General features: G+C 42.6%; 1 protein-coding gene across 1 annotated transcript; it reads left to right on the top strand.

Annotated features, from left to right (window-relative positions):
- The first annotated feature begins 57,705 nt into the window (after positions 1 to 57,705).
- On the top strand, positions 57,706 to 142,023 carry ANKRD28 (ankyrin repeat domain 28). The gene is made up of 28 exons (XM_009908599.2): positions 57,706 to 58,078; positions 59,083 to 59,166; positions 80,263 to 80,341; positions 90,985 to 91,055; positions 96,280 to 96,480; positions 97,253 to 97,340; positions 101,891 to 102,033; positions 103,517 to 103,729; positions 110,380 to 110,458; positions 111,685 to 111,799; positions 112,202 to 112,284; positions 114,962 to 115,025; positions 117,030 to 117,098; positions 119,216 to 119,356; positions 123,460 to 123,571; positions 124,582 to 124,608; positions 125,568 to 125,642; positions 126,843 to 127,044; positions 129,507 to 129,594; positions 130,041 to 130,158; positions 130,759 to 130,978; positions 131,910 to 131,997; positions 132,097 to 132,180; positions 132,659 to 132,804; positions 132,983 to 133,065; positions 133,208 to 133,290; positions 135,131 to 135,222; positions 141,524 to 142,023. Exons 1-28 carry the CDS (start codon positions 57,962 to 57,964, stop codon positions 141,808 to 141,810), a joined length of 3,252 nt encoding a protein of 1,083 aa, XP_009906901.2. The 5' UTR covers positions 57,706 to 57,961; the 3' UTR covers positions 141,811 to 142,023.
- Positions 142,024 to 144,179: the final 2,156 nt, after the last annotated feature.

Genomic DNA, 144,179 nt, shown 5'->3' with positions numbered 1-144,179 from the left:
TCATCAGGACAAGAAATTTATGTGTGCAGATATCTTCTTTATATGAGAAGCTGGCTGGAATATTAGAAGCACATCATCCATCTGCAGAAAGTTGTGGCAGTTTTAGGCTGTGCCTAGGGAAGTTTTCCACAGATTGAGTAGGGAAGTGGTGGAATGCAAATAAATTACCATTGGATGTAAAAGGGAAAATAATGATAAGGTCTAAATAATCCCACCAGTCTGATAACTAACATAAAGTTAGTTGTATACACTAACTCACTCTCTTTTCCACTTCTTCACTCAAGGTGATACCAGCTGGTGGTTTTGCTTGGCTGTTGCTGACCTTGGCTGCATTCTTCTTGTGGCTAAGTACTAGCAGGCTACTCTCTGCTCTTCCTTCTCTCTCTTTTACCTTGTATGGGGTGGGGGAAGGGAGCAGGGAGGGGGAAGCTGTTGGCAACAACCCCTTGGTTGTGCCCAGGGAGGTTCTGGTGTGTTTATAAATAGTAAATGCATGTAAATATTGTATATTTTGTCCATATTAATTGCTTTTTATATTTCTAGCTTGTAGTTTTGCTTGTAAATACAGCTTCATTTGCTTTCCAACTCAGCTGGCCTGGCAATTTTATTTTGGGGGGTAATTTCAACCCACCACAAAAGTAAAGGGTTGAGATGCTCAGAAACTTGTTCAGAAGTCAGAACTTCTATTTTGCCTCTTGCATAAAAATCAGCATTTGCACTTCAGTACTCTTTGATACTTCCACTAATGATTTCATTCCATACATCACTAGAGCACTGGTGAAATGCATCTTTACCAACATATCCCTGTGTGGCAGGTGACATAAAAACACCCTTTCAGCTAGCCAAGATGACTGAGCAAAACTCATTCCCTTTTGTTCTTCACTTTGGGCATTACTCTCTGAAGAACTGGCCAAGCCTGAAAAAAATCATTTGCAAGATCACATCTCCCTGGGGTTTCCAGTTAGTCAATGCTGTCCATTCTGAAGTACAATGCACATGGCAAAAGGACATTTGGAGGCACCTGTTTATTGCTAGAACATGAACCCCAAACAACATTTGGTTAAATAAATATGAATAAAATATTCTGTTTAGATATAAAAGGATAACAAAAGAATATATTCTGTAAACACTAATTCAGGGTAAGCTGGTGTGAGAATGCATAAGGGTGCTTGCATTCACAGTGTTTTAAGAAGGAACATGGGAGGTACCAATACTAGAAAACATCTAAGTTATCTCTTTTTCTCTCTTTTTTTCCATGTCTCAGTTAAAGGTGCAGTTTATTTCATTAGTTTTTATTAGGTTCATTTTGGCTTTAAAGCTACTCATAATGAATAGTCTTTTAGGACTATATTCCCAAAGGTGTACAACTTCTTTTCCCTAATGTTTGGACAGTTTTGAGACTTATTAAAGAAAGGAAAAAAATATAAGAAGATTTGGGATAAAATTCTCCTCAGCCCAGAGTCCAGAGTTCTTTACACCTTTCTTATGACTCTTTTATCCTGATGGAGGAGAGAAACTTAGCTTTAGGGGGGGTGGAATTTGCACATTATTTAAACTAGAAGAATTGTGAACAAGATTTCTAATATGCAAGTTGAAGGTAAAAGTGCTACCTTTGTGGAAGTCACCTTTGTATCCCCTTGCTTAATACATTATTTACCAGTAACACTGGCAATCAGGCAGCACAAGGACACACCAAACATCTTGCAAGCATCACCAATCTTTCCCATCACAATGCATATTTCTCACCACTGTTGCCTCATTCTACCTATTTGTAATTTGCTTTCTCTCACTTCTACTTGCCTTAGGAGACATGATTGATAAGAACTGAGAGCTGTTTGGCAGGCCTCTGCCACTTGCTGATTGTACAAAGGATGCTCATATTTGCCTTACCCTCCTCTGGATATTAAATTTGTTCTTTGAATAAGGAGGGCACATGAGCTCTCTCTACTTGTCTGCACCAAGCAGGGACAAAATTGGTCAAGTGAGCATCCATAAGCATAAGAGTGCTTTAGAAATGCCAATCAATGATATTTGATTGATGATGCCATTATGATATTCAATATGCTTCCATTACAATCAGTAACCATGAACAGCCAATGACTCAAAATGTAATCTCTGGGATAGAATCACAAAGCCTTGTCTGGTTTGGATTTTGATGAATAAAATATCACAGTATGTCTAAAACCTTTATGATGGTGCTCCCAGCACACTGATGGTTTCCATTGGAAGACTGGCTCCTGAGTAATGCTGATTCAGGCTTGTAAAGATGAATACATCCCTCCACAGGAAATTATAACATTATATTGATTTTAGACACCTTGTATTCTGTGCAAAAATAGATTTGGTCCTGCCTTGATTTAGAAGTATGGGACAGTGTTTGCAGTAGCAATCAGGTCTCCTGGATTCTATTCCTAACCACAGCAGTGACTCATGCCATGACCTTGGGTAAGTCTGTTGACCTCTGTGCCTGTTTATCCACGTAGAAGAGCAACAACAACAAAAAAGAATAAACAGCCACTTTCCTGGGGTTGAAACCCTTGGTTAGAAAGAGCAAAATATACAGGCCTTCCTGGCAAACTGAATAAATCATGAGCATGCTTCAGATGAGTTCACACAGCAGCTCCAGTATGAGGTTTCTATGGTCTCTTCAATTTGATCCCATTCTGTATTTCAGTGCAGCACATATGGTCCTATCTTTAAAACCCTGGGTAGAGTTACACACTGTGGGATAAGTTACAGCGTGGAGATTTAACATTAAGGCTAATGGGAGCCGTGAAGTTAAAGCCTATCGGGCTCTGCTGAAAGTGTGCCCCCAGGAGAGCTGTGCTGTTAATCACTTACAAACTGTCCAGTTCAAAAAGTGGTGTGGAAATTACTCAGCTCTGCAGGTGAATATTCTGAGCATGGAGAGAAATGTCATGGCTTTCAGGATGTTTGTAGGGCCACACTCAGAGACTTCTGTGAGGCATTCTGTTGGCATTCCTAAGAGATGCCTGGACAGCTGTCCGTCTTTTAGCAGCGTTTAAAAATAACACAGGTGAAGTTACCCCAAAATATGAGGCAATAAATGATCACCACCCACTCATTTCCTTATAGCACTGTTACCTTTGACTCTTGAGGTTTCATTTCAATTATTTCTATTGCTCTACAGCCGCATGCCATGCTCTGTGGGACACTAGCAGATGAGGTAAAATTGTTGGGGATACAATCATAGTTTTGTTGCAGTGAAAATAACCATTTGGGCTGGTTTATAGAATAAGATTAGGAGAATAATTCATATTGTAACTTGAGAAAAAGTGTCCACCTGCAACTGACTGGTATCAGGGAAACCACGCCCAGAAATCGCCACACTTTTGCATAACCCACCTCCATGTATATAAACCATCTCAACAACCACTCTGCTTAATCTGAAACAGACAGGTATCTCCAGTATGGGCATTGTAACTTCCATGTTCTACCAGTTACATTACCTTGTGACTCAGGGGAAGCAGACCCAAACTAAACCACAAAACCCATACACCAAAACAAAACCACAAAGCAAAACCCACACACAGACAAACACCCAAACCCAAACCCAAACCAACAAACAAACCTCAGTGATCTGGGGTCAGGATTCAGTTGGCTGATCACATTTTAAAGTACATATGGTTAAAAAAACAAACCAAACCGGCAACAAACAGCTAGATCTGGTCCCTAGCTATAGCCTGGGTATTGAAATAAGGAGTCAGGGAACTGGTAAGACAAAGATTCACCTCTCCCTACCAAAACAGTGCCTGGCTCCATGCTGCAAGAGGTGCTAGTGTGACAGAAATTACTCTAAATAGTGGGTGAACTGAATGTAGATGTTTTTCTGAGTAATTCCATCAGCTGATAAGCTTCACAGGAAGAAGCAGAACTTTATCAGCTCCTAGACATTCTCTTCACTTTGAAAAGGAGCAGTCTAATTTGGGGACAGACAAAGCCAGCGCTTCCTGATGTCATTTTCTCCTTCACTGACTGCATTGATAAAAATATCTCTAATTTCCACAACCATCAGTCTCTTTACCATGTTGTTATCATGGCCCTCCACCATCTTGCATAGTATCAAAACCTACCTGCTTCATATTTGGATATAATACAACTCTGTTCACATATTTAATTTCACATTAACTAAAATATTGACCTACCATAATCATAAATTCTGGACATAGCTAGATGTCAACAAAATGGATTTAGACAGCGTGACAACACTGAGGTTCTTCCTGTGCCAAAGAAAATAGATTGCAATCTTAACTGGTTAAAATAACATAAATGAGCACACCTCATCAGGCCACTAGTATTTAAATATAACTGAAGAGCTGTCTCAGACAGCCTTATAGAAAACCCTTCTGTGTCTTCATGTTGCTAGTCATCAACAGAAGAACATGTCCATGTGCAAGGCTCCTACTGGAAGCAACAACAATCACATTAATCAGGGGCAAAACCACAGAAATGACACAGAAATGTTCACACAGAATATATTTACTTGCTTTATTAAACTTTCTTCTTAGGGTAAGACTAAAGTCTGAGTAGATTTTACCACATGTGAAGTGCTATGTCACAATCTATTTTGAAGCTACAGGAAAGTCAAGGAGCTTGAGACATCTGTATCAGTGTTGTCTGTGGCAGAATGCAATTACAAAAAAAACCCCAATCTCTTTGGTCTGTTATTTTTTTGATGGGAGGAGGAATCAAATATCAGGGGAAAATAACCCTACCAAATCAGTTATCATGCTGGCCTGGCTGGCTGATACGTAATTTTACAGAAGAGCAGCATTCACCAAATTTCAGTGTTCTGCACACTGCTTTTTCTTCCTTTCAAAAGAGGTTTTTAAAGTCCTATCTATGAAGATGTTCTTTGTGTTTGATAGGCAGAGGCCTACCACCAAGCCTGTAAATTACTTCTCAAAATACAAAATGAGGATTACACAGGTGACATCTCTACTGATCCTCTGCCAAAGAGAGATGCATAATAGAGAGATGTATTAACATAGTGAAATCTTCCTTTTCACAACCACCTTCTGTATTCTGCTCGTATATGCCTGCTCTCACTGTTTGATATTTGTCAAAGCGTCCCTTTATGCCTTTACTCGGCCTGTTCGTGCTACCCTGCATGCCAGTTCTACTGCTGCTCCCCTTTTCTCCCGTGACAACTAACATTTGACGCCAGGCGCTGCAATGAGCACCTCGACCAGGAGATACGAGTGCTGTCCAACGCCACACCACACCTGCCTCGGGCCTGGAAGACCCCCAGAGTGTAATGCATACCCCTGCTTGCAGAGATGCGAGACCCTACTTCTCAAGCACATTTCTGACATAAGCAGGTGGGTCTGGGGAGGCCCTGGCTCTCCTCGGCAGCTACGGGGCTCGCACCAGCTCAGAGCTGGTGGGTGAGCCGCAGCCCTGCAGGTCTGGTGCAGAGCGCCGCCTCTGGTCCACGGTTGCAGGAGGACACCTTTCTAAGGCCGAGCTCCTAGCCAGGTTGTACCGATAACCACAATCCCGGAGTTCTTCTTGACAGAGCGCTCACACAAGGGCCAGGGAAATAAAGGAGGCGATTCCTAAAGCAACCGCCGCAGCCCCCTCGCCGTGCCCAGCCCCGCCAGCCTCCGCCCCCACGTGCCCACCTCACGCTATCTCCCCCAGCCAGCCAGCCCGCCTCGCCCGTCCCGCCAATCAGCAACGCCCTTACTCCGCCCAGCCTCTTGTGGCCAATCAGAATCGCCCTTGGTGGTGCGGGTCGGAGCCGCGGCCGGCGGCGCGGGCGGGCGCCTTTGATGCCGGCGGGCGGTTAATTCAGGAAGCTCGTCGGGAGCGCGAGGAGGGCGGCGGGGGCGGGGCCGAGGGGGCGGGGTGGGAGGAGGCCCCGCCCCTGGCGGTCCAGCCGCGAGCCGCCGCCCGCGAGTTCGGCGCGAGGCCCCGGCGCGGGGTGGTGCCGGCGGCCGCGGCGGGCGAGGAGGGGGGCGTGGCCGGCGCACAGGCGGCGGGGGGGCGGGGCGGCGAGCGGAGCCGAGTCGTTGGTGGCCGGAGGCGGCGGCGGCGGCCGGTGGGTCGGTCTCGCCATGGTGTTCCTCAAACTCCGCGAGCAGGTGGGTGCGCGGGGGCGGCGGCCGTCGCCTGCATCTCCCCTCCTTCCCTTCTCCTCCCGGTGCCGCCAGAAGCGGCGGCTGCGCACCCTTCCCCGCCTCCTCCGCGCTGTAGTGTGCTTGTGCGTGTGTGTGACAGGCGGCGGGCAGGGGGAGGCAGCATGGCTGCTGCCGCGGCCCGGCGGGGACGGGGCTGGGTGGCTCCCGCCCGGCGGCAGGAGGCGCCATGTGCTCCCCGTGCGGGCGCCAGTGCTGCCTCGGCGGCCCCGCTGGGCGGGCAGGAGCCGCCGCCCCGCGCAGGTATCGGGCCTAACAGGTGGCCGGAGGAGCTCGCCTGCCCCCTGCCCTCCTCTCCCCACCGCGGCGGCGTGCTGGCTCCGGGGCAGGGAGAGGGACGGCGCCCTGCCTGCGCTGGACTGCACCATCCGCCTGTCCCTGCCGTGCTCCCCGTCGCAGGAGCGGAGGCCCGGGAGGGGTGATGAAGGTGTCTGCTGGCTCCCCCGCGCCCGTGTTTGTGAACGGATATGGCTCTGGTTGCCGACGGGGTAGCCCGGGGGAGCCCGAGACTGAGGAACTGCCCGGTGCGAGGGGACCGCTCTCTAGACACCAGGCTGCGGCTGCTCGGGAGCCGCGGCGGAAGGCGGCATGCCTGGGAACGGGAGCTGGCGCCTCTCCCGAACCGGGACCGAGGCGGTGCTGCCGTTGGCAGTTTTCACGTGCCCGAGAGCTGCCTGCTCGTCCCCTCACGCAACACCTTTTCCTTTCAGGCCTTTAAAATCTTTTGTTCAGCCGCTCAATCTTTCTTCTCTGTGTCTCGACAAACCTCCCCGAGCCCGTTCTCCCCTTCTGAAAAACAGAAGGTTTTTCGTGCCTTTGGTGGTTTGTTGCTTTCATCGCATCACACCCTTCTTTGTTCACTAGACTATTGGGTTTCCATCGCAGCTTATGAAAATACTTGCCTCTGTTGCTCTGTCCTTTCCCGGTGTCTTCCCTGTCCTACCTATTGTCTCCTGTGCAGTATCAAGATACAAAGGTGGGAGGGTCTGCTCTTCCAGTTTGCTGCCTGTAAAAAGATGCTTGCTAGGAAATGTGTTTTCATTGGTGTTAGACCAAATTCTCTGTGAAAACCCGAACACCCTGCCGTTGGTGCCCTTGGTACTCTGCTGTAAGATAACTGACTAATGCTTAGGGACCCTACCGCCTGCCTCCCTCCCCCCCGCCGCCAAAAAAACCCCAACAAACCCAACCCAAAACAAAACAACAAAACCAAAAAACCCCCAAACAAAACAAGCACCAAGCCCCGTATCAAAAAACACCTAGAAACTTGGCAGTGGTTAGACAACTGGTATCCTATGTCTGTTTATTATGCTGATAAGTATCAACTCATCCTTACCTGGTCCTTTCCTCAGTCTGCCTATACTCCTGTCTTTTTGTGCTTGGGCTGCGTGGTCTCTTGACATTGTTTTTCTTAAGGTGTGTAGCATTATGGGGCTGGGATCTCTATGCCCTGTGGTATTTTATCTAAACTTAGTGAAGTGACACGTTTTTATGACCTGCATCTGGATGTGCAACAATTGTGGACTCAAAACACACTTTGTGGCTTTGAGTTAGGTATTTTTTAGGCTTCCTTACTAGTCCTCAATGGGAGGCTTTCTACAGAAATGAGGACTCGCTCATCCTTTCAGTTAAACAAGCCTTTCCGCTGAAGCCAGGAATTGCAACTGAGCTACAAGTAATTGTTAACTTGCAGAAGACCCATCATGATTATGGCAACATGAAAATACTGCATTTCAGAACTTTCCTTTGGGGGAGGATCCTGCTTTTAACTGATGCTGAGGTGAAATATTGGACTGTGTGGGCCCACTGGTCTGCCAGTAATGCATGTGAGGTGCTCAGTTTCTGTTGTAATGTAGGCTTTAATCTAGAAGTGTGAGGTGGATTTTTTTGTTCAGAGACTTTGTGGGTCTGTAAAGGTGCACTGATACACTGGGAATTGAACTGTTCCTTCTCTTAGAAGGGGGTTGGTAGAGGCAGGGAAAGGAAGCAGAGGAGGGAGGGAAGTGCTCCTTTGGAAGAGGCTTTTGTAGGGGAGTGATCTTTTGCAGGGGCTGTATTTCTGCTGCATGAATGTCAGTTGCTTGAGAAATTGTTTACTGCCAACTAAATTCCATGAAAACTTCTTTAAGAAAGCCAAAAATCACGAGGAATCCTGTTAACATGAAAATGTCTGTTCTGCTGATTAGAGACACTTCCTCGAGGTCCTTCTTGGGCAGGATGCTGCAAGATGTCTTTAGGACTCGATGCTGTCACAGGATCGACCACCACCTGCTCGTTGCAAAAAGCAACCTGTGGCGCTATATAAAAATAGAGGTGTTTATCTTCAGTGTTTCATGAAACATGCTTTTTGTTTGCTTAAACCATGCACTTTGCTTCACAGTCATGCAGTAATTTACAATAAATTGCCATTTGCATTTGTAGTCCCTGTAGTGAGTCTGTCTTAAGTGGTGGCTGTCTTTCACGGGGGAGTGCAAAGGCCGGTTGCACTGTTCCACTAGCAGGGGGTAAGGAAGCGATTCGCTAGTTTTCTTCTGCAACAGTCAGATTAATAACTTCCTGGAACAAAAATTCTGCTACGTAAAGTGCTACTTTTAATTCTCAAGGTGCTTTTTAATTATTATTTGTTTGGGTCTTTTTCTTTTTTCCACCCCTCAAAATCAACCCAAAGCCGTTAGTATTTTTCCTTTGATAATGTAGAAGGACTCTGTTACTTGTTTAAATGTCAGTTATGCTGGGGAGAGGCGGAACAGGGACACACAAGCAGCTTTGTACTTTCTTACACTTGCTGTAGTTTAGTTTTTGAAGTTACTGCAAGTTAGCAGAAAAACAGGGCTTGAGAACCTAGAATGAGGTGAGAAATTCTGCTCTGAGGCTGTTTAGCTCAGAGGGTGAAATCCCAGTTCCACTTGCAGTTGATGTAATTACTTGGGACACTGATAAACAAAACTTTGATCCTTTGATGCTTAATGTGTTTGTGAAGCTCAAATATTTGGTTGGCTTTGGAGGCTGACATGATACCTTTAACTTGCAGAATAAAGTTTTTCCATGCACTGAGAAGAGCAGACCTTTCCTTGGGTTAACAAGCAGCCAGGTGGTGCATTCTCTATAAACTTGGGTTAACACTGCTTGAGCTTTATTGCTTTGCAGGTCCAACCTGTGAGGTTGGAATACATTTCCAAGTTTTAAAATAATTCAGAGTGTACATTGTACTTTCAGAAGTGACTTATGTTTGCTTTCACAGGATGGTAGGGCTTGGAAGGGACCTCCAGAGATCACCAAGTCCAACCCTGCTGCGAGAGCAGGACCCTAATAGAATCTAGCACAGGTCACACGGGAATGCATCCAGATGGTCTTGAATGTCTGCAGAGGAGACTCCACAGCCTCTCTGGGGAGGCTATTCCAGGGCTCTGTGACCCTCACAATGAAGAAGTTCCTCCTCATGTTGAGGTGGAACCTCCTGTGCTGTAGTTGATACTCATTGCTCCTTGTCCTATCTCAGGGTTCAACTGAGCAGAGCCTTTCCCCTCCTTGTTGACCCCCAGCCCTCAGATATTTAGCAACATTGATTAAATCCCTTCTCAGTCTTCTGCAGACAAAAAGCCCCAGGTCTTTCAGCCTCTTCTCACAGGGCACTTGCTTCCAAAGTATATTAGGTACCAAAAAACCCCAAACCTCATAAGATGTATTTGCAGAAATTCCTTTTGAAGCTGAAGTGAACTATTGAGTGGAGTGGATACCTGTAACATACAGTAGTGAACTTTAACTCTGAGGTAGAAAGAGTGTCAGGTTGGAAGCTGTAGATTGTCCTTGTTGCTTTTGGTTGGTTGTGCAATGTTGGGACAGATGTGTCCAAAACCAGAGAAAACAAGGCTGCAAATTCTGTCACTGAAGGCTAAGCCATTCAAAGCAGGGATGAAAAGCATAGTAAGTGTACCTTATGATTAAGGTATTTGCTCTTCAGTTTGTTTGCTTTCATACTGTCTTCATGGATTGCTGCTTGTGTACCAAGCTCTTTTAGGTGAGAAGCTGCTTTAACTACTGAAATGCTAAGTGAGAGTAAGGCTGCAAAAGTTTGTTTCTTCCTGGAGCCCTGTAGTGCTTTTCTGTAGGAGACTGCTCTGAAGGCAGTTTAGCTCGAGGTTCAGTAGTGTTTTATCAACTTGCCTTTTTTTTTAATTAGTATTTTTTGGGTTGGTGCAGGGAGAGGTGTGTAGTGAGGGAAGAAAAAGGAGTAACGTGCTTGTGAGTCTCTCTAATGGGATGCTTTGGTCTCCTATGTAAAAGCCTGCTTAGCTCTGCATAGCTACCTGTGAAAGGCTAAGCGTCTTCTCTTGCTTCTCAGTCACAGTTTCTAAGCTCATTTGCTTCGAAGGGTTTCAAGTTAGTCTGGCCTATACCTAAGGAGTAATTGACAGCCTGGTTTTTCTCAATGGGTAGGTTGAAATTTGTATTGCCTAGCAACAGAGGGATTGGTTGCTTTTATGTTACCTTACCTGCATATGTGCCTACATGTCCTCTTTTAGGTTAGCATATGCCTACACTTCAGTATAGTTTTATTGAAGTGTACCAAACTCTGATGTACCAAATGTGCCAAAACTTGCTACATTTTTTAATGTTCTAGCTATATCACTCTTTGGGGCACAGCTTATTGGGTGCAGCTTCATTATATTGGTAAAGCTTTATTACTTCTTCTCAGTCCACCATAGTCTTAGTTACACATCTCTTGGTTTTTGAATCTTAAATATGTGATAGGAAGAAGTGTTAGGGCTCATAATAGTGGACATTTGAAGGAAGTTTGTGTGGGACTTCTCTGTATGACTACTAGACTGTGCTTGAGGCAGTGCATTTATTCCCAGAAGCCAGATGTGAGTGGAAGGGATCGGAGTACTGAAAAACTGCATGAGGATATTAGAATGACCACTTATCTTGAAAGTCCTTGAACAGTGAGAGCAGTGACTTCTTTATGGCCCATTTATATCTTTCTTTTAGCTAAGATGGATCTTGTTCAATTGGCAGTTAAACAAATGTTTGCAGTGTCATAGTGAACGCTCTGAATGCCTCTATGGTTGCTATTTTCATTACTGCCAGCGTTAGACTTCATTCGTTTAGAATTCATGCCAAGAATAAATGTCCCAACTAGTTCCTTGTTACACTAAGGAGGAATGGTCTCCTGTGGTGATGAAAAGGAGCTGCTGCTGTTTGATGAGGGAGGGATATGGTGGGAATGGAATTATGTGGTATTGCTCTACAGATTCTGTTCAGGTGTAGACTAAGGAGATGTACCTATTTTTATTTCTTTTTGGTAGAAGTTACTTTAATGATACTGCTCTTTACAAAAGCTTTGTTTTGGGGAATCTTGTTGAAGTTGAGAACCACTCTCTGTGCTCTCTTCTCCCATCACACATTCTTCTGAAACTTGCACCTAATCTGTTTTAACTGCATGCAACCAGAAAGTTGTAATACTTAGAATGGAATAGAATTAACCAGGTTGGAAAAAACCTTTGAGATCATCGAGTCCAACCAATCACCCAACACCATCTAATCAACTAAACCATGGCACTAAGTGCCTTATGCAGTGTCGTCTTAAACACCTCCAGTCATGGTGACTCCACCACCTCCCTGGGCAGCACATTCCAATGGCCAATCTCTCTTGCTGGGAAGAACTTCTTCCTAACATCCAGCTTAAACCTCCCCTGGTGCAGCTTGAGACTGTGTCCTCTTGTTCTGGTGCTGGCTGCCTGGGAGAAGAGACCAACGCCCAGCTGGCTACAACCTCCCTTCAGGTAGTTATAGACAGCAATAAGGTTTCCTCTGAGCCTCCTCCAGGCTAAGCAACCCCAGCACCCTCAGCCTCTCTTCATAGGGCTTGTGCTCCAAACCCCTCCCCAGCTTTGTTGCCCTTCTGTGGACTTACCAAGTCTTACTGTTATATCTTATGATCCAAAGATAGGAATTCCCCTGTACTGTAAAGATAAGTTCCTTTTAATTGATGGAAAACTTGGAGTAACTTGAACTCTGTTTATCTTGTTATGCGAAGTAATTACTAGTCCTTCCATTAGAATGTGTTGAGAGAACCTGGATCTACCACGTGTTTGTTTCGGGGGATCAGATTTCCCTGATGATAAGTTGGGAGCTTCTGACTTGTGAACAAGCAGTTCTTCTCGGGGAAAAGAAACTCCTTTAAAAGGGAAAAATAAAAGACAGGGCAGGGGGGTAAGGTAGAGGAGAAACAAAGCAAGCCTTGATTCTCCAGTCAGATCCTTATGGGAGATCCTGTTAACTCAGTGGCCTTCTGTGAGGGTTATAAAGGTCTATTCATGTAGATAGCATCGAAGATCTGTGACCATTACTGGGAGGCAAATACCGGGGGAGAGCGGGGAAGAAGCCAATGTGCCTTTGCCTTTGCAGATGCGATTTCCTTAGCACCCACAAAAAGGTTGATTGCCGTAGCAAACTAGTAAGTCTTGATACTCTGAACTAGCAATCTGCCATCTGATGTGGATTGCTACATTCCCAAATGTCTGTCATTGTTTCTACTCTCTGAAACGGGTTGTGGGATAACATAACTAAAATTAAGTATCTTTTGTATTATACCCTTCTTATCCTCCACATCGTTTCTCAGTTGCCGTACCTTCTATTTTTCCTCTACCCAGCTGTGCCTTCCTGAGATCAAACTAATATCTGATCATTTATTTTCTTGCCTCTGCCAACTTTTCATTTTGTTCTTACCTCCATTCCTATTTCTGGAAATTGAGGGGGAGGCTCGTTGCCTTAGTTACAGTGACTAACTGTTGCAAAGTTATTTATAATGTTCATGTTTAAATAACTTGTATCGTAAGAGAAATCACAAAACATTTCACAGCAATAAAAAAAAAACCCAATGTAGTCCATTGCTAAGTGCCTGGAGCATGTTTACAGTGCTGATTCTTGGGAGTTTTGTTTTCCTTCATTGTTGGGGGTGGAGGACAAGCATTTGATGATGAGTCTGAAAAAAAAAGTGTCCTCCTTTTTGCAAATGAAGACAGAACCTTAATATTTCAGTTCTGAGATACTAGGGAATGTTGTTCTTCCTATCCATAGTGACACTGGCACTGTTGATGACCAGAATATACCAGTTTAACCATGTTAGAATAGAATAGAATAAACCAGGTTGGAAGAGACCTTCGAGATCATTGCGTCCAACCTATCGTCCAACACCACCTGATCAACTAAACCATGCAACCAAGCACCCTATCAAGTCTCCTCTTGAACACCTCCAGTGTTAATAAGGTTGTGATTGCTCAGGTGTTGATACAGCACTGACCCATTTCAGCATAAAAACAAGAGCTGATGCTTACATGGTGGCACTGTGTAGTAGGGAGACGAAGATGGGTTGGAGCCAGCTCAGTGGGTGCAGAGTTAAAGAGGAAGCACTAGCAGTGATAGGCAAATGCAAGAGGGGCAAAACAGTTATCTTTAGCATTATTGTTGATTGAGGAACTGCTCATTATCTGAAGCATCTAATGAATTCTGTCATAACAAGATGCTCTTTTACTGTGATTTGAGTATAGTCTTACATTTTCATCGATCATTTCTACAGTAATGTATGTATGTGAATTGACTGAACAATGTGATGTAACTAGATTACATGACTAAAGCCATAGAATTGTCAGGGTTGGAAGGGGCCTTAAGGATCATCTAGTTCCAACCCCCCTGTCATGGGCAAGAACACCTCACACTGCATCAGGTTGCTCAGAGCCACAGCCAGCCTGGCCTTAAAAACCTCCAAGGATGAGGCTTCCACCACCTCCCTGGGCAACCTGTGCCAGTGTCTCACCACCCTCATGGAGAAGAACTTCCTAACATCCAATCTGAATCTACCCATTTCTAGTGTTGTTCCATTCCCCCTAGTCCTATCATTACCTGGCACCCTACCCAGCTTTCTTGTAGCCCACTTCAGATACTGGAAGGCCACAGTAAGTTCTCCTTGGAGCCTTTTCTTCTCCAGACTGAACAGCCCCAGCTCCCTCAGTCTGTCCTCACAGGAGAGGTGCTCCAGCCCTCTGCTCATCCTAGTCTCCCTGTTTAGGACAGTGTTTTATTTCACTAAATTACTGAAACTATATTTGAATTTGGGAAGTGTAAAGCAAAAATCTGCCTATTCTGACACTGAGATTTTGGTATAACAGGAGGAAAAAAAACCCAACAATTTGCTTAAGCTTATGTTGTTGAACTTCAGAACTACCTTTACAGAGATGGGGGGGGGTGGGGAGAGCAGGGCTTTCTTGCCCCAGAGCAGAAAATCATGCCTCTTGGTTGCAAACTGACTAATATTAGGAGAACTTGGTGAATGTTCATGTTTTGTATGTAGGCCTGTTGGCAGGCCAGCCTAAGTGTTTAATGTTTCTGTATGTTCAAACAATGAGCTGTCACTTAATGACCTTTCTAATTCCTGATGGCAGTTGGCTTGTAAATTATTCCTGGTTGCTCTGCAATCATGCAGTCATACTTGAGGTTCACTCTTGCTTTGTTCTAAAATCCTGTACTTCACTTCTATCCAGTGCAGAGAAGAAAGCATGGATACATCTGGATTGGGTTTTATTAACAGAAGCTGCAGTACCCCAATCAAGGAAGAGAAGGGGGCACAAGGAAGGATTCTAGTCAGCATGACAAAATGAGAATGCAACTGGAGTAGTTTAAAGCATTGAGACCAAAATGAGTCTTTTTGGAGAATTTCTAGCAATCATGAAGAGTTCAGTGATCTGTTTCAAGACTTTGCTTTATGCACTCTGCATTTCCGTAGCTCCATCTGTCCTGGTAGCACTGACAGGGAGGAAGTGGTGACTTCTATTCAGGAACCTGATCATTCAGTGGCAGGCAGCCTGAGAGAACAAGGATTTACCTGTCTCATAGCTGAAGTCAGTCATAGCTGACTTACTTAGTCATAGGCTGCTGAACTGGGAGGCAAAAAAACACTTTCAGGAAGTTCTGCAGTTATTTATATACCAACATAATCTGTAACTGATGCATAATGTAGTAATTTAAATCCATTGCTGCAGACTCAGTTTTGTATTAATGGTAGAGATAATTGGTGTTCTCTTCTTCCCTGTCTCATCTTTAGGTCATCTGCTTCTTCTGTCCATTGTTTATGATAGTGGGTCTCTGCAAAGTCTTTCTTTTCATCTTGAGCACTGAATGTTTCTTTTCCTGCCTCACATTTGTGTGGTGTCTGTTGCTTTTACTCTACCTCTGCTAATGCTTAATTCTCACCAGTGTCACCCTCACCTCACAAAGTGTTGGTAGATTGAAATGAAGAAAGAGCACACATAAAATAAACCAAAATGCTAGCATTGAGTTTTGTGGTTATATTATTACTCACTGCTTTGAATTAGTGAAAGATGCCAAGCAAGAACACTTCAGAAATAGCATATTAATGGAATTCCCTACCCCTTACCTCTGTTCTTTGGTAAATGCAGAGTTCTGTTCAGTTCTTGCTATGTTTGCTGAAACATGAGGATCAATAGAAAGAGGTCTTAAGCTTAATACTGTGCTGTCTTTTTGCCAAATTAGAGCTTTGTATTGGTACTGCCTGATAGCTTTCATTCCCTTTGCTCCTGTCTGGGTTCCAGGAGCAGTATTTTGTTTTACAGCTCTGCTGTATCTGCTGTTTTGTTGTTGTTCTTTCATTCTGAGGGATCATTTTCAGTGTTAAGGAGGAGCTGTAGAAGAACACCTCCTCTTCTCAATGTTGCAAATGCCATTAATGGAATGAAGCTGGAGGTGGGGAGATTCAGGCTGGATGTAAGGAAGAAGTTCTTCACCGTCAGAGAGGTGAAGCCCTGGAATGGGTTGTCCAGGGAGGTGGTTGAGGCCCCATCCCTGGAGTTGTTTAAGCCCAGGCAGGATGAGGCTCTGGCCAGGCTGATCTAGTGTGGGGTGTCCCTGCCCATGGCAGGGGGGTTGGAGCTAGATGATCCTTGTGGTCCCTTCCAACCCTGACTGATTCTGTGATTACTGTCCTCTATCATTCATGATCCCTAATGACCACCCAGCTCACAACTTAGTTCTTTTCCTCCTTCCAGAGGAATACAGCCATTTAAAGACTATTCATACTATTTAGATCTCAAACTGAAAAGTCTGTTAGAATAGAACTTAAAAGAAAAATTAACATTTTATGACTTATCCATAGACATTTGTCTATTCTTACCATAAGTTTAAGAAATTAAGTACTGCAATCAAGGACATAAACAGTGAAGTTAATCTGCTCTAATAAAAATAGGGCTTGGGAGAGGGGTTCTATGAAACTTCATAACAAGAGCAAAACAAAGGTGAAGAAAAAGGATTTGTAAAGCTCTAGTGTGAGAATGAGAAGGGCTGTAAGATGGTTAGGATGTCACAGATTGTCAGTGAACAGCAAACCTTCTGATTAATTTGTGAGCTACATAGTCATGGAGCATCCAGCACCCAACAGGTATGCAGCTAACCTGTGGAGTTTGGTTTGCAGTGACTACAGACTGGTTCCTTTTTAGAATAGAATAGAATAAACCAGGTTGGAAGAGACCTTCAAGATCATCGTGTCCAACCTATGATCCAACACCACCTAATCAACTAAACCATGGCACCAAGCATCCTGTTGAGCCTCGCCCTGAACACCCCCAGCGACGGCGACCCCACCACCTCCCCAGGCAGCCCATTCCAATGGGCAATCACTCTCTCTGTGTAAAACTTCCTCCTAACCTCCAGCTTAAACCTCCCCTGGTGCAGCCTGAGACTGTGTCCTCTTGTTCTGGTACTGGTTGCCTGGGAGAAGAGACCAACCTCTGCCTGTTGCACCTTTCTGCAGCACAGATATGGGACTCTAGCACCTGTGATCTCAAACTTGTGCTGTGAATGATAGAGGGAAGAGAGTGCCTTCTACAATTTTTCTATACCTAGAAAAGCAAAAGATGGTTTTGGGTCATGTATATACAATTTGTCCTCTTGGGGGGGTGAATACAGCTGCATGCAGCCACATGTCTATCTTTTTGAAGGGGCTTTGACTTTGCATGCTGTGAATTACTGGTGGAGTCTCATTTTCTAAGGCCTGCACCATTTAACAAGCCATAATTGGTTAACAAAAATGGGATATTTTTCATAGCTTGCATTTGAACAGATTAGTTTTGAGTTTTCCTCACCTGGAGGTTGATAGAATTCCTGCAATGCTCTGCATATGTTTTAAAACTGCTTTGGTAATCATGAAAGTATTAATCTTACTGCATACATAATGAAATAAAAACTACAGGCATTGAAGTAAGAAGTACCCTGCTTCATCACTGTGTTCCCACAAGTAGCAGATTAATTCTGTAGAAAAATTAGCATGGTTATTAAAAAGCTATTGATTGCATCTCTGCATTTCAACCTAAGCTTAATCTGGAAGGTTTTCTTTTGCTCTTGCAAGGGCTGTAGAAAATACTGAAGTATTCAGAGTATCACACTGGTTTCCTGTCTCAACATCTGACCCCTTACATGGGGGGAGAGTGAGATACAGCCCCTTCTGTAAAGTTCTTCCCTGGAACTTACATAAGCCAGAGAAACAGTATCTCTGTGGATGACTGAAGGAATAGCAATGCCAGCAGAGTCTGTGGAGACTGTCAGAGGAGAAGTTCAGCTCCCCATTCCTGGAAGCTTGCCATACTGGTATTAGCAGTGCTCTCCTTCATGGTGGTTGGAGGTGTTGCAAAGTCATTCTGGAGTAAGTTCTTGAGAAAATTGACTCTTTGCTTCCCGAGTGTCCATAAGCAGAAGTACATCTTCTCAGGCTGAAGTGTGGCCTTGTGGTAGCTGTCAGCCACAGGAAGCTGAACCTAGAGATAGAATAAATGTGCCTGCTGAAGTTCAGGTGCCTGTACTGTGGGAGCCCCTACTGCCTTCAGAGAAGTACTTGTGTTTTAGCCGTGGTCACAAAAGCCTTATTTATTGTTAACGCATTGTGACTCCAGTGCATGCTAGTGCTTCCTTTATACCACCTCTGGTTTTGGTTTTGATAAGTAACTTGGAAAAGTAGGATGGATAATTGAAGAGGAGGAATTTTTGGCATTATGTAATTGACCTCAAGATTTCATGACCTGCTCTTCTGTGGAGTGCAGTGAGTGTGCAGAGCAGTGACGTAGGACAGCTGTGAAGCAACGCGTGGTCACAGGGTGGACTTCCCGTAGCATACAGAAGTCAGATGGCAGACTGTTTTGGTTTCTATTTGCACAGTCTTGGTTTGGTCAGTAGGTGAAAAAGGAAAATGGCCCACAGCAACAAAGGTTCAGTAAGGGCTGAAACATTAGGATATGTTTTTCTTGTTATTATGCTCTTTTGAGAGGTTAATTAACAACCAAAACTGTGCTAATTACGTGACTGGGAAATTATCTACTGCAGTGAAGGCCAACATTTTCTGCTGACAGATAGAAGGAAATACAGATACATGAACTCTTGAATGCTAATACATGCAGTCCTAGCCTACACCAGAAATATATGTGTGAGAACTGGAGTACATCACCTGAATCAACCCCTGTCTTCAGAGTCATGTGAAGTAGGCAGATATTCATGAAAGGGTAGGAGCTTCATAATTTTAGGATGGAGTTTAATGACATGCTTCCCCTTGGGTTTTTTGAGGGGGGGGGTTAATGTTTTAATTATTATTTCTTTTAATAACATGCAAAGTTTGTGACAGTAGTGATGGAGACTCAGTGGCTTTCGATCTCCTGCTTAAAGTGTGGTTTGATACCTGGTTGTTACTGATCTTAAGCAGTTGCTCATTCCTCCTTCTGTGAAAAGAGAAGGGAGAGGCAAATTATTTAGGTTAGCTTGCAACTGCAAAGTTGGTCCATGAAGTAAAAGCAGTAAAAACTAGAAGGAGTATTTTGACTCATATAAACTTTCTCTAGTGTCTTCCTTTGTGACAGAAGTCCTGTCATAGAAGAGGTATAGAAGAACGTGAGTGTGCTCTGCCTGGGACCGCTCTCCCAGTAATTTAATGCCATTGGCCCCAATCTTCTTAGAATGTGTTTTGAAACTGGCCAATGTGCTTAATTTTCTTGTCTGGTTCCTGTTTATTTTGAGATTTGAGTGTAGCTTTAAATTCATGTTCAATTGTGAGAGAACCTAGGGTCTTAAGGATGTCTGCTTCTATGTATAACATTTCATAGTGAAACTGATACAGGAAAGTTCTATAACTTGTCTACGAGATGTGATGCCTTTCAGGACCTTCAGCCTTTTCCCATCTCTCCTACAACAACTGCATGCCAGTTTTCTTGCAGCATTTTAAAGTTGTTTCCCCCCACCCCCCAGGCTGATCACATGCTCTACTGCTTAGTTTTACAGCTGGAGCTCTGAAAATGACAGCAAAACCTACTTCTTCTAGTTCTTCTCAAGAGGTTACAGTGAAAGTATAAGATAGTGTTGAGGTAGTTCAGTTACCTGAAAACTGTATGCCAGAAGCAGTCTGAACTTCCCTCAGCCTTTTCCCTAATAGAAACATGTATGGACAGAAACCCCTTTAACTTCTTAACTCCCTTGTATGCTTCTGTGTGCACAGCTCTAATTCTTGGACACCATCCAGTGACAGCTTGGAATCATGCCTATTGTGACTAGTGATCCCTCTATCTCCCTGCACAGAGATACACGGTTGGGGTAGGGGAATAACAAGAAAATGTGTTAATAGCAAAATGACTGAGTTGAAATAAACTAAACTAAGGCATTCCTTCTCTACAAATAGCAATTAAGAACTTCAATTAAGAATAAATTGAAGCCTTCTGCAGTGGAAGAAAATTTTTCATCTCAGCTCTGTAGGAAATCAAAAGAGAAAACAGTAGTTAAAGTTCTTGTTTTATATTCCACATATCACCTAGTATGGTTGCATGGATACCACAGTATAAGCATGTTAGTTGTGCAAATATTTGTTATCAGTAGCCAGAGAAGATGACATTTGGCATCCCCACTAATGAAAACCTTATCAAGGTGGACTTCATTTTGTTTCCCACTTTTCCCTCTTCTGTAATGCCATTTAATTCAGTGGCCCTTCACAGTATCACCAAGGTTGGAAGAGACCTCAAAGATCATCAAGTCCAACCTGTCACCACAGACCTCATGGCTAAAGCATGGCACCAAGTGCCACATCCAATCCCCTCTTGAACACCTCCAGGGACGGTGACTCCACCACCTCCCTGGGCAGCACATTCCAATGGTGAGCGACTCTTGCAGGAAGAGGCTGTGCATGCAGCTGACTCTGCTTTAGTTTTCTGGAATAAAAAAATAATAAAGCTACAAAGCTTGGTTAACAAAAACACCCCACTGTAAAAAGGCATGTCTTCTGAGTGTAAGAATGCAATAGGAACGATTACCTTGGAAAACGAGAGCATAACAAAGTTGCACTTAATCTCTGCACAAACAGTTGTCTACAGCTCACCTGTTTGCTTGTTGTGTCTTTGTTAAAAGTGTTTCAAGCTAAAAAGCAAAGAATATTGAAGATTTAAGGCAGAGCCCTTAGCCCTCATCTTGCTTGTAGAAGCAGGGAAGACTCAGGGAACATCAGGTTGCAACTTCTGCTTTATGCCAATTCCTCAAACTGCTCTTCAGCACCATTGAAAATGTATTTAATGTTTGCCCCAAAATACGAGTCCTTCAGGGGCTGCTTCGTGACTAGGTCAGATGTCCCTGCTGTGGGATGTAGAGCAAGTGGCTGGAGGACAGTATTAGTGCTGCTTCTGGTAGGTGTCAAAGCCAACATGGGTAATACAAAAGGGTAAAACACTGGGTTGCATGGCAAGGAAAAACAGACTGACAAACATTTATTAAAGAACTCTTTTGCAAAGTGTTAATATGACAAGTAGATTGGTATTTAAGAATGCTGGAAGGTGTCCAGAGAAGGGCCATGAGGATGATCAGAGGGCTGGAGCTCCTCTCCTATGAGGACAGACTGAGAGAGTTGTGGCTGTTCAGTCTGGAGAAGAGAAGGCTCCAAGGAGACCTTCTTGTGGCCTTCCAGTATCTGATGGGGAGCTACAAGAAAGCTGGGGTGGGACTTTTGAGGGTGTCAGGGAGTGATAGGATTAGGGGGAATTGAAAAAAAAGGGACTTTTTAGGGTGTGAGGTAATGATAGGACTAGGGGGCATGGAGATAACATAGCAATGGGTAGATTCAGATTGGATGTTAGGAAGTTGTTCTTCCCCATGAGGTTGGTGAGACACTGGGAACAGGTTGCCCAGGGAGGTGGTAGAAGCCTCATCCCTGGAGGTTTTTAAGGCTGTGTCTCTGAGCAGCCTGATGTAGTGTGAGGTATCCCTGCCCATGGCAGGGGGGTTGGAACTGGATGATTCTTGAGGTCCCTTCCAACCCTAGCGATTCTAGAATGCTTTCCCCAATATATGATTCTAGATATTCTTTGTAAAAGGAGGGAATATGAGAGCATAGCAGGAACTTATTTGCTGTGTTGAAATAAATAAAAGTTGATAAAATATGCAGAGCTTTGAGAACACCTTTTTTATATGGCTATTAGAATTTAAAAATTGAATTAATCCTTGCAAATTCATTTATGGTAATATTTTTTTTGGGGGCTATTTTGTACTTAATGTTCCCTGTCTTGTAAGAGAGATGTAGTGCTTTCTGTTGTGCTTTTTGTATTATATTGTACAAAGGTTCTCAGTGATAAGACTAGACAAAAGGTTAATCTATTTTCAGTGTGTTTTATTGGCGTGGAGTGTGGGAACTTCAAGGGAATGTTCAGCTTAAGGATGCAGAGAAAAAGAGAGGGAAACTTTCCATTTGAAAATTGCATTAGGGAAATACACAAGTATAACTTGTTAAGATCTAAGTGCAGCATCTGTTTGCATCCAAGAAATTAAAAAATAAAGGAAATAAAAAAGTAGTATTTCAGTAGGATATATTTGTAGCCAGAGGATTGAATTCAAACTGCTTTATAGGGAGAAGTCGTGAGCTAAGCACTGGGAGTGAGCTTGTGAAAGCTCTCTGATGGAAAGCAGCAAGCGACAACGGTAGCCTCTTCAGAAAAAAATGGTACTGCATGGTTTTCTTGATTGGCTTTTTCAGTGTTGAAAACTAGAAGAAGCTGAGGGAAACAAAAAGCTTCTTTTCTGAAGTGAAGTCTGACAGAATTGTATTAATTCTAAAATGTTGACAGACTTGGTCACAAACTCCAAATCACATCCCCATTGATCCCTGTTGTGACAAACTCCAAATCACATCCCCATTGCTCCCTGTTGTGACAAACTCCAAATCACATCCCCATTGCTCCCTGTTGTGACAAACTCCAAATCACATCCCCATTGCTCCCTGTTGTGACAAACTCCAAATCACATCCCCATTGATCCCTGTTGTGACAAACTCCAAATCACATCCCCATTGATCCCTGTTGTGACAAACTCCAAGTCACATCCCCATTGATCCCTGTTGTGACAAACTCCAAATCACATCCCCATTGATCCCTGTTGTGACAAACTCCAAATCACATCCCCATTGATCCCTGTTGTGACAAACTCCAAGTCACATCCCCATTGATCCCTGTTGTGACAAACTCCAAATCACATCCCCATTGATCCCTGTTGTGACAAACTCCAAATCACATCCCATTGATCCCTGTTGTGACAAACTCCAAATCACATCCCTATTGATCCCTGTTGTGACAAACTCCAAATCACATCCCATTGATCCCTGTTGTGACAAACTCCAAGTCACATCCCATTGATTCACATCCCTAACTGTCCAGTGTTTCCTTCCTACAACTGCTTGCATCAAGATCATAGAATCAGTCAGGGTTGGAAGGGACCACAAGGATCATCTAGTTCCAACCCCTCTGCTATAGACAGGGACACCCCACACTAGATCAGGCTGGCCAGAGCCTCATCCAGCCTGGTCTTAAACATCTCCAGGGATGGGGCCTCAACCACCTCCCTGGACAACCCATTCCAGGGCTTCACCACTCTGATGGTGAAGAACTTCTTCCTCACATCCAGTCTGAATCTCTCCAGCTCCATTCCATTCCTCCTAGTCCTATCACTACCTGATATCCTCAGAAGTCTCTCCCCAGCCTTCTTGTAGGCTCCCTTCAGATACTGGAAGGCCACAATAAGGTCACCCCAGAGCCTTCTCTTCTCCAGACTGAACAGCCCCAACTCTTTCAGTCTGTCCTCCTAGGAGAGGAGCTCCAGCCCCCTGATCATCCTTGTGGCCCTTCTCTGGACACCTTCCAGCACGTCCATAACCCTCTTGTGTGTTTTGGAAGCTTTGTAAGTATTGACACACACAATTAAAAGTTACCACTTTTTTTGGTCCTGATTAAATTGAAATGAGTAGCAAAAGTAATAAAAGTGAATGAGTGCATCATAAAAGTTACTGCATGCTAAAATACAAACCAAGATAATTCACTTTGATTTGAGAGGATCAGCCCTTGACCTAAACACAGGTAGAAGTTAGTTGGAAGAAGTCTTAGTAAAGCAATCAGCTGTCTGTTCTGAAGAGGAGTGTCCCTGGTGAGGCAGTGGGTTCTTTAAGTATTTAGTGGTAGCTTGCTTGTCCCTTCCCTGTGGAAGGGTTTAACTGGAAGATGGAGAAAGTGCTGTAGTGCTGCTTCACTCCTATGGAGAGATGTGGCACATTTGCTGGCATATTCTTATTATAAAGTGATTCTTTTGTCTCCAGTTTTGGTTGTCTTGGATCATACCAGTGCACATCACTTTTCGGTTGTATGCTCAGAAGCTTCTCTTCTCTCAGGCTTTTCTTAGTCAACTCCTATCCTCCTTACCCATGAAGAGGTGAAAATTGTTCAATTTTCAGGTGGCACAATTCCTGAATCCCTATCTGTCAAGGAAAAATCTCATTTGTTTTATTTACTTTTAAGAACATTGCACCTAGGTGTTTGGGTGTAACTGAATGTACTTTGGACGTGAATTCTGTTTAGTCAGTGTAATGCCACTTAAACTATAAATGAGCAAGGATTTGGGTTTGGTTTAAACGGTCTGCTTGAGACTGATGGCATTGCTTAGTTGGAATTAAATTTCCTGAGAATGTTTGTGTCCACTGGCTTAGCTTCAGCAGTTAGCTTGTCTTTTTCACAGCCCTTTCAGTCTTCCATTGTCTGTGAAATGTAATTTTGTTCATACAATTTTTTACTCTGTAATTTGCCTTGCAGTTTTTTCCCCCTATAGTGTCATCATCCTACTGAATTTAAAGATTGCTCACAGCAGTCCTCTGACCAGATAGAGAAGATGATAGGCTTCTGGTAGAGGCACCTGACTTTCCTCCCTTTGCAGGCTATATTGATGTTGTGGTATCAGCAGTGTCACTGGTGCATGACAGGCAACACCACTAGTTGTCCTCTTGTGTTCATGTGGAGTGTCAGTCATGACTCAAGCTTTAAGCAATTGACAGAATGCAGGTGAAGGAGATGTTTGCCTCTTGGTCTCTGCATCTGTCCAAGCAATTGGGATCTTCCTTGAAGAAAGTAAGTCCTGAAATGTGTGGAGGTGTCCTCTGCATTTCCCAAAGAATCATACTGAACTGGAAAATGCTAATCCTGCTTTTTGCTTGGATGTCTGAGCTGCTGTTGACTGATTTGTGCCTGTTGCAAGGTAAGGTGCTGCTGCATCCGTGTGCTGAAAGTGTGCCCCTGAGTCTGCTGGCTGGTTTTCCTTTTAGAGCTTGCATTTTGGGGAACTAGAAGCTATAGATCATTGAGCTGTGGCAAAAGCTTGCATGGATAAAGTAAACACTTCTGCTGCAAGTGAAATAGTTGATTCTGACTCTTCTGATGTCCCACCCTAAAGCCCAGTTTTTGTCCTGTAACAATAGGCTCAAGGCTGGAAAGGCAACAAGCATGCATCAGCAGTGCTGGAAATGATTATATAAAACTGCAGCCTCTTCAAGTGTATTCTGAGAGCTGCTTACTCCATATATTAGCCTATGGTTTTCTGTTTCTTCTTTAGATGGTGTTTGAAAGACATAGCCAATAGGATTAAGAAGACAACTACTGCTTAAGTTGCTGCCCCTGGTAGTAGAGAATGACAACACGCACTGTTATTCCAGAGGTTATTCCTTGTTAGAAACCAAAGATGTCACTTGGGTGCCCTTCTAGTTTCATTTCAAAAAACTGCTCTAAAAATCTTACTTTAAAAGTGTTGCTTTCCTTTTGGAGGGGAAGGGAAGCAACTCCCAAGTTTTTCCCTGTAATGATTTGTTCCTGTTACTACATAAGCTGACTGCTTCCTGTAGGCATCATTTTTATGCCTGTCACTGAATTTCATTTCACAAAAGCATGGTTTTTAAAATGTTGGGTTTTTTTCTGATGGACATGTACATTTGCAGTATTTTCATCAAATCATAGTATCATAGTATCAGTCAGGGTTGGAAGGGGCCACAGGGATCATCTAGTTCCAACCCCTCTGCCATGGGTAGGGATACCCCACACTAGATCAGGCTGGCCAGAGCCTCATCTAGCCTGGGCTTAAACACCTCCAGGGATAGGGCCCCAACCACCTCCCTGGACAACCCATTCCAGGGCTTCACCACTCTCATGGTGAAGAACTTCCTCCTCACCCTCAGCCTGAATCTCCCCACCTCCAGCTTCATTCCATTCCTTCTAGTCCTATCACTACCTGAGATCCTGAGAAGTCCCTCCCCAGCCTTCCTGTAGGCCCCCTTCAGATACTGGAAGACCACAATTAGGTCACCTCGGAGCCTTCTCTTCTCCAGACTGAGCAGTCCCAACTCCTTCAGTCTGTCCTTCTAGGAGAGGTGCTCCAGCCCTCTGCTCATCCTCGCAGCCCTTCTCTGGACACCTTCCAGCACCTCCATATCCCTCTTGTAATAGGGGCTCCAGAAGTGGATGCAGTACTCCAGGTGGGATCTCACCAGAGCTGAGCAGAGGGGGAGAATCCCCTCCCTTGACCTGCTGGCCACACTTCTCTTGATGCAGCCCAGGCTCTGGTTGGCTTTCCGGGCTGTAAGTGCACACTGAGAGCTCCTGTTGAGCTTCTCGTCCACCAGCACCCCCAAGTCTCTCTCCTCAGGGCTGCTCTCCAGCCACTCACTGCCCAGCCTGGATTTGTGCCTAACCTGCTGCTAACCTGTATTGTTTACCCCCACCCTCATGTTAGGTTGGCTGGAATTGTTGATATTCCAACACATGCAAATGGAATTATTATTGGAACCCATGAATTAAACCCCAGATTCATAAAGGTGGTGTGCTTGGTACAAGATTCCCTCTGCAACTGCTATCCTATAAGTAGTATTGATCATGTATAATCTTTGCTTCCTGGCAGCTACCTAAAGTATGTGATGCTTTCCTCCCTCTATCCAATACCCATTTTTAACTGTTGTTTCCCCATGCATGTTCTAGAAAAGGTGCCAGCTGGGTACTAGAAAGTCAGTGTTCCCTAGCAGTAGTCTGAGGGTGAGGTGTCCCTGCCCATGGCAAGGGGGTTGGAACTAGATGAGCCTTGAGCCTTGAGGTCCCTTCCAACCCTAACAATTCTGTGATTCCATAATTCTAAGTCTTCAGTCCTTTTCATTTCAAGCACTGAGGTTTCTGTGAAGCCAAACTGTAACCTGTGAGAGGTAATCTACTCCGGACAAAAGCGGACTCGGATAGCTCTGAAGCTGTGTTGCCATCTTTGATTTTAATGTGTATGAGCATCTCTACTTGAACTGTCACTTGTTTGACTGTGACAAACACCTGTTCAGATTGGGAAGTATTATTCTCTTCTGGTCTCATATGGTATTTTTGAAGAGTAGCTGTAAATGCTGTAAGTAATCTGTCCTGATTGTGAACTTTCTTGGTGGATTGATTTATACATGAACTGTTGTGACTCATCGCAAGCTGCTTTATTTTTATCCAGACAATTACCTTGCCAAAAGATGTGTGAAACAGTGTTTACAGATTTGTTCTCTCAGCTTAAGGAGCAGTGCTATTGTCTACCTTTTTATCTGTCCTCTCAAGAAGGTCAGTTCTGGTCTGACATAAACATTGCTCTCTTCCCAGATATTTTTAATGGAAATGCTTTCTGAAGTACTTAAAATTGTTGAAGTGCATCCCAGGACTGCAAAAAAAAAGGGCAGCAGAAGTTTGTTTGGGTCTCTGAAAGCTGTGCCAATCCCAGATACAAGCAATTTAAAAGTTGATGTGACTTTTTGTATATGCAATTACTGTTTGAAGAGCTACACGTCCACAGACTGAAGCAACAGTCTCACAGTATCACCAGGGTTGGAAGAGACCTCAAAGATCATCAAGTCCAACCCATCACCACAGACCTCACGACTAGACCATGGCACTGAGTGCCACGTCCAGTCCCCTCTTGAACACATCCAGGGATGGTGACTCCACCACCTCCCTGGGCAGCACATTAACATCTAAGTAAAGGTTTCTGGAAGTTCCCTGGAGGATCTTACTCCTCTTGTGCCATGGTCATTTTCCAGTTCTCATAGTGGTGTGAACATCAGAGGATCAACATGTGTTTTCACTTAAGTTGTTTGGGATGCTTCATAGATGCATTGTTCTGCAGGCTTGCAGATTGAGTATTTCACCTCTTTTACACTGTTCAAGCTCGAAGGTTTTCTTCTAAGTAGCAAATCAGTGAGAATGATGCATCAGCAGGAGTGCTCTTAAATCGGGTTTCGAATCTCCTTTTATTTTAAATGGCAAAATACTTTTGCTGTGATCTCTGACAGTTCTGCTGATTCATAGTGAAACAGCTTCAGTTACTGTTTCATTTGCTGTGAGGCTCCTGGGAGTGGTAGTCATTGGTAAATAGGTAGCTATTGAGGAAGTGGTGTGGCATAGCATCCTCCTACCCCATCTAGTTCCCTCCTTCCCCCATATCAACTCAGCTCACAGCTGGACGTATATATTAATGATATTAGTTTTATGTTAATGTACCTACTTGTGAACCCTGATTACTGGAGGCAGACATCCTTGTGAATAGCTACTGCTGCTAAACCTGCTGGGAATTGTAAATGCTATTAATACAGCCTACTGAATGCTGTGAAATAACATGCCTGATTTTTAACCAAGTTAGAGGATCAAGTAAGTGAATGAACATGAAGTGGATGAGATTAGGTTTTTTTTAGGATAGTGACCAATTTTCTCATCCTTTAATTAATGAAGGAATGAAAACTAGGAGAGAGAGAGATACAATTTTCAACAAACCATACATTTAATGCTCTGCAAAGCTTGATTAAAAATATAAACAAATTATCACAAGGACTGTGGAGCAGCAGATGGAGGTCTATTCTCCTCCCAGCTGCCAAGATATCCAGGAATATCTTTGGGAGAACTTGGTATCCTTCCTGTCAGTTCTCTAGTTTAAATGTAGCCATCATAAATAAGCTGTTTGTGCTGTGTTGAAGCAGTCTTTATTATTATTTAGTAGTACAAACTCTCATCTGATGTAAAAGATGGAGTGTTGGGCACCAAAGGTGTTGACTTGCATATCTTGAGATCCAAAGTAAAGCTTAGTCTTGTATTTAAAAATGCATTGGGTTTGTCACAACAAAAGTAATGCTGATAACTTCAGTCTTCCATGTGCTTCAAGTTTCCAGGATTTTTACTGAGGAAAATGAAGAATCCTGAACATTACATGTTTTTCTTGCATTAGTGTCACTTGTTTCATGATAAGCCTTTACACACCTTCATTATGACTTTATTGAATTAGGGTCCCCCACTCCCACAGCCTTCTGTGGCACGTTGCTCTGGGTGCTGCCAATGGCTTTGCCTTTGCTTAGCTACTGCCATGAGTTGCATTTTTGTGTGAGCCTTTGGGATTGGTCTCACACTGCATCTTTGCATGGTCTTTATGGTTTCTTCCCATGAGGTTGCTGCTTCTACTCTGCTCAGCACACTTTGGTTTAGAAGGCTGCTTGCCAGTGTTGATTCTGTTGGATGGTGGTTGGTGGTTTTTTCCCCCTTCATCAATGTGTTTTGTCTTGCCTTTGTAACAAATAGTTATCTTAAATAGCTTCTCTCTGAGTTACTGATGTTCTGGGATGACTTCTTGCTCCAATCTATTTACTTGCTACTTGGATTTTTCTCTTGCATTACTCTGTCATAAATGTATTCATATGAAATGCAGTGTTAATCAGCTTCTTCAGGGTCTTTCTGTGTGAGCCTATAGGTACCTCTGTAGCACTACAGATTATTGAGTAGAATTCTGCAAATAATTATAAACTCTGAGAATAAGATGTTCAGTTTTTATTTCTGCAGGGAGTTCTTATTTTAGCTGATAAGCTTCCCTCTTCTCCCCATCTTAATAGCTTCCATAACATTAAGAGCAGAGCGTCACACTGCTTTGTGTTCTCCCTGCTATCTTGCCAGACTATCCTTTGAATGTGAGTACAGATGGTATGACTCATTTACACTTGTCCTAAGCAGGCGAGGTACTTAACACCAAGTATGTGCCTCCAGCTTTTGATTCCTGTGAAAAGATCGTGTTTCCCTGCCCCCACCCTAAACAGTGCTAGAATTCAGCCAGATTTTAGTTCATCTTCCTTTTCAAATTGGGCATGCAGTCTTCCCCTCCCCCCTGCAACTAAACTGTAGTTGGTTTGAATTTTCAAAGATGCCAGACTTCTGGCTTTGCTGAGGCCTCTTCTAAATGGGAAAAATGAAGACTGCAAAAGAAAATTGCTCCACTGTTGGCTCTAGAAAAGACCCAAGGCACTGTAACTCTATTCTGCTGCTTCTCTGGTACCTCTGAAACACAGGTAACTTCTTTTGTAGTGTATTAGGAAGCTGGTGTATTCTGCAGCTTGGGGCCTCTGTAAACCAGCAAATAGTTTCCTATTTCAAACAGGCTTCAGTGTTGACAAGACCTTGCCTGCTGGGTCTTGAATATGCTGAAAAATGACTTCTCTTCCCTTTTAAGCATTGGTGATAGGACAACTGACTTGTGTGCTTGACTGGGGGTATGTAGGCTTGATGTGTTATTCTCTTTAATAGGATCATTCTCCCCTCTTTCATCTGTTCATCAGCTGAGGGTCTGCTTTTACAGATCATGCTGAGGAGCATGCAGTATGTTGAAGTCACACTTGGCACTGAGCAGCAGAGAAAGGGAAGTGAGAGAATGGCATAAAGTGCAGGCTGGTGTGTAGTCAAGTGCCTTCTTTGTTCAGCTTGTCCCTTTTCGGTTCACTCAGAACCAAAATCAAGCTGCATGTTGTTATGCAGTATCCTTTTTTCACTTTGGAAGGCAGTAAGTTTACTGAGAAGAAGGATACTGAGAGGAAGGATCAGGAGCACCTTTTCCCTAATGTTTTATTTAATGTTACTAATTTAAATGGGCAAAACTTGAAAGCTGTTTATTGTCTCCTGGTCGTGTCTGTGTATAAAAACGGCATAGTAGTTCTGTTTTTCAACAATACCTTTGTTTTCTCGCAGCTGTTTCCCATATATGCTGTTGGGCAGCAAAACTGCAGAGGGCTGTAAGGCTGCGTAGGTGTTTTGGTGGCCCCGGAGCTGCGTGTCTGTGCTGCCCTGGGCACTGAACGCTCAGCGTAAGGCTGGCACTCCCTCTGCTGGCAAGCTGCCGGGCTGCTCTTGCTGCCTCTCTGCTCCCATCTCTCCCTTTGGTCTCCATTTTATCCTTTTTTTGCTGATATGTTGAATTAGGCTAAGTCTTTTCATGTGTGCGTGTGTCCCCCAGAGAAAGGGTAGCTTCAGTAAAGCTGCAGAAACTGGAGGGCCTTACCAGACTGCGTATGTACTAGACAACAATAAGCTATTTAGGTCAGCTGGGGGTAAAAAGTTACCTTCTCCACTTGAATTTGTGTGTGTGTGTTTTTAAATATCACAGTCATTCTTCTGTGATTCATGTGGAGTGTGTTTCTTAATGCTTGGTTCGTAGTGGTGATTCAGTCTCATAAAGCTTGACTAGTTAATAGTTTTCCTCTCATAAACTCTTTGTTCCATGGATGTGAAGTATTTGAATAATTCATGGATTCATAGAATGGTTTGGGTTGGAAGGGACCTTTAAAGATCATCTAGTTCCAGCCTGTCCCTGCCATGGGCAGAGACACCTTCTGCTAGACCAGGTTACTCAAGGCCTCATGCACCCTTAACTTGAACACCTCCAGGGAGGGGGCATCCGTGACATCCCTGGGCAGTCTGTTTCAGTGTCTCACCACCCTTACTGTAAAGAATTTTTTTCTAATATCCAGTCTAGGTCTGTCCTCCTCTAGCTTCAATCCATTCCCTCTCATCCTATCACAACAAGCCCTTAAAAAAACTCCCTTCCTGACTGTCTTGTAGCCCTCTTCAGGTACCAGAAGGCCACTATAAGGTGTCCCCAGAGCCACCTTTTCTCCAGGCTGAACAGTCCCAACTCTTGTAGGCTGTCCCCATAGGGGAGGTACTCCAGCCCTTTTATTGTCCTCACAGAGCATTTCTGGACCCACTCCAGTAGGTAGATGCCCATCTTATGTGGGGGGCACCAGAACTGGACTCAGCATTCTCCAGGTGGGATCTCATGAGAGCAGAGTATCTTGTGTATGGTACAAAAAAACACAGTGCTATGAAGACTATTGGATGCTTTTGCATGGGGCCATTAAGAAATGATGGTGTGCATAATGTTGAAATTATACTAATGGAGATTTAGTATATGGAAAAATGAAGCTAAAAACTGCCATTGCAACTTGTGAGTTAATGGTACTGTGGTCATTTTTTATTGGTCAGTATGTGGAGTGCAGTTTGTGCAAAATGAAGTTATTTATCAGGCATTTGCAGAGACAAAATGTGCTAATTTGTAAGTCCTTGTACCTGCCCATGACCAGATCAGTTTGAGAGAGAAGAGAGCTGTGATGTGTTACCTGTGTGGTAAATGAGCCTTGTAAGAGGAGGACACCAGCAGATCTTTGTGTTCTCATTACATCTCCTTCGTGCTTCAGTAGGATTAGTTTCAAATACTTCTTGGATGTGTTTAATTATTTTTCATTTAAATCTAACCTTTACTTCACATCTATTATTTTTAAATGGGTGAAGGCTACCAGTTCTGGTTTATTGTCACTGACTGTAGTAGCACCATTAAGTATTTGCTGCAGATGGTGCTGCCTTTCATGTGTAACGCTGGCAGCATTTTCAGGTGGTGGAAGAGATGCTGGTACGAGAAGTGGGAATTACAGTAATGTCCAGTGGGAGAGGGTTGCTAGATCTGTGAGACTGGTAATAACCTCTGTGAAGCAGCAGGCAGGCAGCATCTCAGAGGCAGGAGCTGAGCAGGGGGCTGTGGTGGCTCCAGGAGTTCCTGGGTGATCCTGCTCTGGCAGGGGGGTTGGACCTGATGATCTCTGGAGATGTAATGTAATGTACTGTGAGACTGAGTTTTCTGGTATGTTGGTAGGCCTTTTCTGACAGCATGGGAAGAATCACAGAACTAACCAGGTTGGAAGAGACCTCCAAGATCATCAAGTCCAACCAATCACCCAACACCATCTAATCAGCTAAACCATGGCACTAAGTGCTTCATACAGTCTCTTCTGAAACACCTCCAGTGATGGTGACTCCACCACCTGCCTGGGCAGCCCATTCCAATGGCCAATCTCTATTTCTGTGAAGAGCTTCTTTCTAAGATCAAGCCTAAACTTTCCCTGACACAGCTTGAGACTTGTGTCCTCTTGTTCTGGTGCTGGTTCCCTGGGAGAAGAGACCAACCCCCATCTGTGTACAACCTCCTTTCCGGTAGTAGAGAGCAATAAGCTGAGTCTCCTCTTCTCCAGGCTAAGCAACCCCAGCTCCCTCAGTTGCTCCTCATAGGTCTTGGAAAAGGTAAAATTCAGTTTGATGGTGTGTCTGAATTAGAGTCCTCAGGATTGGTTTGAATGTCTATTTGGATATCAAGCCTTCAAGTATTGCTTCTGTTTGCCCATTCCTCCACCTGCTGGGAAATCCTATTGAGCACGTTTGGCAATTGGTAGGTGAACCTGTAAACATCAGTCAGAAAGACTGAAGTAGAGCTCTTTGAACTTTGAGCCTGTAATGTTGACTTGGGTGTGTAGTCAGTAGCCTTAAAAATTTAGGTGCGTGTCTTAACTTTATGAAGGGACAAGAGCTTTCCAGGAGCTGTGGTACTTGTGTGAGAGGTGTAGGGCTATGTGCCGGGCAGCGGTTTGGTTTTCTTTGGTGTACTGCCACCAAGTGACAAAACTCCATATTGCCACCTTTTGTTTAGGAGCGATTTCCACCACTCACTCTCTTCCTTTTCTTCTTTTTTTTCCCCCAAACTGAAAAACTACAATATTACTTTGCCCTTCGTGTATGATTGCATGTCATGTCTCAAAGTGTTTGGAGTGACGTGACTGCTTGAACAGTCGAACTGAAACGTCTAGGACAGAAGAGTCATCGAAACAGCTTTTTTCCCCTCATTGTTCTGCTGTTCAGTTTAGAGACTCTAGATTTCTGTCAGAGGAGGGCAAAGAAGTTGGTGAAGGGCCTGGAGAATAAGTCTTATGAAGAGCAACTGAAGGAGCTGGGAATGGTTAGTGTGGAAAAAGAGGAGGCTGAGGGGAGACCTCACTGCTGTCTACAGCTACCTGAAAGGAGGTTGTGGAGAGGCTGCTGCTGGTCTCTTTTCACAGGTCATTAGTGATAGCTTGAAGCCATTCCCTCTTGTTCTGCGATTGGGTAGATTTAGACTGAACATTAGGAAACGTTTTTTCAGGGAAAGGGTGGTCAGGCATTGGAATGTGCTGCCCAGGGAGGTGGTTGAGTCACCAAGCCTGGATGTGTTTAAAGGTCATTTGGATGTGGTGCTTCGGGATATGGTTTGGGGGTGAACGTTGTAGAGTAGGGTTCTGGGTTGGACTTGGTGATCCTAAGGGTCTTTTCTAACCTGAATGTTTCTGTGATTGGAAATAATCTTCAATTTGAAACAATATAATATGCCTGAACATAAAGATCAAGTATAAAAAGGCTTAAATTGGATGACAGTGTTTGCCAGATCTGAAAATGTACAATGCATTATAGAAACAAAGTTTGAATCCTGGTAGATGGTTTCTTTTCAGAGTGTCCTTTGATGAACAGTCCTATAGAATTATCAGCATACACCAGTACTCCCAAGTGCTCAAAATACTTCATTGTGTTCTGCTACACAAAAATTCCTTGTAAGATGAAGGACATCAATGTGGGCAAGGGGAGAGTGGAGCAGGTGTGGTCATGGGATGCTGCAGGTGTCCTCACAACTGTGCAGCTCACCTCTCTGAGGTGTGGCTTCTGCTGTCTGCTGTGCAGTGGACTGGGAGTGATGGCATGGTGTGGGTACAGAAATTACACAAGAGATGATTTGTTGTTCCTGGTTGTGTACCACTGATTGTTACACTGTTATCTGGTTCTTGCAGACCTGAGCAGCATTAAAGTTGCCAAGCAGCAGAACTCTGCTTTTTCTGAGAACATGAAGAAAGCAATCCTTTAGTTACACATTATTTGGCAGCACAATTAAAGGTCTGTAGACGAGACTGGTAGCCAAGATCCGTCTGCACAGATTAGCAAAGCTACTTTAAGTGCTGTTTAAAAAGATAATTTCACACCCATATTAGGAAAGGCAGTTTCCCTTCATATCCCTTGGGAGTTCCTTGGATGTCCTCTTACAGTTGTGTTCAGCTGATCTTACATTAGGCCAGTTTGGGGGCTGAATTAGCATAACACAGTTACAGCTTTTAGCCAGTTGGGCACTCTAGGTCAGTTTATGGGACAATAAAAGCACAGGAGACATGTAGCTACAGAGGTAGTCCCTCTTTATCCTTGGCTATATTCAGTAATCAGACTGAATACATTATGTGCTACTCTGCCCAGTTTGGAAAGGTGACCAAGGATTGGTTTTCTTTGACCTGAGTAATTAAATTATCATTAAGAGTCATCTACACAATACTGTAATGAAGATAATAGAATGAACCAGGTTGGACGAGACCTTCGAGATCATCGTGTCCAACCCACCATCCAACACCATCTAATAACTAACCCATGGCACCAAGCACCACATCAAGTCTCCTCCTAAACACCTCCAGTGATGGTGACTCCACCACCTCCCTGGGCAGCACATTCCAATGGGCAATCACTCTCTCTATGAAGAATTTCTTCCTAACACCCAGTCTAAACCTCCCCTGGCACAGCTTGAGACCGTGCCCTCTTGTTCTGGTGCTGGTTGCCTGGGAGAAGAGACAAGCCCCTACCTGTCTACAACCTCCCTTCAGGTAGTTGTGGAGAGCAATAAGGTCTCCCCTGAGCCTCCTCTTCTCCAGGCTATGCAACCCCAGCTCTCTCAGCCTCTCCTCATAGGGCTGTGCTCCAAACCCCTCCCCAGCTTTGTTGCCCTTCTCTGGACACGTTCCAGCAACTCAACATCTTTCCTAAACTGAGAGGCCCAGAGTTAGTGTGGAAGAGTCTCTACCTGATTTCTATTCACCTTAATTCAGTGTGCCCTCCTGCCTGTCAAAGCTGAGTCGTTTGAGGTTGGTTGGTGTTTTGGTTGGTTTGTTTTTTTAATGAAGCATCTTTGGAGGCTGAGCTTTCTTTGTGAACATCACAGATTGGAAAAGGAGAATAAAAAGACAATTCCTTTTGGTCCATAACAAAAACCCACCAGTAAAAAGCACTAGCAGTAAAGGTGTTTATATATAAATACTGAAGCTTCCAGAGAAATTTGTTCTCTTTGGCACAAGGAATCTCATGCATTGCTCACTACCCTGCCAGGTCTGTCCCATGAGGTACTGGCAAATCAATATGCCAATTGTGCTGCTTGTTTTTCAAATGAAAAAATCAATAATAACCCAAGGTATGGTTTTGTTTGCCTCAGTAAGCAATAGTAACAGTTAACATACTTTAAACCTTTACTTCTGAGGTGACAGTATGTCTGTTTTAAGAGCAGACAGATACTCTGTAACCCTTCTCAAAGGACTTAAAGAAAAATGCTCCACACCAGATTGGAAAGAAACAGAAGTTTAAATGGAAGTATTATTCATAACTACATATAACAGTACAAAAGCATATAAAATACACAAACAGTTCACATCCAGCCCAGCTCTCCAGTCTGGGCTTCCTCAAGAAACCTCACTGGATCATCACCTTCCCAAAACCTTCCCCACACCAAGCCTCCTACCCTGGGCCTCAAAGCCCCCAAGGTCTCCAATGTTCTCCCCCATACCTCCCTACCCACACCTGAATGATGCAGTAAAAATTAGCTGGGCCAAGACCAGAGCCAGGCTGCAAACTCCTCTGCACAAGCAGAGATAAGACCCCACATGTACAGGAGAGCAGAGAGGGAGGAAGAGGCCTGAACAGATAGAAATACCTGTTTATAAAGGGTAGCAGGGCATATGGGAATGAAACAACATAGATTACACTCTCTGGTCCACCCTTGGACCTTTCTGGTCCTCCTGGAGGTCCTCAACTCTGGTTCTTGAAGGCATCCAGCCTTTAAACCCACATCACAGTAGTTGTTCCTGCAAAATGTATCCATCTTATGATCTGTTAGGTTATATTTAATCCTAGTGAAAGAGGATTTAAATGGTGATTTGTTTTTTGTCAGTGTAAACTGGGAATTAATTTTGCCTGCGGCCATTTCAAGTCCGTCGTTAATCTTCCTCATACTGCATAAATGCTGCTGCACCTAGTCCTGTGGCATTTATCATGGTAAGAAACTTATGTATAATTTCATTAAATGCTGTGTGGCATTTCAGGTTTGTATTTCCTTGTTCTCCCCATGGTTTTTCAAGTGCTAGTGTTACTTCCATGGATAACACGGTTAAGTGAATTTAGTGTAATCCCATCATGGGTTGTGTGACTGAAGTTTTACCAATTCCCCCACACAGAGCTCATCTGTAAGGGAAATACCTGAACTGTTATAGGATCTGGAGGAACAGGAATTGTGGGCAGACTTCTTAATTGAAAAGTACTCATGTCCCTGACTCTTGAAGGAGTAGAGACATGTAATTAAGCAGTGGCTTTATTCTGTGTGTGGAGGTTGGATGTTACCTTAATTCTGTCATTTTCTGTCTTGGTTTAATCCCTGTGGGCAGCTCAGCCTCGCTCAGCTGCTCATGCTCCCTCCTGCAGCATAGGGGAGAGATTCAGAAAGGTAAAAATGAAAAAACTCATGGGTTAAGAACAATCTTTGATAGGTAAAGCCAAAGGCACGTGGCTAGGCAAAGTAAAGCAAAACTCTGCCCTGTACTCAGCACTGGTTAGGCCTCACCTTGAGTACTGTGTCCAGTTCTGGGCCCCTCAGTTTAGGAAAGATGTTGAGTTGCTGGAACGTGTCCAGAGAAGGGCAACAAAGCTGGGGAGGGATTTGGAGCACAGCCCTGTGAGGAGAGGCTGAGGGAGCTGGGGTTGCTTAGCCTAGAGAAGAGGAGGCTCACGGGAGACCTTGTTTTTCATTCCCCCACTCCCTTGTAAACCTTTAGTTTTCCCTGAGAAGCTGTGCAACTGCTTGTTACTGCTAAAGATCAAGGTAAATTGCATCAACTTAAATGCAAAACAAGCTACTGGGGGGGGAAAATGTCTTGGATCCAGGTGGTGAGTAGAAATGTTGTTTCCCCCCACTGATTCTTGCATCTCTTTTGAGGATGAAGTGACTGTAAAGATGATGGTTAGTAGTGGTTTACTTGGGAAATGGAAAGCCATGGTTGGTGTTATACTTTGTCTTGCTCTGTTCAAATACAAAAGTGATGCACATCCTTATTTAGCAATACACTACTAGCTAAAATATTTCCAAACCCTGCACTTGGTGAAGGATGAGTAATTAACTTATGTAGGGGGAGTTTACTAGCCCAGTGTTTATGGCTGGAAATCGTTGTTTTAGGGTAAATTATTCAGGAGACTGTGTTGTCAGACAGCTACATTTGTAGTATACAGATAAGAGAGTTTAACTCCAGGAAATCTGGGCTGTTTTTTGACAGCTAATAGTAATAAACCCCCAAACCCCCATAATTCCATTTGTGTGCAATGAGTAGCAGAATCACATGGTGCATGTTTCTTTGACCTTGCAAAATTTCATGTAGCAGCAACAAAATAGTGTAGTGCTGTAACTTAAATTGCTGTAAGTGTGGGTTGAACTGATTCATTTTATCCTAATCTTACCCATAGCTGATTTTTATTTTCTTTTCCTCTGTATTCTTTAACTAATTCTGGCACCTGCTACAGAAACCCTGAGTCTGAAGTTTGGCTGAGTTACCAAGCCAAATGCTTATGGCAGTTAGTATGATCTCTGCAGATGTTGGTAGCAGCTCTTTAATGTACATATGCAGAGTGAAATAAGCTTTAAAGTGTGTTATGTTGGATTCTGTGCTTCATGTACTTCAAGATGACCTAATCTTAATCTTTTTAGAAATGAGAATAGGTGTGATAATTCCCTTGGTGTTGACCAGATGGTGGTAGTAATGACTAAAAAATATACTCTCTTCCATGATGAATGGAATTTACCAGCTGCTGCTTTTGGCTGGAGTGGGAGGGAATGTGTTGGGAAAATAAGGTGACTTGGTTTATGTGCTCCAGGAGCCCTGTGGGACAAAGCTTTGGTGGGATGTTTCTCTGAGATACAAAACAAATATCTTTGTCCTCCGTGATTTGGTTTTAATGCTACAGGAATTCCACCTCAAAATAAATGTATCATAGCATCAACCAGGTTGGAAAAGACCTAAGAGAGGACAGAGTCTCAGGCTGTGCCAGGGGAGGTTTAGGCTGGATGTTAGGAAGAAGTTCTATACAGAGAGAGTGATTGCCCATTGGAATGGGCTGCCTGGGGAGGTGGTGGAGTCACCATCATTGGAGGTGTTCAGGAGGAGACTTGATGGGGTGCTTGGTGCCATGGGTTAGTTGTTTAGGTGGGTTGCATTGGTTGATGGGTTGGACACGATGATCCTGAAGGTCTCTTCCAACCTGGTCTGGTCTGGTCTAGTCTAGTCTAGTCTAGTCTATTCTATACCACAATACCTAACACCTCGTGACAACCAAACCATGGCTCCAAGTGCCACAGCCAATCCTTTTTTGAACACCTCCAAGGACAGTGACTTCACCACCTCCCTGGGCAGCACATTCCAATGGCCAGTTACTCTTTCTGTGAAGAACTTTCTCCTCACCTCGAGCCTAAACTTCCCCTGGTGCAGCTTAAGACTGTGTCCTCCTGTTCTGGTGCTGGTTGCCTGGAAGAAGAGACCAACTCTCACCTGACTGCAACCTCCTTTCAGATAGTTGTAGAACGCAATAAGGCCTCCCCTGAGCCTCCTCTTGTAAAACAATGCTTGTATTGAATAAAGAGTAAGTACTCAAGAAGCTTTTTTTTCTTCCATTAGGCATGGGAGGGAGATGAGGTAAAGGGTTTTTTTGTACATTTTTATTTTAAAAACCCACAAAGCCTCACAGGTTTTGACCAAGATATTTAAACATTGTGTTCAAGAATGCCACAATTACTTTAGAAAACAAAGCTCAAGTGTTAGCACCTCTGAAGAGGTGACACAACGGAGCTTCTTTGCATTTTGAAGAACTCACAATGTGCTTTAAGTGGCTTTGTCTTGCATATTTAGGTAAACATTTCAAAAGAATGAGTTGTTTTCTCCCTGCATAATATCAGAATAAATGAATTTTATTTCATTTAATTAGCTCTAATAAAATTAGCTCTCCATGATTTCAGAAGTGTCTGATAATACCCCCAGCAAAGAAGTCTGACAGGCTTATTGCTTTTATCTTACTCTCATGTTTTTCACTGTTGGGGGCTTTCTCATTTTATTTAGCAAGGATCAGTTTGGCAGTGTATCAGTCTTGGGAGATATGATGTGTGACTTGACTGTTCACATAGACTGGGTTTTGTTTGTGAGGGAGTTGCTTGTTCATTTTCCCTTTCTCTGGCCTCAGTCAAGACAGAAGAAAGGGCAGAGGCCTCATACATGTTAGCTTGTTGGGAAAAGTGAAAGCACACTTCTGCTCCAGAATGAGCATCTGGAAGGAACCTCACTTCTTACCTGTGTTTTCTATGGCACAGCAGTGCTAAATAAACCTTATTGCTACTTAGCCATAAATTGAAATAGAGTGAATTATGTTCACATTCTTAGGTAATCCTGTGTAATTACAAAGGCTTCCATGGGTGTCCCTGCCCATGGAAGGGGGTTTGGAACTAGATGATCTTTGGGGTCCCTTCTAACCCTGACAATGCTGTGACTTCAAAGAGTAAATTACTACTGTGTAGCCCTGGAAAATTGTTCAGAGCTAGCTTCTGTTATCTGGGGAAGGACACTTCTAGTCTTACTCTTCATATGACATTTGTCATATTTTTCTTTCTGGTCTGTTCTGTAAGGAGTTAACAGAGTTTGTGGCTGTTTCGCTATAGTTTGGAGTGGTGAGGCTGGAGAAGTACCTTTCTTTCTGTGTTCCATGGTTCAGTGTTCAGAGTAAGACCTCCTGGAGCACTGCTCATCCAAAATGAATGCGAAGTATTTTTTATTAAGGGAAAAAATTTCAATAGACCAAATAATGTTCTGTACATTTCTGAAGAGGACAACAGAACCAATTTTTTTTTTAAAAGCAAAAGTGATTGGAGTTTAAAAAATAGAGAGGAAAAAACCAGAACTGAGAAGGAGCAGACCTTAAACGTTTTATAAATGACCATGAGGTGTCAGTGTACGTCCAAGAAGAAACCTGGGAGATCTTCACTTCCTTAGTATGGTGCAGTGGTAGCCTTTATTTCTTAGGACCTGAAATAATTTCCAGGAGAGAAAGCAATAACAGCCGATTCAAGACTCCAAAAATTTCTATCTGCATGACTTTAAAGGTTGCATTTTCATGCTCATGTGTGTGTTGGTTTTTAAACAGGGTATGTGAGCTTATTGACTGAGTGCTTTCTAGATTTTGGGTTAGTTTAGAGAACAATTGATGAGTTCATTGTCATTCTCTCTTGATGGTCATACATTTTGAGTGGGCTGGTTGCATGGGTAGAGATTTCTGGGGAAGACTGTACAGCTTGGGAGATACAATACAAACAAACAGGAATACTCTAAGCTATTATCTTGATGATTTTTCTGTTGTTACTAAATGTTAGAAATGTTTCTAGCATTCATAAAACTCAGTGTATTTTATGGGTTTATTATATATATATATAGTATAGTCGTATTTTATATATATAAATATATAGGTATTAAAATATATATATGTAGTTTATGAAATGAAAGTCACCTTGCCAAAAAAAATGGTAGACAAGAAATGGTTACAAGATGTTCTGTGGCCTGAATTCTGCATAAAGATGTGCAGCTACTTCTCCTTTTTTCATACCTGCATGTTTGCTGGATGGGATTTGGTTATTTGCAGACAGTAAGATCCCCCTGCCTCTAAAAATTCATGGGCTTAGTTACATATAAATTATCTTTCTCAATGTGTTAAATGTTTTGCTGACAAGTATTCAGGTTTAATACCATCTTTCTGGTTCTGTATTCTAAGTACCTCCTTCATAAAGATTATGGAACAGGTCATCCTGAGTGCAGTCACACAGCACTTACAGGATGGCCAAGGGATCAGGCCCAGCCAGCATGGGTTTAGGAAGGGCAGGTCCTGCCTGACCAACCTGATCTCCTTCTATGATCAGGTGACAGCCTGGTGGATGTGGGGAGGCCTGTGGATGTAGTCTGCCTGGACCTCAGCAAGGCCTTTGACACCGTTCCCCATAGCAAACTCCTGGCCAAGCTGTCAGCCCATGGCTTGGATGGGAGCACACTGCGATGGGTTAGGAACTGGCTGGAGGGCCGAGCCCAGAGAGTGGTGGTGAATGGTGCCACATCCAGCTGGCAGCCAGGCACCAGTGGTGTGCCCCAGGGATCAGTACTGGGCCCCATGCTCTTTAACATCTTTATTAATGATCTGGACGAGGACATTGAGTCCATCATCAGTAAATTTGCTGACGACACCAAGCTGGGGGCAGGAGTTGATCTGCTGGAGGGTAGAGAGGCTCTGCAGAGGGACCTGGACAGGCTGGGCAGATGGGCAGAGTCCAAGGGCAGGAGATTGAACACATCCAAGTGCTGGGTTCTGCACATTGGCCACAGCAACCCCATGCAGAGCTACAGGCTGGGGTCAGAGTAGCTGAGAGCAGCCAGGTAGAGAGGGACCTGGGGGTACTGGTCGATGGTAGGCTGAACATGAGCCTGCAGTGTGCCCAAGAGGGCCAATGGCATCCTGGCCTGCATCAGGAACAGTGTGGCCAGCAGGAGCAGGGAGGTCATTCTGCCCCTGTACACTGCACTGGTTAGGCCGCACCTTGAGTACTGTGTCCAGTTCTGGGCCCCTCAGTTTAGGAAGGAGGTTGACTTGCTGGAACGAGTCCAGAGAAGGGCAACAAAGTTGGTGAGGGGTTTGGAGCACAGCCCTATGAGGAGAGGCTGAGGGAGCTGGGGTTGCTTAGCCTGGAGAAGAGGAGACTCAGGGGTGACCTTATTGCTGTCTACAACTACCTGAAGGGAGGTTGTAGACAGACGGATGTTGGTCTCTTCTCCCAGGCAACCAGCACCAGAACAAGAGGACACAGTCTCAGGCTGCACCAGGGGAGGTTCAGGGTGGATGTTAGGAAGAAGTTCTATACAGAGAGAGTGATTGCCCATTGGAATAGGCTGCCTGGGGAGGTGGTGGTCACCATCATTGGAGGTGTTCAGGAGGAGGCTTGATGGGGTGCTTGGTTGCATGGTTTAGTTGTTTAGGTTGGTTGGATTGGTTGATGGGTTGGACTCAATGATCTTGAAGGTCTCTTCCAACCTGGTTTATTCTATTCTATTTTTCTGTTCTAAAGCATTTTGTTGGCTTCTAGAAATGCTAGAATTTAGATAGTAAGTTCTTCTCCTGGGGGGAGTGTCATCTTAATTAAAGAAATCACCAATTGAAGTCAATGTTAGGAAGATTTTGGAAGAGATGAACTCCAGAATAATCTTGATTGGAGGGGAAAAAACCGAACAAACCAGAAGTTTAACTTTTAAACCATGCATGGATGGTTGTACAAGGTTGTAACTACCTTGCTGTGTTTGTATAGTACTATATATAGTACTATAGTTGCCTGTGAGTGCTGTATGTCTAATTGGGTTTGTGTGCATTTGTTTGAAAACTGGGCCCTAAAATTCTCTAGACTAATTGCCACATGCTTTAATAAATACTTGTTAGTCTTGTAGAGACAGTTTGATTAACATAATCTGTGAAATCCCTATGTTGTGAAACCTTTTTTAGAGGAAAAAACAACTTACTAAGAATTATTTATGTACTGAATCATAGGAGAAAAGCTCAACTTCTCTACATAAGTTTTTTAACTGTAAAGAATTTATTGACTGATATACTTGATTGTAATAGTGCCCAAGTTTGGGACAAAGTGCAGTTGTCACAAAGGCTGTTAGAGGTATTGTAAGGAAAATACAAGGAATGAAGTAGTTCTGATACAGTGTTGATAAGGGGAGCTCAGTTGATAGGTGTGGGTTTGGAAAGCACTTACTTCGTTTTATCTGCAGAGAGCAGTTTTAGTGCTCCCACTGCTTCTGTTTCAGCTGTCAGCCCATCATGAGCTGGCTCAAGTAAGTCACAATAGAATAGAATAGAATAGAATAGAATAGAATAGACCAGGTTGGAAGAGACCTTCAAGATCATCGCCTCCAACCCATCAACCAATCCAACACCACCTAAACAACTAACCCATGGCACCAAGCACCCCATCAAGTCTCCTCCTGAACACCCCCAATGATGGTGACTCCACCACCTCCCCAGGCAGCCCATTCCAATGGCCAATCACTCTCTCTGTATAGAACTTCTTCCTAACATCCAACCTAAACCTCCCCTGGTGCAGCCTGAGACTGTGTCCTCTTGTTCTGGTACTGGCTGCCTGGGAGAAGAGGCCAACATCCGTCTGTCTACAACCTCCCTTCAGGTAGTTGTAGAGAGTGATAAGGTCACCCCTGAGTCTCCTTTTCTCCAGGCTAATGTTAGGAATGTTAGGAAGGGACAACAGGATCATGAAAGTGCCTGTTGCAGGCTCAGGAAGGGGATGTGAATGTGCAAGGATTGTGTGGGAAAGGGAGGAGTGAATAAGCTCTCTGGTGGCCAGCAATTAAAATCAGACTCAGCCACTTCCTCAGCTGTCACTTCAAAAAACCAAACAGCCCAACTCCCTAAATTAACCAAAACCAGTCACACAAATGTCTAGGCTGCTAAAACTTTAATTAGTGTTCCAAATTAATACTTCACTATAATTTTTTGAAATCTAATTCAATTGTGGGCTGCTCAGCTTCTTGAGGAAAATGCTTTTTAATCTTTTAATTAACAGAAGTGAAAATTTGATAGCAAAAGAGCCTCTAAGAGCAAACGTGGACATGCCCTTAATCTGAAAGGATGTGTAAGAGCCCTCCTGGAGCTACTTCCCTGATAGGCATCGAGTTGAGGACTCCTCACAAGGTTTGAAGCAGCCAGGTAAGATTCTTGGCTGCTGCTATGTTTCTCCTTGCTTAATTCTGGGGAAAGCATCGACTTTGGCAGCTGCAGAAGGTTCAGATGAGCTCTCTCCTCCTGTAGTAGCGTGCGTATGTTTGTGTGACTATGTGGATTTTATCCAGTTGTGTTTTCCAGAGTGTTTCCAGTTGCCAGGAAGGAGCTTACTTTTGGACATAAGGGAAGTGTAAGGAGTTTCAAAGAACTTCCAGGGAATTTAGCCTCCCCCCAAGGGCAAATGCTAATACATGGGGCAGCTATTTTGAGGAGAATTGGAATCATTTGTATACAGTGATGCTGAGTGTTTACATACTGAAGAGAGATAAAATGCATTAAATATGATGGTAACCATAGCAACTAGAATGAATTTTACTCAATTGCCTATGGTATTGAGTCCCTGGTATGTATGGAAACAATCCCATGTGTCAGCAAGCCAGCTGAACTGTGGTTTCTGTGGTTGCAGTCTATTCGTCTGTATCCAAACTATAAGGATCATGTTGTTTCAACTCTTCTGCAAGAGAAAAACTGAATTAGAAGTTTTCTTTTAAAGATATCTCAACTGTTGTGAAGAAAATCAATAAATATGTTTAGGACTTTCCCTTCCCAAACCCCATCCTGGGGGAAAAAAAAAAGACCAAAAACATCCTCACCAACCCCTACGCTACCCCCACCTACCAGATGCTCTTCCCTGGGTGGGACAGTGAGGTGGAGCCTGGGCTGTAGCTGTAGGCAGATTGTACCATCACATGACTAATGAATAGGAAAATCTGAGCAGAAACTTTTAGAGGCAACAATTTTTCTTCCCTAAGCTTGAGAATTTTGGAGCTTTTTAGGATTTCAGCAGCTTCCTGCCCTCAGTATTGCTGGCTTCCAAAACTTTGCTGGGAGAGTTTCAGTAATGACAAAAATGGGGACTGGGTGTTTTGAAGGAGTGGATTTGCTTGTATTTTTCTTGATGACAAAACTGGAGCTGTGTTTTGAACAGTAGAATTCATGTGGTCTTCTGATAAAGTATTGGCTGCCATCACTATGTCATTCCCAATACAGTGTTTCCTTTGGATAATGCTTCTTAGTTGTTTTCTTTATCAGAATGCTATGAGTGAATAGCAGACAGACATTCAAAGCTAGTTTCATTTTACATAGAATACATAGAATAGAATACATAGAATAAACCAGGTTGGAAGAGACCTTCAAGATCACCGCGTCCAACCCATCAACCAATCCAACACCACCCAAACAACTAACCCACGGCACCAAGCACCCCATCAAGTCTCCTCCTGAAAACCTCCAGTGATGGCGACTTTTCCTTTCCTAGGATGGCCAAAGTTGGGAAGTGTTAGTCAGGAATTGCTTCTATGCACAATGTGCTCTTCCTAGTGCCTTTCTGGTAGTGGAAAAGCAGTCTACATTATAAAATTGCTCCTGCTTGGCACTTTTTCCTTCCTCAGTTCAACTCATATTACCTTCCCTCATGGCCATTTAATCACTGGAGGTCACCAAGTCCTGTATAACACTTCCACACTTCTTTGAATGCATTGCTCTATTCTTAGCTTTTAGTGGGCTGTTCTTTATTTCTCACTCTTAATTGGTTGTATCTTGTTGCTCCTGTGACTGGATTAAAGTTTTGTTAGCACTGGCTGCAGAAATCACGCAACCATGTGAGTCCAAGCAAAATACTGGATAAGATAAAGCCCCAGTAACACAGCTGAGAGCTGCAGCAAGATTACCAAGATTCTTGCAAATACATCTTAAATCAGACTGGGCATAATCACCATTCAGTGGGCTTTCTGACCTTGGCCTACAGAGCTTCTTGGGGTTTGTGTTTTGTCTTGAGGGGACAAAAAAAACAACACCCCAAATTCATCCCAGAATCACAGAATGTTAGGGGTTGGAAGGGACCTTGAAAGATCATAGAAACCTAGAATGTTAGGGGTGGAAAGCATCTCAAAAGATCATCTAGTCCAAGCCCCCTGCCAGAGCAGGATCACCTTGAATAGGTCTCACAGGAACGTGTCCAAAAGGGTTTGGAATGTCTCCAGAGAAAGAGACTCCACAGCCTCTCTGGGCAGCCTGTTCCAGTGTTTTGTCACCCTCAAAGTGAAAAAGGCTTTCCTTAGGATCAGATGGAACCTCCTGTACTCAGTCTTGTCCCTGTTTGTTCTCTGTGTGATAGCTGAGTGGTTCTGTTGAAAGGGGACCAGTCGTCTTGATTTTCTTGAGGTACTCAACAGCTTCATGTTTGCAGTTTGTTATTTGAGAAAAAGCAGCTGATTCTGGAAATGTCCTAAGCTGATGTGAGTCATCACTGAATGTTTTAAATAGTTGAATGTGATGTTTGTTTCCTCCCTTCCATGGCACAAAATGGCATGAATCACTTCGATTTTTGTAGTGTTTCCCAGATAGCAGTCTGAGCGGAAGCCGCGTGCGTTTCTGACTCAAGTTCTTGAATGCTGGTGAGCACTCCCAACCACTGCTGGTTTGGGCCATTTGGGAATTCCAGATGAATGTATAAAAGCAAACATTTTGTAACCATGGCAGCATATGAGGATTTATGTGGTGGTGACATAAAACAGTGGAAACCCTCTGCTTATACTCGTGTGACTGACACACCAGAAGGCTGTGCTGCCATTCATTGACATTCAGGCTGGAGAGTTGGGCAGAGGGGAACCTTATGAAGTGCAACATGGAGAATTGTGGAGTTCTGCACCTGAGGAGGAATAACTCCATGCACCAAAGTTGGGTGTTGACTGCTGGGAAGCTGATGAGCACAAAAGGACTTGGGAGTGCTGGTGAACAGTAAGTTAATGGGAGCCAGCAATGTGCCCTTGTGGTCACAAAGGTCAGTGGAATCCTGGGGTGCATTAAGAGTGTGGCCAGCAGGTCAAGGTTCTCCTTCACCACTCTACTCTGCCCTAGTCGGGCCACACCTTGAGTATTGTGTCCAGTTCTAGGCTCCTTGGTTCAAGAGAGGCAGGTACTGCAGAGAGTCCAATGGAGAGCTGCAAAGATGGTTGGGGAACTGGGACATCTCTTTTGAGGAGAGGCTGAGAGACATGGAGCTCTTTAGCCTGGAGAAGTCTGAGGAGATATTAGAAATGCTTATAGATATCTAAATAGAGGGGTTGAAGAGGATGGGGACAGATTCTTCTTTCCCCTGCCATGGGCAGGGACACCTCACACTACAGCAGGTTGCTCAGAGCCACATCCTGCCTGACCTTAAAAACCTCCTTTAGAAAACCCCAAGGTGATCTGATATTCAAGGACACAGCCTCCTGGAGGCCTGTGATGACCTTGTGCATGATAGCATTTGTCCTTGAGGCCCAGACCCTACCCTGTATTTGCAAGCCCCAGAATACCCACTGAAGAGTGAGAAAAGCAAGGTTACCAAATGGTGAAAATAAGAAAATGTTCTACTGACCTTGTGTGTTGTGGATTAGTGGTTTTTTGCAATAAATGATGAGGCTGATTTTGTTTTCTCTGCAGCAGCAGTATTGCAGGAAGGAGTGTTCAAAGAGGAGATACATAAAATCAGCACTTCCTGTGCTGGTCTGCCACACATGACTCTAGATTGGTAGACACATAGAATCATAGGATTGTTAGGGTTGGAAGGGACCTCAAGGATCATCTAGTTCCAACCCCCCTGCCATGGGCAGGGACCCCTCACATAGATCAGGTTGCTCACAGCCACATCCAGCCTGGCTGCAAAAACGTCCAGGGATGAGGCTTCTACCATCTCCCTGGGCAACCTGTTCCAGTGTCTCACCACCCTCATGGGGAAGAACTTCTTCCTAACATCCAATCTGAATCTACCCATTTCTAGTTTTGTTCTATTCCTCCTAGTCCTATCATTACCTGACACCCTGAAAAGTCCCTCCCCAGCTTTCTTGTAGCCCCCTTCAGATACTGAAAGGCCACAATTAGGTCACCTCAGAGCCCTCTCTTCCCCAGACTGAAGAGCCCCAACTCCCTCAGTCTGTTATAGATCAAAGGAGATGGGATAATTCTTGGTGTATGCATGCACCAGTGTGTGCCCAAAGGGAATTTTCTTAGTTGTTATGCCAGCTGTCCCACTGCAGTTTCGTAGGATCATGTTGTAGTTAATTTACAGGAGTGCATGCACTGTTGATAAAAACACTTTTAAAGCAACTTGATGGATGATGCAAAACTAAGATTAGGATTTTTTCAGTCATTCATTTGCTCCAGCCAAGCTAGCTGTAAGTTATCTGTATCTGTTTCTTCTCCTTGGGAAGAAGCAGCATCAGGATGTCAGTGCTGGCTGTGCCAGCGGCTTGATGTCTTCCTGTGTCTCTGGGTTTGTTGTTGCTCTGTTCCTGTCCAGTCTCACCTCCCAGCAACTGGCTGGGTAGGGCTGGGAGAGGGCAGTAGACATGTGAAAGAGCAAATGGGCTGCTGAGACTGAGCCTTTGATTCTTTTAACAATTTTTTTAACATTTGTTTTCTTCAACTCTGCTTTTAGATCTGGTGTGCACAGCTGAAATTACTGCCTTCAGCAATTATTCTTGGAGGGGTGCTGTGATTATTATAGTCATTAATACAGTTTTCAGTGCCAGAAAACAAAATTGGCTGTGGGCATGGTCTGAGCTACAAGGAACTAAAGAGGCTCGAAGTATTCCTGGCCACAACAACCCCATGCAGAGCTACAGCCTGGGGTCAGAGTGGCTGGAGAGCAGCCAGGCAGAAAGGGACCTGGGGGTACTGGTTGATAATAGGCTGAACATGAGCCAGCAGCGTGCCCAGGCAGCCAAGGAGGCCAATGGCATCCTGGCTTTTATCAGGAACAGTGTGGCCAGCAGGAGCAGGGAGGTGATTGTGCCCCTGTACACCACACTGGTTAGGCCACACCTTGAGTCCTGTGTCCAGTTCTGGGCCCCTCAGTTTAAGAAGGAGGTTGACTTGCTGGAATGTGTTCAGAGAAGGGCAACAAAATTGGTGAGGGGTTTGGAGCACAAGCCCTGTGAGGAGAAGCTGAGGGAGCTGAGGTTGCTTAGCCTGGAGAAGAGGAGACTCAGAGGAGGCCTTACTGCTCTCTACAGCTACCTGAAGGGAGGTTGTAGCCAGGTGGGGGCTGGTCTCTTCTCCCAGGCAACCATCACCAGAACAAGAGGGCACAGTCTCAAGCTGTGTCAGGGGAGGTTTAGACTGGATGCTAGGAAGAAGTTTTTCATATAGAGAGTGATGGGCCATTGGAATGGGTTACCCAGGGAGGTGGTGGAGTTGCCATCACTGGAGGTGTTTGGGAGGAGACTTGATAGGGTGCTTGGTGCCATGGTTTAGTTGATTAGGTGGTGTTGGATGATAGGTTGGACGCGATGATCTCAAAGGTCTCTTCCGGTCTGGTCTATTCTATTCTATTCTATTCTATTCTATTTATTCTATTCTATTCTATTCTATTTATTCTATTCATGGCTTTTCTGCCTTTGCTCTGACAACAGATGTCAATACCTGTAACCCATCTGTGAGCCTTGCTTTTCATGTTATGAAAACATATTTTTAACAGCTGTCATCCTTGCAAAAAGCCCTCTTAAGTGTATGAGCTTCAGTAATCGTGGGTTTGCGTGGGTTTAACAAACGCTGAAGTGTTTTGCCTGCTTCTCTGATTGAGCTGTTATTTTGAGATAGTATCTTCTCTAACTTTCATCAGAAGTAATCTGTCACTTCTGGTGTTTTAAAAGCAACCCATCCCCTGTCCAAAACCCACGCCACGCTACCCAAAGTGGTTTCTGTGCATCTGTTTGTCTACCTTTATCCGTGCAGGATTACCTGAACTATCCATAACAACATGTGGACAGAGGCATCTTTTTTTCTCTCTCTCTCTCTCTTGCCTGAAACAGTTGTTTTGACTTCCAGCTAATTTTGTAAGACTGCCAGTTCCACCATTGAGTGGGTGTTCCAGCTGCCTTCCATTTTGGTCAGAAGACAGGAGGGGGCTGCTGTGAGATGCAGCTGATGGATCAATAGGTGCCCCCAGCCAGAGCACATACACTTATTTTAATGAAGTACCTTGAAAATCTGAAGTGAGACAGAAGGGAGGACTCCCTTCAGGTACTGTTTGTTAATATAAGAGTGGATGGTTGATTACAGGATTGTACACTAAGAGAGCACCAAACCCAAACTTGCTACCAGTGGAGTCTGGCCTTAATAAAAAGGGAAGTGTTACGGGTGACAGTCTAGCTAGAAAATTGTCAGGGAACATGTTGCCCCCCTCTGATTTCCACCTTCTTTAATAAGAAATGGAATTTCTATTTGCTTTTCTGGTTTTTAGGAATATCACTGTTCAGTTCACCTTTTATATGCTGTGGCTTTGTTGCTTGGTTTTTGTTGTTTTGTGGGGGATTGTGTTGGTGGGGTGTTTTGGGGCTGGGGGGGGAGGAAGGGGGTTTGTTGTTGTTGTTTGTGGGGTTTTTCCTAGACTATTGTGGAAACTGGAGTCTTTTTTCTTTTTTATTAAGATACTGATTTATGTTTTTCTGTGGTGGTTGTAAGATGCTCCAGGCAAGAGTTTCTCTACCACTGTATTGTTCGGATGTATAGAACGTGCAAGAAACATGACAAAACAAGAGGACACAGTCTCAAGCTGTGCCAGGGGAGGTTTAGGCTGGGTGTTTGGAAGAAATTCTTCACAGAGTGATCAGCTGTTGGAATGGGCTGCCCAGGGAGGTGGTGGAGTGGCTGGATGAGGCACTTAGTGCCATGGTTGAGCTCATTAGATGGTGTTGGGTGATAGGTTGGATTTGATGATCTCGAAGGTCTTTTCCGACCTGATGAATTCTGTATTCTAGAAGTCTTCAACATAAAATAGCTTTAGAGGACTTTTGACACTTGTAAGGTATCTTATTGCTCTTTGATCAGGCAGTATTTCTGAAGCATTTTGTAAAAGGTTACAGTTTGATTAAGTACAGAAATTAAGTTTACATCTCAATTACACATGTATTTTGCATTATTCCTTTTTCTTATGCTGCTCCAGCAGAGAAAAGTTAGAACAAATACTGGAGTTTTATTTTTCTGTTAGATGTCTTTGTCATGCTTATGTCTCAGTTTGTAAGATGACAATTCAGTTACTGGATTTTGTTAAATTCAAACAAAATGCATAACTATGTAAAATAGTTCTGTAGATTTAATAGACTCCATATACTTGCATGAGAAGCGTAAGAGCTGCCTTTGGTATCCTGGAGGTGCAAGCAGTGCTCCCTTGCTTGCCTTTGGAGGCAGGACTGTGGAGTCTGGAGGTTAATACTACTATCCCTTTTTTGCATCCCAGCTGTGCTCTGGAATAAACTGAGCAAAGCTGGGAGGAAAAGTAGTAATTTCTTGTTCCTCTAGACTGTTCTTTTTCCGGACTCCACCTCATTCCCGTAGGAGTGGGGAGGAAACGGCAGAGAAGTGCAGATAGATGAGTGACTCACATGGCTTCTAGAAATACTGTAGCTTATATTCGTGGTGGTGCTGAACACTCATCTCTGTCTATATGTGAGCAACACTTTCATAAATATTCTAGGTAAATGATATAAAAATCTGCTTATCCTAGGGCATGCCTGTATACTTGCAGCTATTGCAGGCAGTCTGTCTTCTGAAGAAATCCATAATTAGGCCTTTGCTTTGCAGAGCTGATACAGACTGCTTAAAAAGTAATTCATAAGACTGGGTTCTAAAAGTTTTCATTTTTAATGGAACCTGACAGAACAATTTCCTTCTTTTACTAAACCCTTAATTATACAACCTATTGAATGAAACCAGTTGGAAAGACTTCCTAAAAGCTGGTGGGCAAGAGAAAAATCTTAAGTTGGGTAAGTTTGTTAGCGTTGAATGTACTTCAGAGAGGTTTTCAGTGTCATCAGCAGTGTGGCTGCAGTCTTCCCTTCATTGGCTCTTAGAGAAAAGGGTAGATCCTCAAAAAGATTGCTATTTTTAGCTGACACACAGCTGCTGTTCTTTCAGTGTAGTGTAAATGTGGCTGCTGTCATCCATGCTTAACCTGCAGGTTTCGTTGTTGTAATACATTCTTTCTGTGCACCCACAAAAAACTCTTGGAACTTGATTTGCATCAAGGGAAATGTACTTTGAAAATTACAGTACAGCTGTATTTGCAGAAAGCTGCCATGTCAACAAAGAAGCTGTTTTGCATATCCTCACTATTGTCCACTTCAATATTCTTTTTATTCTCTTTCCACTGCACTCCTTAAAATGTTAGTGTTATATGTGGAGATCTCTACTCACAGTTAGTGTGGAGGGTATCAGATGGATTACCCTTTGAGCCACAGTAGGAGTGCCCTGGTAAGGCCTCATCTGGAATATTGTGTCCAGTTCTGGGGGCCCTCAGTTCAAGAGGGACAGGGATCTACTAGAGACAGTCCAGTGCAGAGCCACAAAAATGATAGGGGAGTAGAATGTCTTCCTTATGAGGAGTGACTGAGGGAGCTGGGGCTCTTTAGCTTGGAGAGGAGACGACTAAGGGCTGACCTCATTCATGTTTGTAAAGATGTGCAGGGTGAGTGCCAAGAGGATGGAGCCAGGCTCTGCTGGGTGATGCCCAATGACAGCACAAGGGGCAATGGGTAGAAGTGGAGGCGTAGAAAGTTCCATGTGAATGTGAGGAAGAATTTTTTTCCCTGTGAGCGTGACAGAAGACTGGAACAGGCTTCCCAGGGGGGTCATGGAGTCTGCCTGTCTTGGAGATCTTCAAGACCCATCTGGATGTGTTCCTGTGTGATCTGCTCTAGGTGATCCTGCTCTGGCAGGGGGGTTGGACCAGATGATCTTTTGAGGGCCCTTCCAGCCCCTGATGTTCTGTGATTCTTTCTTCTTTTCTAGTTAGGTTATTTTTTTAATTTTTTTTTTTCTATTACTTGTTTAATGAGCTTTCTAATTGGAACTATGGTTCCATTTGAAGAAGGTAGATGCTGATGATTTGCTGTCTGCAGTTATTGTAAATTTTATTAATGTAAACTGAAAAGTGCCTTTTTTGAGAGTGCTGTATCCTTTCCTCATAACCTGCAAAGATGTTATGATTCCTAAATTAGTTTGTGGAGAGGAGTCTTAAATTAATCCCCTCAAATGTATTTGGCTTTCAGGTTCTTCACTGTCAGAGTGGTGAAGCCCTGGAATGGGTTGTCCAGGGAGGTGGTTGAGGCCCCATCCCTGGAGGTGTTTAAGCCCAGGCTGGATGAGGCTCTGACCAGCCTGATCTAGTGTGGGGTGTCCCTGCCCATGGCAGGGGGGTTGGAACTAGATGATCCTTGTGGTCCCTTCCAACCCTGACAGATTCTATGATTCCCTGTTACTATTATCTGTTCTCCTGCACTGAATGTTAGTTGTCCAGACAGTCTGCTGAAAAACTGAAACCTTAGTTTGGTTTCTTTCAGTAGAATTGTGAACTTCAACTTTTGGCTTTCAAAACAGCTGTTACAGAGCATAGAAACTTTTATTTTGTGCATAAGAGGACACCTTGGATGATTTTTTTTTTAACTTCAAAGAAGTCATGATTAGAGATGGTTGGTTGCCTTGTGGTGAAAGCAGTACTTTTAATTGAAGGGATGGGAGGGGGAAAGATTGTCCTTTCAAGTGTTGTCCAAGTGCCAGTTCACTAGTTAGATGTTTTTAAAACTGGGTTGTCCTTTGGTTATAGAAGTCATTGTGCATGCACACACACACACATTTTGAGCATGAGTGGGGTGTTTTTTTTTGTCTGCTGACATAGCTCAGATTGCTGTCAAGATCAATATGATATTGATCCAATTGCGTTGGTTCTCTTTCTAATGCACGCTGTGACGTATTGGCTTTTAAGACTTTGACCATAGTAATGTCATTCAGGAATACATAATGTTATGTAAGATACAATATGTTGACTTGCTTTGGGAAGTAGTTTATGTTTTTAGCTATATGTAAGATCTCTAGAGGAATGCTCAGAGTAGATTCGAATAGAATAGAATAGAATAGAATAGAATAGAATAGAATAGACCAGGTTGGAAGAGGCCTTCAAGATCATCGTGTCCAACCTGTCATCCAACATCACCTAATCAACTAAACCAAATATTTGTAATTATCCTGAATGTTCACAGTTAACTGTGAAATCCTGTACTTTTAAGGCAACTACTGAATTTCTAGCAGATTTTTTAAGTGTACTTTGAAGTGTTAATTGTAAAGGTCAAATCTGGGACATTATCTGGCAGCATGTCCAATGGGTAATTCCAAAGAAAGCATGTGGCATTTGCTTACTCTATAAACCTGCTGACTCTCAAAAAGTCTTCATTTACAGTAATCATAGGCTTAGGGAGAAATCCTTATCAAATAAGTGTGTGTGTGTGTGTATAGTAGGAAACCCAAGTATGTGTGTTGGTGTACCTCCCTTGTAGACTTAAATCTGACGTTTAATTCTTCTTTTTTTAATGAGTGCTTAGTTATGCAAGTAAGCTACAGTGTCTGTTCCTCAGGGCATTGTTCACAAATAGCAAGCAACATTTTCTAGGTTGTGGTTGCTCTATTCCTCAGCAGGCAGTAGGTGAGCCTTGAGGACAGTCCATGGTTTTGTTTAAACTGCTTTTGCTGTGGCCAAGAACAACATGATTTGTTGTATGTGTTCGTGTGAATCTGCGTTGTTTCCTTTCAATAAATGGCTCTCATGCTAGAATAAAGCAACACGATGTACAAACCGCTGCTCTTACATAAGTGAGACCAACAGTATGAGACAGAGGCCAAAGCAACTGGGCTCTGCATAATGAGCAGAAGTTTGTTAGTGCTGTGCTGTGAATGAGGACACTTGGGAAATTTGAAGCTGGAATTACACAGTGAATCAGAAAATGGTGCTATATTCTGCCAGGCCAGCAGTCCTGAGCTTGCAGAGCTCTAGGCACACTTATACCCTCCCCTGCATGAAGTGTGTGTTAAGCAATTTGTTACATTGCAGTGAAGCTATTGTAGACATTATTTCAAAAGAGTGGTGATGTGAGCTTTTCCTGACTGTGGCCCCCAAAGGTGGGAACTCAATATTTCTATTAATACCCGAACCCTTTACTCTACCACTTAAGCCTGTCTTTCTCTCTGCCCTGGATTCACATGTGAAACCCGAGTGCAGATGCTTTATTGCAGAGCTAGAGACTTGTTCACCCTTGACAAATTCTGGTTTTAGCAGTCAGTGAAGGACATCAGAAGTGCCTTCGTGCTGCACAGCAGGAGCAAAACCCCTCCCTCTGTTCCTGTAAAACTGAAGCTTATCCAGCAACTTTGACAGAAGCCATTTATATAATACACCCACAAGCCAGCACCATTTAAGCAGATTCAGGCTGAAATATTGATTTGGCAAGTTGTAAGGCTTTATATTACGGTTTTATTATTATATTATTAATAATATTATTATATTTAAATTACACTATTTTTTTTCAATGTGAAGGTATGTTTGTTTATACTAGCTCCGAAAAAAACCAACCCCAAACCCCATAGGTTTGCCAGGAATAGCTGGCTGTTGAAAAGTCAATCAATTACTTTGGGGAGATTTTCAGTTGCATTTCATTTTCAGAGTATTTCTGTGGGGAGTTTCTTGCCTTCAGTGAGTTCAGAAAGGACTGGTTTACAGTGCCATCTGAAAGCAGTTAGAACGCTGGAATTGTTTATGGCCTAAATTGTTAGTCAGCAGAGCTGGTACACCAGATTTCTTTGTGGCTTTCAGTGGAAAATATTAAACAGTCGCTCTTTCTTCAGTTAACAGGCTTCGTACGTTTTCAGCTGAGTTAGTCACAGAGCTGGCACAGACGTAACTGCAAGGGCTCCCCCCCTCCAGCTCCAAAGGCGGGGAGGAGCGGCGGGTGGGAGGGGGAGAGAAAGGCTCTCTCTTTTTTTTTTGCGTTGCCAGAGGAAGTTGCATTGGGAGCAGTGGCTGGGTTCTCTGGTGAGTGTGACATGTGAGCATTACTAGGCACTTCATCCTGCCAGGCTGCAGTCGCTGCTCACCAGGCTGCTGCTCGGTGGGAATGCTGCTGCTGTGGTGGTGGTTCGCGCTCCGCTCCTGTGGGCTTGTAATGACCGGCTTGGGCAGCCAGGATTTTTTCAAGCTTTGCAAGGCTATCTGCTGATTGTATAATTGAATTTGTCAAGGGAAAAAAGCCCCAAACCCTGGTAAGCAGAAGCGCTAACTGAAGAGGAGAATCAGGTTGGCACGGTGACAGATGCTTGAATAAAGAAGTTGGCTTGGAGAAGATGTACAGAGTCTGATTTTTTTATTTATTTTTTCCCCCCCCTTCGCCCCCTCTATCATGGGAACTGCATTCACATGGTGATCAAAAGAAGCACTTGAGTGATGAGCTGCTTTTGCAGAAGAAGTCTAAGCCAGTAATTTGATCTTTTGTGTGTGGTAGCTAGCTTATTTCTCTGAAGCGTTCTTTCTCAACAGTGTTTCTGCCTAGCGCGTTGGCAGATGGAGAAGCCGCGGCTACTGTCTGCCGAAGGAAAAACGAGCGCTCCACATTGCGTGCGTCCCTGACGGAGCAGTGCTGTCTGCCTTGCTGTCATTTGGGGAGACTGGATCCAACCAGCAATATTATTCAGGGAGTTCATTGTCTCTGTGGTCTGACTCATCGCATGTAAATGTGCTGCAGCCGTGCTGTATGTTGCAGATATTCTTCTTGCGCGGGAAAGAATTATTTTCCTCCGAGCAGGTCCCGAGAAACTGTTTGAAATGAGATGCTTTTTCCTGGCTGGGCTGTTTCTGACATCGAGAATGGAAGCTGTAGAATGAGAGGGTGATCAGAAGGAGCGTTTATTTTCAGTCACCAGAAAGCCTGCGACGGCTGATTTGAAACTGACCTTGCAGCAGTGGGGTAGAGCTGCAGCCGTCTCTCTCAGGGCAATTGTTCCGTCCTCGACAGTGCCGTGTCTTCTGTAACAATGATTTCTCTGTGGGGGTAGAAGGACTTTGTGGAAATTGTGACATCTTACAAAGACAAATTTGCTTGTGGAAGGACAGCTGTGTGTGACAGTCAGTGCTGCTCAAATGGAATTGGATCTTGGTGTATTTTTGTCAGCTGTTCCACAGTTTCGTTATTGAGGTTTGGATGCTTAAGAAGAATTTTATTTTGGGGAGGAAAAAACCCAAACAACAACAACTTTTTTTTCCCCAGCATTGTCTTGAACATCTCAGGGGTGCTTAAATCTGAAAAATGAAGTGCGAGGGGGAGATGGAATGGCCTTTTTTAAATCCTAATGCACCACCAGCAGTAGCACTCCCAAGTTTGTGAGGGGGTGTGGAACAGGTGAAAGTATTTCCTCTATGGTCCCCATTAGGATACCTGCAGGCTGGTTCCAAACGCTCTGTTCCTGGCATTTTTTGGCTGGCTTTTGCTTCCTCAAGCGGATCGAATGAGTCGAGTTTGTATTGTTGTTTTGGAGGAGGAGGAAGATGACACTCCTACATTTATTTCCAAATTACCTCAGGAAAATGTATCCTTGCATCCATCACCCACTGGAAATGTGCTGGTAAGGCATATCGTTTGTTGGCATATTTCCAGCTTGTATAATAATACTGTTGCAAATACCACGCATTAACGTAAATGTGCTTGATGCTGAAACAGGACAAAGTGGTAAAAACTGCCTGTACTAAAGAGGGTAAAAGCTGAAACTTAGTTGTAGAGTTAACATTTGCAAAGGCTCATTCTTTTTCATTACTCTTGTATAACAGCAGAGGGGTTAGAATGCTTGGTAAAAACTATGTTTGAAGTAAACCTTGGGTGCTGGTTTTTTTTCTGCTCCACTCCTTATTCCTCAATGGTGCATTTAGGCAACACCACTCTAGAAACTGATGTAATCATTGTATTGCAACAATATACTGTGCTCATTTCGAGAGCTGATCTATAGCATGCATCAAGCAAGAGCAATTCTGAACTAAAATGAAAAACAAGCCTAAGTTATAATTTTGACACAAGTTGCCATTTTCTGGAGATGATCGACAGTGGGACTGTGGTTTGATTACTTTATTTTGTCAAGTGACTCACTTAAATCTTGCTAGTCTACCTCAGCAGCTTTTCTTACTAAGAAAGCCTGCTATATTTAGTAATAGATGTGTCTGAGTGTGAATGTTACCATACTTAAGCTGATGGACTTTGCTTTCCCACTCTGTTTAAACAGGTGAAAATTTCCTGGTAACTTTAGTCACTTGCTCATGTAAAAGGGATTTCTTTGCTTATGTTGTACAGAATTTTCAGCATGCAGCAGCAGCAGCCCTACCTTTGTGATGAGGAGTTTACTTCTTAGTTGTTACAGGCTACTCTTGTGGGCCCTTTTGTCTATTTCATTGGCATTAGAGTATGTTCACATGTTTGAGGTCTTTAAAACTTGGGAGTTTCTTCAGTTCTCAGTACTATTGATGGTTTAATTATTTCCCTGGCTGGGATTTATTTTCCCACCTTGTGCTGGCGTTATGTGTCACTAAAAATTAAAATGGGGTTATATTTTAAGATGTGGTTTGTTTGTTTTCATTTCAGCCGCTGTTGGTTCAAGCTATATTTAACGGAGACCCTGATGAAGTTCGAGCACTGATATTTAAGAAGGAAGATGTTAATTTTCAGGTAAAAACAAATATCATCAGCTTTGAATACATGTTGTTTTGGTAGAACTTTCTGCTGTACTAGTCACTTTCAAACGTTGCTAATTTATGAGCTGTAAATAGCATTGCTTTTATGTCATAGACCACGTAAAGCCGGTACATACACTTAACGCTAGCAAGGAGGAATGTGGAGTTGCTATACTCCTTCCAAATGCTGGTTGTGCAGTGCTTGGTTAACTAAAGTTTGCTTATGCAGTTGCATCAGACTTTTTAGAAAGTTGGGCAGGTTAAGTGTCACATTATGTAGACTTTTTAAATACAGCATATGCAGTAGAAAATTACAAGAACATAGTCTTGGATTCAGTAGAGAGGTTTAATAGTGGGGTTTTAAGAGGGGGAGCTTAATTAATATATTAAGTGAAGAAAAGAAATTATGAATCCTGTTTGCAGTGCTACAAACCCAGACACTGCAGTCTTGAAAACTGTACTGAAATGAAATTGAGATCCATTGGCTGAAACTCCAGATTTGAACAGCATGCAGCTAGAGCATTTACTTTCTATTAAAACTCTAGTATGCATGTTTGGCACTATGCAAGACAATATAGCATCAGCTCTTCACACTGGTTAGAAATTGCTTCTTTAGTATATAAATATAAACCATTTAGGGCTTAACATTACTGAAAGGTCTGTAGCTATTTCTCCTCCAAATGCACCAGCCCAAGAGTGATGCTAAAAAGCAAAGGTTCCTACATAGTGGCCAGTCTAAGACCATGATAATTGTTTGCATTTTCTTCTTGAGAAACATAAACCAGAAGCAAGTATTTTGTTTGGTATGTGTGTTTTGACATTTAAAAGCATTCTGCAGAATTTATACTTCAGCTGGCATTTATCAGATACAAGGGAGCCCTCCCATTGACTTGAAGAGCTAGAGCAGGGCTCTGTAGAAGTAAAACTGTCAAATCTGAAGTTTTACTTGATAAGGTTGAACTTTCTTCCTCTCCTTTTTCAGTAGTTTGGCATGTTCCCTGCAAGACTGCATGGCATGATGGATTATATAGTATCAGAAGACTTAATCTTCTGTTTAGTTATAAGAGCATTAACTTTGTATCCTTCCAGTCTCTTCATGTGTATGCTCTGGTCACATTGCTGCTTTCATTTTTAAAGCTGTTTAGTCTGTGTTGTTTCATTTATACTCTTCCATGTGTAACTCAGGTTTAGCCTTCATAGCTACAGTGCTTGTAAACAAAACTAGGTTAGTATCTTTCAACTTCTTTTCGTGATCTATTAAAAAATTCTCTGCTAGATCTCAGTGTGTCTGTAGCAGTGGTTTGATTTGGGGTTTTTTTGGTTTTGTTTCAAGTTTTCTCAAACAGTTGCCCATAAATAGGAGGTCAACAGACGTGCTTTAATAGGAAAGTATGTAATTGCTTGTCTTTGAAGAGGGCTCTTTCAGACTGATGGGTAATTATGGTAAAGAAGTATGCTGTAGGAAGAATAGTCATACTGTATTTTATTATTTTTTTAGTCATTTCTGTGGCTAAATCTCCCTTTAACATAATGTGTTCTGCATCTTAGGATAGTAACACCCAAGGTGTCTTTAGAATCCATCCAGAACAAATTTGCTATTTTTTCACAGCCGCCTTCTTCAGCACAGGCAGATGCTTATCACTCCTTCCTACCATGGCATTCCTAATCCTACTAGAGGATACATTCACATATATCCCTTAAAACACTCTTTGTTGGGGCTAAACAAGCATATGAATTCTCCCATTCTTTGGTAGGAATTAAGTAAACTGCATAGTGGTTTCTTTGTGCCTCTGTATGTGTGTTTCACTCTTTTCCTTGGGTTTTTTGTGCACTTGACTGGAGATAGTATATCCCTAGGTAGTCAGATCCAAAGTTGTCTCCTTGGCTATGTTACATGTGGACAGTAGGAGGAAAAAAGTGAGGAAAATAAAGTGGTTATGGGCATTTCCTAACAAAGAGAAGGATTGTGATAAACTGTTTTGACCATTGTATATGTTGGACTTTTTTCCAATTCACTATGCAAGTACTTCAGTAAGATTGTTTGAATTCCAGTTATTGCCTCCAATTCCTCTGCAGTCATTTCCCCCTCTCAAGAGCAGCTAATTATTTTGCAGTTTGTGCTCTAATAGCTGAGATTCTTCCCTTCTTCTCAGCACAGGCTGGACTCCACAACCAGAGCCTTGGCAGGGTTCTGTAAATGAATTTTGCCCAGAAGCGAACGGAAGATAGAGCTGCTGTAGGTCTTTGTTGTGACAGTGACATTCATCTAAGAGAGTTGTTAGTGTCTTGCTGAAACGTGGGTGCTGATTTTCCTTCTGCTAGCATCCACCTTCCTTTACTTACTCACTTTTGGAGTATGTTATTTTTAACAGCAATTTCAATTGGCTCAATACTTTTTTAAAGCTATGTGAACTGAGTCTATGTATTTGGCTTCCCAGAGCTGGATTGTGGCATCTGTTTTATTTTAGGGTGATATCCAAAGAGTGCACCCAGATTGGGCTGGGCTGTTGGTGTTGAGCATTATTCCTGAGCCAAGTTATGTCTACTACCATAGTGCTGTATCTAAAAAGATTCTGAGATGGGTGGCCTTTCATAACATGAATTGCTGTGAGTGACCACATGGTGATCTACTGATAGCAAACAGACTTTTTCAGGAAGAAGACTGTTCTCTGTTCATGCTGTACCAGCCTTCTTGAGTCACAAGCTCAGTCTAGATTTAGAAAGTAGGTATTGTATTCTACAATTGTAATCTTTTGTGAAGAAAGACCACACTGAATGTGTCCCTAGCTGCTTAAACTGTGGTTGAAAACTGTTTACCTTCTCTGCAAGTTGGAAATGCCTGTCTTTTGTAGACAAAACAGGCTTATAGGAACTTTAATCAAATGTGTTGTTTGGAAGGTGAACTCCCTTAAGGCTCCAATTAGTGGAAGAAATGGAGGGGTGTTGGGTTGCTTCTCCTCCCCTTCCCCAAGAAAGCTTGAGAGGCTGTATCTGCTTGTTTCATGAATCAGAATGAAATTGCACATATCACATGTGTCAGGCCTGATACAATTCTGTTCTACACAGGGCTCTTGCTTGTGGTCTTTGTGTAGATGTATCTTTATGTTAAAAAAACCCAGATGTTTCTTAGTTCCATCCTGAGCTTTTCAGACTTGTCAGAACTGACACATTGAATATCTTCTTATTAGTTAACATTTCCTGCTCCTGCTGATTAGATTAGCATGGTGTGTTCGAATGTGATGTACTTTGCAGCAGTTAGTTATAGCCAACTACAACTCTTATAAATTGAGATTTACCTTGTAAGATTTGGAGATGTATTGCTGTTGTGAACTGTGCCATCTGTAACCAAACCTTTCATGATACATGTTCACTTTGAAAGGTGATGGCATATTTCATCTGAGGTATTTGTTAAAAGTATAATTCTCTGGGGGAATACTAGCTCACTGTCAAAAATGATTTAAAGGTTGCAGATCTGACTACTGAAGTGATTGTTCAAAATGAGAACAATTCTTCCTACCTCTAGACCTGTTGGGATAATATTTCTTGCCATGAAAAAGGATACTTCAGGTAACCCAGTATGCAGTTTCTATAACCCAATTTTGTTTGATCTTAGCTGAGGGGATAAACACCTGATTCTCCTATTCAGGACACAACGTGGTGTCAAACACCCACAAAACAAAGACTCCAACCTCCTACACCTGAGTTGCTCTTCACTAGTGCTCTTAATACATAGAATACATAGAATAGAATACATAGAATAAACCAGGTTGGAAGAGACCTTCAAGATCACCGCGTCCAACCCATCAACCAATCAAACACCACCCAAACAACTAGCCCACGGCACCAAGCACCCCATCAAGTCTCCTCCTGAAAACCTCCAGTAATGGTGACTCCACCACCTCCCCAGGCAGCCCATTCCAATGGGCAATCACTCTTTCTGTATAGAACTTTTTCCTAACATCTAGCCTGAACCTCCCCTGGCGCAGCCTGAGACTGTGTCCTCTTGTTCTGAGCATCCTTCTTATGAGGAGAGATTGAGGGACCTGGGTCTCTTTATCTTGGAGAGGAGGAGCCTAAGGGGTGGTCTTATTCATGTTTATAAAGATAGTGAGTGCCCAGAGGATGGAGTCTGGCCTGCTGGCTGATGCCCAATGACAGGACAAGTGGCAATAGTGGAAGTTGAGGCATAGGAAGCTCCATGGAAACAGGAGGAAAACATTCATCACTGTGAGGGTGATGGAACACTGGAACAGGCTGCTCAGGGGGGTTGTGGAGTCTCCTTTCTCTGGAGATATTCAAAACCCACATGGATGCATTCCTATGTGATCCGGTCTATGGGGGTTGGACTGGATGATCTTTCGAGGTCCTTTGCAACCCCTAACATTCAGTGATTCTGTGATTCTTGGCAGCTCTCTTTGGGGGAATCTCAAAACCACAGAGATCTCTCCCAGTGCTCAAAAGTGCTCACCACTCCTCTGTAAAACAGTGATACTGACTGAAGAGTCATGTTAGTGTAAGAAACGGTTGGTTGGGGCAGCTGATGGAGTCGCTCAGAGCAGGTTAATGCATGGTGCTTTTTAAGTAGTGTTTCATCTGCGGTACCGTATCTTGGTGTTTTCCAGGGGGCTCTGGGCAGCTGTTTTTAACAGGGAGTGGAGATATGGAGATAGCTTTGGAAACAGCAGGAAAAACTTTGTCAGTTTTGCATGGCTATTTGCATGTTCCACAGAAGAGCAATGAGAGGGAATGCAGGTGTGTCCAAACCATACTCTTTCCTCTTCAGAAATACTATGACCGTTGATCAGAAGAGCTGTGGTGTTTCCTGATGGTTTGTGACTCAGTCCACCCACAGTCTGCTTGCAGGGAAAAACTTTTCCAGGCCAATCCATCCATAACACCTCTTGTTGCTACTTTAAGCTGCTGGCAATCAGAGCAAAGCTGCTGTGTGGCTTCTGTATATAAACTGGTGAGAACAAGTAGTAGTAGTAGTTAAAAGCTAGCATAATACAGCAAAGGCTAAGCAGGAATTGTGCACAGTTTGTAACTCTTCAAGCTATGATTCTGAAGTGAGGTGAGAGATTAGGGGTTTACTAACTAGTCTGTGTGTCCCAGGTATGCATTGGACCCAGCATTGTCAGATTCCTGCAGGCAACATAGGCTACTGGCACTCTTCTCTTCTCTTCTCTTTCTCTTCTTCTCTTTCTCTTCTTCTCTTTCTCTTCTTCTCTTTCTCTTCTTCTCTTTCTCTTCTTCTCTTTCTCTTCTTCTCTTTCTCTTCTTCTCTTTCTCTTCTTCTCTTTCTCTTCTTCTCTTTATCTTCTCTTCTTCTCTTCTCTTCTTCTCTTTCTCTTCTTCTCTTTCTCTTCTTCTCTTTCTCTTCTTCTCTTTCTCTTCTTCTCTTTCTCTTCTTCTCTTTCTCTTCTTCTCTTTCTCTTCTTCTCTTTCTCTTCTTCTCTTTCTCTTCTTCTCTTTCTCTTCTTCTCTTTCTCTTCTTCTCTTTCTCTTCTTCTCTTTCTCTTCTTCTCTTTCTCTTCTTCTCTTTCTCTTCTTCTCTTTCTCTTCTTCTCTTTCTCTTCTTCTCTTTCTCTTCTTCTCTTTCTCTTCTTCTCTTTCTCTTCTTCTCTTTCTCTTCTTCTCTTTCTCTTCTTCTCTTTCTCTTCTTCTCTTTCTCTTCTTCTCTTTCTCTTCTTCTCTTTCTCTTCTCTCTTCAACAGCTGGAGTTAGCAACAAAAACTTGCACTAATGTTTTTAGTACTGTAGAGCAGCATCTTACAGTATTCTTTGGCAGGACAGGCTGTGCAGGCAAGTGCTCTTAAATTCTGGTTTGCCAATTTGAATATGCAGGAGGAATTGAAAAGCCATCCAGAAAATTCTACCACGTTCTGAAGAGCACAATTAATTTCTTTTAGTTTCTGTCTTAATAGGTCAGGGTATGAACTTTTCCTGATTATTGCTAGAGAGTTGCAATCTGGTGTACACTCCTCTTCAGTCCCTTTAAAACAAAATAAAACAAAACAAAGCTTTTGCCAATTTCCAATTTAAGACAAGCATTTATTTAGTGAAAAATGATTACTCTTGATTTATCAATAAAGTGCATAGAAATATTTGCATGGTTTCCACTATTGCTGGAGCATGTCCAGAGAAGGGCCACAAGGATGAGCAGAGGGCTGGAGTACCTCTGCTATGAGGAGAGACTGAGAGAGTTGGGGCTGTTCAGTCTGGAGAAGAGAAGGATCCAAGAAGACCTTATTGTGACCTTCCAGTATCTGAAGGGGGCTACAAGAAAGCTGGGGAGGGACTTTTTATGGTGCCAGGTAGTGATAGCCTAGGGGAAATGGAACAAAACTAGAAATGGGTAGATTCAGATTGGATATTAGAAAGTTGTTCACCAAGAGGGTGGTGAGACACTGGCACAGGTTGCCCAGGGAGGTGGTAGAAGCCTCATCCCTGGAGGTTTTTAAGGCCAGGCTGTGTCTCTGAGCAACCTGGTGTAGTGTGAGGTGTCCCTTCCCATGACAGGGCAGTTGGAATTGGATGATCTTTGAAGTCCCTTCCAACCCTAGCAATTCTGTGATTTTGCAAGAGGTCTAGGTAAATATTTTTTGTACAACTGGGAGGAAAGAAGATAGTATATAGTTTAGAGAATGGTATGTAGTTCCAAACACTGATGGTAGCACTCATCTTCTTTATCGTCTTTGCCCACACACTTCTAATAAAGTACAGCTGTAGAACAAGATCAAGGTGCTTCTTTCCCCTTAAACTTTGGTGTGAACTTCTGTCCAATGTGCATGTTGATGTACTGGATTTCTTTCTGCTTCTGGATAGTCTCTCTCTAAATGTAATGTTCCCACCACTAACGGGAACCCCCATTTCCTCTGTGACTAGCCTGATGAAATGAGTTGAGAGACCCTCCTGCTCTATAGTATTCATTTCATTGAAATGTCTTTACATCTGAAGAATTCTGAGAAGAATCCTGTTTTGGGGGAGGGTTTTGAGTCTGCCTGCTCAGAACTGAGATCCACACAGCAGTTTTAATGTGATGCTGAAGTATATTGCATGAAAAAGGTCAAGGAGTTGGGTTTAGGGAGGGCATTATGTGAATAGCACGGGCTTGTCAAATGTCTGGCCACTAAACATACTGAAGTTTTCATGAGGTGTTTTAAAGGGAGTCAAGCTCAGCATTACCATATGGGAATGTCCAAGGGTTATTTTGGTTAAAAACAAAAGTTAAGTCTTAAAAACATGAACATTTACATTATGTGTCTGAAGAGATTTTGCTGCAGGGAATGCAGGGAAGCTTTTTCTATAGGAATCATAGAATTGTTAGGGTTGGAAGGGACCTCCAGGATCATCTAGTTCCAATCCCCCTGCCATGGGCAGGGAAATCTCACACTACATCAGATTGCTCAGAGACACATCCAGCCTGGCCTTAAGAACCTCCAGGGATGAGGCTTCCACCACCTCCCTCAGCAACCTGTTCCAGTGTCTCACCACCCTCATGCTAAAGAACTTCTTCCTAACATCCAATCTGAATCTACCCATTGCTAGTTTTGTTCCATTCCCCCTAGTCCTATCATTACCCAACATGCTAAAAAAGTCCCTCCCCAGCTTTCTTGTAGCCCCCCTTCAAATACTAGGAAGCCAGAAGGTAAGCCTCTTCTAATTCTAAAGGATCTGATACTCAAGGTCCCTGGAATTTTCCTAGGCATCAGCCTAAAACTGTAACAATGATCCATGGATCTGAAGCTTGACTGATTCCAGAAATGGAGAACTTTCATCAAAGCTCCTAGTGGGAGAACCTTGCCAGTCCAGAGATCAGTAACTCCTTGCTTCATCTTGATAATACTGTATTTAACCTGTGCAAATGACATTTTCAGATGTATTGAGTTAGCCCTCTAGTAAGAGTGATACAAACAAGCCTTCAACAGAGTTATGGAGTAATGTGATTAACATGAGCAAATTGCTACTCGGTGCAGTAGATTCTGGGGATGGTAGCTCTCAAAAATGAAAGTGCTTACATGACATGGTGCTTCTTTAGAGACATAGCATGAGTTAATATTACTGTGGTGTGCTGCTAAGGTTAATATATCCTCCTTCTCACCAGGTCTAGTAAGCTTTCCTAGTACTATGGTAATATAGTTACACTGTTTGGTAAACTGGGCAGACAAGGTTGGTTAGAATAGAATAGAATTAGCCAGGTTGGAAGAGACCTTTGAGATTATCTAGTCCAACCTATCATCTAACACCATCTAATGAACTAAACCATGGCACCAAGCACCCCATCCAGTCTCCTCCTAAACACCTCTAGTGATGGTGACTCCACCGCCTCCCTGGGCAGTCCATTCCAATGGGCAGTCACTCTCTCTATGAAGAACTTCTTCCTAACATCCAGTCTAAACCTCCCCTGGCACAGCCTGAGACTGTGTCCTCTTGTTCTGTTGCTGGTTGCCTGGGAGAAGAGACCAGCCCCCACCTGGCTATAACCTCCCTTCAGGTAGTTGTAGACAGCAGTAAGGTCTCCCCTGAACCTCCTCTTCTCCAGGCTAACCAACCCCAGCTCCCTCAGCCTCTCCTCACAGGGCTTGTGCTCCAAACTCCTCACCAATTTTGTTGCCCTTCTCTGGACATGTTCCAGCAAGTCAACCTCCTTCCTAAACTGAGGGGCCCAGAACTGGACACAGGACTCAAGGTGTGGCCTAACCAGTGCTGAGTACAGGGGCAAAATGACCTCCCTGCTCCTGCTGGCCACACTGTTCCTGATGCAGGCCAGGATGCCATTGGCCTTCTTGGCTGCCTGGGCACACTGCAGGCTCCTGTTCAGCCTACCATCAACCGGTACCCCCAGGTCCCTCTCTACCTGGCTGCTCTCCAGCCACTCTGACCCCAGCCTGTAGCTCTGCATGGGGTTGCTGTGGCCAGTGTGCAGCACCCGGCACTTGGATGTGTTCAATCTCCTGCCCTTGGACTCTGCCCATCTGTCCAGGCTGTGAAGGTCCCTCTGCAGAGCTGCATGGCTGTCTGCATGGCAGTGTTTTTACTGTATTAACTGTCCACTAAATGTATTTTCCAGTGCTTGGGGATTTGACAGATTGGGTTTGGTTCAGTCATTGTTATTTCTTTAACATTGATATAGAGAACCATGAATAATTGGATCAAATACAAATGTGTTTCAGGAATTCTCTGCTTGAGCCTCCAGTGTGATTCTTAGTGATAATGGTTTTGTAGATCATGCTTGATTTGCCATATTTCTTTTAGTGATTATGGCTTAAGATTGTAGCCTTCAAAGCATAATTGAAGTTCTGTATTTCCTGCTGCTTTTACAAAACAGGCTAGAGGCAAGGACTTGAATAGTTAGAGCTTACTGGGGTTACTTCTGGCAGTTGCTCTGTCTGTCATGCAGGGGATTGGTATTTGAGAACAGAGCATCTGAACTGAAAGAGCAGAGAGAAGATAAAAGCTCAGTAGACTTAATGTGCATTAACCTCCAGCATCAGCACAGTTCTGATGGTTATAAGATAGGATCTGAATTTACTGAGTATTTGCAGTAACTTTATGGGTAAAAACTTTTCATGTATGTGCAACATACCTTTGAACAAGACAAATTTCTCTGCTTTTCAAGTGCTTAAAGCTGTCTTAACTATTTACTGTGGAATATCTAATTGCACTATCAGTAAACACCATAATTTCCTTCCACCAACTTGGCCCTTGTACATAGGCTCTATGCAAGGTACATGCAGCTTTTAAGTTCCTCAGATCTGCTCTGGTAAAGGAGGCATGTAAATCAATCCTGGGAAAAGAAGATATTTCTCCTTTGTTTGCTACATGCTGTAGGGAGAGCTATTCCATAAAAACCCAAGGAGGAAGGCTCTCATTGACTGTCAGTAGATGGCTCTAGGCTGGAAAGGCTCATGCTGGTGTCAGAAATGAGGACAGATGAGGTGGAAGCTCATTACAATGAGGGATCTCTGAGTCCTTGGTGGAAAAAAAAGTTGAGATACAGTGTCTATCTGGAATATTAATTTTGAGTGTTTGAATTTTCTCCAGCCTATAAGGTCAGCTTGTACCTTTCCATCTCCAAAACCAGTGGAATTCTGTTCTCTTTTCAGTCTTTCATCAACATCCAGCTGTCCAGTTCTGGGCCCCTCAGTTTAGGAAGGAGGTTGACTTGCTGGAACGAGTCCAGAGAAGGGCAATGAAGTTGCTGAGGGGTTTGGAACACAAGCCCTATGAGGAGAGGCTGAGGGAGCTGGGGTTGCTTAGCCTGGAGAGGAGGAGACTCAGGGGTGACCTTATTGCTCTCTACAACTACCTGAAGGGAGGTTGTGGACAGGCGGATGTTGGTCTCTTCTCCCAGGCAGCCAGTACCAGAACAAAAGGACACAGTCTCAGGCTGTGCCAGGGGAGGTTTAGGCTGGAGGTTAGGAGGAAGTTCTATACAGAGAGGGTGATTGCCCATTGGAATGGGCTGCCCAGGGAGGTGGTGGAGTCACCATCATTGGAGGTGTTCAGGAGGAGACTTGATGGGGTGCTTGGTGCCATGGGTTAGTTGTTTAGGTGGTGTTGGATTGGTTGATGGGTTGGACGCGATGATCTTGAAGGTCTCTTCCAACCTGGTTTATGATGATGATGATGACGATTATTATTATCATCATCATCATCATCCTTCCTAATTTACATTCAGGTTTTGGTTGCATGAACATGCAGTTGTGCTGGCTGGCTAGTTGTGCTGGCTGACTTTCTCACAGGAGTGCAGATGTCTTGCTTTAGTTGCTGCTGACCTTTCCTATAATGGCAGTTACCTTCTCAGCTTATACCCAATCTCGTTAGCCTAAAGAATAGTACAAGTGAAGTACTTTGATCCTAAGGTTTCCAGCACTTTTGGAGGAGTTTGGATCCTCGTTAACAGAGGCTTTCTGTTTTGTTTCTTTGTGATGGAAGTGGGGATTTTTCATCTTCTGTTACAGACACTTACTGTTCTGTGGAGGGTGGTTTCAACTCATTCTTAAGACTATATCAATTCTTTGGGATATTTTTTTTTGCCTAGTAATTTGTATTAGCATAGATTGTGCTGTATGCTGCTTTGACTCAGCTGTTCAGAGTAGTGCAAGGTTTTCTGAACAGAAAGACTTCACATATTGCAACTAGATGCCCTTATTTTACGAAGCTATTTCATGTGCACAAGAAAAATGTTTAAGCTTGCTGAAACTGAACACACAAGCTGAAAACCACATCTTTGCCTGCCACCAAGATGGTGCAGTTAGTGAGACAAATACCTGCTTTACATCAGACACATACAGGTTAGTCATTCTGGTGCTGGCCTTTGCAGTGAAGAAGGCAGAAACCCCAGCTGTTCTGAACAAAAGTGTCATTGGCCTGAATGTAATGTGGTGGATTTAAACTGGCATGGAAGATGTGCATACTTTACCTAGTGTGGTGTGATCTTTCACTGCAGCATAAACAGAGCCTGTATTGTACTGTTTTCTCTCTTGGCATATTTTCTTATTTGTGTCCTCAGATATTGCAGATAGATGACAGGAGTAAGGGGAGGCAGTCACTGTCCCTTGTGCAGCCTGCTCTGAGCACAGACTGCATTATGTAATGTGCTCCACATCTCTGTACTCTCATTATGGAAAGTCCTTTGTTTACACACAGTGCTTTTTTTCCTCCCCCAAAAGCAGTTTCAGAGTCATTTTTCCTACCAGCCACTGTATTCCAATTCAAAGCTGGAAATATCTTTTTCTGCCACACATACCAGGTGAATGTTTACACATCCTATACTTGGCATTTGGGAAGAGGAAAGCTAAGGGAAAGTAACTTTTAATTAGCTACTGTGTCTGTTCTTTGGGTTTTTTTTTTAGTAGAACACAGTTTTGAATGCTGTAGAAGTTTGTGGTTTGGGAATGGGTATTTTATAACTTTAATGGTGGAGGGGTTTTGCTGTCTCTCCACCTCTCAGCCTCTCTACTATATTAACAGATAGTCTTGGCCCTCAAAGTTGCTCCATTTTAATTCCTGAGAGGAAGGAAGGAAAATACATTCCAAATGTCTCAGCTGTACTGTGAGCTCAAGTTGTTCATATCAAAGGGTAGAGAAAAGCTCTTTCTTTATTCTGTGTATTGGGCAAGGATTCAGTAGCCTTTGTAAGTAGTAAATGGGACCAAATTCTTGATGTTGTAGCTTCCAGTGAAAGGGGACAGCTCACAAAACCTCAGTTATTCAGGTCCTGGTACCCAAATGGATGCTTGAGTTCACTCAGAAGGAATCTTAGTCTTTGTAATTTGAGCAAAAGAAGATGTGTTGACATTTTTAAAGAACAGAGGCCTAGGTTCAGCTCTTCTTAAAAGCTGTGCTGCTTCTCTGCATGAGTTTGAAAACCTGACCAGTGGGAATTAGAACAGTGACAGCAGCATTACAAAACCTGCATGGCATGGAAGGGTTAAAGGGCACGAGAAGATGTATATTTCTAAAAAGCACCCCAATTTAGCACTTTCAGAAAAAAGGGGGGGGAGGGGGAAAGAGGTGGTTTTGAGGTGAGCTTGTCCCTTGAAATACTTGACTGCAAATCAAAAATGTCTTCTTACTGTGTACCACTTCAGTTGTAAGAGAAGGGCAATGAAGCTGGGGAAGAGTCTGGAGAAGAGGGTTGGAGGGAGCTGGGGGTGTTCAGCTTGGAGAAGAGAAGGCTGAGGGGAGACCTTTTGGATCTCTACAACTCCCTGAAAGGAGGTTGGAGCCAGGTGGGTTTGGTCTCTACTCCTAAGAGCAAGTGAAGGACAAGTGATAGGACAAGAGGAAACAGCATCAGGTTGCACCAAGGGAGTTGGAAATAAGGAACAATTTCTTCCCCAAAGGGGAAGGGTTTCAAAGGTGTGGAGATGTGATGCTGAGGGCCAGGGTTTGGTGGTGCCCTGGCAGTGCTGGGTTAAGGGTTGGACTTCAAGATCTTAAATGTCTCTTCCAACCAAAATGATTCTATGATTCTAAAATAAGGATGTAATATCTACCAGAATATCTCAAGCCCTCTTGTCTTTGTATGTTGATAATTTTTGACCTTTAGGAGTAACATAATGAAAGTAGGAAATGTAACTTCATGCTGTCTTGACTTTGGCAGACAAAAATAATGGCCATCCAGAAACCAAATGAAAAAGAGAAACACTCTCTACCCTGTTTTCTTAGTAAAACAGCATATTTCTGAAGATGTAGTACTTCTCTCCTCTAGGTATTTTTCTGATGTGCTTATCTTGCATGTAAGACTTCCAAATACACTCAATGTTTTATGTTAGGAAAGACGTGATTGCCTGTAGCTCTGAGCAACCTGATGTAGTGTGAGAGGTCCCTGCCCATGGCAGGGGGGTTGGAACTAGATGAACCTTGAGGTCCCTTCCAACCCTAACAATTCCATGGATTGGATCCCCCTAATAACTTTGTTTAGAATCTGCCCCACAGAGCAAATTGACCACACTCAGAATTTGGAAGTGAAAAATGGGATTGTATTTACAAAAGGCAATAGCTATGTACAAAGTGTCTTTACATATATATATGCACATCTTAACAGCCCAGCCCCCACTGCATCCCTATTCAGCTCTTCTGTCCCCTCATGGGGACAAAAGGGCCCCAGAAGGCTATGCAGGCACGTGCATTCCCTCTCCCCTGTACCTTAGAGAATCCAAATGAGAGAAGCCCAAGGTCAGAGGGAGAATAGCATGGCCTGAAACCCGAAGCGGAGCAGCAAGTGAGAGCAGCCAAGAAAAATAGCAGACTTCTTCTGCAACATACAAGCTATCCTTCAGGCCAGTTGAGTGAGATAGACTTAGCATTTCAGGTGACAACAATACTACTAATTTTCGAGTTCTAGTTAATTTACATGGGTTTAAGATACCCCTTTGTGGTACTTCCAAAGAGCTAGTGGCCTCAGTCATAGAGTTGGGTATAGAATCATAGAATAGAATCAGTAAGGTGCCACGTCCAATCCCCTCTTGAACACCTCCAGGGACAGTGACTCCACCACCTCCCCAGACAGCCCATTCCAACAGCTAACAACTCTCTCTGTGAAGAACTTTCTCCTCACCTCAAGCCTGAACTTCCCCTGGTGCAGCTTGAGACTGTGTCCTCTTGTTCTGGTGCTGGTTGCCTGGGAGAAGAGACCAATCCCCCCCTGGCTTACAACCTCCCTTCAGGTAGTTGTAGAGAGCAATAAGGTCTCCCCTGAGCCTCCTCTTCTCCAGGCTAAGCAACCCCAGCTCCCTCAGCCTCTCCTTGTAGGGCTTATGCTCAAGGCCTCTCCCCAGGCTCGTTGCCCTTCTCTGGACACATTCAAGTGTCTCAATGTCTTTCTTAAACTGAGGGGCCCAGTACTGGACACAGTACTCAAGGTGTGGCCTAACCAGTGCTGAGTACAGGGGCAGAATGACCTCCCTGCTCCTGCTGGCCACAGTATTTGTGATGCAGGCCAGGATGCCATTGGCCTTCTTGGCCACCTGGTCACACTGCTGGCTCATGTTCAGCCAGCTGTCAATCAGTACCCCCAGGTCCCTTTCTGTTTGGCTGCTCTCTACCCCTTCCAACCCCAGCCTGGGGTTGCTGTGGCCAAAGTGCAGCACCTGGCACTTGGACTTGTTGAATTCTGTCATGTTGGACTCTGCCCATCTGTCCAGCCTGTCAGGGTCCCTCTGCAGAGCCCTTCTGCTCCCAACTTGGTGTCATCTGCAAATTTACTGATGACTGATTCAATCCCCTCATCCAGATCATCAGTAAAGATACTGAATAGGATGGGGCCCAGAACTGATCCCTGGGGGACACCACTAGTGACTGCTCTCCAGCTGGATGTGGCACCATTCACCACCACTCTCTGGGCACAGCCAAGTATTAGTATGTACAGTTTAGTATGTAACTAAACTTGTGTGGAGTTTATAGTTGGAAAGTAAAAGCCAAATATCTAAGTGTATTTTTCTTGTATAGAATAAACCAGGTTGGAAGAGACCTTCAAGATCATCACGTCCAACCCAGCAACCAATCCAACACCACCTAAACAACTAACCCATGGCACCAAGCACCCCATCAAGTCTCCTCCTGAACACCTCCAATGATGGTGACTCCACCACCTCCCCAGGCAGCCCATTCCAATGGGCAATCATGTCATACATTATCTGTGAACCTAGGAGTCTACAGTTCATGCTGATTGATCTTCTCTCTAACCTGACTGAAAAATACACTAAGTGAAGTGTTACATTTGAAAATAGTTTAATGTACAAGCAAGGCTTGTTGAAGCTATTGCAGGGCATGTTGGAACTGAAACTCTTTCAAGCTTTAGGAGTGTGTATGTAGGGTTGATTTCTGCATGGAACAGATGGTATTGAAGCAGACAGCTGACAAGTGATACAGCAGAAAACACCTATGAAGTTCTGTTTCATAAGTGTGATCATGAAATAATGAGAGCATTTTGAAGTGTTACTGCAAAATTTGGCTTTGAAGAGCAGATAGGAGGAAGAGTTTTTAATCAAAGGGGGAGTTGCATTCATGCTTTTCAAGAAAAGTACTTGAACTGAAAGACTTCAGACTGGTAGATGTGGAGCTATTTGAAGGGCAAATTGAAGTTATATTCTTACACACTCGTAGGGAAGCCACTGTGAGGTCATGGCAGCCTGTAGAAGATCTGTACAGAATAACAAGAGATTTGCCTTCAAGGCATCTCACTCTTTAAATCTCTCTTTAGTTTTATGTAGTTAGCCTAAATCAATTTCTGAGAGGGAACCCAAACCAGGAATAAATTATTTTATCTCAAAGGATGCTAACTACTTCAAAATGAAGTAGATTTGAATGCTACGTGTTTAAATTAGCCATGGATTTGTCCACTTTAGAATCAGCAGAAGGCAGCCTGTGTTGGATGTTAAATGGAACAAAGGTGGCATTAGTTTTTCTAGGTTAGGGGAGTCATGAAGAAGCTCATAGCACTGCTACCACAGTATCACAGTAACTAAGGTTGGAAGAGACCCCAAGGATCAAGTCCAACCTGTTCCAACAGACCTCACAACTAGACCATAGCACCAAGTGCCACGTCCAATCTCCCCTTGAACACCTCCAGGGACGGCGACTCCACCACCTCCCTGGACAGCACATTCCAATGATGAATGACTCGCTCAGTGAAGAACTTCTTCCTCACCTCGAGTCTAAACCTCCCCTGGCACAGCTTGAGACTGTGTCCCCTTGTTCTGGTGCTGGTTGCCTGGGAGAAGAGACCAACCCCCTCCTGTCTACAACCACCTTTCCGGTAGTTGTAGAGGGCAATGAGGTCACCTCTGATCCTTCTCTTCTCCAGGTTAAACAATCCCAGCTCCCTCAGCCTCTCCTCATAGGGCTTGTGCTCAAGGCCTCTCCCCAGCCTTGTTGCCCTTCTCTGGACACGTTCAAGTGTCTCGATGTCCTTCCTAAACTGAGGGGCCCAGAACTGGACACAGTACTCAAGGTGTGGCCTAACCAATGCAGAGTACAGGGGCACAATGACCTCCCTGCTCCTGCTGGCCACACTATTCCTAATGCAGGCCAGGATGCCATTGGCCCTCTTGGCCACCTGGGCACACTGCTGGCTCATGTTTAGGTGGGTGTCAATCAGCACCCCCAGGTCCCTCTCTGTTTGGCAGCTCTCAGCCACTCTGACCCCAGCCTGTAGCTCTGCATGGGGTTGCCGTGGCCAAAGTGCAGCACCCGGCACTTGGACTTATTAAATGCCATCCCATTGGACTCTGCCCATCTGTCCAGTCGGTCAAGGTCCCTCTGCAGAGCCTTTCTACCCTCTAACTGACTAACACCCGATCCCAACTTGGTGTCATCTGCAAACCTACCCCTGTCTCTTTGTTCCAAAGTCAGGTTTAATGGAGTCATAAGGCCTTCTCCTTACAGAAACCCCCTGTGGATTAGATGTTTGGGAACTCTGAGAAATGGAACTACTGCTAATGGAAGGATCGTATGTTTTTCATGTAATCCTATTCATCCAAAGGTGCATGTAAATAGAGTGTTGGGGGTTTTGTGTCATAGAGCTGTCATTCTAAAACCTGATTCCTTAAGGTGTTTTGTTTTTTTTACCTCTTTTTAGTTTGTTGGCAATGTTGACCAGTATCTGAAATGAAACTTCAGAATTTCTTGTCAGGAATATAAATGTCTTTGTTGGCTTCTACTGGAATACCAACATTCTCTTTCAGCTACGTACAACCTGCCCAATGCAATTAGTATGATGTGTTTTCTTACTGGCATTGCAGCTGATTTAGAGTTGCAACAGTCCTGCTAGCTGGAAAATGAAGATGGCACAGCACTTGCTTGTCTGTATTGCCAAGTAATGCAGTAATCCCGTGATGTTTTGAACTGAATGGTACCAGCAGTGTTAGATTTTAACCTTCTGTGTAACTGAGCTATATCTACAAACCCCTTTCTCTCTTGGAATGTTTCTGCTAGAGTAATTCTAAGTTTATGCAATTAAAGGAACAACACTGGGGCCAGTATTTAAATCAGTAATAACAGTGCTGCAAGATGCCTGCCTCCAAAGCTGCTTGTTAAAACTGAGAGCTTGATTAGTGCAATTTACTGTAATGCTGCATACGCAGTAGCTTGTCGTTGCAGATGGAGTTTGTTCATCAAGTGATTACTGGTTTTTATTACAAAGAAGCTGATCTGTATAGCAGCACTTCAGTAGCATTTGAAATACCAAGGTCTCTTGAATTTTAGTCAGATTTCATTTATTAAAAAGCACCAATATAGTGTAGGACTTCAGACAGAGCAAGAGCAGAATTTCCTGTATGTGGCAGCAAAGCTGAGGGCTTGCTGAATGCAGCATTTGTGCTCTTGTGAGAAGTTCTGAAAGACAATTTTAAAAATACTGAACCAAAATCTCTCTCAAAAACTTAAACAAAAAACTGTTTGGAAGCATCAAAACCTGACAGCTGTGAAATTTGGGGAAAAAAACCAACCCAGGGCTTCTATCTAAGTACCCTCAGCATGCAGAATGCTTGTGGTTAATAGAGACCCTGTGGCATGGGATTGCTGAGATACCAAGCTTGGCACTTGACCCAGATGATGACAAGCCCATCAGGGTCCCCTGGTGCTGTAGAGCCAGGGAAGTCTCTACAAGCCTCCTGTGTGTGTACCTTCCTAGTTTCAGCTCCCTGCTGCAGGGTGAGGAGTAGGACTTTGAGTATTTTCAAGAGCCAGTGTAAGAGCAGCAAAACTGAGTATTTCCATGACTGGAAACACACAGCTTGGAAACATTGGAGCACTGGAGTGGAAATGTTGCTTGCTTTTGAGCTGCTTTCATTGTGTCTTAGGATGCTCAGCAGTTTCCATTAGTAGAGGCTGGATTCTTGGAGAAATGTAGCTTGAATTTACAAGAAATTTGGACCATAGATGTTTCACCAAAATAAATGAAAGATGTGATGGTGAGCATTTTTCTAGATACACAGCTCCCTTCTCCCTACCATTTCATGGAATATGTCATTTCTGATTGCTTATATCAGGTTGCTCAGTGGCATGACTTGTGGCATTGAGATGTTAAATGAATTAAATAAATAGACCAACCACCACCACAATAAAAGAAACAAACAACAAACACAGGCTGACAAAAAAACCCCACCAAACAAACCAGCCCACACAACCAAAAGAAAATAAATCACACCAACCAAAAACCAGACAAAACCAAACCAACCAGCACCACAAAGAATGTGATGAAGATTGTGATCATGAGGTTTTGTCCTTTAAGTGAGGAATGCAGGATTTGCTTATAGAATCATAGAATTGTTAGGATTGGAAAGGGACCTCAAGGATCATCCAATTCCTACCCCCCCTGCCGTGGGCAGGGACACCTCACACTACATCAAGTTGCTCAGAGACACATCCAGCCTGGCCTTAAACACCTCCAGGGATGAGGCTTCTACCACCTCCCTGGGCAACCTGTGCCAGTGTCTCACCACCCTTATGGGGAAGAATTTCTTCCTAATATCTAATTTGAATCTACCCCCTTCCAGGTTTGCTCCATTCCCCCCAGACCTATCACTAATTGATACCCTAAAAAGTCCCTCCCCAGCTTTCTTGTAGCCCCCTTCAGATACTTGGAAGGCCACAATAAAGTCTCCTTGGAGCCTTCTCTTCTCTGGGCTGAGCAGCCCCAGCTGCCTCTGTGTGTCCTCATAGGAGACTACTCTCTCTACAGAAGGATGGCACTCATGGCTCATCTTACTTTCTCTAATTCTACAATGAAACTGTGTGCCATACTCTTAATCTGTAGTTACCCTCTCTTTGGCATCGCCAAAACAACTGAAAGCGTTGCAAAATACCAGCTGGCTGTAGTAGCTTCACTCCTTTAGACTGGAGGAATGAAAACTGATTTTCATTTCTTTTTTTGGAGCTGGGGAAACAAGTTCAATATGTGTATTACTTCTCCCTTCTTCCTTGTGTGTAGCTGAAAAAAAAATGTTAGGAACCATTGCTAAGGTGGTTACTGTGTCACTGACTTTCTCTGAGCAGGGACTAAGCAGGGAGTAGGTGGTTAGAGGCAGGGGTTGAGTGTGCTTTATCTTGGGGAGGGTTGAATGTTCTAAGGTCTGAAATTGTCTTTTATGTTCTAGAAGTGACTTCTTGGGTCTCTGCTCTAGTTCTGTTATCATATCTCTTCTGCCATGAACTTTAGTTTTTCTCCTCGTGCAGTGCCAGCTCTAAGTAGGGATTCACCGAGTAACATTATTTTGGCGAGGGAGAGAAATGCTTTGCCACAATAAAATGTCAGTTAAAATGTATGTTAATTTTACCAAAGTTGTGACAGCAGTTAAACTAGTAGAAATATCTTGCAACTTAAATTGCTTGCTGCTTATAATCTTGATCCTACACCCCTGATGTATTCAAAACTACCTAAAAAGTTCTGAACATCTAAGTGGAGCTTAGTCCAGAGCCAGGATGCTGACTGATGATCCCTCTCTTCTCTGATTTTCAGAGGCCTTCCAACAGAGGGCAAACTGGTGGGTTCTTGTTCATTTTTATCACTGGCTGCATTGTGAAAGTGATCTTATTTTTCTGATTAAACTGTTGAGGGGAAATTGGGACTGATCCTGAAAGTCTTGAGAAATATTTTTGGCTAGCCTTTTGAAAGTGAATCTGCATTAGTATGTATTGTGTATGGCTAAGTTCTCTTAGATGTACTTTCAAAAGGACCTTAGATCAGCGTGGCTGGGTCTTTCTTCTGCAAAATTGCATCTCTTACCTTCTCTTTCTTTATTTACAGTAAATAAAACAGTTGAAATTGGATTTCAGTATTTTTGCCCCTACCCACTCCAGCTTCTTCTCTGTTCTCCCAGGCAACCACCACCAGAACAAGAGGACACAGTCTCAGGCTGCGCCAGGGGAGGTTTAGGCTGGAAGTTAGAAGGCAGTTTTACACAGAGAGAGTGATTGCCCATTGGAATGGGCTGCCCTGGGAGGTGGTATAGTCACCATCACTGGAGGTGTTCAGGAGGAGACTTGATGGGGTGCCTGGTGCCATGGTTTAGTTGATTAGGTGGTGTTGGATGATAGGTTGGACACGATGATCTTGAAGGTCTCTTCCAACCTGGTCTATTCTGTTCCACTCTATTCTGTTCCACTCTATTCTGTTCCACTCTATTCTGTTCCACTCTATTCTGTTCCACTCTATTCTATTCTATTCTCTGTATAAAAAAGAGCTGCAGAAGGTAACTTTAGTGAGAAACATGAAAATTGTTGCATATGAAGGTGATGCTGTTTTTTAACTGTGCAGGAGACCCTCAATTCCCCGTCTCTGGAGACAAGTGAATGGTGATTTCTAACTTATGGGTTAATCTAAAGGTGTGAGGAGCATCTGTCAATCCATGTGTGTCAGGAAAACAGTTAACTCAGCAGGCTCACTATGTAGGAGTTCCAAGCATGCATGTCTTAATATATGTGGCTAACATCTTTAGAATAGTGATGTTTGCTAGAATATAAAATGTACAGTATTTGGAAGATGCACTTTGATACAGCAATTTTTCATAACTCATACAGAATGCTAAACCATACTTTTTTTTATTTTAAATAAAACCTTTTTTCCCCCCTCTTACCACAGGATAATGAGAAAAGGACCCCTTTACATGCTGCTGCCTATCTGGGAGATGCAGAAATTATTGAGCTACTTATTTTATCTGGTATGTTCTGTTCCTGTTCATGGGGGGGGGAAAATAACTCTATGCACATTTAAAGAAATACTCATGTACATCTGAAGTCTGTGTAGCTTTTCATGAGATATTTAAATGTATTGGAAATCAAAGATGGTTGTACTGAAATTTTGGGGTTTGCTTTTCAGACTTGTCAGTATACTGTGTAGATCTGCTCTGAATTATTTCTTTGTACAAAGCTTTCTCAGTTACAACTGGTTTTATTTCATAGTATGATAGTATCAGTCAGGGTTGGAAGGGACCACAAGGATCATCTAGCTCCAACCCCCCTGCCATGGGCAGGGACACCCCACACTACATCAGGCTGGCCAGAGCCTCATCCAGCCTGGGCTTAAACACCTCCAGGGACAGCACCCCAACCACCTCCCTGGACAACCCATTCCAGGGCTTCACCACTCTCATGGTGAAGAACTTCTTCCTCACCTCCAGCCTGAATCTCCCCACCTCCAGCTTCATTCCATTCCTCTTAGTCCTGTCACTACCTGATATCCTGAGAAGTCCCTCCCCAGCCTTCCTGTAGGCCCCCTTCAGATACTGGAAGGCCACAATTAGGTCACCTCATAGCCTTCTCTTCTCCAGACTGAACAGCCCCAACTCCTTCAGTCTGTCCTCATAGGAGAGGTGCTCCAGCCCTCTGCTCATCCTCCTGGCCCTTCTCTGGACACATTCCAGCACATCCATATCCCTCTTGTAATAGTGGCTCCATTTTTGTAGCTTGATCAGTTCTAAGTAGTTTAGTTTAAAGAAGTAATAGTCTGTATGTTATAGGTATATGAGAGCAGCATTGATTTGCTTCTAAAATGGCCTTGAGAAAAACAATTCAAGTTGAAAATAGCTGCCATCCACAGTTGGTTATATTATTTTGGTTATAAGAGGAGATTGGATGTGGCACTTGGTGCCATGGTCTAGTCATGAGGTCTGTGGAGACAGGTTGGACTCGATGATCCTCGAGGTCTCTTCCAACCTTAGTGATACTGTGATACTGTGATTTTCAAGTATCCTATGCTGTTGTCTTAAATGCACAGAATATAATCAGGGTCAGAAGAAATTTTTTTTTCATCTCCTGCCTGTTTGTTTTCTGTTTATTTGCACTAAGATGTCCAACTTCTCTGAAAAACCTTACACTTCCATTCTTTTTGTGTGTGGGGTTTTTTGGTTGGTTGGTTTGTTTTGTTCAAAATGAGTTTTAAAAAGGGAGGAAACCAAGAGACAAAAAAACCCAAGAGGAAAACTTCATGACTGTGCTGTAGAATTGATTGTCTTTGATCTTGGGCATATCTACCCATCAGCTAGTTTGAGGCTGAATTCATGATTCAAGATCAAAACTTGTAATAGTGTGAGGCACTGGAACAGGTTGCCCACGGAGGTGGTGGAAGTCTCATCCCTGGAGGTTTTGAAGGCCAGGCTGGATGTGGCTCTGAGCAACTTGATGTAGTGTGAGGTCTCCTTGCCCATGACAGGGGGATTGGAATTAGATGATCCTTGAGGTCCCTTCCAACCCTAACAATTCTATGAATCTATGATAATAGTCCCATTGAACTGCTTTAAAGTTGAGTCTGCTTAATGGCACACCTTACCTGTGAAAACTGGCAAAGTCCTCCTCCTCATCAGCCTTCAATGACAAATTTTCATCTAAGGAAAAGTCACTTATAAGGCTTCAGGAGTCACTTCCAGACTTTCAGTTGAAATTAACCAGGCACAATTTAATTTGTTATAATTTAGCAAGATAAAAATCTTCTTACTCTTGCTCTCTTGTGTACTCTTAAAATTAATATTGTGTCATGTGCTTTTTATATGTATATATTTCACATGGAAATACTCTGTAGTGATAGTTCTTCCAGAAAAGTTCCCTCTTGCTGCTGAGAAGGTGCTGGGTTTCCTTATCAAGAACATAAACATCAAAATACAGGTCCTGGTGACTCTTGAAAATAAATGATGACCCCATTCTTCTGAAAAAGGGATCTTGGATTTGTCAAGGATATTTTGTGATTGAAACCAAACCAAGCAAAAACCCAAAACTACTAACCATGTTACAAACAGTGCAAAGTTATATTCACCTGCTTCAGGGGATGAAGCCTCCGACTGTTCTGGCTGAGCAGAGCTCAGTTACCAGAACTGTGGCTGAAGAAAATCCCTCTCTCTTGGGTCAAAGGGCTTATGGAAGGTGTAAGATTCTAGTTCAGATGTTAATGAAACAAGATCCTGATTGGGGGATGGTAGCAGAAGGAGAGAGGTTAGCCATTGCTATGTGGGCATATGGCATGGGGATTCAAAAAAATGATGAACAAAGGAGGCATGTGAGGAACTAAAAGCTGGGACTGTGCAAATAGTCCAAAGTTCAGCTACTGTGCAGAGGAGAGGTGGTGGGGTGCTGCTGTGCCTTTGGATTATTTGGGAATACTGGGAGGCCTTGGTGTGTCCCAGATAACACCTATTTAATTACAATCCATTGAATAGTTGCCAAATCAAAAGTTTCAACAGCTGTGGAATATTTAGGCAATATTAGTCTCACCTAGCTGTGCTCCTCTGCTACGCTGCGGACTTCAGTTCTGTGTTTGTGCCTTGCTGCAGAGGCAGCATAAATTTAAGAGAGGGGTTGTGCTGAGAGTGAGTTGTGGTGGTACAGTGAAGAAGGCACAGATGCTAGTTGTTGATGCATCTGTAAGTGAATGAGAGGGGCATTAATTGCAGGATGAGAATGATGCCTTTATGTTAAGGCTCTTCAGTTTGAAAGGCCGTGCTGTATTTGGGCACTGATCTGTATATTACCTGCTTGCAAGCTGTGGTTTTAGGCCAAGCAGCTTAAACAAGAATTTTTTATTTTTTTTTTAACAAAAATTAGTCACTAATTCAATATTTTTCATTTCTGAGTGCTGGATTTGAAGTCTTTGATGAGGCATGAGCACTCGCAGCTGTATCTGAAGCACTGCCCCCGCTACTTCTCTGCGAAATCAGGTCGATGTGTCTCAGCACAGACCAAGATACTTTTTTTTTTAACTCCTGTAATTGAAAGATGGAGAACAGAGGTTAAGTGTATTTATCCTCTCCATTTCATAAAGATGCTGAAAATGAATCTAATGAATCTATTGTTTCAACTGGAAATCAAATCTGTCCTTTGAGACAGACGTATAATGTTACGTTTTGTCACAGATGAGCCTTAGGGAGCAAATGAAGAACATCTGCTACCATAACCATGTCTGAAGGATGCTTGCCGTGTTGCAAGACCTCTTTGAACAAGAAGAAAGTAGTTTGTTGAAGAAATAAATAACATTTGCAAACAACAGTCTTCTCTGTGCAGTAACTTTTGGGTGTAAAACTTGAGTTGACCTGGTGTAATTTATTTGCACAAGGGATTCGGTTGAGTAGACCGCTTTCATCCTCGCATTTCTCACCTTGTGAGAGCTTGGCTTTGAAACTTGTGATGTCCTCTAGTGTAGTTTGGCTGGAATGTTTGTGGGAACCATTAGACAGTTTTCCTGTTGTGCAAGCTGTTGAATGCAGACTGATTGCTTTGACTTTTTTATTCTTTCTTCAAACTGGACCTCAAAATTACTGAAGTCAGTATTAATCTTTCCACTACTCAGTGGCTCTTACTGGATTCCTTCTCACTATTCTCTGTTCTTAGTTGAACTACGTATCATATGTTAACTAGACTCAGTTTTCTGATATTCTATTGCAAAGTCTTTTACATCCCCCTCCAGGGGAACCCATGTTGCTTTCAAGTATGTATTTGGGATCATACACTGCTATTACAGTGTCTTTAAATTACTTTGCTGTAGAACAAAGCAACCCATCGTGCACATGCTGAAGATAGAAAAGCTCCAGCTTACAAACATAATTACTTAGTTTCTGAATTCATGAGAGATTTTCCCCATCAAACCTCAAGGTTGCTCAGTGACTTCTACTGTAGTTTTTCATCTGAGCAAAGGGACCTGAAGGTGATGGTTTGGTTACAGACTGAATGGCTAAGAAAATCACTTCTGTGACTCCAGTTTGAGACTGAATGGTTAGATTGCCTTTTGGTTTTTGTATTGAGACAAGGCTTCACTGAACTTTGTAATAAATTTGTCCCCTGAGGAGGTGAATGTCTTGCCAGTAAATTCTCCTGTGGTCTGTGGAAGTCTAAATATTCAAACTATCTCTCCTTGTTAGATTGCAGCATTCCTAAATTTTTTAGGTGAACAGTAAATGAGGGAGAGGCATATTGATGGCTGTTTATAGCACACGAAATGATGGGGAGAAAGTTTACATTTTAGTCACTTGAGAATCATAGTTTTAGAGGTATTTTTCTGTTTTATATTACTCTGAAGAGTCATAACACCCATTTCAGTAGTATTTTTATGGCATAGGTACAGCTCTGCATCCTGGTGCACAAATGTTTCTGACTGCTTTGCATAACTGCACTGACTTTGTGTAAATACTTAATGGCAAACTGTCAAGAAGCAGAAAAGTACAATCATTAAATCAGATGAGCAGAGGGCTGGAGCACCTCTCCTAGGAGGACAGACTGAAAGAGTTGGGGCTGTTCAGTCTGGAGAAAAGAAGGCTCTGAGGTGACCTTATTGTGGCCTTCTAGTATCTGAAGGGGGCCTACAGGAAGGCTGGGGAGGGACTTCTCAGGGTATCAGGTAGTGATAGGACAAGGGGGAATGGAATGAAGCTGGAGGTGGGGAGGTTCAGGCTGGATGTGAGGAAGAAGTTCTTCACCATGAGAGTGGTGAAGCCCTGGAATGGGTTGTCCAGGGAGGTGGTTGAGGCCCCGTCCCTGGAGATGTTTAAGCCCAGGCTGGATGAGGCTCTGGCCAGCCTGATGTAGTGTGGGGTGTCCCTGCCCATGGCAGGGGGGTTGGAACGAGATGATCCTTGTGGTCCCTTCCAACCCTGACTGATTCTATGATTCTAATTAGCTGAATATCCAACTTTTGGTTCTTTCCAAGAAGTCCTTATTTTAAACAAACAAACAAACACTTCCTTGAGTTACATCCTGCATGGGAACTGTTGTGAGGAGGCTTCTTGCTTTACAAAAATCATTCTTGCTATTTGTCCTACATCTCTTTTTTTTAGTGCCATCGGAGTAGGCAAGTGAGATGTGAGGGCCAGGATAGATGAGCATGAGCCCAAATGTGTTCTTTTGATTAGTCATTGTTTTATTCATGTGGTTTTTGAACTTGTGCAGATTATTATTGTTTTCTCTGAAATCAACACACTTCATAACAACAGAACAAATAAATCAGATGTTTCTTTTTTGGACAGATTTAGTTACTGTATTGCATTGCTACTTCAATACTAGCACAACACTTTTTTGTTTGTTTAACCCCAAATTTGCTCTGCATGGAGCTCAGCCTGCATGAGTTTGTGGTGAAACTCAACCTCATTGAGATCTGGCAGCCCACAAGTTCTTGTGCTTTTCTCTGTCTCAGCTGGAAAATATAAGGCCCATGCTCATGCTAGAAAACTATGTTTACAGTAATAACAGGTTTGGGAGGATAGTGAAGAACCCTCTGATGTTACTCCACTGTACCTGGAGCTATGCAAAAATTAAAAGTCTGTGGTGAAAGGCTAACACTGCAAAAATATCAGCCTCATGAAGCTCTCATGGTTTGGATTGCAGATGTACACACATGCACCAAAGCTGCTTCAGAGGGACTCCTTTTACATTGGATGTATCTTTTGATAATGATAATTGACAGCAGAAACAGTCAGTTGCTGTCAAAAAAAGTAGCTTTGATGCTCTTGGGAGAGAAAGTGAAGCTGACTTATGGAAAGCTAGAAGCATTCAGTAGTTCAAGAAGCCAGAAAATACCCTGTTCTCTGAAGCTTGAGGAGGTGGCGGCTGAGATGTGGCAGAAACTATGAAGTTCTGAAAGGAAACGGACTTCTTGTATTGACAAGGCAGTGAAACTCTGGAGGATGGCTTTATCTTGTGGTTTTCCTCCCTTTCTGTGGCTGGTGTATCTCCACATGCTGTGTTTGGTTGGGTTGTCTTGGAGGGGCATTTACTTAATGAAAACTTGTTGAAACATCATTGAGACTGGTCAAAAGATATTCCAGTCTTGTCCATCTCAGATTGGTTATTATTTGTTGGTTGGTTTTTGGTTTGTGTTTCTTTTCCCTGTTCTATAGAACCTCTACTATGCATTTAGCTTATAAACAGGAAGATACTTTCTCTCAGCAAGATCTTGGTCACTATTTTTGCAGCAGTAATTTTCCAAGTATCCCAAATGTTCAGTAGGAAATTGCTCTAGCTTTCTATTACTGGTTGCTGCAATTCCTATCTAAAATCTTTTAGTTTACAGTCTTTTTCTGTGTCTCCTCCTGAACATTCACGTTTTCTCTATCTAGGGAAAAGTGTTCTTCCCCAGTATAGTCTGGGGATTTCTACTTGCCATTTTTAAGTACTTCCATGGTCATCTTCTCTAGATAAAAAGTGAATAGCTTTAAAAGGAGAAACTTAGGAAGCTAATTTTAGCCCTTTAGACAATAATTAAATACAGTCACAGTAGGACTGCTGGTTATTTTTACTCATTTATACCTGAGACCTTCCTAATTTCTGCAGAGGTCATTCCTAAAATTACTTCAGTGTACTGGCTGCCAAGACAAAGTTTTTTAGCTTTTTGATTGTGAGCTAAAGATGTTAGTTACATGTTTTAATCCTAAAGATGTTTACTCCTAAAAACATTTCAGAGCTGCAAAAACTGAACCTCAAGTGTCTGTGCCACATATGCGAATGAAACCACATTGGCTTTATTTGCTTATATTATGATCAGTTGCTAGCACATCTTGTACAATAACAAAGGAAAATACCATGCCTGACAGTCTAAAAATACAAACAACACAGTAGAAGGCAATTCAGTACTGAAGTCAGTGCTGAGCGAAGGGAAAAGAGCCTCTTCAGTTGTGCTGTATTTCTTTTCTGAATCTTATTTCCAGCCAGTGAAACCTAAAAATGAAGCTGCTGCATTCATTAGTCTTTCAAGGGCATTTACAAATAGGAAGAGGCTTGATGCAGAGTAGCTTGGGAAGAGAACCACAGCAAAAGTTCTTATGAGAACACAGAGGTGATCTGCTGAGAAATGACTTTTAGGTGTTTGTATAGCTACAGTCTGTGGATGAAGGAGACGCAGCGTGGCTGTTCCTTGTAGCATTTTACTCTCCAGTCATTTGTTGTCTGTCTCATTGGGTGGTGATTGAGGTGCTAGCCCTTATTCAAATGTAAAAGTGCTGACACCAATGCAACAGCAGCTGGGTCTCAGAAACATGCCTACAGGTACTGGTAGCGAATATCACACTGAAGTCTGCAGTTGCCGGCTAGGTACTGATGCAAGTTTTCAGGATCCTTCTGTAAATCTGTGTACGGATCAAGTTGACAGGCACGTCTCTTGGAAGATAAATTTGCTAAAAGTAAGCACCTCTGAGTTTTTCAGTAGCTTCTGTACTAGATTCATTAAGTAAAACATGTTTTCCTGGTTGTCAGACGTGTGAACGAAGCTTTGCAAAATGAAATGTAAGACCCAGGGAGAAGGGAAGACAAACATGTAATACTTCTGTCTCCCTCCCCCACTCCCCCCACCTCCACCTTTTCATTTTTTTGCAGAGCAAAAATCCTGCTTTTGTGTTTGTCTAGGTGTATAAATTTAATAGTCTGTACTGGCAAGGTTGGTGATGAAAGGGAAGATCTTGTTTAATGTCTTGGTTTAGAGCACTGTCATGGAAGAATAAGTTGGTTTGTTTGGAAGATGCAGTTCTTCATTTCAAGCAAAGATTCATGTTGCAGTACTTTACCTGAAGTCTCTGGCAAGCATTTAAATCATTTTTCATCATGCCTACTAGGTCAGAGGGGTTCTCTTTCCCCTCTGCTCTGCCCTGCTGAGGCTCCATCTGGAGTATTGTGTCCAGTTCTGGGCCCCTCAGTTCAAGATGGACCTCAGGGAGCTGCTTGAAAGAGTCCAGCACAGAGCCACAAAAGTGATTAAGGGAGTAGAACATCTTCCTTATGAGGAGAGACTGAGGAAGCTGGGGCTCTGTAGCTTGGAGAGGAGGAGCCTCAGGGGTGACCTCATTCATGTTTATAAATATGTAAAGGGTGAGTGCCAGGAGACTGGAGCAAGGCTCTGCTGGGTGATTCCCAGTGACAGGACAAGAGGCACTGGGTGGAAGTTGAGGCATAGGCAGTTCCATGGAAACAGGACGAAAAAATTTTTCCCTGTGAGGTTGACAGAACCCTGGAACAGGCTGCTCAGGGGGGTTGTGGAGGCTCCCTCTCTGGAGATATTCAAAACCAGCCTGGATGCATTCCTGTGTGATGTGGTTTAGGTGATCTTGCTCTGGCAGGGGGGATGAACTGAAAAAACTTTTGAGGTCCCTTCCAACCCCTAACATTCTGTGATTCTGTGAAATTTTACCTTAAACAAATAAATATATGAGCACTCCTGAAGTCTGGTGGGGATTTCTTGAGGTTTGCTTTTTTTGTTTTTGCAAATTGGCTGTTGAGGTAACACTGCAGTGTGCTTTGGAAGAGCAAAGTGCAGCTTAACTGGCATTTGAAATGTGAGAAATGCCCTGGTTAACACGTCAGCAGGTTGGGCTTCACAGAGATAATATTGCATTGGCAGTGTTGTACAGTGTATTATAAATACATGTGTTCAGACAGTCTTTAAGCAAACAGTGAAGCAAATCACCTTTAAGCAAGAGATACTTGTTAAAGCTGTACTGTATTCCATAGCATTTATTTGCAATGATCTGGAGTAGAACTTCACCACAGAGGCTGAAGGCTATAAAATCCCTCACTCTTATTTTTGTTTCCTTTGCTAAAAACAAAGTGTGGCTGACAATGTGAAAGAAGGGCAACAAAGTTGGTGAGGGATTTGGAATACAAGCTCTATGAGGAGAGGCTGAGGGAGCTGGGGTTGATTAGCCTGGAGAAGAGGAGGCTCAGGGGAGACCTTATTGCTCTCTACAACTACCTGAAGGGAGGCTGTAGCCAGGAGGGGGCTGGTCTCTTCTCCTAGGGAACCAGCACCAGAACAAGAGGACACAGTCTTAAGCTGCACCAGGGGAGGTTCAGACTGGATGTTAGGAAGAAATTCTACACAGTGAGTGATTGGTCATTGGAATGGCTGCCCAGGGAGGTGGTGGAGTCACCATCATTGGAGGTGTTTAGGAGGAGACTTGATAGGGTGCTTGGTGCCATGGTTAGTTGATTAGATAGCGTTGGATGATGGGTTGGCTGCGATGATCTTGAAGGTCTCTTCCAACCTGGTCTGGTCTATTCTATTCTATTCTAAAACTGAAAAGGTTAGATCGACTAGAAACTGACTAACTCTCAGAGTTTACTTTAAATCTTTGCTTTCCTTACTTTATACAACCACCATTTTGTAAAGACTGCTAAGTTTCTTGTGCAGATTGTCCAGCTGGACTAGGAGAGATTTCTTTGCTGGTGAGAGTCTAAGAGACTTGAACCAAAACACCCTGCCTCTCAGCTGAGTGTTGTGACCAGCAGCAGCCTGTTTGACATTTTCTGTTTTGCTGGCCTCCTATCCTTCTCACTTCTTTGCATAGAAAGAACTGTTGGTTCAGATATAATATTGTGTTTAGCCTGTAGAAGTGAATGAGTTCTGACCATGTAGCATTAGTGTTACCATGTTCTAGGAACTTTTCAACAGTATTTCCAAACTATTTTTTTGTTCTGTATAAGCTATCCCTTCTCTGTAAAACCTCATCAGTAATCAAATAAAGATGGCAACGTTTCTACTCAAAGTTTACCACCCCTATAAGGTTATAATGTGTGGCTGTGCACACACACACACACATATATATATGTATCAAATTTAATGATGTAATTTCTGACTGATAGGTTTTCTTGTTCGTTGAAGTTGACTGGAAGTTAGAATGTAGTTCAATTGCTTCCTTCAGGAGAAAGAAGAATCCCCAAATGATTCTTTTCTTTTAATATTAAGGAATGAAATACAATTGCAACCCAGGTTTGTGTCCTTTAAAGATGTTTGTGTGACCTTTCTTCCAGGGGCTGAGGACAGCTCTTTCTTGAGTGTGCTTTTAGAAGCAGAGAGGAATGGTTGTTACAGGTCTAGGCCAAGAAGGGAATTTAGAAGGTCTGGGAGGTCCTGAAGTGGGCTAGGAGACCTGGTGAAGTAGACAAGATTAATTTCCAAATTCCCAGCAGAAGAAGTGGCATCATTCTATATACCTACACACCAGACTCACAAACCACAAGGAAACTGGAGGCCTGGGGAATAAATGTAGCCTCTTTATTTTAAGGGAGAGTTTCCACTAGAGTGGGAAAGTAGATTTTGGTTGCTGAAGGCAAGGAGTCTGTCTGTCTTACCCAACAGTCTTTTATGTTATTTTAGAAGTGAAAAGGCTTATAGAGGATTACTGAGTGTAAAAAGATGAGTATGCTTTGATGGAGTGCAGTGTTAAAAGAATTTCCTCAAAGAGTGGATTTCAGCCAGAGGGAGATTCCTTTCCATTTTTGGCGTCATGCTGTATTAATGAGCCTAGAATAACTGTTTTCTGATAGTCCTATCTCTGTACTTGAAAATATTGAAGTTTTTTTCTGGAAATACATTCTGAATTCCTGTTGTTCTTTGTTACAGGAGCTAGAGTTAATGCCAAAGACAGCAAATGGTTGACTCCTTTACACAGAGCTGTGGCATCTTGTAGTGAGGTAAGCTTGCGTTTTTTCATCTTACTCCTTTGTGTTAAAATAAGACACCTCAAGTTACCTTCTGTTCTTTGTTTCATCTTTGCAAAGTGTAACTCCTCCAAACATTTAGAATTGCAGAACGTTTTTGCAGCAGTTTGTTTAACCTTTTGAGGGTGTGTATGCGTATCACATGCCAGAGCAGTAAGAAAGGGGAGAAACTGTAAACATCCAGTTCTCAGCTTTGCTCTCTGCCACTTCCTTAGCAGATAATACTTGGACTTCAGCAAGGCCTTTGACAGTGTCCTCCACAGCAAACTCCTGGCCAAGCTGTCAGCTCGTGGCTTGGACAGGAGCACACTGCGATGGGTTAGGAACTGGCTGGAGGGCCGAGCCCAGAGAGTGGTGGTGAATGGTGCCACATCCAGATGGCAGCCAGTCACCAGTGGTGTGCCCCAGGGATCAGTACTGGGCCCCGTACTCTTTAACATCTTTATTGATGATCTGGACGAGGGCATCGAGTCCATCATCAGTAAATTTGCTGACGACACCAAGCTGGGCGCAGGAGTTGATCTGCTGGAGGGTAGAGAGGCTCTGCAGAGGGACCTCGACAGGCTGGGCAGATGGGCAGAGTCCAAGGGCAGGAGATTGAACACATCCAAGTGCCAGGTTCTGCACATTGGCCACAGCAACCCCATGCAGAGCTACAGGCTGGGGTCAGAGTGGCTGGAGAGCTGCCAGGTAGAGAGGGACCTGGGGGTACTGGTTGATGGTAGGCCAAACATGAGCCTGCAGTGTGCCCAGGCAGCCAAGAGGGCCAATGGCATCCTGGCCTGCATCAGGAACAGTGTGGCCAGCAGGAGCAGGGAGGTCATTCTCCCCCTGTACGCTGCACTGGTTAGGCTGCACCTTGAGTACTGTGTGTCCAGTTCTGGGCCCCTCAGTTTAGGAAGGAGGTTGACTTGCTGGAGCGTGTCCAGAGAAGGGCAATGAAGTTGGTGAGGGGTTTGGAACACAAGCCCTATGAGGAGAGGCTGAGGGAGCTGGGGTTGCTTAGCCTGGAGAAGAGGAGGCTCAGGGGTGACCTTATTGCTCTCTACAACTACCTGAAGGGAGGTTGTAGACAGGCAGAGGTTGGTCTCTTCTCCCAGGCAACCAGCACCAGAACAAGAGGACACAGTCTCAAGCTGCACCAGGGGAGGTTTAGGCTGGATGTTAGGAAGAAGTTCTATACAGAAAGAGTGATTGCCCATTGGAATGGGCTGCCTGGGGAGGTGGTGGAGTCACCATCATTGGAGGTGTTCAGGAGGAGACTTGATAGGGTGCTTGGTTGCATGGTTTAGTTGATTAGATGGTGTTGGATGATAGGTTGGACTTGATGATCTTGATGGTCTCTTCCAGCCTGGTCTGGTCTATTCTATTCTATTCTGATGACCAGAATGGTTCAACATGAGAAGTAGAGATGAACTAAAATTTATTATAACTTTTGCAGCATAATCTTTGCATTTCTCAATTTTTTTCCTCTCCAGCCTGTCTGTTCAGGCATTAAAGAAATATCTTTGTTTAAAAAACCCCCAAACAAACCCAGAATTAATGTAATGATAGTATTGAAAAAGAATTTGAAAGTTATCAATGGAATATGTAGAAAGCTTTTTTTAAAGCTACCAGTTCCACAACTGTGAGAATATAGTCATGCAAGACAGAAATTTATTGTTATTCCTGTTATTGTTGATGTCTTAAATATTCTAAATGCCTCTGGAAGATCAAAACAGAGAAATTCTGAGCTTGTTATGTGGAATAGTTTATGCAAAATGATCTCCTTTGAGATCCTGAGTCACATCAAGGCTCATTTCAGTGAGTCTCGAAAAAGAAAGTGGGTTTTGTTTCTGGTTTGGGGTTTGTTGGTTTTGTTTTTGGGGATTCTTTCTAAATTTTTGTTTGAGACAACAGAATTGAATATTTTGGTTTTGACAAGCATGGAACTTCAAGTATTTGATCCATCAACTATCTACACACGCCTCGTTTCAGTTCTTGCTTTTGAATTCCCTGGATAAATGGCAGTATTTTGCCACCAGCATTAACAGCGCAGTTATGTGGAGATTGTGTTATTCAAAACAGTGTCTGAAAATGAATCTTTGAAGGGTGCCTTGATCCCAAATGCTCTTTATTCATCTTGAGGTATTTTTAGGCTGCTCCCTTGGGCACTGACCAGAGCACTGAATTCTGCATTCTCCAGTGCTGAGGGGCAATGAAAGCTCCTTGTATCAGCTCCTTGCAGAGGGGAGTGCTGCAGGGAAAAAATGGACCTCAATGATGACTTCCAAAAATGCAGCTGTGGTTATTTTTGCTTTTTAACGTGGAATATTTTAAACAAAACACTAACCAAAGGCAAACAACACATGTAAATCAGTCAGACATTTTCCTTTACCCAAAAGGCTCTTGTCAGAACTTTGTTTACAAGCACACTAAGTCATAGGAGCCCACCTATGGGGTTGATACACGTAGGCACTGTTTTGCAGTTGACAGACAGATGTGGGTTTGGGGCATTAAAAACCTCTTGAAAATTATTTCAGTAAGACATCTGGACTTACTTTTGGAGCAAAGATGTTGAAACATGCAAAATGGCTGGAATTAGAATCACGGAATCAACCAGGTTGGAAAAGACCTCAGAGATCATCAAGTCCAACCTATTACCTAATACCTAACACCTCATGACAAATAAACCATGGCTCCAAGTGCCATGTCCAGTCCTTTTTTTGAACACCTCCAGGGACAGGGACTCCACCACCTCCCTGGGCAGCACATTCCAATGGCCAAATACTCTTTCTGTGAAGAACTTTCACCTCAGCTTGAGCCTCAACTTCCCCTGGTGCAGCTTGAGACTGTGTCCTCTTGTTCTGGTGCTAGTTGCCTGGGAGAAGAGACCTACTCCCACCTGTCTACAACCTCCTTTCAGGTAGTTGTAGAGAGTAATAAGGTCTCCTCTGAGCCTCCTCTTCTCCAGGCTAAATTGTGGATTTAGCTATCAACCACACAGGTTCAAGCAACTTAATGTCAACATGGTCATGCCCCCAGGCCTTTATACTTGTGTACTTTGTGAAAAAGAAATCCTAAGCAGATTGACTAATTCTTGAAATTCATTAATGCATACATGCATTGAAATACAAAATACATTCTTTTCATTCTAGTGTTGTGGTGCTCCCTTTCAGAAAAAGGATAATAGCCGTGCTAAAATTTTCTTGTCTGATCATATTTCATAATAATTGTCTTAACTGTTTAAGTTTCTGAGAGACAGAAGGGTTCTTCCATTTTTTTCATTTAAATTGGAAGCAGGTGATGAAATATTTTCCCTTCTGTATTTCTTCTTGTTTTCTTATTCCTTTGACAGTTGAATAAATTTGAACATACTAAATATCTTTTATTGTAACAAATTGTCAAGTGCTGCTTAGCCTTCTGCTTGTAGCAGAGAATAATAGATTACAGTAGAATAGAATAAACCAGGTTGGAAGAGACCGTCGAGATCATTGTGTCCAACCTATCATCCAACACCATCTAATCAACTAAACCATGGCACCAAGCACCCCATCCAGTCTCCTCCTAAACACATCCAATGATGGCGACTCTACCACCTCCCCAGGCAGCCCATTCCAATGGGCAATCAATCTCTCTATGAAGAATTTCTTCCTAACCTCCAGCCTAAACCTCCCCTGGCACAGCTTGAGACTGTGTCCTCTTGTTCTGGTGCTGGTTGCCTGGGAGAAGAGACCAACCTCTGCCTGTCTACACCCTCCCTTCAGGTAGTTGTAGACAGCAATAAGGTCTCCCCTGAACCTCTTCTTCTCCAGGCTAAGCAACCCCAGCTCCCTCAGCTTCTCCTCACAGGGCTGTGCTCCAAACCCCTCACCAACTTTGTTGCCCTTCTCTGGACATGTTCCAGCAGTTCAACATCTTTCCTAAACTGAGGGGCCCAGAACTGGACACACAGTACTCAAGGTGTGGCCTAACCAGTGCAGTGTACAGGGGCAGAAGTCCTTCTGTGCTCCTGCTGGCCACACTGTTCATGATGCAGGCCAGGTTGCCACTGGCCTTCTTGGCCACCTGGTCACAATGCTGGCTCATGTTCAGCCTACTGTCAGCCAGTACCCCCAGGTCCCTTTCTGCCTGGTTGCTCTCCAGCCACTCCAGCCTCAGCCTGTAGCACTGCATGGGGTTGCTGTGGCCAACGTGTAGAACCCGGCACTTAGATGTGTTAAGTCTCATGCCCTTGGACTCTGCCCATCTGTCCACTCTGTCAAGGGCCCTCTGCAGAGCTCTCCTACCCTCTAACAGATCAACACCTGCTCCCAGCTTGTTGTCATCTGCAAATTTACTGATGATGGACTCCATGCCCTCATCCAGATCATCAATATAGATGTTGTGTATTGTACCACAGAATAATCTGAGATTTCCAATAACTACTTACAGTAACATTCTATGTTCAAAGTGCAGACCGCCTCTTTGTGTGCCCGGTGTTTGAGTTGGAAGTCATCAAAGCAATGCAGTGTTCCTTGTCCCACTGATATCACCAACAGATTTTATGGATTTATTTATGTGTTCCAATTGTGTGCACATCTTCTAATGGAATTAGTTTTTTCTTTCTGTAAGAATGGCAGCCTTATTTGTCACATCTTCACGGCCTGTGCTTTTGACAAAAGGAAATGAATAACTGTTTTATGAGGTGGAATTCAGTGCAACATTTTGAAATCGTTTTCAGGAGTTTTGCAACAGTAGATGTTGAAACTTTTGTGTGACCATGCTCTGCTTTGTCTGCAGTTCCCTACCTTTAATAAGCTCTCTGCCATTTCTGGACTTTGACAGGCCAAAAATGTTGCTGGTCAAATTGATGAATAGGCATTATAAGTTCATGGTACTGCGCTAATCCTTAGAAAATGAAAGAATCCTAAGGAGATTTATTGAGCTTTGGAAATTAGCTGTGATGACAAAACAATTTGCTAGCCAGCTTAAAGAACTGGATAAACCTGCAAATGGTTTATTCAGTTGAATCCTGTAGGGAGTCTATCGCTCATGTTCTTGAGAGCATCCCCAAATCTGGATTCATGATAAAGTACAAATCCCAAAGCATAAAATTACGTTTACCAAAGAGCCAATTGTCAATAGCTCTGTTTCATTGTACAGTCCTTGGATTTAAGGCTGCTGTTTCAGATCTTTGCTAAGTGGCTTGGGGTTTTTTTTTTATATGTGTTTTCAGGATGCTGTTCAGGTGTTGTTAAAGCATTCAGCAGATGTTAATGCTCGTGATAAAAACTGGCAGACACCCCTACACATAGCAGCTGCAAACAAAGCTGTGAAATGTGCTGAAGCTTTAGTGCCTCTCCTAAGCAACGTGAATGTGTCCGATCGAGCAGGCAGAACCGCACTGCATCATGCGGCCTTCAGTGGACACGTTGAGGTAAGAGTTATTTCTTGGCTAGTTTCCCACTCATCTTTCTGTCCCTCACATGTCTGATGTTTAGTTACCCCAGTTTAAACTCATGTTTGCCCCATCACCTCAAACAACCCTAACCCTTCTTCTTTTTTCAATTTGAATTTGTCCTTTGTATCAACCTGTGTATAGAGTGGCTGTGGTAAATACATCATTCATTTGGAAGGTTATGGCAGTGGTCACCTGTCTTAAGCAAATTTGCCCAAGTGAAATGGAGTTAAACTAGTGATAGATAAATTTACAATGGGAAAAGAGAAGAAATCTTTCTCTTCAGTAGATAGTGACCATAAGGAACATGTTGTCACTGAAGTGTAGAGAAAATATGTGTAATAAGCTCAAACCTCTCTAATCATCAAGCCCAGAAAAACAGTTGCTGGAGAATTGCCATTGCAATTGTGTGTAGGTAACTGGGGACAAATTAGCAAGAGGCTTGCTTTTAGTGATTAACTTTGCTGGATCTCTTAGTAATAGCCTGAAGATTTCAATGATTCCATGGATTTGCCATATTGAACCAGGAAACATTTTTGTTGGCATCAAGGTTTGTGTTGCTTAGTCACTTCATCACTGCTGCCAAAGTGGACAGCCATTTTTTTTTGAGTTTATGGAAAATTCAGGAAACAGCACATTCAGATCCTTTGAAAACTTCTGTGTATTTTTGTTTTCCTCCTATGGTTTGCTTTGTCTAACTTGAAGCAGAGTTTTCCATTCTGACCAGAGGATTTCTTTCTGTTTATCTCAGATGGTCAGCTTACTGCTGTCTAGAGGGGCCAATATTAATGCGTTTGACAAGAAAGATAGACGAGCTATACATTGGGCAGCATACATGGGTATGTACTGGTTTCAGTTGATTTCCATTGTGCTAGTGAATTTAAAGTCACCTTATGTTTAGTAGTCCTATTTATTTCTAGGAAAAGCACTTGCATTGTAAGCATTGAGGTTTTTCTGTGTGTCTGCCAGAAAACCGTTAATATTATTGCCTTGTAAATGTGTTTGGTTTGGTTTGGTTTTTCTGTGGTGAGAAAAATCAGTTTGTTGGAAAAAGAAAAGTGAGGTAAGTAATTTTTGTTCTTCAAAAAGAAGGAACTGTGTTCCTCAATCAGGAGGAGGTTGCTTAGCCTGGAGAGGAGGAGACTCAGGGGTGACCTTCTTGCTCTCTACAACTACCTGAAGGGAGGTTGTAGACAGGCGGATGTTGGTCTCTTCTCCCAGGCAGCCAGCACCAGAACAAGAGGACACAGTCTCAAAGCTGCACCAGGGGAGGTTTAGGCTGGATGTTAGGAAGAAGTTCTATACAGAGAGAGTGATTGCCCATTGGAATGGGCTGCCCGGGGAGGTGGTGGAGTCACCATCATTGGAGGTGTTCAGGAGGAGACTTGATGGGGTGCTTGGTGCCATGGGTTAGTTGTTTAGGTGGTGTTGGATTGGTTGATGGGTTGGACATGATGATCTTGAAGGTCTCTTCCAACCTGGTTTATTCTATTCTATTCTATTCTATTCTATTCTATTCTATTCTATTCTATTCTATTCTATTCCAATCACAGGTGAAAACTTTTGAAATAATCATAGAATTGTTAGGGTTGGAAGGGACCTCAAGGATCATCTAGTTCCAATCCCCCCTGCCATGGGCAGGGACAGGTCAAGTTGCTCAGAGCCACATCCAGCCTTTCTACTAAATAGAAAGTAAGGAATTAATAAAAGGAGCACTTGAAGCATTGGGACCATTACACCAACCTTGGGAATTTTGTTTTAAAATAAGAATATTTCATCTCTAAAACTCCACATTCTTACCTTGCTGTTCTTATTCCATGAGTGGATAATTATTGTCCTTGTATTGATTTAGTGCACTTGGCAGTACTATCAGAGTAATGTGCTTCATTGCCTTTTAGCAGAGTTTGATTTTATTAAGTGGCATGAATTGTTTTCTTCAACATGGCTATGATAAATAGTAGAGCTTTGTATCTCAGGGTTCATTCATTATGTGAGGAATATAACTCACTGGAAGGTGAATCACAGAAAATGCTGATTATGAGTTCTAGGCTGACACTGACAAAGACTTCTTAGCTTCAGCTAATTGCATTGTTTCTAAGTAATTGACACGCAGCTGCAGATTGTAGTTGTGTGGCAGAACGTGTTGTGCCTGTTTAGAAACCAAAAAACAGGAGCCAAAACTTCCAGAAAATGTCTAAATATGTCCTTGCAACTCATGTCATACATGAGCAGTGAACAGTTAAGCTTTTGTATCAAGTTCAGGGAGAAGTTGGTTGGGGTGGTTTGATGGTCTTGTCTGTGGCACTGAGTACTGTATATAACTGCTTTGGAGTTGTTATCTGAGCAATGTTTCCCACTCTTGCCAGCAAGGAGCAAATGTAAGCAGTAACTTAAAAGTGGAAATACAGTTTTAAACTTACATACTGAGCAAAACAATCATGTGGAGCATATCAAGTGGCCAAAAGCCTTGTACTGAGTTTTGGGGCATGGTGATGAGTTGTTCATTGTATGAAATGTGCCTGGATCAAAGGACTGAGAATTCTGATCTTTACAAGTGCAAGCCACACATTTACAGAATTGGGCATGTTTATAAGATCTCAGCACTTGTGGTCTTCTCACAAACGCTTGGATTCACACAAAGGTGGAATTATTAACTGTTGTCATTGTACAACTCTCAGGCCAATTTCCACCTTAGTCTGGGGCACCTGACCACACGGGTCTGCAATAATCAGCTGTAATGTAAAATAAGGCTGAGAAATCCATATATGAAATGATAAAAGAGGAACAACAGGACCCTGCTGAGCTTTCATCAGAGGAAGACTTGAATGTCCCAGTGAGTTATGATGTGATTTCCACAGAATTAGTACTCCAAATTTATTGAAGCTGTATGATATTCAGTACTGATGGCAGTACTTGAAACAGAGAAGTTAAAGAACAACCTTCATTATTGACCTAACATTCTTGGACACATGTTGTATTTGTATTTGGTACTTGACTTAGGTATGCACAGCAGTGTCTGTGGCAGGCTGTCCTACCTTACTCAAGGCAATCATTTGCAGAATTTTGTGGGTAGAAATTTGTGCAGGAAGTGGCAGAGAATCTGACAAGCATCAGTGGGATGCCAGATGTTTTCTGGCATGTGCTCACCTAGATGAAAGAAAAGTGCTGTTTTTCAGATAAGCAACACTTATTCTGGTTTTAGTCAGTACTGTTTCACACATAGGCTATTAATGGGGGGAACTCAGTTAATCAGAAGTGTTTGGGTGGGAAAAATGTAAATTATCTGATGTGGGTTAAGCTAAATATCCTTGCAGACAGTGAAGGGGGAGGGGAAAGGGAAGAAAACCCCTCCATGACGTTCTCTCTCCCAGTTTGAAGCCATTTTACACTGTTCCTATTGTTTGGAGAGAGCCTTAAAGCTTTTCCACCTTACAAAACTGGCCATGGAATAAAAAAGAAGTTGTGCCTTTCGTCACTACTATTAATAACTTCCTAGGGTTATATCCATTGTTTCCCTTCCTTCCTGCTTTTCACTCGGCTCCATTGCTGGTCCAGCTGCAATGCTGTGAGTAAAATGGACTTTCATTCTTGCCTGCTGGTGTTGCCCTCATTCCTCCGTCGGTGTCTCCTCAGCTCTTCCCACTTAAGTACCTTGCTCTTCTCTTTGAGTGTCTTCCACTGATTGCTGCTTCCCTTTTCAATGCAGGTCAGGAATTTTTTGTTGTTGTTGTTGCTGTTTTTTTCTTTATGCATTTTTTCTATTCAGTGTCTCTCACTGCTTTCAGTATCTTTAATTCTATCTCATGTAGGGCTTGTTTTCTTGCTTCTCCCCATTATATTTGGGTCAGAAGATGAGTATTTTGTCTCTGGTTGTCTCTCTTTCCTATAATACTGAAGTAATTCAGAAGTGAAGTATTGCAGCACTTCACATTGCACTGGTAAATGCTGTGTTTCTGATCAGTATAGCCAGGAGAAATGCTTTGTATGTTGTTGGGCATGAAGCATAAAATGGGTATGGTGACTGAATGTTTATCAAAACAGCTTTGTCTGTATCCCTTTGGGCAGACAATTCCTTTTCAAACTTTTGCAAATTCTCTTAGTCATTGTAAAAGCAAAGATCCTCACTTTTTATGATGCACTTAAACTGAAGGTTGGATTTGGTACTTTTTGCTTACATGTCTGACTGGATAAGCATGAGTATTCAGTGTGCCCCTCACCACTTTTTAATTAAGGTAAGGGTGCCATGTGAAAGGTAAAACAAAGAGTCCTACATCTGTCTGTATGGTAATGTTAGAAAGGGAAAGCATTAAACATATCATGGCCTATTTAACTTAAGTGTGCTCCTTGATTCTGAAGACTGTCATGATTATCTGTGTCTTTTCACTGACTGATTTCTTTGGTAGTTAAATTAAATACCAAGCATGAAGAGGAGATTTATTTTGGTTGCTTCGTTTTCATTGCTTTTCTCTGATGGTGCAGTGTCACAACTGCCTGTAGGCTAGCAGAGGTGCGTGCAGGCACAGAGATGGGGAGAGATGGTTGCCTTTGAAGCAGTGGTGCAGTGTTGGGGTTCCTGGCCCAGCCACAAAGCTGGCAGTGAGAGTGATTGCCTACTACTTCAAGGTGGGCTCTCTGCCCTCCCTTCCCTTTTCCACTCTCTTACCTAGAACTTACCCCAGGTCACCCCTTCCCTGCCATTCCACTTAACTCTTACTCTCTTCCCAGTAACTTAGAGGAGTTGATACTTTCCAAGATTCCTCAGGCCTGAGTCAGTTTGGAAAACAGAGCTTTGTTGAACCTTAAATGATTTGAGTCAACATTTTAAGGACTGTGCAAGCAAAGGAAGCTGATCTTTGCAGGGATATATTTTTATTTGGAAACAGAGTGTGCTTTTCTTGTTCGTGTAATTTGTTCAAAGTTTATGTTGAAGGCTCTGAGGTGGGTAATGGACACGTTTGCAGCTGAGGTGAAAGGTGAAGGACTGACAGTCAGATTCTCTGTCAAGTTGTTAATAGAAATGTTAGTAAATGTTTACTAGTTCCAAAATTATTTCACCTCTCTAGTCCCCAAATCTTCTCAGAACTCCCTTCTGTGCAAACAGAAGGCAGCATTTTGTTTCTCTAAAGATACAAGGCTGGGTTTGTAGTATAAATGCTGTGATTATTGAAGAGGATATGTGGAAATGCTCTCTTCTGGAGAGTAATATTTTGTGTTGCTTTTGTAGCTCATGATACAGTTAGAACACAAGACCAACTCTTTTATTTCCCAGACTGGTTCCGAATGAATCATATTTTCATCGTGTTATAACGATTGTACAGTGACTGTGCTTGTAAACTTGTGCTGGTTAATGTAAAATGTAGCTTCCTTCTTTTTGTCTTTATTCTTTTAGGTCATATTGAAGTTGTGAAATTGCTTGTGGCCCATGGAGCTGAAGTGACGTGCAAGGACAAGAAATCATACACACCCTTACATGCTGCAGCATCTAGTGGGATGATCAGTGTAGTCAAGTATCTTCTAGATCTTGGAGTTGATGTAAGGAAGAATAGAACAAACAGACTTCTTTATTGTTTAAAATGCTCTTGTTTGTCTTGTAGCACACTTGAATTAGGGGCAGGTTGTGATACAGTGACAACAGTATTTCCAAGGATCTTCTTTCATGTGCCTTTGTTGTTACAAAACCTCATTCCTCAAGTAACTTCAGAACCTTGTCAATTTTGCACCTTTTTTTTTTTTAATCAGATTTGTGTTTAGTAGGGTTTTTTGTTGTTGTTCATTTGGTATTTCTTAGTTCAGTGGACTGGAAGTCAGGAAATAAGAATTCCATTCCCAGCTTTGCTACACAATCCTTTTTTGAACTGCAGGAAATTAAGCTCTCTTGCATCAATTGTTTGTGAAGTGTAGATGTTACTTTCTTACACCCTGAAATACTAAAAACTGAATACTGCAGTAAGGAAAGCCATATTAATATTGAAATTCAAAATAAGAGACTGTGCAGAACCTGGCACATAGGAAGTGTGTTAGCAACAAGCTGTGAAACTGTGTAAGAAATCTACATTGTGCATCTTCCAGGACTGAGAGTGCTGCTGAAGTTCTATGTTGAGTAGATCAACCTGTGCACAACAACAAATTCTGCTCCTTTGTATCCCCTGCCACCCACCATCCTTCCCCACCAAAAAAAACCCAAAAGACTTTTTGACCTCTGTTTTTGATGGAAACCCATGAATACTGTGGAGAAACCACAGAGGTCTGTGCTGGGCTTAGTCTGCACTGTCTGCAAATTGCCACGGTTGATGCTTTTCCCATATGTGTGTTCTGTCAAGTTGCTTTCTGCATACAGGAAACTGCTGTGGAGACAATTGGAGGAGGTTGGCTCACTTTTAAAGCACTCATACTCTTCCCCAGCACACAATTCTCAAAGCAGTACAGCCATAACTTCCTTTTAATTTCTGGTTTTGAAGAGCTGCAAAACACTGTGAAGTTGTCCCATGAGATTTTTAGTTGACTTAATTAAACGCTGCAATAATTGTAGAATCATAGCATTGTTGGGGTTGGAAGGGACCTCAAGGATCATCTAGTTCCAGACCCCCTGCCATGGCCAGGGACTCCTCACACTACATCAGGTTGCTCAGAGACACATCCAGCCTGGCCTTAAAAATCTCCAGGGATGAGGCTTCTACCACCTCCCTGGGCAACCTGTTCCAGTGTCTCACCACCTTCATGGGGAAGAACTTCTTCCTAACATCCAATCTGAATCTACCCATTTCTAGTTTTGTTCCATTCCCCCTAGTTCTGTCATTACCTGACACCTTCAAAAGTCCCTCCCCAGCTTTCTTCTAGGCCCCCTTCAGATAGTGGAAGGCCACAATAAGATCTTTTCGGAGCCTTCTCTTCTCCAGACACAGCCCCAATTCCCTCAGTCTGTCTCCACAGGAGCGGAGCTCCAGCCCTCTGATCATCCTCATTTTGCCTACTAATAACTAATCTTAGTGTTGGGATTGTTTTTTTTGTCTGCTAGATGAATGAACCAAATGCCTATGGAAATACTCCTCTCCATGTAGCTTGCTACAACGGACAAGATGTTGTAGTGAATGAACTGATAGACTGCGGTGCTAACGTAAATCAAATGAACGAGAAGGGCTTCACACCTTCGCACTTCGCTGCGGCATCAACACATGGAGCATTGTGTCTGGAGCTTCTGGTCTGTAATGGAGCAGATGTAAATATGAAGGTAGGTGAATCTTAATCACTCCCTTGGCTCTTAAAGATGCAGTGCATCATTATCAGTGGTAGTTTTTCAAACTCATTGTGAGGATCACGTTAGAAGTTCCCTCTGATTGCTGGAGTGCTTCTGTGGAAAGTACACAGAGAAATAAAATGAGCCCAGTATGTTGCTTCTAGGAACTTGATCTGAATCTGAAAACCTCCATGGAATATAGTAAATAGCCCAAAAGGATAAAGAAAAAAGATGACAATACTCTGCCCCTGTACTCAGCGCTGGTTAGGCCACACCTTGAGTCGTGTGTCCAGTTCTGGGGCCCTCAATTTAAGAAGGACATTGAGACTCTTGAACATGTCCAGAGAAGGGCAGCAAGGCTGGGGAGAGGTCTCAAGCAAAAGCCCTATATGGAGAGGCTGAGGGAGCTGGGGTTGTTTAGCCTGGAGAAGAGGAGGCTCAGGGGAGACCTTATTACTCTCTACAGCTTTCTTAAAGGAGGTTGTAGACAACCAGCACCAGAACAAGAGGACACAGTCTCAAGCTGCACCAGGGGAAATTTAGGCTTGAGGTGAGGAGAAAGTTCTTCACTGAGAGAGTAATTGGCCATTGGAATGTGCTGCCCAGGGAGTTGGTGGAGTCCCTATCCCTGGAGGTGTTCAAAAAAGGATTGGCTGTGGCACTTGGAGCCACGGTTTAGTTGTGATGAGGTGTTAGGTATTAGGTAATAGGTTGGACTTGATGATCTCTGAGGTCTTTTCCAACCTGGTTGATTCTATGATATTTATATGTCACAATTGCCCACATCTGTATTTCATAGTCTGTCCTTATGAGTAAGAGCAAATCATTTGGGAAAAAACAAAGCACAATAACTTATTTTTGTTCCTAATAAGCACCAATGAAATCAAGGATACTTCAGAGAAATGTGTGTCAACAGACAATTGCTGAAGCAGCTGAAGAGCTGACAGCATAAAATCCTAAAAGCTAATTAATAAGGAGGAGTTAAAAGTTAGAAATACCAATATACTTCCACTTTCTTCCCTCACTGCTCCCATGGGAGATGCTCCCTATCTGGTAATGGAAGGGGAGTTATCTCAAGGCCTCTTGGGCCTGCCTAAGGCCTAATGCCAGGAGGAGAAGGGGGAAGGGCAATCTCCGATCTGGCCAGCTGAGATTAGCCTAACAGTAAGGGGGAGGAGGGGAGAAGGAGCCCTTGGGGGTTTTGGGTGTACCCTGAGGTAGGGAGAAGGGGAGTGCTGGGAGGCTTTTAGGTATGCTTTGGGATCTCTTTTGTCACCGTGCTTGTAGCTCTCTGTAAAACACTCACTGCTTTTCCATTTAAACTTGCCATCACTTCTGCAATCCATTTATCTGAGTCTCATTTTTTCTGCCCCAATGGGAGGCAACAGAGGGTCTGCCTCAAACTGGGACATGTGTTCAGAAATATTCAGTGGCAGTATCTGGAGTCCTTACAGGTTTCATGCTGGGGGCAGTGGGAAACAGGTCTGTGGAATGAAAAGCCCAAGTGTGTTCCACTTACAAAGTGTCTAATTGCCTGTACTGTTGAAGCTGTTTGATATGGAAAAATCTTAGATGTATGTTGCTGCTCACTTCTACTTCTATTTAAACATCAAGCTCATTTAATGAAAATGTACTTGAACTCAATTGTGGAAAAATTCATCACCAAAGTGCCCTGGAGAAGACAGGAGCTGTGCTACAGGATTTATTGCTGGCTTTTCCTGAAATACTCTGGTCTCAGTTCACTTATTTTTGTTGCAAGCTTTCTGCTCTGCATAATGTCCCAGACTGGGTATGACTGAGTGTTTAGCCTTACAGGGCTGATATGTCCTACATTCCTGGAACATCATTTTCTCAGTAATGTATGTTCTGTCCTGAAAATAATCCCACAATGTTAAATACACTAATGATTATCTATGAATGTTGCTTACACAAAGGAGAACAAGAGAGAAACAAATATTACCAAGCAAAGATTTACTGTTTTCCTATATGCTGGGTTGCATGGGTTCATGACTTTGTGCCTGTTTCTTTGTACCTGTAGAAGAAAGTGGGGAGGTCTTCATTTCAAAAAGGTGTGCAGCCAGGTGGTTGTGTTATTTTGGCTATTCAAGTGCACCTTAATTGTTGGTTAGGAATCAAAATGAAACAACAAAATCCAACATTCTATTAGGGTAATTAAGCACTGTTAAAGATTACTGTAATCTTTGTTTGAACATTAAAATCTTTGTTTCACATATGGTATACACTACCTATCTACTATTAGTCAGTTATAACAGTAAGCAACCTTACTGTTTCATTTTGGCTATTCATTTTCAAGTGCACCTTAATTGTTGGTTAGGAATCAAAATGAAACAACAAAATCCAACATTCTATTAGGATAATTAAGCCCTGTTAAAGATTGCTGTAATCTTTATGTTTGAACATTAAATCTTTGTTTCACATATGGTGTACACTAACTATCTACTATTAGTTATAACAGTAAGCAACCTTACTGTTTTATTTTGGCTATTCATTTTCAAGTGCACCTTAATTGTTGGTTAGGAATCAAAATGAAACAACAAAATCCAACATTCTATTAGGATAATTAAGCACTGTTAAAGCACTGTAATCTTTATGTTTGAACATTAAATCTTTGTTTCACATATGGTATACACTAACTATCTACTATTAGTGAGTTATAACAGTAAGCAACCTTACTGTTTTATTTTGGCTATTCATTTTCAAGTGCACCTTAATTGTTGGTTAGGAATCAAAATGAAACAACAAAATCCAACATTCTATTAGGATAATTAAGCACTGTTAAAGATTGCTGTAATCTTTATGTTTGAACATTAAATCTTTGTTTCACATATGGTGTACATTAACTATCTACTATTAGTTATAACAATAAGTAACCTTTCTGTTTTATTTTGGCTATTCATTTTCAAATGCATTTTAATTAGGAATCAAAATGAAACAACAAAATCCAACATTCTATTAGGATAATTAAGCACTGTTAAAGATTGCTGCAATCTTTGAACATTAAAATCTTTGTTTCACATATGGTATACACTGTAACTATCTACTATTAGTCAGTTATAACAGTAAGTAACCTTAGAAATTGTGTAAGGAAGGGCTAGGAGCTTCAAAGTGCCTGGCAAAGTTCCTGAATTCTTTCAAGTTCATAATGTGAGTGAACTTTTGTTTAGAGCTGACAAAAGGGGTTTTAACATCAGAGATCAAATTTGTTGCCTTCCTTCCCATTGAAGTTTAAGTTATGGAATACAAAGTACAGATTTGAGGAGGTTTGTAACTTCAAAAAAAAATATTAATCCTTAGAGATTTAGTATGGGGAAAACCTAGGCTTTCCCTTCAGCTTCTTCTGAGATGACAGTCATTTTTTGCTGAACCACAGTAGTGATGAGGCTGGGAAATGCAGCCTGAAGCATATGAGAGAGCTGAGAATTTCAGCTGCAGTTTGAGAGCTTGGTAAAGGTTCAGCTGCTGAAGTTAGCCTGCTTCAGAAGAAAATGTCTTGTCCTGTGGAGTTACTAGCTTTAGCTATAGGTTGGCTGTAATTAGGATGTGTTGATTTAGTAAGTATCAGAACTGATGAGTGCAAAATCAAGCAAGTGGGGTTGTGTGGAGATTTTAAGCAACAGGCATCTCCATTGTAATTCTCTTAACAGCATTTCTGTGGATTTATACCAGCCAGTAGTGCTGAATTTGCTCTGAATGTGCTGAATTTGCTCTGAATTTACTCTTGAAGGTGTGAACAGCCTTACTTTGTGTATGAAAACATACCACTTGCGCTGTTCAAAAGCTCAAGAATTGAGGCAAGAGAAAATAATTTCCAAGTCAGATTCTGCTTGCCTGGAAAGGGCTATAAGGATAAATCTTTGATTTACTTAGAAGAACAATCCCTAAAAAAATAGCAAAGGTAAATTGAAATAGAACATGATGTCTAGTAAAGAACAGTTTGTAGAGTTAAAATGGGATGCTATTGGAGTATTCTTACTATTTATTGAAGCCAGGCTTATTCAGTTTCCAAATACTGAGGCTGAAGTTCAAATTCACTTTTAACCTTGTTACAAGATTTGGGGTTTGTCATAATTACATTGTTTGTGTAATCCAATAATTACCTCCCATGTGCAACTCTTTCTGTAATCTTAGGGGTGGCAGAGTGGGGGTGGGTGTTAATCTACGTGCAGACTATGCAGTACTTCTTAAAGCCCTTTCTGCTGTGGATGACTTAATGGGAAGATAGAAGGGAAACGCTCTTACTCTTGTTGACAGGTGGCGAGTAAGTGCTTGTGCACGTCTGTGGATGCTGGCCACATCTCAAGGGAATATGTAGCAGAAGACAATAGACACTAAAAATATGTTATATGCTTTCTATCATATCTTAACTTTTTGTAGCCTTGTCAGTGTCCATGTAATACTATAGAGCTGTGAATTCTGTTCAGTATTGCTCATTACTGCAACACTCTCTCCTCGCTATTCAGGATTTCCACGCCTGGGAGAACACTTTGAAATAAGCATGTAATGGGATGGTAATAATTGTTTTATGGGCCCCCTTGCTGCTTGGAAATTCAGTGACCTAAATAGAAAAAATAATTTAGTCCCATTGATGATAGTAGAACGTGAGAATTGTTGCTAGGGGGAGTTTGACTTGGAGGAATGCTGTGACTTAGACCCACATTTCCCCTCAGTAAGGCTCAGTAGCTTGGATACAGTTAAGATTTGAGTATATCTGAGGTGGGGGTTGGTCTCTTCTCCCAGGCAACTAGCTCCAGAACAAGAGGACACAGTCTCAAGCTGCACCAGGGGAAATTTAGGCTCGAGCTGAGGAAAAAGTTCTTCACAGAAAGAGTAATTGGCCACTGGAATGTGCTGCCTAGGGAGGTAGTGGAGGTGCTCAAAAGGGGATCGGATATGGCACTTGAAGCCATGGTTTAGTTTTCACAAGGTGTTAGATAATGGACTTGATCTCTGAGGTCTTTTCCAACCAGGTTGATTCTATGATTGACTTGATAGAGCACTTTGTGTTCTGTGTTAATTCTTTCTGCCTGGTACCAGTTGCTTTTCTTAGCAAATTTTGTGTGATTTTAAGAATTTTGTGGATAGGTTTTCTCCAGTGATAGAGGCAATCTCTGGGTGATTTCTTTCCCATTACCACACTTAGGAGTTTCACTGTGACAACAGTCATCATTAGCTCATAGTTATTCTGTTAGGTGCTGTGATCCCCTCCGATCTTGTCAAATCAGACAGCTGTATTGAACATAAAAATTTCACATCCACCTCTGTCTGAAAGGGTTTTGTGGCAGTTTGGTTCCAAAGGAAAAGGTGAGAAGACACTTGTGCACATGAGAGCAATTAGTGATACTTCAATTCATAGTGTACATTCCACAGACCATCTTTCTCTTTGTTTCTTGTGAACATTCCATACTTTCAAAGCCAGCCTTTAAAATTTAAAGGTGGGTATGTGTGTGCATCCAAGAGTGCTTTCATTTTCTATGTCACATTTTCAGTTTCATGTGTGCAGTTCTAGAAACTTTTTTCCTGTCACAAACTGTTCCCATTGCCTTTGCTAAAGTACAAGGGGGGAAAAATCATCATCTTAAAGTAAGAATAAGAGAAAGAAAATCATTTTGTAAGCACTTTGAGATTGTGTTGTGTGGTAGTTTCAGGCTGTGCCTGTAAAATTTTTCACAGATCTTGAGCAGGAAGTAGTAAAATGTAAATAAATCACTATTGTGTGTGAAAAGATAATCAAGATCATGCTAAACAATTCCATGGGAGAGATGTTGTGCCAAAACAATTCTCTTTCTTCTCGCTTCTTCGCTCTGGAGAGATATTAACTTGCTTCTCCTTGACCATGGCTGCATTGTTTTCTTGAAGTCTAACAGCAACTTTCTCTGCTCCTTTCTCCCTTCTTTTGTACAGCTTTCATTTGCTTCCACCTGAGCTGGTCTGGCAAAGTTAATGTTGGTGGGGAAATTTCAACCCGCCACATGCTGTTAAAAATTGAAATTCTCTTACATGTTAGTGTTAGCCTACTTGAAGTACACCTTTAGTGGGTGAATGACTTAAGTACACATTGGGTACCACACACAAATGTGTGGTGCTAATTAGGGTTGAGAAGTTCTGCCCTGCAGTTGCTTGTGGTTTATAAGAAATTACTTCCAAATACCACTTTCCAGAAAGGTCCATGGAACGCCTGAGCTTTTTAATGTGTTTTCTTTTAGTGTCACATGTAAACCTCTATAGAAAATACAGTGATTCTTCTTTCAAGAAACAAACTTAATTTGAAGAAGTATTGTCTTGTTTTAGGCTTGGGTGGGGGAAGAGTTGGACACAGGCTTGTTGCTGAAGTTGAGCGCTGTCATCATCCTCTCAAGAGTGATAACCCCAAAGGCACAACTTAGAGTGGACATCACCAAGTTGTCACTCACAGCTGGAAGTGTGAGCCAGTGTTTAGAATAGCTAGCCATATCATGCCAGCATCCATCTTGAAGAATTGCATAGAAACAATTCAGATGAGGGAGTGGGTGGAGAAAAGAAAGTAGAAGAACATCTTTTTCCTTCTCTTTTTCTTTTTTCCTTTCTCAGTTCTATTGGATTACTGTTCCTGGAGTACTAAACCACTGTGGGTTTTTCTTTTCCAGAGTAAAGATGGGAAAACACCTTTGCACATGACAGCAATTCATGGGAGATTTTCAAGATCTCAAACCATCATTCAAAATGGTAAAAAGGGGAAGGGACTACTTTTGTCATCAGCTTCTCAGTATCATGAATGTTTTCCTCCTCTTATATTGATAACAATGTACTGATTATTTTTTTCCTCATATCCAATAGTCAGTAGTAGCTCAGTTCATGGTAGAGCATATCTGCTCATAAAGTTTGATAAGTTACATTGAAGAACCAATTTCTGTTCAGAATGCAGAAATATATCTATTTCTGTTCCATAACCCAGGCTGCAGAAAGTTTGTCCCATATGATTTTCAGGGAGAAATTGAATGAAATTGAACAAGGGCAAGTGTAGAGTCTTGCACCTGGGAAAGAACAATCCCAGGTATCAGTATAGGTTGGGGACTGACCTGTTGGAGGGCAGTGAAAGGGGAAAGGGCCTGGGGGTCTTAGTGGATGGGAGGTTGACCATGAACCAGCGGTGTGCTCTTGTGGCCAAGAAGGCCAATGCTGTTCTGGGGTGGATTAGAAGGGTTGAGGCTAGTAGGTTGAGAGAGGTTCTCCTCCCCCTTTACTCTGCATCTGGAATATTGTGTCCAGTTCTGGGCTCCTCAGTTCAAGAAGGACTTGAAGTACTCTGTGCTTGAAAGAGTCCAGCATAGAGCCACAGAGATGATTAAGGGAGTGGAACATCTTCCCTGCGAGGAGAGACTGAGGGAGCTGGGGCTCAGTAGCTTCGAGGAGCCTGAGAGCCGACCTCATTCATGTTTAGAAAGATGTGCAGGGTGAGTGCCAAGGGGATGGAGCCAGGCTCTGCTGGGTGATGCCAAATGACAAGACAAGGAGCAATGGGTGGAAGTTGTGGCATAGGAAGTTCCATGGAAACATGAGGAAGAATTTTTTCCCTGTGAGGGTGACAGAAGACTGGAACAGGCTGCCCAGGGGGGGCTGTGGAGTCTCTCTCTTTGGAGATATTCAAGACCTGCCTGGATGTATTCCTTTGTGATGTGGTCTCGGTGATCCTGCTCTGGCAGTGGGGTTGGACTGGATGATCTTTTGAGGTCCCTTCCAGCCCCTAACTTTCTGTGATTAAGAAAATGCTTTTTCCTGTTTTGCTTGGTATTAATACCAGATACCACTGAAGGCTGGGGTTTTAAGCTGCATAGTTTTGTGGGGTTTTTTAATCCATTGTTAATTTTTCTTACATTATCATGAGTGCTGTCTTTCTAGCAAGTGTCTGTTACCAACCTGTATTCTTACTTAGTCATTACTTTTTGTTATAGGAGCTGAAATAGACTGTGAAGATAAGAATGGAAATACTCCTTTGCACATAGCAGCTAGATATGGCCATGAGCTATTAATCAACACTCTGATTACAAGCGGTGCTGACACTGCAAAGTAGGTAACTTTACTGAGATGAATGCAAGCTGAGAGAGTCTAGAAATGTATTTATTAGATGAACAAGGCTATTGGGATTTTTTAAATAGCACCTTCAACTGTAAATTGGAAATGCTTTGTGCTTTACTCTTTAAGTAGCTACTCAGTACTTTGCAATTTGTACAAAAAGAAATAGATTCCCCTTGAAGTAAAAGCTCTGGAAGTTTTAATAGGCTGTTTCACTGACTTAATGCATCCTGCTGGCTTGAAGGAAAGCATTTAATATGTGATGCTTTCCTAAGGCTCAGTATTGTAATTAGGTGGTTTGCTGAGCCCACCATGCATGTGCACTTTGGCACACAATCATGTTTGCTTTATTTTAATTGTAATGAAACTGTGATACCTGATTATGGTGTATCTTAGGCGGGGTATACATGGGATGTTTCCTCTCCATTTGGCAGCATTAAGTGGATTTTCAGACTGCTGCAGAAAGCTCCTCTCATCAGGTAGGCTACTCTTTAAAAATCTCATGGTTGCTTTGTTCTGTGTATTCTATGGTACTCTTTTGTTTGTTTGGGGTTTGTTGGTGGGTTGGTTAGGGGTTTGTTTGTTTTGTGGTTTGGTTTGGGAGGCTTTTTTGTTTGGTTTGTTTGGGTGGGTTTTTTTTTGTTATTCCATAGACTAGCTTTTAACTAAGCAATAAGTCAATGATACAGAAAAATCTTTATAGTTTGCTAATAGCTTGAGGGGGATGATTGGGGATGTTTTTTAATGGGTTGTTTGTAGTTAAAGTGAAAGCAAACTTTTACAGAAGTGATTAAAAAAAAACAAAAGTCATCCAAATTGAAGTAATGTATGTGTAAAAGTTGTGTGTCTGTGTTTTAAGTTGGCCACACAGAGGCAGGATGACTGCTTCAGACCATAATGCAATTTCCAGGAGAAAGACTAATGTTCTTTTAAATGGAGCATCATCTGTTTCACTTCCATGGTGTTTTTAGCTTAGTACAGATCAGTCTATTCCTTTCTGTTTCTGTAATGGGCACTTCATAGCTCTGAAGGCTTTATAGACTGCATTAAGAAACTCTTGCATTGGTGGGATATTGTTAATTAAACTGTGCTTTGCTTTTGTTGTTTGATTCGTCCCTGAGGTTGTAGAGGGTTATAAAGTTATTACTTTTCTTGTTGTCTGAAGTCTGCTCTGGTGTGAATTCTGAGAAAGCAGACTTGTCTGAAGGGTTGTGGAAGCTTGGTTCTACATTAATATGAAGGCACTTCATGTTTATTTTAAAACTAAAAGTGGAGGGCAAAGGGCTGGGGAAAAAGAAGAGTAAGAAGTTGCTTCCCTAGCTTTATATTGTCTGCTAAGAAGAACTAGAGGAGTATATCTGTATCTACCACTGGTAAAGTTTCCTATTTCACTCTCCTCTCATGGACAAGCTTGCAAGCATTCACTCTAGGAAAGAATTGTCCTGTAGCTGGCTATATTTCAATTGGATGCATTCAAAATGAGGAGTACTATGGCTCTTCCAGCTTTCTGACGTGGTGCTTTACTTGCCTTACTCTTACTGGAGATACAATATGGGAAAGGAATCCATGAGGAAGACTTGCAGGTGGTTTCTGTGACTTTTACATGAGCTGAGCAAACTTGGATATAAATCTAGTATGAAGCAGATAAGGACTTGAAGAGTATGTTCAGCCTTCAGATTGCTGACAGCTTACTTGTACATGCTTTTGATGTAGGGATTGGTATCTACAGGCTATGCCCTTGTGGTTTGGGGTCCTTTATGTAAATGAATAACCTCTGCTTTTTAAATTCATAAAAGCTCTGGTGAAGATCTAAAAAAAAAAAAGTTACCATCAATCTGCCTTGTCCCAGTAGTGAATGTCTACTGAAGTACTTGGTGAAATCCAAACCTAGGGAAGTAGAGAGGTATCAAAGACTGTTGTTCAAATCAGACAGGTTAATGATCTTAAATAGGTTGCTGTGTCGCACTGCCTCTTTAAATGGGAGAAGGACATAGTGGTGCAGGGGACATAGTGGCTCAAGGGAGACCTTATTGCTCTCTACAACTACCTGAAGGGAAGTTGTAGCCAGGAAGGGGTTGGTCTCTTCTCCCAGGCAAGCAGCACCAGAACAAGAGGACACAGTCTCAAGCTGCACCAGGGGAGGTTTAGGCTCGAGGTGAGGAGAAAGTTCTTCACAGAGAGTTGTTAGCCATTGGAATGTGCTGCCCAGGGAGGTGGTGGAGTCACCTTCCCTGGAGGTGTTCAAGAGGGGATTGGACGTGGCACTTGAAGCCATGGTTTAGTAGTCATGAGATCTTGGGTGACAGGTTTGATGACTTGATCTTTGAGGTCTTTTCCAACCGTATTGATTCTAGGATTCTATATAAACCTGCATTTTGGGGGATATAGAGTAGGAAAACAGTCTTAAGTAGTAGTGCACATCAGTTGTTGTTCACCACTTACTTTTGGGGGGGGGGGGGCAGAAATTAATATTACATTCTCACAGAAAAGTATCAGAACAGGTTTAATGAAGGAGCTAATTACACAAGAGCAAGACACAGAATGCAATAGCTTTCTCAAAACAGATCTGGAGCTTTGAAACCCGGTTTAATTTGGTAATCTTCATGTCAGAATAGAAGTTAGATGTAGAATTGACTAGTTAGTGACCCCAGGTAAGTTCCTTAGTTCACACAACTTGGGAAGAGAAAATGATAAATGTTCTCTAGCAGCCTCCTCTAACCAGTTCCTGTTCACAGCCTTCACTCCAGTTCAACAGAGCTCTTTCCCAGGGACTGAAGATCTAAACTAAACTCAAGGATGAAATTTAAGTAGCTTCTGCATTTAGTGATGCTGATGTCCATATTCTTAAAGTTTCTTCTTACCTTCATATATTTTATATTCCATACTAAATTACACAGAAAGGTTAGCAGGCAAAGAAGATAGGAAAGAATATGGCCTCTAGTCTCAGTGCAGCGAACTGGCTTTTTACTTTAGCCCTTTCAGATTTACTTGAATGCCTGTTCTTCAAGCTATTAGGAAGAATTTATTTCAATTTGAGTACATTTTCAGTGAACAGCTGTTAAGTTTGCTTAGTAAGTGTTTCTCTTCAGAGCAAATGAGGGCAGTTTTGTGAAAGGTGGTGTTACATAATGATTTCACAAAATACTTGGTTTGTAGGTTTTGACATTGACACGCCAGATGACTTTGGCAGGACTTGTCTTCATGCAGCTGCAGCTGGAGGGTATGTAAGAAGCATTCATGCTTTCCTACTTGCTGGTCTTTTTTGTTTAATTTTGCTGATCCTTCTTGTCCTGTTTTATTATTTCCTCTGCTTTTCCTGCCCTCTCCCCTTGGAATTTATGTAAGCATGAAAATAATTCAAAGATGGATTGGATCTACAATAAATAAATAACGTATTCGGCTCAATAAGTAATTGGAGTACAGTGTCCCAGTATCATCAGCCTTACCTTAGGTTTATATTTGGGGATGAACTGGATTCTGTTTTTAAATTCTCATGCGTGGTGATACCATTTTTAGAGTCCACAGCCTTCAAGGATGTCACACCCAGCTAAGGTCCCTGTAGCACATAAGATGGAGAGCAGCAATTTGGGGAAATACATTTTTTTTTTACCATATCCATAAGCAAAAGATCCATCTAACTAAATCTAAAGCCATAATTATATTCTAAAGCTTTGGTGGATGAAGTAGTCAGAACTACTTGCTCATCATTTGAATGTTGTGATCCATGTTGATTATTGTTATTGTAGGTTTTCTATAGCAGCTACTCAAAATTGCTTGGGAGAACTGCATAATAAATTTCTTGATAGGCTTTGTTGGACAGAAGGGACTCCATGATACTGTTATCTTTGTTTTTCTGTTGCAATGTTGCTTAAGTAATACTGTTAAGCAGTTGTGTGAGCTTGCAGCTCAGAAGGCAAATCACATCCTGGGCTGCATCAAAAGATGCATTGCCAGCAGATCCAGAGAGGTAATCCTGCCACTGCTCTGGTGAGATCTCACCTGGAGTACTGTGTACAGGCCTGGAGCCCTTGATACAAGAAGTACATGGACCTGAAGAGGGCCATGAAAATGAACAGGGGGTTGGAGCCAGCTCTGCTACAAGGACAGGCTGATGGAGCTGGGGGTTTTCAGCCTGGAGAAGAGGAGGCTCTGGGGAGACCTAATAGCAGCCTGCCAGTACCTGAAGTGGGCTACAGGAAGGATGGAGAGAGACTGTTAACAAAGGCCTGCAGTGACAGGACAAGGGGCAATGGCTTCAAACTAAAGAAGAGCAGATTTAGATTGGCTAACAGGAAGAAGTTATTTACTATGAGGGTGGTGGATCACTGGAACAGGATGCCCAGGAAGAGGTGGTTGAGGCTTCTTCCCTGGAGATACTCAAGGTGAGGCTAGACGAGGCCCTGGGCAGCCTGATTTAGTTGGGGATGTCCCTGCTGACTACAGGGAGGTTGGACTGGATGACCTTTGGAGGTCCCTTCTGGCCCAGACTGTTCTCTGATTCTAAGTCAACAGACACTTGACGGCTACATCCTTGTTGCAAGTGATTGTGATTAAATTGCTATCTCTTCCTATCAAAACACAGAACTTGTGACACATTCCCTCATTTATCTACAGTTTAGGGAAGTTACTCTAGATAGTGTTGAAACTATTAGCAGTGTTGTGCATCTATTAGAATGAACATTTTGTATTTAAAATTGATTACACTGAAAAGAAAAGTATTCTGTTGCAACTTATATATGTCTTTGGCCAGCTACATTAAAAGCTTGCCTCTGTGCTGGAATCCCTATAGCAAAAAAACATGTGACACACAGGTGTTAATGTTTGTTTGCTTTAAAGAATAGAAATGTTTATTAAACTAGGTTAATGTTTGTGTGCTTTTGTGCATGCCATTTCACAACAGTGAAATTTCTCTATGTGGACTTCAAATAACCAGTGTTCTTTTCCTGGTCTGGTTCTGCGCTTAGGAAATGTGTTATGTTAAAAAACCAGTCACAGTATGTTAAGGGCTGGAAGGGACCTCAAAAGATCATCTAGCCCAACCCCCCTGCCAGAGCAGGATCACCTACACCAGATACATTAATCAAATAAATATATTTATCAAAAATTGTGGTTGAGTTGGAAATAAGGTTTGAGATGTGTATGTGTAGCAGCTCTGATACCTGCAGAGGCCAGTATTAAGGATACAACGTTTGCAATCACAAATAATACTGCGTTAATTCAATAGGAATTTGGAGTGCCTAAATCTTCTGCTAAATACTGGTGCAGACTTCAACAAAAAGGACAGATTTGGGAGGTAAGTCATTCTAAATTTCAGCATTGTAAAAGGCTGTTGAAAGGGTTACAGGATTAGCCTGTTTCTCTGTGGGCAAGTCTTGGTGGTGAGTTAAGGATGTCTTTCGGATGCCGTGTCTCTCATAAGCCATGCTTCAGCATATGTTATCCAAAATCACAAACATAGTCTGTGTTCTGTTAAGTAGGTGTTTAGTTTTTGTTAATAGAGACTGAGTTCCATATTTGACTGATTTTTATGAACCTTTTTAGCTTATAAAAGCTCTAAAGAGTTTAAGTTGCTCCAATCCAAGGACAGACATGATGTTTTCCAGATAATGTATTAGTCACACGTAGAAATCTGTTGCTGTTTCTAATCTTTGTTGTTGAAAAAAAACAAACACCAACCCACCATTATTTTATGCTAAATGCTTCACTTTTTTCCTTTCATTGTATGTACCCTTTTCTGTTTCCTTGTTCATGCTGTGAGCTCTTGGGGAATGATATTGTTTTCTATTTTTAGTGTGGGATTATTTAAGTTCGGAACGCCTGATCTGTACTGGTGTAAAATCTCACATCACATCATGGAAAATGTGATTTTTCCAGGATGGGAATGGCAGGAGTAGGACATGAAGAAACTGTTATGGATCCAAAGTTATAGTTTGCTTTAAATAGCACGTCCATCCTTTCCTGAGAAAGGAACAACTCTTTGTCAGACATTTTGTCAATGAAAGTTGTGGGTTTCTTGGTTCGGTTTGGTGTTAAATGTGTGTTACACAAAGCAGTTATTTCACAGAATCATGGAATTGTTAGGGTTGGAAGGGACCTCAAGGATCATCTAGTTCCAACCCTCCTGCCATCCTCCAAAGGTCATTTCAGGAGAGGGAAAAGACTAAAATAGTACAAAATGAAGAGAAATGGGGGAAAAGTAATTTTGAGAGAGAGGGAAGAGGCAGGATACTTTGAGGTGCCTGACAATCTCCTGAAAATTGAGGTATTTATAGTAGCAACCTCTTTAAAAATAGAAACTTAAACTCTGACTCATCTTAATACATCTGAAATTCTATTTGAACTGGTTTATTTGGAGAATTAGGTATTTGAAGCTGGACAAAGTGTCCTCTGAAACGACACGTCAGTATTTCATGGTTTTGTGGTAAGGAAACAAGGTGCAGTGTTTGAAGTTTCCTTCCACATTACCTCTGCTATATTAGTATGGTTAAAAATTAACAAGTCAAGCTTGCCTCTTAGACAAAACATTGATCTGTTTGTTGAATATCTTGACTTGTTAATTTTCATGGGTTTTGACCTTGTTTAGCTGCTCTGCAGTTCTTAGATCTGTCCATAGTTTTCCTTGTGGCTTAATAGGGCTCCTCAGTTTAGGAAGGATGTTGACTTGCTGAAGCTTGTCCAGAGAAGGGCAACAAAGTTGGTGAGGGGCTTGGAGCACAAGCCCTATGAGGAGAGGCTGAGGGAGCTGGGGTTGCTTAGCCTGGAGAGGCAGAGACTCAGGGGTGACCTTATTGCCTTCTACAACTACCTTAAGGGAGGTTGTAGACAGGCAGAGGTTGGTCTCTTCTCCCAGGCTACCAATACCAGAACAAGAGGACACAGTCTAGGCTGCACCAGGGGAGGTTTAGGCTGGAGGTTAGGAGGAAGTTCTACACAGAGAGAGTGATTGCCCATTGGAATGGGCTGCCCAAGGAGGTGGTGGAGTCACCATCACTGGAGGTGTTCAGGAGGAGACTTGATAGGGTGCTTGGTTGCATTAGTTGATTAGGTGATGTTGGATGATAGGTTGGACACGATGATCTTGAAGTCTCTTCCAACCTGGTTTATTCTATTCTATTCTAATGTAATCTTGATTATTTTTTCTCTATATGTTTACTCAAGAGAAAATTCATATCAAACTTCACTCAATACAAACTTTGTGCATATTTGGGCTGGCAAGTAGAGCCTCTAGATACTGCTCTGCATTATTAAATGGCCCCCTGTTTAATGATACAATAACGCCTTCTTCACCACCAAAAATTGTTTAAAAAATGTAAGGAGGATTTAAGATTCATTTTATTTACTTTTTCTCTATAGATAACATTATTTTGCTGTTATTTACCATTGTACTTTTCATTTAAATGTGTACTAAAGAACTCCACTCCATTATGCTGCTGCCAATTGTAATTATCAGTGCCTGTTTGCCCTTGTGGGATCTGGAGCAAGTGTGAATGACCTTGATGAGAGGGGTTGTACACCTCTGCACTATGCAGCTGCATCAGACACAGATGGAAAGTAAGTGGCATGCTTTGTACTAAAGACTTTTCTCCTTAGAAATGTTTGGGCTGTGATATTTGTGTAAGCTCTGCCTAGCTTTTCCTGCATATTTGCCAGAGGCTTTTTGTTTTCTCTGTATTTTTCAAGTTGAAACTTGACAGTGGGGTTGTTCATTGTATTTTGAATACTTTAGGTAACAAAGTAAAATGTACTGTGACTTTTGTGTCCTATAATATAGGTGTCCTCATTCAGGAATTCATTTGGAATAGAATGTTTAATCCCACCTGCTGTTTAGTGGTCGAGCCAGTATCTTTTGTGGTGGCTGTTAATGGCAGCTGTGAGCAGTGAAGGGTCATTTTGTAGCTTAAAAATCAAATTCTGATGAAGTCTAGGGTGTTTTATGAAGGGTTTTTAATGTTGAGTGCTGTGTAGCTAGTCAGAAATACACTGTAAAACTAGACAACAGTAGGCTTAAGACAGAATAGAAATGAAGTTGGTGTTTTAAGTTGAGGTGCTTTATCCATCTGGTGTTTGATTAAATTATTTATCATTGGTGTTACAACTCCACCACTTATTTTTGTGATAGCAAATTTGTGTGAAGTAGTTGCCCTTTCATTAATTATTACTTTATTAATGAAATGCACCCAGACACTTTGATCAAACCAGAAATACTTTTTGTGCATGTTTGTTTTTTAACTAATGGTTATATTTAATACAGTCTATTAATGGCTTAAATACTTCCTTGGAAAGATTATGTGGATAGCACAAAACTGATGAATTTACTGAAGCTCCACACATGGTGAATGTTGAGGAGACATGAGAAGAGTGCCCCTTGCATTTGCACACACTCACATGCACAGGTCAGAAGCAGCTGGTGTGCAGCACTGCATTTAAATGCATGCAGTGGCACCTTCTCTGGAAATGAATACTGCTTACTGCCATATCAGCCTGCTTTAATGCAGCACCTTTTAAAAGGTGAGATAGCAGTAGGAATAAGGTGGCATATAACTTACAGATTGGGTTCTGAAGGATAAATAAAGAATGCTTTGGCCATTTAACTGATATTTAAAGTGTGTGCCCTTTTTATTTTAAAGCCAAATCTCAAAATTGAATTGTGGCTTGTTAGAAATGCTTTCAATTCCTACTGGAGTCTGCTGAGATAATTTTGCTTTAATTGCCCTCTCACAAGTTGAGCCAGGATTAATTTTAGCTTCACAGTTGCTCTGAAAACCTCCAAACTATAATGGTTCTTCAGATGACATCGTTTTGCCATCTGTCTTATAAAAGGCAGAAGTAAGAATGGTGATGGCAATGCTGCAGAACTTTGGGAGGGAACTCCAAGAGTCATTTCTGGAAGCTACTTGATATTGCCTTGCTGATTAAGAGTTGGCTCTCTGGAACAGAAGCTACAAAGCAGAATGGCCTAAGGAGAAGCTTTTTATATTGGTGTAGCAAGATGATTAGTAACAGCTGGAAAACCAGTACTACTCAGCTCCTATTCAAGATGGAAATGAAGCTAAAAATGATTACTGAATTGGAATATAAAGGTTGGGGGGTGGGGGGGGTGTCAGAAAATTATCTGTATAGAAATTCCACTGATATTTATTTTATAGTCTTTGTTCAGGCATTTATCTTCTGGTTTGTTCCTATTTGGAAATGTGTCTTCTGATCTGGAGCAAACATCAGGAAGCCTCATTTTGAGAGGCTAGAGATGCAAGCAGGATTGCAGAATGAGATAAACTAAGCAGCATCTTATGGAGAGAAAAAGCTACACTTCTGTCTATTAAATAGCAATAACATAGAAACAGACCAACAGATGAATGGGAAATTAATTTGTGTGAACTTTCAGAAAGTTTGATTAATCTCCTCTTAAAGAGGATTGTCCTGCTGAGGACACTTAAGTATGCAAAAGATGCAAAGTGAATATCTTTTCTGAATGAGAAGAAATGGCAAAGATAATGATTCCTTTTTCATTGGAGAGAATGGGCACTCAAGGATTTTTAGTGAACTTTGCTTCCAGCAGTGTATTCAGTGTATTGTGGGGTTTGAGAGCACCCAAGTATAGAAAGCACACAAATGTAGCAATTTAAATAGTCAAGGCCAATGATGTTTAACATTTGTTAATGAGCCATGCATGTTAATACAAAATCATTGATTCAAATAGAAATGTAAGTAGCCAAGGCCAATGATGTTTAGCATTTATTTATGAGCCACACATGCTAATGCAAAACCATTGATTAACCTTAGCAAAGAAATTTAGATGATTAGACAGAAAAAAAAAATGCATTTGAAGGACAGTAATTCTCAGTGGGACAAATGGACTTGGTTTTGGATTCTCAGAAACCTCATTCCATTTCAGTTCAAGTACACAAAAGCACAGTTGCCATTAATGAAATACAGGCATCTGTCCACTGGGCAAATAAAGCACGTATCATCTGGCTAAAAATATGGATGTGCTTTCAGGTAGCTTTTTATTAGGTACATTGAGCCAGTGAAGTTGCTGACATACTGTGTTTCACATGTTAGTGTTTAAAATTGGAGAATTTTTACCTTTTTCACTACCTACTGAAGTCCTGCTCTCCTCTGTGCTGGGCACAAAATGATGAACGTGAGAGTGCACCTTGGTATTGCTCCTGTTCCTTTCAACTGTGTAATGAGGCAGAGTACTTTGTAATTAGATGCTTCCTTGCACATGTTTTTTCTTGTAGCTTTTTGCCCCTTGCCCTTGACCCAGTAAAGCTATGTGTGGAAATGTGTTTCCATTTCATCACAGCTGGTACTGGATCTCATTCAGATGATGAACTTGCGCTGTTCCATCTGCTGAGTCCAGGCCTTTTCTTGAAAGAACTTAGAGAATTGTGATGTGGCAGGGTCATGCTGTCTTCCCTCAGGAGGTGGCTGCTTATGGAGGATTTCTGCCTGTATTTTTCCAAGGTTTGAATGTTCTCCAGGGTTTTGAATGATGAAGTGTCTACACATAATGATGTTGATCAGAGGTCATGTTAGGATTCTTTCCTCCCTAATTTAAGTCTGCTGCATTCTGCTGCAAGTTTTTCCACATACTATCACAGCATAGCTGTATCAGGCAACTACAAATGTTAACATTTCCTTTAACTTTCTACCAAACAATATTCTAGGAGATCTCAGTGGCAACCCAATGGCATATTGTCAGTGCATCCAACTATCCCATTTATCACTACTGATAATGGTAACCTGTTAGGCCCTCAGATAAACTGTGCTAAGGCAGAAAGATTCCAAACTGGATTTGAAAAGATAATCTACTTTTTTGGCTTCACATGCATTTTGTTTAACTGATAAAGAAGTATTTCATAATCCCAGAGAGAAGAAGGGATAGCATTCTGTGGTAAACTTCAAGAAACCAAGTGGTTTCACCAGCAAGTTCAAGGTCATGATGGTGACTTTGAAATGTTTCTGAAATTACAGACAACAGAAAAGTATGAATAAATAGGTTTACTGGTTGGAATTGTTCAGTGTGCATGCATGGATTCTGTTTAAGATAAACAGAGAGACAGCACTGACTTTAATATACCCTGGTATTCATCCTCCTGGCTGAATGTCTTTGGTTGAAAGTGTGCTGAACATGTTTTGCCTCAAATTTGTGAGCCTAGAAGTCTGCTAACAATTAAGTGTGTTTATTAAATAAATAAAGCAGTAAATGAGTGTCTGTTGTTGGAAGTGTGTATGTGTGTGACTCTTGGATGCATACAATGAAGAACTTGGCTGGTGGTTCTCTTCCATATTAAGTAGAGGAGAGTGTACTGATACAGACAAACACACCAAAGTAATAACCATTTATACTAACAAAGCTAACTGTATCAGCCAGGAGGAGAATACCCATGAAATACTAGTCTTAACCAAGTCAGATATTTCAGAGGATGCATGGTGTCTGCACAGAAGGATGCTGTCAGTTTGGAAGTTTTGTGACTGACCTGAGCGCTCGGTGTAACGGGTTAGATGTTCTCTAGTCCTAGCCAATATCATACATTAGGTCTGCGATTCCTGTGTGCTCTGTTCTGCTTAATAATTGGATTGGAGCAATGTATCACTTAAAGTTGAAATTCAACATTTGGATACATGGTTGCATGTGTTAATTTAACTAGGTGCCTGGAATACCTGCTAAGAAACGATGCCAATCCAGGGATCCGAGACAAACAAGGATACAACGCGGTTCATTATTCAGCTGCTTACGGTCACCGCTTATGTCTGGAACTGGTAAGAAAACCCATCACAAATGAAAGCTGTAACAGCTGCTCTTACAGAGAGCATCTGTGGTGCAGATCTACCTTGATTCTTCACCTGTAAACTAGGCCACCAGTAGGTTTCAGCCCCTCTGAGGATAAATATTTAAGGAACTGGTAGTCTTAAAACAGAGGCAAGATGAGTAGCTAAGGTGCTGGCTTAAGAAGATAATACATTCTGAGATAGAGACAGCTGGTTGAGGATCATAGAATCATAGAATTGTCAGGGTTGGAAGGGACTTCAAGGATCATCTAGTTCCAACCCCCCTGCCACGGGCAGGGACTCCTCAGAATACATCAGGGTGCTCAGAGACACAGCCAGCCTGGCCTTAAAAACCTCCAGGGATGAGGCTTCTACCACCTCCCTGGGCAGCCTGTTCCAGCGTCTCACCACCCTCATGGGGAAGAACTTCTTCCTAACATCCAATCTGAATCTCCCCATTGCTATTTTTGTTCCATTCCTCCCAGTCCTATCACTGCCTGACACCCTAAGAAGTCCCTCCCCAGCTTCCTTGTAGCCCCTTTCAGATATTGGAAAGCCACAATAAGGTCTCCTCGGAGCCTTCTCTTCTCCAGACTGAACAGCCCCAACTCTCTCAGTCTGTCTGGAGATGGAATATTAGTTTTGCTCTGTTTCATAACAAAGACTGTAATGCTCATGGCTGTAGTACAGTAGCCATAGGTTATCCCCCTAAGAATTAAGAAATCTCACAAATGTCATCTGAAGGAGCAAATTACAATGTAAGGAAAACCTGTGAAGTAAGGGTGCCTTTCAGAGTAGTTCGTCTAGTAGCAGTAACTAACAGCCACACAGTAGAAGTTTAGATGACAAAGCCTCAGGTAGCTTGCAAAAATGTGTATGTTATTTGGCATGCTATTTTTTTTTCCATCTTCCTTGTGTTGTACAACTTAGTCTTTTTATCCAGACTGCCCTTTTGTATTCAAATGTGTTCAAAGATGAATGCTGAATGTTTTTAATTGCAGATTGCAAGCGAAACGCCCCTGGATGTTGTAAGTGTGCATTCTCATTTTTAAAGTACTTCTGGACAGCAAAAGGGAACATTAGTCATTTTAAAAACACTCCTTAGTTTTTAGATTCCTTCAATTTTTTTTTTTCCCTGCACAGCTGTATTATTTAGTTGCCATTCCAATCTAAATTTAATTGCCATTTCAAATGTTAAAAGAGAAAACTGTATTTTAGCCTATTCCCCCCCCCCCCCCACTTTCATCTGACCATGTTATCAGACTCTGATGCTGAAAACTTAGTGATGTAAATGTATTTGGTGTTCCTCAAACACTTTGTTTTAATACTACTGGTGTACTAACTCTAACATGGCAACTAAAATGCAGCAGACATGTACATACATAGATGATATGATCCCATTTGATAATGCTTGTGCCTTTTTGTGGTTTATTCTTTTCAAAGGTGTTCTTCTGTTCTGAAAACTCAGTCCTTGCCTTCTGGCTTTTCATGTTGTTTTCTTGTGGACTTTTCACCTATTCTAAATGCTTTCCTGTTTGTTTTTGGGGGGTTTCTTGTTGCTTTGTTGCCTGGGTTTTGTTGCTTGCATTGTTTATTTAGTTGTTAGTTTGGGCTCTTTTTTACCTACTACAGCTGTTGTCACTTGTTCTTGTCATCTCTTTATATGCATTTCATCTGTTTCATATGGCTGCCTTGGGAAACACAGTAATTCTAGATGAGTTTCTCATCTAATTATTGTGTTGTTACACAACATTGAGCTGTGCTTAGGAGATGGATATGGAGGGAGAGTTTGCAGACACTGCAAACTCAAACTCTTCAAAAGCTGAAGGAGAATGTGAATTTCCAAGGAAACTGTAATCCTGGGTTATTCCTGTTCTTCTTCCTTTGTTTTCAAATCTGTGTATACTGGGAACTGTAGCAATTACTGCTGAATGTTTTTGAAGGTGAGGGGGTTTTGCACTCACTCTGGCTTTCTCTCTCTGCTAAGCTAATGGAAACGTCAGGTACTGACATGCTGAACGACTCAGACAACAGAGCACCTATAAGTCCCCTGCATTTAGCTGTAAGTATTTCATTCTGTAGTGACGACAGCTCATCTAATTGTTGATATTTTGGACTTCTTAAGATCAGGTCAATAACAATAATTGAAACACAAAAATATGTACTAATACTCCTGAGTGAGCTATGCAGGGCATCTTTTGCATTTCTCTTGAAACTTGGTTCAAGGAGAAGCTTTTATTTGGAATCCTCTAAGTTTTTGGTTATAATTTATAGTAGTAAAACTATTAGAAGCCTTCTTCTGTAAGAAATGGTGACCTTTTTTGAATCAGCACCATCATTTTGCCCTCATCATTCTTTAGCGTGAGAGAGATTTGCACAGAGTAGTGTAGGAGAAAACCTGATGAAAGTCCACCAACACACTCAAAATGCAGAGTAAGCCTCTCAACATGTAGCCTTCATCTTTTCAGTGGACTTTGGGCTATGGTAAAGCCACCTGTACTTTGTCTCATGCAGTGTGTATGTGTGTATATGTATTCAAAGTACAAAAGTAATCTTTAATAGTGGAAGCAATCTTTAATACTGGCAAGTGAAAGCAGTCTGGGGGCAGAGGTTATGTATCCATGAGTAGTTGTTTAAAGTTTATTATGGAAATTAAAATCATAGTTGTAGATAATTCTTTTCATTACTAACATTTGGCAGTTTGTCTTCACAGACCTACAGAGTATTCTCTCTACTTTTTTTTATCCTTGTATATCCATTCTGATAGCTGTTGCATCCCCTAAGTCCTTTCTGGTTTGCTAGTTACATGAACTGTAGGTATTTGTACTGTGTTCTATTTACTTAGGATTCTTACTGGCTCTTTTTATTTTCAAGTATTTCACTGGGGAAAAAAAAGGAATGTGTGTTTGCACATGCTCCTCACTTGAAATAACCTGAGGATGTTGTAGCTATACCATAAAGCAATGAAATACTGGTAGTTAGAACAGCTGGAGATAGACTGTTTTTTTCTGACAGTAAGTTCAGTATCTGACTGAAAAGATGAAATGGAGGAGAAAAAACCACACACCAGCTTTCCTGCTGAAAGGGGGGGAGGGAGGGCTTAAATTAATTTTAACCATTTGAACTACTTACATGCTGCTTCAGTAGCTCTTCCATATGCTAAAACAGAACTACTGTCTGAACAGCTTCATTTTTGTGATCCTGGTAAGAAAGGGAAAAATGGGAAGGATGGGAAAACTGAAGAATTTTCTTATTCTTGTAGGCCTATCATGGCCACCATCAAGCTCTGGAAGTGTTGGTACAGTCCCTACTGGACCTTGATGTGAGGAATAATAATGGAAGGACACCACTGGATCTTGCTGCCTTTAAGGGACATGTGGAATGTGTGGATGTGCTCATTAATCAGGGAGCATCAATTCTGGTGAAAGATTATGTTGTAAAGAGGACCCCGATACATGCTGCAGGTATGTGCTAGCTGCTAACCCCTGAAATTCTGGCTTGTGTTTAGAAGTCTCTATCATTAATGTTCTGAGAAAGTACTTAGGGATAGATAGTGATTTTTTAAGGTATATAGAATGATAGAATTGTCAGGGTTGGAAGGGACTTCAAGGATCATCGACTTCCAACCCCACTGCCATGGGCAGGGACACCTCACACTACATCAGGTTGCTCAGAGACACATCCAGCCTGGCCTTAAAACCCTCCAGGGATGAGGCTTCTACCACCTCCCTGGGCAACCTGTGCCAGTGTCTCACCACCCTCATGGGGAAGAACTTCCCAACTTCTTCCCAACATCCCATCTGAATCTACCCATTTCTAGTTATGTTCTATTCCCCCTAGTCCTGTCACTACCTGACACCCTAAAAAGTCTCTCCCCAGCTTTCTTGTAGGACCCCTTTCAGACACTGGATGGCCACAATAAGGTCTCCTTGGAACCTTCTTTTCTCCAGACTGAACAGCCCCAGCTGCCTCAGTCTGTCCTCATAGCAGAGGTGCTCCAGCCCTCTGATCATCCTCATGGTCCTTCCCTGGACACATTCCAGCACCTCCTTTTTGTAATAGGGGCTCCAGCACTGGATGCAGTACCCAATGCTATGGTGAAAAAGTTGCAACAGAGTATTTGTAGATAGAATCCAGTATTAACCCATAAATAATTGCAGCTCAAGGAAGGGTGTATTGAGCTTCTTCATTCAACTAGCTAGGCTAGCTCTGCTGGACAGGTGTCACTGACACATTACTGTTTCTCTCCTCATCTTTCATGCAGCCCAAACTGTAGGCCCAGATTTAGATTGTGCTGGCAGTAAAATACTTCTCAAAACGACTGGAGTCTTGGAGAGTTTTGTCGGCTTGAGATGAGACAACAAAACCTTGTGCTTTTGCCAAGGATTTAAATGACTCAAGTGTATTCCAAGTAACAGTAGTCCTTGGCAGTATTTTCTCTCTGTTTCCAAGAATTCTTCTGTAACTTTAGTATCCATACTACATGCTTATGGTTTTTCCCCCCCCCATTTGGAAATGGGCTGATTGAAATGCACCTTTATAGTTCCAGTGCTCTCGAAATGTCGCAGTAAAAAGAGCATTATGTGCAACACACTGTCATTTGGATCACTTGATTTGTTACCCATGAATACAAGCTGTATCCTTCTATTTGGTTTAGCTGCTCCTAACTTCTATTAGTGTTTCTGTTAGCTACAGAAGCATGAATTGTCTCTGTCCTGATGTGGACTGAATACAGCCCAGCTGTATGGCAGAAATAATTTCCCCTCCAACAAGCAATCATTTTTCTTTCATGAGTTCCATTTAACTGTGATTTCTCAATTTTCCACTTCTCTCCTTTCTCTTTTTTCTGAACTGCTTGGTTAATTACTTCTGTGCATTACATTTCCTTCCCCTCTTTCTAAATGTGATTTCAGTTCTTATTTCATAACTAGGCACATGCTGCATTTGATAGCAAAATCAGTTTGTGAGTGACTAGGTATGGGCCTTAAAACAAGCAAAACACTATGCTAATTACTGTATTTAATTCTTCATGTGGGTGTTGTATAAGCATATATACTAATTATGGTTAATGTGTGCAATCTCATTTATATATAAAAAAACCCCAAGTGCCTTGGCAACTGACAGTTTGAATCAGTTGCTTCTAATGCTGTACACCTGAGTGCCTGATCGGTGATAGAATTGTCTAGCATTCATAGTTTCGGTTTTTAATGTAAGTTGCAGCAATGGGAACACACTATACAGTGGGTTCTCATGCTAATGGGCTTTAGTCTCAACAAGTTACCATTCCTGGGGTGCATTTGACAGGAGTGTATCCAGCAGATCAAGGGAAGTTCCCCTCTCCCTCTACTCTGCCCTGGTGAGACCTCATCTGGAATATTGCATCCAGTTTTGGGCTCCCCAGTGCAGGAGGGACAGGGACATACTGGAGAGAGCCCAACAGAGGGCTACAAGGGTGATTAAGGAACTGGAGCACTGCCCTGTGAGGAGAGGCTGAGAGCCCTGGGCCTGTTTAGTCTGGAGAAGAGAAGACTGAGAGGGGATTTAATCAATGTTTCTGAGGGCTGGGTGTCAAGAGGGACAGGCTCTGCTCACTTGCACCCTGGGATAGGACAAGGGGCAATGGATAGAAACTACAGCACAGGAGGTTCCACCTCAGCATGAGGAGGAACTTCTTTACTGTGAGGGTCACAGAGCGCTGGAACAGGCTGCCCAGGGAGGTTATGGAGTCTCCTCCTCTGGAGGCTTTCCAGACCCAGCTGGATGCATTCCTGTGTGACCTGTGCTGGCCCTGCTCTCACAGCGGGGTTGGGCTCAATGATCTCTGCAGGTCCCTTCCAACCCCTAACCTCCTGTGATCATCTGATTCTGTCTGAGCTGTGTACTCCAAGGCAGTTAAGGTGCAACTTCTGGTTTGTTTGTTTTACAGCTACGAACGGTCACTCGGAATGCTTAAGGCTGTTGATAGGAAATGCAGAACCACAGAATGCAGTGGACATTCAAGATGGAAATGGACAGTGAGTTTAAACAATGCAACTTTGTGCTCTTCAACCCACCACAAATACTTTGATTTGTAGTTTATCACTTGGAAAGGGAGATGACATTTCAGCTAGGGCAAATGTGACTGTGTATTTTGCAGTCAGGGTAATGCTGGCATTGAAAAATGTTCTTGTTGAGTTGGGAGGAAACTAAAATGCATCTTTTTGCCCAGGTGCCAAAACCCCCCCCACAATTCTAGTAACTTAATCTGGGCTTCTGAATTAGGGGATATTGAATTATTTTGCTTGAATCTAAAAAAAGGCAAATATGAGTGGCATACTCAGTATGAAAGTAGTGCTGGAGAAGACCATTGATGGTGTACATTTTACCAGCATTCTTCAGAGGGGCAGTGGTTGTTCTAGTTCAGCTGAGTGCTGGCATATTGCATTTCCATGAAGGTTATACTTTCTCGCTCTCTGCTTAGGACTCCTCTGATGCTGTCTGTTCTCAACGGGCACACCGACTGCGTTTATTCACTCCTTAACAAAGGAGCAAATGTAGATGCCAAAGATAAGTGGGGGAGGACAGCATTACACAGAGGGGTAAGAAAACATTCTTCTTCTCTCCTGTCAGGTTTGTACATACTGATTTGAAATACAGGCACAGTGTCTAGAGTTAATGAATGTCTCACTATTAGCTTGCCATTCTTCGTTTTTGTCCTTGTGGTTGCTTTCCAAAGGCTCGCTGTGGCCTGTTTGCTGTGTACCCTCAGAGTTATTTTAGACTTCCAGAGAGTCTTTTTGGTTGTCTTATGCTGTGAAGTGTTGACTGGAGAGGTCCCAGAGCACAGCTTTTTGTTATGAGGTGGTAGTGTTACTGGGAAGAAGAGAAGTGTGCGTGCTGTATGCCAGTGTTTTGGGGTTGGTTTTTCTTCAGTAGTCTTTGCCAGATCAGAGAACTGAATGAGCCCTAGAGATTTGCACTCCTGCAGGTGTCATTCCAAGAAATTGTTGCCAACAATATTACAATGCATAGCTCTTTTTCCAGCAGGATAGCCATGTCCAGGGATCAAAATAACAACTGTGCTTATTTTGTTGTTACTTAAAAATGTAAGAAATGGCCTGAGGTTTGCTTGTTTTAGCTACACACCTTGGCTTAAATACAGCAATATCTGCAAACTCGCTATTTCCTCTCCCTGGCAGGCAGTCACTGGGCATGAGGAGTGTGTGGAAGCTTTGCTTCAACATGGTGCTAAGTCGTTGTTACGAGACTGTAGGGGGAGAACCCCTATACACTTGTCAGCTGCATGTGGACACATAGGTGTTCTAGGAGCTCTCCTGCAGTCAGCTACATCTGCCGAGGCAGTACCGGCAGTAGCAGACAATCATGGCTACACATCGCTGCACTGGGCCTGCTATAATGGTAAGATACTTTACAATGTGTGTGTTTGTTCATCACAGAATTGCTTTTGTTGAAAAAGACTTTTACTATCATCAAGTCAGGGCAATCCCAAGCACTGATACAGGCTGGGCAGCAACTGGCTTGAGGGCAGCCCTGAAGAAAAGGACTTGGGGGTGCTGGTGGGTGAGGAGCTCAACATGAGCCACCAGTGTGCACTTGCAGCCCAGAAAGCCAATCACATCCTGGGCTGCATCAAGAGAAGCACAGCCAGCAGGTCGAGGGAGGTGATTGTCCCCCTCTACTTTGCTCTGGTGAGACCCCACCTGGAGTACTGTGTCCAGTTCTGGAGCCCTTATTACAGGAGGGATCTGGACATGCTGGAGCATGTCCAGAGATGGGCCACGAGGATGATCAGAGGGCTGGAGCACCTCTCCTATGAGGACAGACTGAGGCAGTTGGGGCTGTTCAGTCTGGAGAAGAGAAGGCTCCGAGGAGACCTTAGTGTGGCCTTCCAGTATCTGAAGGAGGCCTACAAGAAAGCTGGGGACTTCTTAGGAAGTGTGAGACCTTGCTGATGGATTTATAGGGAGCAGGACATTATGGGAATGAAATACACAGCTTCCTGTGTCCACCCACTGGGCTGGACCCTTGGGGCACCGGAGGTTTGTCTTACGTGGCAGCAGCAGAAGGCACCCAGCCTAAACTACCACAGTTCTTCAGACAGCATGAGATCCCCCTGAATTTCTGAAAGTTTTCAGTGTTTTAAATGTCAGTTTGGTTTTTCAGGCTTCTAGCAACCTCTTAGTTCTTAAACCCTATTAAATAGTGGTTTTGAAACTTTAAAACAAAATATTGCTTTATCTGAGTTAGATGGATGAGGGGGGAGGGGTTTGTAATCTATGAACAGACCTTTTCCCTTTTTTTTAGCACCTAACTTCTACCTTTACTTTAGGTCATGACAGCTGTGTAGAGCTCCTCCTGGAACAGGAAGTTTTCCAGAAAATGGAAGGGAATTCTTTCAGTCCATTGCATTGTGCTGTGTAAGGAAGTACAAAACTATTCTTCAAAGATTTTTTTCTTGCTGTGCTTAACAAAAGCTTTATCATTCTGTAAATAACAGTCTCTCTAATTCATTGTAGGATAAATGACAATGAAGGTGCTGCAGAAATGTTAATTGATACACTAGGTGCTGGGATTGTAAATTCAACAGATTCAAAGGGAAGGTAAGAGTGGAAATGCAGAGTGGAAGAACGTTTATAATGTAGCAGTGTCTATCTACAGTAATGTGGTGTTTGTGATTACTAAACCTAATTCCCCCTTCCCTCTGTTTTTCATCTTTGATTATTATTCTTTGCTAGACATTTAGCCTTTTGAAAAGCTGATTCAGTAAACCTGAGTTGGCTTTATTAAATAGGCAGTTCTGGGGATGTTTTAAATTGCATCACGTTGTGGGTAATATTTTGTAGCTATTTTCTTCTCTTCTGAATCCCATTGTTTCTCTGTTGTAAACTGCATAGAGGGAATTACTTGAAACTGGAAGGTGACTTTCTGAAGGCAGCAGTCACAGCTCCAGCTGGTTTCAAGGGATCAGTGGGAGGGACTGCTCAGACTTGTATCTGCAGGTTTACAGTCAGGATGCCTCTTTGAATACAGTAGAAAGCACAGCTGAACATGGCCATATTGTCTTTTGATCTGTTGTAGAACTCCTCTTCATGCAGCAGCTTTTACAGATCACGTTGAGTGTCTACAGCTTCTGCTCAGTCACAATGCTCAAGTAAATGCTGTAGATTCTTCTGGGAAAACACCTTTAATGATGGCTGCAGAAAATGGACAGACAAATACAGTTGGTAAAGAGAAAGCTTGATGTATTTCTGCTTGATAATCTTACTATGGGTAAAGTTGCCTTAGAGTTTACTGTTCTTGGAGATGTATTTTGTCAAAATGATGTCTTCACTTCACACAAGTGTAAGCCATTAAGACTTTAAGGAATATGCTTTTAGTTAATACAGATCTTTGTTTCCCCAGAGGTGCTGGTTAGCAGTGCTAAAGCTGATCTGACTTTGCAAGACAGTTCTAAGAACACCGCACTCCATTTGGCTTGCAGCAAGGTGTGTGCATAGTCTGACTTCCCGTTGCTGAGCTTTGTGTTATCAAGCACTGTTTGCAAATATTGACTCCTTACTTTGAGAGGCATTCAAAGCAGTTTTTGAAGAGTATTTGTTACATGACATGCATTTGTTTTATACTTAGGGTCATGAAACTAGTGCCTTGTTAATACTGGAGAAGATTACAGATAGAAACCTCATCAATGCCACCAATGCAGCCTTGCAAACGTAGGTATCAGCAGTGAGTATGTTTTACAGATGAGTTTTGGTGTGGATCCTGCTCATGAAGAGGAATCTTCCTCAGAATTTGTTTTCCAAATTGACTGAGATTTAATTGCTTAATAGGTGTCAAGAGTTGATCTGACTTGAAGTGATGTGTTGGTCATACTTGAAATTCTCTGTTTAGCTGAGCGAAAGGGTTGATAAATAAATCTTACATTGTGTGAATCAGGGTATCTGGTGTGGAATTACTGCAACCCACTGAGATTACCTGCAAACCAATACTGGGGAATATGTGTCAGGTTGGCCTATTGAAATTACTCTTCTGTATTTATGGGTTTTTCCCTTTAAAGAATGTGGTATAGACAATGTTTAACACTCGATGTGAGGCTGAGTTATGTACATCAATTGTTAAACTGCTTTAATAATGCTGTTGGAGACCATTTAGGGGGGAAAAACCCAAACACCAGAACTTGTAAGCAACCCACATATTTTGCTAGCCTTACATCCTTTCTGGAATCTATCAAGTTCAAACCCCCACACTACTTCCAACTATTCCCAGGGATCTGCTTGAACATCAGGAACAGGTTGCCTGGGAAGGTGGTAGAAGCCCCATCCATTGAAGTTTTTAAGGCCAGGCTGGATGGGGCTCTGCATCAACCTGATGTAGTGTGAGGTGTCCCTGCTCATGGCAAGGGGTTTGGAACTAGATGATCCTTGAGGTCCCTTCCAACCCTAACAATTCTATGATTCTAAGGAGTTAAGATAGTAAACAAATTTTCCTCTGCTCTTGCTGCTCACCATGGTGCACCTCAGGCAGCATGAAATAATTAGAAAGCAGGAAAGGGCAATCTGATTGCTTCATTTCTGGCTTGAAGCAGGAATGTCTTGAGAGAAGGGAAAGCAAAATGGGAACAGAGATGGGAATAGGAATGGGAAAGTATGCTGCCACAGGCTCATGTAATTCCACCCACATGTCCTGGCTCATATTCTGATCAGGAGATGTCATGCAGAAAAATAGGTACATCCTCACACCTCCATGAACCAGTTGTGAAAAACTGTTGCATTGGGAGAAGCTAGGACTAGAATATTTGAGGTAAACCTACACTTTCCTTGGTAGGTGAAGTCACTGCAAAACACAGCTATAGTTAATAGCTGGAGCTTTTGACATAAAAAATAAATCTGTTTTTCTTGCTTCATGCATCACACTGTAAGCTATTGTTTTTCTTCTCTAGTCACAGTGGAATACAGTGGCTTCTAACAGGCAGAGTGATGAAGTGCTTCTCTGCGTTTGTCATGGTGGTGGCAGGTCCACGGTTGGACTCAGTGATCTCTTCCAACTGAAATAATGTCATGATTGTTATCCCCTATGAGCATTTAGATGCAATAATATCTGACTCCCATTCTGCTCCTGGTGGTGTAATGATCACTGCCAGTGTGTGGTGCCATAAAGAAAGTGCTGAAGTGCTTCTCTACATTCGTCACGGTGGTGTCAGGTCCACAGTTGGACTCAGTGATCTTTTCCAACTGAAATAATGCTGTGATTGTTACCTCCTATAAGCATTTAGATGCAATAATATCTGCAATAATGGGACTTCTGCTCCTGGTGGTGTGATGATCCCTGCCAGTGCGTGGTGCCATAAAAAAGAAAGTGCATGACAGTTGCTGTGCAGTTTCTTGGCAGCAAGAGGTTTGCTGTTATTTTAATTATTCCACTTGCAATATTTATGTACTGTGTAGATAACATACAATTCTCAGTACTTCAATAGCCATTTAACTGGGTGCAAGCTACCTGTCTTACTCAGTATCTTGTTCTGAGGTTTGTAAAAGAGTTTCCTTGTCTTCACAGGCCTCTGCATGTTGCTGCTCGGAATGGACTAACGGTTGTAGTTCAAGAGCTTTTAGGGAAGGGAGCAAGTGTGCTTGCTGTAGATGAAAATGGTAAGGAAAGTTTAACTTTGTTTCCCCATCAGTTAACTGTTTTTAAACTCAGCTCACCCTAAAGCAATGTCTTTGGTAATTTCCTACGAGCCTTGCAGTAGGTTTCCCCAATAAAAACCAAAGCGTGTTAGTGAAGTCATCTCAGCAGAGCAGCAGAACTGTAAGGAGAGTGACACTTTAGAACTGTTCAGGTCACAACATAGAACTGTTTGGTTTACAGCTGTACTTTTATAATGTATACCCTCTAAATATGCTAGCTTTGGCATACATTGAAAAGGTCATAAAAACACAATGCTCCAAGTAAAATACAACTTCCAGCTGTTAAGAAGCTGGGTTGAATTGCCGTTCCTTTTGTCACGGTAAGTACCTTGGTGTTAGTAGTGAAGAGCAAGGACAAATTGCAGATCTCATTTACTGGTCTCAAGCTTCTGGCTCTGTAGTGGGTTTTGGCACATTGGAGTAAGAAAAAGCAACTGCATTGTCACAGAGAATAAATCCTATACCTTGTACAAACAAAAGAGAATTAGATCTACTGACTTCTTACTGACATATTTTCATCTGAGACATCTGTGGTCCTCTGAAGCTGTGCTTTGCGAAACACAAGAGCTGCTGCTTTTATGCTATAGTCTAGTGTTCCTTAAGTGAAAGCAGTAGCTGGGAGGTGGAGCTGGCTGTTTGGGCTTTTGTTGTTTGCTCTTTCCAGAAGGAATGTGCCTAATTAATAGCTCTAAATTTATTTGCACTTTGGAAAGTTTTTCCTGCCTTGATGTCTATTGTGACACGCTCTGTATGTTTCTCAAGTCAGACTGCTTAAAGTGCCATGGGTGACTGAAAGATTATTCCTTACCTAAAACAGGGGGCAGGGGTAGCTGCTAAAGGAAGCTCTCTAAAATTACAACTTTGGAAAACATAGCTTTTTGGTTTCTGTTTCTCATCACAAGTATGTCACCTGGGGGTGTTTGTATTTGGTGGGCTTTTCATGTCTTTTGTTAGCGTGGCCCTTTGACTTAACAGAGAAAAACAATTGGGTTGAATTCAGAGTTCTCTGGCAGCCTAACTGCAGCATGATAAAATTCTGTTCATGTTTCCATTTGAAAGCAACTCTGAGTGCTGCCTAATCTTGTTCCTTACTGTGGTTCTTGTCTTTCTAATAGCAGTTACTTTGGTTATAAAATGTTAAGCAATCTTGAGAGTATTCGTAATTAAGTCTCTTCCTGTTGGGTGAATCTGCCAGCTTGAAGCACAGTGTGTGCAAAGTAATAAATACTTTGAGTTCTGAGAGAGCAAGAGAAACTTTCCATCTATTTCACCTGTCACTCTACATTTGCTTAACTCTTAGGAGTGTTAGCCTGTCAGCAGGCTTGCTAAACCTGTTTTGCAAGTCCTCTTGATTTCCATAGCCTGCCTTTTATATTAAATGGGAAAACTGGCAGTAGTGAGAGCCAGGTTCTGCCTTAGGTCTGCTTGTCTTTGATTTTAGCATTTACTGGTAGAATCTAAGCATCTCTAAAGGAAAAAAAAACCCAAACAAGCCATATACTTATTTCTAATGAAATAAAACATACTATATTTCTCATAAAATAAGACATTATTATTTTTATTTCCAATAAAATCTTATATTTATTTCTAATAAATTATTATGCTATTTAGTTCTAATACATTATTATACTTAGTTCTAATACATTATTATACTTAGTTCTAATACATTATTATATTTAGTTCTAATACATTATTATACTTAGTTCTAATACATTATTATATTTAGTTCTAATACATTATTATATCTAGTTCTAATACATTATTATATTTAGTTCTAATACATTATTATATCTAGTTCTAATACATTATTATATCTAGTTCTAATACATTATTATCTCTAGTTCTAATACATTATTATACTATTTATTTCTAATAAATCATATTTATTTCTAATAAATTACTATCTTTATAATTAAAAAGATTATATTTATCTATAATAAAAAATACAGGAGAAACTTTGCTTTTCCTTTTATTAGAAAGGCTTGCAAGGCTCTTGCTCTGTGGGATGGAAGCTAACTGTTTAGCCAAGCAGGCTGAAGAATTGGCCACTGTAATATTTGGCATCACAACACTGACGTCCTCCTACCTTAGCAGAGCTCATGAGTACAGTCATCTGCCATGCAGGCTTGGCATTCCCAGTGGAATTAGATGAAACTGGAGGTAAAGCTGTAGTTGGAAATTTACAGGAAGTGTGTCTTGAGATGTAGAACATGTAACCATCAGAGCCTCAGCTGGTATGGAGTGGTGATCTCCTTTGTGTCTCTGAAGTTGTGCCTTGCTGTAAAGGCTGCACTGACCCCTTTTTACAATCAGTCTCTATTTGTATCTGCAGAGAACTACTTACTAGTCCTCTGCTGCTGTATCTGGGCTACAGCAAGTCATGAGCTTTGAAAGAAAACCTATCAGTGCTCCAGTTCTTAGCATGTCACTTTATAAATGCCAGTTTTGAAGTTATGCTGCTTTTGTTACAGAACATGTCTTCATGTGGTGAGGTTACTTTTAGAACTAATATTTTGGGGGGCTAGGGGGGCAATCCTCTTAGTTCTCAAAAGATTAAATGCAACTAAACCAGCAAATGAACTGTCTAGACGACTTCCCAAAAGAGGTCCTGCTGAGGGGTTCATCCTGAGTTCTGTTATCAGTTCCCCTCAAGTCTCTCTGTGTTTTTCCCATGTTTCCCCACCTGTCTTGGTGAAACATTGCCATCACTCTCACCTACAAAAATTCTGATGAATAGCAGTTTACCTGTCTTAAATTTGACACCAGCTGAGGTTTATTTTTGGTTACTCAACCAACTTAACAAGTAGGGGCTTGGTTTGGGTTTTTTATCCCCACTATGTAACTTACTAGGCTAGCTGAATGTCATAGTGCTGGCTGTCATATTTGTCACATATACTCCCTGGAGATATTCAAGGTGAGGCTCAGTGAGGCCCTGGGCAGCCTGATCTAGTTGGAGATGTCCCTGCTGACTGCAGGGAGGTTGGACTGGATGAGCTTTGGAGGTCCCTTCTGGCCTGGACCACAGTAGTGAGAGGAGGCATTCTCTTTCACAGTTCTTCTTTAAGGGAATGGGGAGGGAGGGGAAGGAGAGCAGAGAGTGGGGGGGGGTTAAAAAATTGTCTAGTTCTTTTCCAAGCTTTCCTTTACTCACATTCTAGTTTGTTTTGGAGACTTCCAGATTCTTCTTGTAAATGCTCACAAGATGACTCATGCCTCAGATTACTTTCTTCTTTTTCCCAAGAGCTAGCATTCATTCAGTTATCTTAAGAACTGTCTTTGCACTGACCACATAAATAACCCTCTTGATTTTCCTGTGGCCTGCTTCGCAGAAACTATCAAGCCCCAGAAGAGAGAGTAGTGCTGCATATAGGCAGGGGGAGCCCTGGTCTTAAGTCTGTGCCCTCCAGTTAGGCTCTCTTCTCTTGTGTGAGGAAGCTGTTTCACTTGCCTTCTGTTGTCCTGTCTATAAATGCAGATAGTGATTTCTTTTCTTTTTTTCCCCTTGAAAGCTTGCAGAAATATAAGTACAGGTTATGGCTTTAAGCTGGAGAAGAACAGATTTAGACTGGATGCTAGGAAGAAGTTCTTTCCTGTGAGGGTGGTGGAACACTGGAGCAGGTTGCCCAGGGAGGTGATTAAATCTCCATCCCTGGAGATATTCAAGGTGAGGCTTGACAAGGCCCTGGGCAGCCTGATCTAGTCGGGGATGTCCCTGCTGAGTGTGGGGAGGTTGGACTGGATGGGCTTTGGAGGCCCCTTCTGGCCTGAACCATTCTATGATTCTGTTCCATGATTCTATGAAACCATATACAAGAACCCTGTAAGAGTATTTCATTGGGGTTAGTACATTTACCAACATCTCATTAAGATAACAGTTAAAGTATTTATACCTGTTGCTGCCATGGCATGAGTGATGGTTTGCAGTTGTCTAGGGGACATAAAAATGTAATTTGTTCTTCTAGCTTTAAAATAATAGAGACAAAACTACTCAAGTGGTGGAGGATGCAGATGTCAGTCTTTTCTGGTGCAAGTAGTTCACATTCCTGTGTCCACAGCAAAGAACAAAACTGAAATGAAAGTAAATGAAAGCCAGAAGCTTAAGATCCACAATGAACTATTTGTATAGACACTGTTTTTAGAGAGGTTCTCACGGAAGTGATCTGTTTAATCTTTACGTTGGCCTTTAATGTTTTGATGATGAACTGGGACACTCAAAAGGTAGATCCTGACTGCTCGTTTTTCTTCTTTTGAGCTTTTTCCCCCACATCACGTTAGTGAAAGAAATGGTGTTGAGTATGACCAGCTCGAATAAACTTACTTTGTGTCATCTTGCCTTCGTACAATCTCCAGCAACTGTAGATACTAAATTGTGTGCATTCGAGTATCAATGCTGAGCCTTCTGTTCTGCCTGACGTGCCTGAAATGCAGACTTCGTCCAAGCCTAGCAAGCTCTGGCCCGTGCTTCTGAATACTCTCAAAATGTATCTCTTCTGCAGACTGTCACTGTTAACTCTGAGGTGTTTAAGTGCTGTGGTACCTTACTAACAATGACAACATCTGCTGCGCTGCACTTCTGCACGGCCCTATCGCATGGTCAGCTGGTGCGTTTTGCGCTTGAATTATCTGTTTCCTCGGATTGTGTGCTCCTTTGGGCAGGGACTGTTGTCTTACTGTGTTCCAAGCATCAAGCACAAGGTCTGTTCTGAGCAAATAACAGTTCAACTGCAAGATTGTCTGTCCCCACCCCCCTGCTTGCTGTTCTCTTAATTTCTAGCTCCAGTTATTTTCCATGATGTGCCTACTTGTCTAAAACTGTGCGGTCGTGCAACGTGGTAACCGCTCCTGAGCTCTAGCCTAACACCTGACCTGGATCTGCTCCTACAGGATAGGTGATTCCTTAGCAGGGGGAGCACTTGCTGGTAGGACAAGTGTGGGCCTCGTTTCCATGGATTCCTAAGGTCTTAGACAGCCCTCTAGGATTTAAAATTACTTGTGTGCTTTTTACCTGGATATTGTACACCTTGAAGTTGTGGGGTAGGGGTAGTGCAGGACTTCAGGCTTCCAAAGGTACCTGAAGATGAGTCTTCCTGTTCAGCTTATCGTAGGTGTATCTACTGCATGCACTAAGAGATGCTGCAAGGTGACCCTGGAGCTGAGTAGAAGGAACTTCCTTTGGTCTTGGCAGCAGCCTTAGCTGTGGTCTGTGGCCGTACTTGTGCTTCTAGAGCTGCTGTTGTCACTGCCGATGGCAGTGGCTCGGTATGGTAGACACACCCTGACACCTGTGCCAAAACCTACCCTCAGGGGCCTTGATGAATGATTAAAACTAAAGCCCAAGACAGCAGCCATGTGCAGACCTTCACTGAAGAGAATTTGCAGCATTTCAAGTGCATAGGGAGGGGGCAAGCTGCAACAGGAGAAATGTTGGAGGATTATTAGAGCCACAGTTAGGCAGAAGAGATTTTACAGCTGTGGGACCCTGACTGCAAAGCAGGGTCTGACCTGACCGACCTCCTGCAATTTTGGAGTTACCACAGTAGCATTACCTGGCAGAAGGAGCTTGGCCAGGCCAGTTGGGCAACTCAGAGGTGTAGTTTTTCTCTGCAGACTTGGCTTGCTGATCTAGCTGGTGTTTCCTCCAACTCCTATGGATTTCTTAATTGATATCCCTCAAATAAAACTTGGACAAGAGCTTTACAGTTGACATTACTGTATGTTGTAGTATAGATTGGTTGACATTGTGTACTCTGCCTTTTCAACTCACTGCTCCTGAGGCTGTAGCAAGCTTCCTACTGAGACAGGGCAGTCCTGCTAAAATAACTGCCTGTGGTGAACAGCTGTGTGGAGGCTTCGGGATGAAGAAATATTCAACACGTTGAGCTGTAGTTTCTGCAGTGGCTCTCTAGCGAATGCCTCCTTGCATCGCTGTTAGCTGCCATTAGTTGTCTCTTCACAGCCAGGTGACTTTCTCACCTTTTTCAAATCCAGGCTTTTCTCTCTGGCCTAGAGTGTCTGGACTGTGCTTAACAAAACAATTCCATCTGGATTCCAAAGCTCACTACCTTCTGGGTGGGTTTGTTTTGCAACCAAAAGCGAAACAGTTCTATTGGCTGGCGCATTTCGTGTGTGTTGGGGCTTTAAGTGGTGCAGAACTAAGTGATGCGGCATACTTTTGCAGCTGAAAGATTATATGCTCTTGGAGAAATGTTTGCACTCTCTTCTATTTTAAATGAAGGTTTTGGGTTTCTCTTTGACTTCCCAGGTTACACACCAGCTCTGGCCTGCGCACCCAATAAGGACGTGGCTGATTGCCTAGCTCTTATTCTGGCCACCATGATGCCTGTGTCGGCGAGCAGCACCTTACCTTCCCTGACATTCAATGCCATTAATCATTACACCAACGCCTCAAAAACTGTCACCTTCGACTCCCTGCCAATCATGAGGAGTGACCACAGCTCTTACTGTACTTTCAACAACATTGGCAGGGAAGGTGGCTACCCATACACGGAAGAAGACGAACTCAATGACTCCGATTCCGAGACCTATTAGAAGCTACGTTTTGTCGGCCTGGAGTGGAAGCCTGATGCTGGAAGGTCAGACTTGTGCTATCATAAAGCTGTCAGTGTTTGAACACAAAAAGAGGACAGACCTTGGAGAAGAAGGGTTTTTTTTTTAATTATTGTGGTTGCATATAAAAAGGAGAAAAAAAAACCCAACCCTGTGAGACTCTGGGAGGGGTCTGAAGAGCCTGTTTTGCAGAAGCAGAAGTTCTTGAACGAGTACTTGGACTCCACGGCACACACAAAAATAACAACAGCAAAGGAAAGGGGGAAAAAAAGAATGTCAAAGCTCTTTTTATTTACCTGAGTTCTACCATCCTGCTGCTGGTGCCAGGAGTAACTTCTGCCAGACTGGGGGCACCCTCCTTGCTGTAAATGACCACCGCTGTTGTACAACACGAAGGATGCTAGACTTTAGACCTCACCAATAAAACTAAAAACCATTTTGAAGGCAATAAATGAGTTTTTGGTACAGGAGGCATTGTTTGTGCTGCCAATTGCCAAAGGACCAAATAACTTAAAAAGATTTTTGTTTTGGGTTAATTCAGTACCTTTTTTTTGTGTGTGTGTGTGTGTGTGTGTGTGTGTGAAAACTGGAATAGGTTATTTGAGAAGTTGGTTCAACCAAACCTTAATTGCTTCTGGAAGAGAAGCTTAGATTTGGTCTGAAATGTTGATTATTTTTTTGGGGGGGGGGGGGGGTAGGGGGAGAGGGAAGGTTGAAATGTTTTGGGTTTGAGTTCTTTTAATCATTCAAAAAGCCTTCCGACGCTCTCCAATGTACCACGACAGAAAGCAGACCTGCTTGGAAGCTTTGGCTTTTCTTCTTTTTAGGTGAAATGCAAATGAAGTCCTACTTTTATAGTCCTGAGAGGAAACCAGCTAACGAGGTGAAGTCAGGGTGACAAAAATGTACAGTGTAACAAACAAGGGAATGGGGGTGGGCGATGTGGAAGGGAAGGAGTTAATCGTTGCACAGGTTGAGATTCTTTTAAGCTGTGGGGGCTTTGGATTGAGATTTTTCATTTTAATGTGTTGGGTTTTTGGTTTTTGTTTTTTTTAATTTAAAAACACACTATGAAACTGCATAAAAAGAATCAAAATGTCTTGATGACCCTGTCGTGACCGAGAGTTCTTTGCAATCGTTTGTCCGCTTCCTTACATCACAGGTTTATGTACGTAAGGTGAAAAGTTGTATATCCCCCTCGCGAATTGTTTGGGGTTTAAGTCCTGGAGTTACAAGGGGGTGGGGGTGGCCGAGGGGGGAGGGAGGGGAGGTGGGGGGGAAGTGAGTTTACAAGTCTGTTTCCCTGTTAGAGGACAAGAGTCCAGTGTTGGTGTGTGGGGAAAAGCTGTGTTCTCGTTGTCGTGCTCCGTGGGGAAAACCAAGGGCGGTCGCAGGTCCCTGTGAGGCAGCTCAGCCTCGCCCAGGTGATCTCGGTGGTGGTGTTTTAATGTATGGCAGCCCGCTGTGGGGTTCTGTAACTGCCTGCAGAATGAACAACTGAGCGGAGCCAGCCCAAGGTTTGTCGGGGGGGTACGAGCGGCTGCTTGGTTTGGCTCCGCTTTGACTCTTGGCCGCCCCTTGCCGAGTGAGCTCTGTGGCTGCGCGCAAGGGGCCCCGGCGCGGCCCCTGCTGACCTACAAATAAATGACTACAAACTGCTTTCAGATGTCCTTTTTAGCCTTTTTGTATGGTGAAACTGGAGAGCTTTATGATACTGTACATTACCTGCTGAGGTTTTTTTCCCCTGGAGATGGCGTGGGAGCAGGGGGCAGTATTTTGATCCATTTGCTAATTTGGGTGGGGGGGTTTTTGGAAGACTTAATGAGCATGTACATAGGACTAGTGGCTGCTTGAACACTGTATTTACCTGCACTCTTTCAGTACTTCCAAGAGTCCTGTATATTTTATGGAGCGTAATAAAACTCAGATGTTGAGTTCTACTAACGAATAATTTCTGTATCTACAGTGGGTTCTTACAAAGCACTGGTGTCTTAGCATGTACTCAGGAGAAGGGGTTTCTTACAGGCATGGCACACTTTTAACAGGGGGTGGGAGGGCACGCTGTGTAATTCCATGTTTCTATCAGAGAGGTTCACATCTGAAATACAGAAGCCTAGAGAAAAGCAATGTGTGTGGCAGTGGCAGTTCTGAGAACTGCAGGAGGTGCTCTTCGGCAGGGTGCACCACAGGGGGAGTGAGAGGAGAGAATTTAGAATAGAATAGAAATAGAATAGAAATAGAATAGAATAGAAATAGAATAGAATAGAAATAGAATAGAATAGAATAGAATAGAATAGAATAGAATAGAACAGAACAGAACAGAACAGAACAGAACAGAACAGAACAGAACC

The sequence above is a fragment of the Dryobates pubescens genome, chromosome 4, assembly GCF_014839835.1.
Source record: "Dryobates pubescens isolate bDryPub1 chromosome 4, bDryPub1.pri, whole genome shotgun sequence".
Taxonomy (NCBI): Eukaryota; Metazoa; Chordata; class Aves; order Piciformes; family Picidae; genus Dryobates; species Dryobates pubescens.
The sequence above is the reverse complement of the archived record's forward strand: the minus strand, read 5'-3'. Positions and strand labels throughout refer to the sequence as shown.

Excerpts from the sequence above, each read along its gene's own strand:
- ANKRD28 (XM_009908599.2), top strand. The coding sequence starts at position 57,962 with ATGAGTCGAGTTTGTATTGTTGTTTTGGAGGAGGAGGAAGATGACACT. Across the intron at positions 91,056-96,279 it reads CTGTGGCATCTTGTAGTGAG|GATGCTGTTCAGGTGTTGTT; the intron begins GTAAGCTTGCGT and ends ATGTGTTTTCAG. Across the intron at positions 130,979-131,909 it reads GCACTGGGCCTGCTATAATG|GTCATGACAGCTGTGTAGAG; the intron begins GTAAGATACTTT and ends CCTTTACTTTAG.